This window comes from Salvelinus fontinalis, chromosome 37, assembly GCF_029448725.1.
Source record: "Salvelinus fontinalis isolate EN_2023a chromosome 37, ASM2944872v1, whole genome shotgun sequence".
NCBI classification, from domain to species: domain Eukaryota; kingdom Metazoa; phylum Chordata; class Actinopteri; order Salmoniformes; family Salmonidae; genus Salvelinus; species Salvelinus fontinalis.
In genome coordinates, this window is record NC_074701.1 from 28,606,859 (window position 1) to 28,733,604 (window position 126,746).

The window sequence follows — 126,746 nt, forward strand, 5'->3', positions numbered from 1 at the left end:
ACAGCAGTAATGTGTAGGCATTGTGTGGTAATTCCATAGTGAACATGAAGGAATCTAAGCTATAGAACTGGACTTAATCAAATCAATCTTTAAATGCTTGTTTGATTTTATTTAGTCCTATTGATTTGATTTAGTCCTTTAACTTTGAGTTTTGGTTGAGATGGAGAGATGGAGATGGAGATGTGAATCCAACACAAATGTTTTATTTGAAGACAAACTGGAATTAAAGCCAGACTAAGTCAGTGGCACAGAAGGAACGATCCAAGCAGAAAATGCATCTCCTTCAAATGTTGATATTTGGTTGCGTTGACAACTGTAACGGCTGTCTAATGCCTCCTCCTCGGATGAGGAGGAGGAGTAAGGGTCGGACATAATGCAGGCAGACATAATGGAATATTTATTTAAACAAGACGAAACACGAAAACTCTTACACAAACTACAAAACAACAAACTACGTAGACAGACCTGAACTTGAGCACTTACATATAGACACGAAGAACGCACAAACAGGAAAGACCAGCCAAACGAACGAACAAACGAAACAGTCCCGTGTGGTGCAACAGACACAGACACAGGAACAATCACCCACAAACAAACAGTGAGAACAGCCTACCTTAATACGGTTCTCAATCAGAGGAAACGTCAAACAAATGCCTCTAATTGAGAACCATATCAGGCAACACATTTAACCCAACATAGAAACACATAACATAGACTACCCACCCAGCTCACGTCCTGACCAACTAAACAAAGTAAAACAAAGGCAAATAAGGTCAGGAACGTGACAACAACGAAACACAATTATATCAACCAGAGCTTGAAACCCTTGGGCTAATGTATTGTCTATTTTTAGTTTACTTTTGTGTTGATTTGAAACAATAGCTGTTGATGACTTTATAAATGCTATGTAGGCCTAAATAGCATCATTGATGATTGATAAAGTACAGTCACATTTCATTTGCTCTGTTAAACCTACCCTTTGGAATGACTTCGATAGCAGCAGTGAATCTATATTTAGTTTTTACGTGGAGATCTCTCAACAATCATTCTGACGATAGCACATTGATAATAGTGAGTGACAAGTATCATATCTAAGCTGGGCTTGGTTAAAATGCTGGATAGGAGACCAAAAGAATAGCTTTAGATCAATTCTCCAGTAAGAAATTCTCTAAAATGACATTGGAGGCAGCTTATGGTAGAGAAATGAACATTCAATTCTCTGGCAACAGCTCTGGTGGACATTCCTGAAGTCAGCATGCCAAGTGCACGTTCCCTCAAAACTTGAGATATCTGTGGCATTGTGTTGTGTGACAAAACTGCACATTTTAGAGTGGCCTTTAATTGTCCCCAGCACAAGGTGCACCTGTGTAATGATCATGCTGTTTAATCAGCTTCTTGATATGCCACACCTGTCAGGTGGATGGATTATTTTTGCAAAGGATAAATGCTCCCTAGCAGGCATGTAAACAAATGTGTGCACAACATGTGAGAGAAATAAGCTTTTTGTACATATGGAACATTTATGGGATCTTTAGGTTTATGAAACATGAAACATGAAACATGGGACCAACACTTTACATGTTGCGTTTTTATTTTTTTTCAGTATATTTTATACAAGGTTTGTCTATGTTGGTTACCATGATGACATAATCCTGTGGTTGAAATATCACTCTCAAAACAATAGTTTTGATGACTTTTCCAAATCCAATGTATATTCCACGTAGACTGGGAAAGTATTCAGACCCCTTGACTTTTTCCACATTTTGTTTACGTTACAGCCTTATTCTAAAATGGATTAAATACATCAATCTACACACAATACCCCATAATGACAAAGCGAAAACAGTTAATGTTTTATTTTTTTGCAAATGTATTAAAAATAATAAACAGTAAGTATAACATAAGTATTCAGACCCTTTGCAATGGGACTCAAAATTGAGCTCAGGTGAATCCTGTTTCCATTGATCATTCTTGAGATGTTTCTACAACTTGGAGTCTATCTGTGGTCAATTCAATTGATTGGATATGATTTGGAAAGGCACACACCTGTCTATATAAGGTCTCACAGTTGACAGTGCATGTCAGAGTTGACTGCACGGTCAAACTGAGCTATCGTGGAGAAGGTCCTTGGTCAGGGAGCTGACAAACAAGCTGATGGTCACTCTGACAGAGCTCTATAGTTCCTCTGTGGAGATGGGAGAACCTTCCAGAAGGACAACCATCTCTGCAGCACTCCACCAATCAGGCCTTTATGGTAGAGTGGCCAGATGGAAGCCACTCCTCAATAAAAGGCACAGCCCCCTTGGAGTTTGCCACAGACAGCTAACGGACTCTCAGACCATGAGAAACAAGATTCTCTGGTCTGATGAAACCAAGATTGAACTCTTTGGTCTGAATGTCAAGCGTCACATCTGGAAGAAACCTGGCACCATCCCTACAATGAAGCATGGTGGTGGCAGCATCATGGTGTTGGGATGTTTTTCAGAGGCGGGGACTGGGAGACTAGTCAGGATCGAGGGAAAGATGAACGGAGAAAAGTACAGAGAGATCATTGATGAAAACCTGCTCCAGAGCGCTCAGGGCCTCAGATTGGGGAAAGGTTCACCTTCCAACAGGACAATGACCCCAAGCACACAGCCAAGACAACACAGGAGTGGATTTGAGACAAGTCTCTAAATGTCCTTGAATGGCCTAGCCAGAGCCTGGACTTCAACCCGATCGAACATCTCTGGAGAGACCTGAAAATAGCTGTGCAGCGATGCTCCCCATCCAACCTGATAGAACTTGAGAGTGTCTGCATAGAAGAATGGGAGAACTCCCAAAATGCCAAACTTGTAGCATCATACCCAAGAAGACTCTAGGCTGTAATCGCTGCAAAAGGTGCTTCAACAAAGTACTGAGTAAAGGGTTCGAATACTTATGTAAATGTGATACTTCAGTATTATTATAAATATATATATATATGTTTAGGGGGTAGATTAGTTTCAATATGGCAGAAAGATTGTAGCTTCCATCAATGTAATTGTCTGCATCATTTCCAATCCCCCAGATATATTATAAAAATATACAAAAGTTTGGGGTCACTTAGAAATATCCTTGTTTTTGAAAGAAAAGCACATTTTTTGTCCATTAAAATAACATAAAATTGATCAGAAGTACAGTGTAGACATTGTTAATGTTGTAAATTACTATTGTAGCTGGAAACGGCAGATGTTTTATGAAATATCTACATAGGTGTACAGAGGCCCATTATCAGCAACCATCACTAGTGTGGTTCAATGGCATGAAAAGATTAAGATGGGCAAAAGAACAAATCCCGGAGTTGCCTTTTCACTGTTGACGTTGAGACTGGTGTTTTTCAGGTACTATTTAATGAAGCTGCCAGTTGAGGACATGTGAGGCATCTGTTTCTCAAACTAGACACTCTAATGTACTTGTCCTCTTGCTCAATTGCGCACTGGGGCCTCCCACTCCTCTTTCTATTCTGGTTAGAGCCAGTTTGCGCTGTTCTGTGAAGGGAGTAGTACACAGCATTGTACGAGATCTTCAGTTTCTTGGCAATTTCTCGCATGGAATAGCCTTCATTTCTCAGAACAAGAGTAGACTGACGAGTTTCAGAAGAAAGGTCTTTGTTTCTGGCCATTTTGAGCCTGTAATCAAACCCACAAATGCTAATGCTCCAGATACTCATCTAGTCTAAAGAAGGCCAGTTTTATAGCTTTTTTAATCAGAACAGTTTTCAGCTGTGCTAACATAATTGCAAAAGGGTTTTCTAATGATCAATTAGCCTTTTAAAATTATCAATTTGGATTAGCTAACACAACGTGCCACTGGAACACAGGAGTGATGGTTGCTGATAATGGGCCTCTGTACGCCTATGTAGATATTGTCACGTTCCTGACCTGTTTTCCATTGTTTTTGTATGTGTTTAGTTGGTCAGGGCGTGAGTTGGGGTGGGCATTCTATGTTATGTGTTTCTATGTTTGGTTAAATGTGTTGCCTGATATGGTTCTCAATTAGAGGCAGGTGTTTGACGTTTCCTCTGATTGAGAACCATATTAAGGTAGGCTGTTCTCACTGTTTGTTTGTGGGTGATGGTCTTCCGTGTCTGTGTATGTCGCACCACGCGGGACTGTTTCGTTTTCGTTCGTGTATGTAGTCTGTTCCTGTTCGTGCGTTCTTCGTGTTTATGTAAGTTCACATGTTCAGGTCTGTCTACGTCGTTTTGTTGTTTTGTAATTTTCCAAGTGTTTTTTGTGTTCGTCTTCGTCTTTCAATAAATCATCATGTATTCATCACCCGCTGCGCCTTGGTCCGCTCATTCACCACAAGACGACCTACCGTTACAGAATCACCCACCACCAAAGGATCAAGCAGCGGGTTAACGGGCAGCAGCAACGGCGCAAGAAGGAGGAATGGACATGGGAGGAAGTTTTGGACGGCAAGGGTTGCTACACATGGGAGGAGATCCTGGCTGGAAGGGATCGCCTCCCATGGGAACAGCTGGAGGCGATTAGGAGAGCAGAGGCAACCGAAGAGAGGAACCGGAGTTATGAGGGTACGTGACTAGCACGGAAGCCTGTGAGTCAAGCCCAAACATTTCTTGGGGGGAGGCTACAAGGGAATGTGGCGAAGTCAGGTAGGAGACCTGCGCCAACTCCTCGAGCTTACCGTGGAGAGCGAGAGTACAGGCAGACACCTTGTTATGCGGTAGAGCGCAAGGTGTCTCCTGTATGTGTGCTTAGCCCGGTGCGGGATATTCCACCTCCCCGCACTGGCAGGGCTAGATTGAGTATTGAGCCGGATGTCATGAAGCCGGCCCAACGCATCTGGCCACCAGTGCGTCTCCTCGGGCCGGCATACATGGCACCAGCCTTACGCATGGTGTCCCCGGTTCGCATACACAGCCCAGTGCGGGTTATTCCACCTCCCCGCATTGGGCGGGCTACGGGGAGCATACAACCAGGTAAGGTTGGGCAGGCTCAGTGCTCAAGGAAGCCAGTACGCCTGCATGGTCCGGTATATCCGGCGCCACGTCCCCGCCCCAGCCCAGTACCACCAGTGCCGGCACCACGCACCAAGCCTCCTGTGCGTCTCCAGAGCCCTGTTCCTCCTCCACGCACTAGCTCTATGGTGCGTGTCTCCAGCCCATTACCACCAGTACCGGCACCACGCACCAAGCCTCCTGTGCGTCTCCAGAGCCCTGTTCCTCCTCCACGCACTAGCCCTATGGTGCGTGTCTCCAGCCCATTACCACCAGTGCCTACACCACGCACCAAGCCTCCTGTGCGCCTCCAGAGTCCTGTGCGTCCTGTTGCTGCTCCCCGCACTAGCCTGAAGGTGCGTGTCCTTAGCCCGGTACCTCCAGTTCCGGCACCACGCACCAGGCCTACAGTGCGCCTCAGCCGGCCAGAGTCTGCCGTCTGCCCAGCGGCGCCTGAACTGCCCATCTGCCCAACGGCGCCTGAACTACCCGTCTGCCCAACGGCGCCTGAACTGCCCGTCTGCCCAACGGCGCCTGAACTGCCCGTCTGCCCAACGGCGCCTGAACTGCCCGTCTGCCCAACGCCGTCTGAACTGCCCGTCTGCCCAACGCCGTCTGAACTGTCCGTCTGCCCAACGCCGTCTGAGCTGTCCGTCTGCCAAGCGCCGCCTGAACTGCCCGTCTGTCCTGAGCCTTCAAAGAAGCCCGTCGGTACTGAGCCTTCAAAGCCGCCCGTCTGTCCTGAGCCTTCAGAGCCGTCCGCCAGACAGGAGCCGCTAGAGCCGTCCGCCAGACAGGAGCCGCCAGAGCCGTCCGCCAGACAGGAGCAGTCAGAGCCTTCCGCCAGACAGGAGCAGCCAGAGCCTTCCGCCAGACAGGAGCAGCCAGAGCCTTCTGCTAGACATGAGCAGCCAGAGCCTTCCGCTAGACATGAGCAGCCAGAGCCTTCCGCCAGACATGAGCAGCCAGAGCCGCCAGCCAGCCATGAGCAGCCAGAGCCGCCAGCCAGCCATGAGCAGCCAGAGCCGCCAGCCAGCCATGAGCAGCCAGAGCCGCCAGCCAGCCATGAGCAGCCAGAGCCGCCAGCCAGCCATGAGCAGCCAGAGCCGCCAGCCAGCCATGAGCAGCCAGAGCCGCCAGCCAGCCATGAGCAGCCAGAGCCGCCAGCCAGCCATGAGCAGCCAGAGCCACCAGCCAGCCATGAGCAGCCAGAGCCAGCCAACCAGGATCCGCCAGAGCGAGCCTGCCAGGATCCGTCAGAGCCAGCCAGCCAGGATCCGCCAGAGCCAGCCAGCCAGGATCCGCCAGAGCGAGCCTGCCAGGATCCGTCAGAGCCAGCCAGCCAGGATCCGCCAGAGCCAGCCAGCCAGGATCCGCCAGCCAGTCCGGTGCTGCCCCTCAGTCCGGAGCTGCCCCTCAGTCCGGAGCTGCCCCTCAGTCCGGTGTTGCCCCTCATTCCGGTGTTGCCCCTTAGTCCGGTACTGCCCCTTAATCCAGTGGGGTTAATTTGGAGGGTGGCCATTTGGAGGAAGATACGGAAGCAGGGTTTGACTATGGTGGGGTGGGGACCACGTCCGGAGCCGGAGCCGCCACCGTGGACAGATGCCCACCCAGACCCTCCCCTAGACGTTGGTTGTGCGCCCGGAGTTCGTACCTTGAGGGGGGGGTTCTGTCACGTTCCTGACCTGTTTTCCATTGTTTTTGTATGTGTTTAGTTGGTCAGGGCGTGAGTTGGGGTGGGCATTCTATGTTATGTGTTTCTATGTTTGGTTAAATGTGTTGCCTGATATGGTTCTCAATTAGAGGCAGGTGTTTGACGTTTCCTCTGATTGAGAACCATATTAAGGTAGGCTGTTCTCACTGTTTGTTTGTGGGTGATGGTCTTCCGTGTCTGTGTATGTCGCACCACGCGGGACTGTTTCGTTTTCGTTCGTGTATGTAGTCTGTTCCTGTTCGTGCGTTCTTCGTGTTTATGTAAGTTCACATGTTCAGGTCTGTCTACGTCGTTTTGTTGTTTTGTAATTTTCCAAGTGTTTTTTGTGTTCGTCTTCGTCTTTCAATAAATCATCATGTATTCATCACCCGCTGCGCCTTGGTCCGCTCATTCACCACAAGACGACCGTTACAGATATTTCATAAAAAATCTGCCGTTTCCAGCTACAATAGTCATTTACAACATTAACAATGTCTACACTCTACTTCTGATCAATTTAATGTTATTTTAATGGACAAAAAAATGTGCTTTTCTTTCAAAAACAAGGATATTTATAAGTGATCCCAAACTTTTGAACGGTAGTGTATATATATTAATACATTTGCAAACATTTCTAAAAACCTGTTTTTGCTTTGTCATTATGGGGTAATGTGTGTAGATTGATGGAAAACAAACTATTTAGGCTGTAACATAACAATATGTCAAAAAAGTCAAGGGGTCTAAATACTTTCTGAATGCACTGTATATCATTAGAGGAAGTCACACCTGCTACCCTAGATATCACTACTGTTAGTGCTGGCTGAGTGACTGCTATTAAAAACAGGACAACATGTGATGCTGTTGCAGTCGATGTGGGATTCTTGGTGAACTAGCACAGTTGTATAGGAGAAGGAAATAAATAGGGCCAACCAAAATAGCCTCTCAAGTGGATATTTATGGCAGGCATTTGTGAGTCAGAGCACATTTCAATGTATACACGCCACAGTGTCTCCCCCAGTGTTAGTGTGTTATTTGGCTTCCTGTTTGGGAGGTGTTGAGTCATGGTAGTAATGGAGAGTGAAATTAAAATTAAGGCAAATTGAAACATTGAGTCACAATCCATTACGCTACATCAAATAGATAACATGGTTGTGACTCCTACAGTTGACTCATTCACTTTATCTCTGCAGGGAATTAATATTTTCCATGGAGGCAATCACAACTTGTTACATTGTATCCACAGGGGTATTTCCATCCAATGTTTAGTGTGCTCTAGCTTTGTCTTCCCCATATTTTTTATTTTTTATTTTTTTATTTCACCTTTATTTAAACCAGGTAGGCTAGTTGAGAACAAGTTCTCATTTACAACTGCGACCTGGCCAAGATAAAGCATAGCAGTGTGAACAGACAACAACACAGAGTTACACATGGAGTAAACAATAAACAAGTCAATAACACAGTAGGAAAAAAACAAAATGAGTCTATATACATTGTGTGCAAAAGGCATGAGGTAGGCAATAAATAGGCCATAGGAGCGAATAATTACAATTTAGCAGATTAACACTGGAGTGATAAATTATCAGATGATCATGTGCAAGTAGAGATACAGGTGTGCAAAAGAGCAGAAAAGTAAATAAATAAAAACAGTATGGGGATGAGGTAGGTAAATTGGGTGGGCAGTTTACAGATGGACTATGTACAGCTGCAGCGATCGGTTAGCTGCTCAGATAGCAGATGTTTAAAGTTGGTGAGGGAAATAAAAGTCTCCAACTTCAGTGATTTTTGCAATTCGTTCCAGTCACAGGCAGCAGAGAACTGGAAGGAAAGGCGGCCAAATGAGGTGTTGGCTTTTGGGATGATCAGTGAGATATACCTGCTGGAGCGCTGCTACGTGTGGGTGTTGTTATCGTGACCAGTGAACTGAGATAAGGCAGAGCTTTACCTAGCATGGACTTATAGATGACCTGGAGCCAGTGGGTCTGGCGACGAATATGTAGCAGGGCCAGCCGACTAGAGCATACAGGTCGCAGTGGTGGGTGGTATAAGGTGTTTTAGTAACAAAACGGATGGCACTATGGTAAACTGCATCTAGTTTGCTGAGTAGATTATTGGAAGCTATTTTGTAGATGACATCGCCGAAGTCGAGGATCGGTAGGACAGTCAGTTTTACTAGGGTGAGTTTGGCAGCGTGAGTGAAGGAGGCTTTGTTGCGAAATAGAAAGCCGATTCTAGATTTGATTTTGGATTGGAGATGTTTAATATGAGTCTGGAAGGAGAGTTTACAGTCTAGCCAGACACCTAGGTATTTATAGATGTCCACATATTCTAGGTCGGAACCGTCCAGGGTGGTGATGCTAGTCGGGCGGGCGGGTGCAGGCAGCGAATGCTTGAAAAGCTTGCATTTTGTTTTACTAGTGTTTAATAGCAGTTGGAGGCCACAGAAGGAGTGTTGTATGGCATTGAAGCTCGTTTGGAGGTTAGATAGCACAGTGTCCAAGGAAGGGCCCGAAGCATACAGAATGGTGTCGTCTGTGTAAAGGTGGATCAGGGAATCACCCGCAGCAAGAGCAACATCATTGATATATACAGAGAAAAGAGTCGGCCCGAGAATTGAACCCTGTGGTACCCCCATAGAGACTGCCAGAGGACCGGACAACATGCCCTCCGATTTGACACACTGAACTCTGTCTGCAGAGTAGTTGGTGAACCAGGCAAGGCAGTCATCAGAAAAACCGAGGCTACTGAGTCTGCCAATAAGAATATGGTGATTGACAGATTCGAAAGCCTTGTCCAGGTCGATGAAGACAGCTGCACAGTACTGTCTTTTCTCGATGGCGGTTATGATATCGTTTAGTACCTTGAGCGTGGCTGAGGTGCACCCGTGACCGGCTCGGAAACCGGATTGCACAGCGGAGAAGGTACGGTGGGATTCGAGATGGTCAGTGATCTGTTTATTAACCTGGCTTTCGAAGACCTTAGATATGCAGGGTAGGATGGATATAGGTCTGTAACAGTTTGGGTCCAGGGGGTCTCCCCCTTTGAAGAGGGGGATGACCGCGGCAGCTTTCCAATCCTTGGGGATCTCAGTCGATATGAAAGACAGGTTGAACAGGCTGGTAATAGGGGTTGCGACAATGGCGGCGGATAGTTTCAGAAATAGAGGGTCTAGATTGTCAAACCCAGCTGGTTTGTATGGGTCCAGGTTTTGCAGCTCTTTCAGGACATCTGCTATCCGGATTTGGGTAAAGGAGAAGCTGGGGACGCTTGGGCGAGTAGCTGCGGGGGGGGGGGGGGGGGGGGGCGGAGCTGTTGGCCGAGGTTGGAGTAGCCAGGTGGAAGGCATGGCCAGCCGTTGAGAAATGCTCGTTGAAGTTTTCGATTATCATGGATTTATCGGTGGTGACCGTGTTACCTAGCCTCAGTGCAGTGGGCAGCTGGAAGGAGGTGCTTTTGTTCTCCATGGACTATACAGTGTCCCAGAATTTTTTGGAGTTAGAGCTACAGGATGCAAATTTCTGCTTGAAAAACTAGCCTTTGCTTTCCTGACTGACTGCGTGTATTGGTTCCTGACATCCCTGAACAGTTGCATATCGCGGGGACTATTCGATGCTATTGCAGTCCGCCACAGGATGTTTTTGTGCTGGTCGAGGGCAGTCAGGTCTGGAGTGAACCAAGGGCTATATCTGTTCTTAGTTCTGCGTTTTTTGAACGGGGCATGCTTATCTAAGGTGGTGAGGAAGTTACTTTTAAAGAATGACCAGGCATCCTCAACTGATGGGATGAGGTCAATATCCTTCCAGGAATCCTGGGCCAGGTCAATTAGAAAGGCCTGCTCGCAGAAGTGTTTTAGGGAGCGTTTGACAGTGATGAGGGGTGGTCGTTTGACCGCGGACCCGTAGCGGATACAGGCAATGAGGCAGTGATCGCTGAGATCTTGATAGAAGACAGCAGAGGTGTATTTGGAGGGCAAGTTGGTCAGGATAATGTCTATGAGGGTGCCCATGTTTACAGATTTAGGGTTGTACCTGATGGGTTCCCTGATGATTTGTGTGAGATTGAGGGCATCTAGCTTAGATTGTAGGACTGCCGGGGTGTTAAGCATATCCCAGTTTAGGTCACCTAGCAGAACAAACTCTGAAGCTAGATGGGGGGCGATCAATTCCCAAATGGTGTCCAGGGCACAGCTGGGAGCTGAGGGGGGGTCGGTAGCAGGCGGCAACAGTGAGAGACTTATTTCTGGAGAGATTCATCTTTAAAATTAGAAGTTCGAACTGCTTGGGAATTGGCCGTGGAAAGTATGACATTACTTTGCAGGCTATCTCTGCAGTAGATTTCAACTCCCCCTTTGGCAATTCTATCTTTTATTTATTTATTTATTTTATTATTATTTATTTTTTATCCCCTTTTCTCCCCAATTTTCGTGGTATCCAATCGCTAGTAATTACTATCTTGTCTCATCGCTACAACTCCCGTACGGGCTCGGGAGAGACGAAGGTCGAAAGTCATGCGTCCTCCGAAGCACAACCCAAACAAGCCGCACTGCTTCTTTAACACAGCGCGCCTCCAACCCGGAAGCCAGCCGCACCAATGTGTCGGAGGAAACACCGTGCACCTGGCCCCCTTGGTTAGCACGCACTGCGCCCAGCCCGCCACAGGAGTCGCTGGAGCGCGATAAGACAAGGAAATCCCTACCGGCCAAACCCTCCCTTACCCGGACGACGCTAGCCCAATTGTGCGTCGCCCCACGGACCTCCCGGTCGCGGCCGACTGCGACAGAGCCTGGGGGCGAACCCAGAGACTCTGGTGGCGCAGTTAGCACTGCGATGCAGTGCTCTAGACCACTGCGCCACCCGGGAGGCCCCGGCAATTCTATCTTGACGGAAAATGTTATAGTTGGGTATGGAAATCTCCGAATTTTTGGTGGCCTTCCTGAGCCAGGATTCAGACACGGTAAGGACATCAGGGTTTGCAGAGTGTGCTAAAGCAGTGAGCAAAACAAACTTAGGGAGGAGGCTTCTGATGTTGACATGCATGAAACCAAGGCTTTTTCGATCACATAAGTCAACAAATGAGGGTGCCTGGGGACATGCAGGGCCTGGGTTTACCTCCACATCACCCGAGGAACAGAGGAGGAGTAGGATGAGGGTGCGGCTAAAGGCTATCAAAACTGGTCGCCTAGAGCGTTGGGGACAAAGAATAAAAGGAGAAGATTTCTGGGCGTGGTAGAATAGATTCAGGGCATAATGTGCAGACAGGGGTATGGTGGAGTGCGGGTACAGCGGAGGTAAGCCCAGGCACTGGGTGATGATAAGAGAGATTGTATCTCTGGACATGCTGGTTATAATGGGTGAGGTCACCGCATGTATGGGAGATGGGACAAAGGAGGTGTCAGAGGTATGAAGAGTGGAACTAGGGGCTCCATTGTAAACTAAAACAATGATAACTAACCTGAACAACAGTATACAAGGCATATTCACAATTGAGAGAGACATACAGCGAGGCATAAAGTAATCGCAGGTATTGATTGGGAGAGCTAGCTAAGACAACAGGTGAGACAACAGCAGCTAATCAGCTAACACAACGACAGCAGGTAAAATGGCGATGACTACGCAGAGAGGTGTCGGATTAACTACACCCAGAGCCTGAGTTCGCGGCTGGGGCCGACAGATAAAAAAATATATATTAGGATGTTTATCATTATAATTAATAGTGTTCATAGTGCTCATGAATAAATGCCACATCAGTGTAATATAGGGGCTATAATAAAACGTCCAATATAAACTTTCCATTACAAACTAATCAAAGTCCACTACATGTTATGACCCAAATTCTTATAGTAAAATATTTAAATCCTGGATTTGTAAGAATTCAAAGTAAGAGGTGCCCTGCTTCAAGGAATTTGGAGCAGCCGGGTCCCCTAATGCTAATTTGCATGTCACCACCATCAGCACTGCTTTCGGGAATGAATGCAGCCCAGTTTACGTTTTGTCGTCAAATGAGTAGGCAACTGTAACGAATCTGTTGGGAAGACAGGAGAACACCCCACCAACTTTATGTGGCGAAAATGGAGCGCGTTTGAATGTGATAGTATCACACCACTTCTGATCATGTAAGTACATCGTTTTACTCCTGTAAAACACTAACTATGGAAATAACATTATTTGCGTGCGACAGCAGTCTGCACATGGCAAAAGCTTTTATTGGGGAGACGATATGAGTCGAATCGTCATGATGTAGCCAAGCGTTCGTCAGCGAAATTTCTAATAATGTTTATGCTCAGGTTTTGGGATTGAATTGTTTTTACAAACGCGTTTACCAAACACCGTGCATGCATACTGCACAGAGTAGATCACAAATACCAACTCGGTTATAGCTGAAGGTCGAATGATCGCAACAGCGCACTACAACAGTGCACCTGTCATTTCTACCTCGAAATGACAGGTGCACTGTTGTATTTGAAATATGTCATGCCATACGTGTGCATGATGCGAGGTGTTCGATTAGCCTATGTTACATGCGAGCAGGTCCAACATGTTCTTTGATATGTGTATAACTGCTATATAACCTTGCAACATTAGTAAGCCTATATTTTATGATTTCACATTTTGTGTGTGTGTGAGAGAGATAGAGAGAGAGAGAGAGAGAGAGAGAGAGAGAGAGAGAGAGAGAGAGAGAGAGAGAGAGAGAGAGAGAGAGAGAGAGAGAGAGAGAGAGAGAAAGAAAGAAAGAGAGTATAATGTTTGGTTAGCTGTAGGATGTTGTGTTCATATAAACTATGCACAGTCCCAGTAGGCTACACAACCTCATCCTGCGTGTAGGGGGTCTCTCTGGGGGGGGGGGGGGGGGGGGGGGGGGGGGGGGGGCATGAGCGACTTCTCAAAATAGCCCCTATAGAATAGACATATCATAACATAGCAGCACAACTGTAAACGCACTCTCTCTCTCTTACAATGTTCTTCTGTGCTCAGATAAGCATTTGCTTATAGTCATCTGGAGTGAGATTGCATTCTCAGCTGTGTGGTGGCAGCAGTTCTGAGGAAAAGGGTCCTGCCACTTTCAGGACTGTATGGATCTAAACTATCTTTTAAGCTGCTCATTTATAAATGTTCACCTTCAACATCCTTAATAACATAAAGGACATCCCTGCCTTTAATGTTACTTGCTCTGTGCCAATGGGAAGGTCATTTTTCAGACATGTCATTAATAACTTTGTTGTTACATAATCATAACTCACAAATCGTAATTCCAAAATCATAGCATTACCATTTGATATTACATTATACAGTGTCATAACACACATTACATTTAACCATTTAACCATATAGTTTTGCAACCTCAGGTGGTTTTTACTCAATTAAATCATTGTGGCCAAGGGGTTATTACAGGTTCGATCATTTCTGAGCCGCACTGACACAATCCTTTAATAACTCTATCTACATGTACATATTACCTCGACTAACCGGTGCCCCCTCACATAGAGTCTGTACCTCTACCCCCTGCATATAGCCTCGCTATTGTTATTTTCCTGCTGCTCTTTAATTATTTGTTACTTTTATTTCTTACTTTTTTAAGGTATTTTCTTAAAACTGCATTGTTGTTTAAGGGCTTGTAAGTAAGCATTTCACAGTAAGGTCTACACCGGTTGTATTCGGCGCATGTGACAAATACAATTTGATTTGATTTGATCTGATCCCTGCCAGAGACAGAATACTTATTGGTGCAAAAGATCACGCTTTGAGTTTGAAACTCTGCAGGTATAAGGAGTTCCAAAGAAGCCCAACAGGCATCCCTGGAATATCATGGCACATTAACATCAGGGTGCAGTAAGCTAGAGTCCTACTAACTAACTAACCCTTTCCATGTGCAGCACAGCACAGCAGCAGAGTATTAGCAAGGCTGTTAACAGTCAACTCTGTGCCTCCTCTCACCCCCAGAGTCCATCCCAAGCCTCCACAGCTCCCAAACAAACAATACTCCACCAGCTCTGATCCGGCTGCTGTGAGCCAATATTTAGAGGGTGTGACTTTAAAGCAGGAGCACCGACGAGATGTAACTTGCACAGTAATGTCAAGCTGCGGTTTGGCAGCCAGTACAATAATGTTGTTTCATTGCTGTGTGGAGCTTTTTCGGACAGCTCCATGAATCAGAAGACACATTTTGATGGATGGAGGACGTCTGTAAGATCAAAGCTGTATCAAAGGGTTCCAAAGTACGTAATCTCATATTTACCACTGATATGTGCTGATTTTGGTCTCTCAGGTCCAATCTGATCGAAAGAAAAGTCATACCTCAAGAGATGGAAATTGAGAAGGAAGTGTATCATATACTGTAGGCCAGTTGTTCCCAAACTTTTTATAGTCCCGTACCCCTTCAAACGTTCAACCTCCAGCTGCGTACCCCCTCTAGCACCAGGGTTGGAACACTCTCAAATGTTGTTTTTTGCCATCATTGTAAGCCTGCCCCACACACACTATACGATACATTTATTGAACATAAGAATCAGTGCGTACAGTCTCTGTAATCCTAGATTCAGATCATTCAGGCGAGAAAAAACATCACCCAGATAGGCCAGTCGTGTGAGAAACTCGTCATCATGCAAGCGGTCAGACAAGTGAAAATGATGGTCAGTAAATAAAAAAGCTTGTCTCTCAATTTTAAAAAACGTGTCAATAATTTGACCCTTGATAACCAGCGCACTTCTGTATGTTGTAAAAGCGTTACATGGTCGCTGCCCATATCATTGCATAGTGCAGAAAATACACGAGAGTTCAGGGGCCTTGCTTTAAGAAAGTTAACCATTTTCACTGAAGTGTCCAAAACGTCTTTCAAGCTGTCAGGCATTCTCTTGGCAGCAAGAGCCTCTCAGTGGATGCTGCTGTGTACCCAAGTGGCGTCGAGAGAAACTGCTTGCACGCACGTTAAAACTCCACTATGTCTCCCCCTCATGGCTTTTGCGCCATCAGTACAGATACCAACATGAGCAGCAGCTACAGTTGAAGTCAGAAGTTTACATACACCTTAGCCAATTACATTAAAACTAAGTTTTTCACAATTCCTGAGACAATAACGACCCAGACCATAACGACCCATTTTAACCTAATATGTCACTTCATCAATACAGCTTGAAGCCTTCACTGTGTGTATGACCCTGCCAAGAATTTATTCCACAAACTCAGAACATCTACATTCACTTGTTTTTCTGAAACTGGCTAAAACGACAAAGGGGAGGTCCAAATTAGGGTTGAATATTTTCCCTGTATTTTACAAATGTTCCATCCCGAGAATAAATCACTTTTCTCCCCAGTAACCCAGTAGTTCCTGCCCAAACCAGAAGTGTCATTCTAAAGCATTGTCACGTTCCTGACCTATTTCTGTTAGTTTGTTGTATGTGTTAGTTGGTCAGGACGTGAGTTTGGGTGGGCATTCTATGTTGTCTGTTTCTATGTTGGTTTAGGGTTGCCTGGTATGGCTCTTAATTAGAGGCAGGTGTTTGGCGTTCCTCTAATTGAGAGTCATATTTAGGTAGGTTGTTTCACAGTGTTAGTTGTGGGTGGTTGTCTCCTGTGTCAGTGTTTGTCGCACCATACGGGACTGTTCGGTTTGTTTTTGTACATCGTCATTTTGTGTAGTCTATTTTCCCTGTTCGTGCTGTCACGGCTCCTCCTCTGCAGTGCAGGGGGCGGTTCCTCCTGCAGGCAGAGGAGGGTCGTTAAGTGATTGGAGCCACCTGGGCTCAGGGTATAAAACTGCTTACTAATCACCTCTCTCTCTCTCTCTCTCTCTGCTCCTCCAGGTATGCTCATGATTTGTTTGTTCCTTTGTAGTTTTGCATAGTTTTCACTCAGTCATGTTCACACACACTTATTCACGCACCCATGCACTTTACATACACCTTACATTATAATACTTCCACACCTCATTCCTTTTTCTTAGTTTAAGTTAGTAGTTTGTTTATAATAAAGAACACTTTTAAATTGGCCTATACCTGTTGTTCGTGTCCCCTCATTTTTGTCACAGGCTATGAGCCGGCTTGTGACAGTGCGTTCTTCGTGTTTAATGTAAGTTCATCGTCCAGGTCTGTCTACTCCGTTTGTTGTTTTGTTAGTTTATAGTCAAGTTCGTGTTTTCGTCTTTTCTGTAAATAAATATGTCAACTCAAGACGCTGCATTTTGGTTTAATCCCTGCTCCTCCTCTTCGGATGAAGAGGAGGAGGAAAAACGTTATAAGCATATAAATGCCTGGATTTGATTAGAGCTATGATCGGCATGACAATTCAAACCTGATGCTACCTGAGCCTGATGAGCCATACATTAAAGACTTTTTATGAGCCCTACATTAAAGACATTTATGAGCCCTACATTAAAGACTTTTTATGATCCCAAGCCCAAAACAGTCCAAATGATCTTCACGAAGATCGAATGGTTAAGGGTGGGATTAAAAAACGACTATGGTCAACCGTCATCACACGTTCTCTCTTCTTTCAAACTCCCTGTGAGTTCTATTGGCTGCTGTATGTAACAGTCAGCAAACAAGAGATTGCATCACTCGTCCAACAGTCTATTAGTATAAGAAACAATATAAAAAACAATTCCAGCAAGCTAATCTAGTCTAGCTTTTCCTGGGACTCCAAGAGCTAAGGAGCGTTTTTTAAGGAGAGGCCAGCAGAGCGCAGGTGTGTAATACGCAAGAGACAGAGGCTATAAGTTAGAAGCTTATGCATTACCCATCATTCATGAACTAAATTTAAGGCTAGTAGGCCTACTGCATACAATGTATTACCTGAAAGAGGTAGGCTAGGATATACAGTTGAAGTCGGAAGTTTACATACACCTTAGCCAAATACATTTAAACTCAGTTTTTCACAATTCTTGACATTTAATCCTAGTAAAAATTCCCTGTCTAAGGTCAGTTAGGATCACCACTTATTTTAAGAATGTGAAATATAAGAATAATAGTAGAGAGAATAATTTATTTCAGCTTTTATTTCTTTCATCACATTCCCAGTGGGTCAGAAGTTTACATGCACTCAATTAGTATTTGGTTGTATTGCCTTTAAATTGTTTAACTTGGATCAAACGTTTTGGGTAGCCTTCCACAAGCTCTTGTCCCCCTTACCCATTTTAAATATTTATTGGAGGATTTTTATTTTTGTATTGCTTGTAACTCTTTCGGGTAATGCAAGTTCTTGTGCTGTTAGGGGAATGACCTATGTGTAAATGTAATAATCTGCTGCTGTATTTTTTTGTGTTATCTGTGATCGTTTTATTTGTCTTGTGTAGTTTCTTAATCATTGTACCTAAACTGTATGTGTAAACATGTATACGGAGGGCCCAGCTGTAAAAGAGACCTTGGTCTCAATCTGTGTTCCTTGTTGAAATAAAGGTATAATAATAATATGGTAAACTGCAGTATTCTAACCAATTGCAGTTATTTGTCATATTCCTTGAAAATGAAAAGAGCTCAACTTTAGTGAATGAAATAAATGGCATATTGTTTTGTTCTCAGGGGGAAACTATTGGTTCAATAAGCACTCAGGCGAGGGCAGGGGTTACACAGGTTTGAATTAAGTCTGATATTTTCATGTTTGAATCACAGTCTTGACCTCTCTCTGGCTGGGGGCCTTTGATATCAGCTTGTTATGGAGGGCAGGGCACATTCCATGGATTAGCTGTGTAGTGATCTGCTAAGGCACTACCCTGCTGAGCAAGCTGCCAACTGCTGACAGTTTCACAAAATCATCTCTTTATCACAGCCACACTGCCAGGGAGGGTTTGCTGAGGTGTTTTCCTAGGGCTGGTTAAAACGTACTATCCTTTTATGTATGGTGTGGTGGACAGCCAAGATATTCAAGGTTGAGAGACAATATAATTATTCCAAATTACATTAAAATGTTTCCCTCCTGCCTTCACCTGGCACTGCAGGCTGTCACGTTCCTGACCTATTTCTGTTAGTTTGTTATATGTGTTAGTTGGTCAGGACGTGAGTTTGGGTGGGCATTCTATGTTTTCTGTTTCTATGTTGGTTTTTGGGTTGCCTGGTATGGCTCTTAATTAGAGGCAGGTGTTTGGCGTTCCTCTAATTAAGAGTCATATTTAGGTAGGCGTTGTCACAGTGTTCGTTGTGGGTGATTGTCTTCTGTGTCTGTGTACCACGCAGGACTGTTTACGGTTTGTTCGGTTTGTGTAGTCTATGTTTCCTATTCGTGCGTTCTTCTTGTTTTATGTAAGTTTGTCGTTTAGGTCTGTCTACACCGTTTGTTGTTTTTGTTAGTTTAGTCAAGTTCGTGTTTTCGTTAATAAAATATGTCATTTCACTACGCTGCGCCTTGGTTCCCTCAATACTCCTCCTCTTCAGATGAAGAGGAGGAGGACTGCCGTTACAGGCCCTCTTACTCAGATTGTAGATGGGGAGCAAAGTCAGGAAATTAGCTCCAATCGAATCCTCAGGTGTCTTAGGGTGGTGAATTAATGAACTCATTTACCACCTCAATTAAACCAAATGGGTGTAATGTACCATGCATGAGGACAGATGAAAACTTCACTTCTGCTTGAATATTGGGTTCAATTTGGGTGGTGTAGTAATTTTCCTGTGCTGCGCACAATGCTTTGTTTGCTTAATTCGGACTAGGGTTGAATAGCGTGAACCAGTTTACCGAGATTCCGCATCTCAGTATGGAGCACAGTTCACAATGCATGTATTATCTCATCATGGTAACTTTTTTTCTTGTGACAGGTAGGCCCATATTTGCTGCAGCATAGCCTATGCTACAGTAATATAGAGTGCTTTCAGAAAGTATTCACAACCCTTGACCTTTTCCACAATTTGTTGTTTTACAGCCTGAATTTAAAATTGATTAAATTGAGATTTTGTGTCACTGGCCTACACACAATAACCCATAATGTCAAAGTGGAATAATGTTTTTTTGGTATACATTTCTTTAGAAAAAATAAATAAATGAAAAGCTGAAATGTCTTGAGTCAATAAGTATTCAACCCCTTTGTTATGGCAAGTGGTCACGCCCTGACCTTAGTTATGTTTTCTTTATTATTTTGGTTAGGTCATGGTGTGACGAGGATGGGTATGCTTGTTTTGTATTGTCTAGGGTTTTTGTATGTCTAGGGGTGTTTGTAAGTCTAGGAATATGTACAGTGGGGAGAAGAAGTATTTGATACACTGCCGATTTTGCAGGTTTTACAAAGCATGTAGAGGTCTGTCCTTTTTATCATAGGTACACTTCAACTGTAGTGGTGGTCACACAAAATACTGACTGGTTTTCTGATCCACAGCCCTACCCAACAGATGCATATCTATTTTCCCAGTCATGTGAAATCCATAGATTAGGGCTTAATGAATTTATTTCATTAGACTGATTTCCTTATATGAATTGTAACTCAGTAAAATCTTTCACATTGTTGGATGTTGCGTTTATATTGTTGTTCAGTGTATTTAATGTATCAATCTTGAACAGGATTATCTATTTTGGATGCAATTTTAATTTAATTGATGGAGAGAGAGAGAAAGACTGTGAGAGAGTGTTTGTGTGCGCACTGATTTAAAGCAATGATATTGGAGTGACAAGCTGTTTTAAAACTCTGCAACTGTAATTTAAAAATAAATGATCTATACAATAAAAAAATAAGGTGACCCCCCGAAAGCCAGATGGAGATGTGAAAATTAGATGCGCAGTCAGTGTCTTCAGAAAGTATTCATACCCCTTGACTTATTCCACATTTTGTTGTGTTACAGCCTGAATTCAAAATGGATTTAACCCAAAAAATATCTCACACATCTACACACAATACCCCATAATGACAAAGTGAAAACATGTTTTTTAGATTTGTTTTGCAAATGTATTGAAAATGAAATACTTATTTTTACATAAACTCCAAGCAGGCTGTCATGTGCCTTTTACTGAGGAGTGGCTTCCATCTGGCCAATCTACCATAAAGGCCTGATTGGTGGAGTTCTGTAGAGATACTTGTCCTTCTGAAAGTTTCTCCCATCTCCACAGAGGAACTCTGGAGCTCTGTCAGAGTGACCATCGGATTCTTGGTCACCACCCTGGCCAAGGCCCTTCTCCCCCGATTGCTCAGTTTGGCCGAGTGGCCAGCTGCTGTAGGAAGAGTCTTGGTGGTTCCAAAATCCTTCCAGTTAAAAATGATGGAGGCCACTGTGTAGTTGGGGACCTTCAGTGCTGCAGAGTTTTTTTGGTGCCCTTCCCCAGATTTGTGCCTCAACACAATCCAGTCTACGGACAATTCCTTCGACCTCATGGCTTGGGTTTTGCTCTGACATGCACTGTCAATTGTGGGACCTTATAGAGACAGGTGTGTGCCTTTCCAAATCATGTCCAATCAATTGAATTTACCACAGGTGGACTCCAATCAAGTTTTAGAAACATCTCAATGATGATCAATGGAAACAGGATGCACCTGAGCTCAATTTCGAGTCTCAAAGAAAAGGGTCTGAATACATTTGCTAAAAAAATAAATAAACTGTTTTCGCTTTGTCATTATGGGGTATTGTGTGTAGATTGCTGAGGATTTTAAAAAAAAATCAATTTTAGAATAAGGCTGCAATGTAATAAAATGTGGTGAAAGTCAAGGGGTCTGAATACATCCCGAAGGCACAGTATATATATTTTTACACATTTAACCTCTTATTTTTGTTGGCACAAAACTTAAATCCATACTTCCATTCATTTTTATGGATTACCTTCAGACGAGTCCCGGGAACATCATTGTGTTTGTGAGAGTCTCCCTTTTCTATAGAGTGGTAATATTAGTTATTAGGCCAAACAGTTCGGATGCTACAGACATTTTCATGAGAAAAACGATTTTTGGGATGTCTCCTGGTCTGACAAACAGCGTTGTAGGTCTGCTACTTTCCACCGCAGATGTGGAAGGGCGACATAGACGAATGCGGTGGATTGAGATGCAGCCCGTGCAAAAAATCTCTAGCTTAAACTGACAGATTTTGATAGAGCTTTTTTTATTATGTTATTAGATTGACCGGTGAGACAATAGACTCTATTATTGCACACAGAGTGAGTCCATACAACTTATATGACTTGTTAAGCACAGTTTTACTCCTGAACTCATTTAGGCTTGTGTCACGGCCGTCGTGGAGGAGGAGACCAAGGCGCAGCATGGTATGCGTACATTCTATTTATTTAAACGAATGAACACTGAACAAACTAAACAAAATAACAAAACGAACCGTGAAGCTATACAAATGAGTGCTGAACAGGCAACTACACATAGACAAGAACCCACAAAACCAAAGGGAAAATGGCAACCTAAATATGATCCCCAATCAGAGACAACGATAAACAGCTGCTTCTGATTGGGAACCAATTCAGGCCACCATAGACATACAGTGGGGAGAACAAGTATTTTGCCGATTTTGCAGGTTTTCCTACTTACAAAGCATGTAGAGGTCTGTCATTTTTATCATAGGTACACTTCAATTGTGAGAGACGGATCCAGAAAAAATCACAGAGAATCCAGAAAATCACATTGTATGATTTTTAAGTAATTAATTTGCTTTTTATTGCATGACATAAGTATTTGATCACCTCCCAACCAGTAAGAATTCCGGCTCTCACAGACCTGTTAGTTTTTCTTTAAGAAGCCCTCCTGTTCTCCACTCATTACCTGTATTAACTGCACCTGTTTGAACTCGTTACCTGTATAAAAGACACCTGTCCACACACTCAATCAAACAGACTCCAACCTCTCCACAATGGCCAAGACCAGACAGCTGTGTAAGGACATCAGGGATAAAATTGTAGACCGGCACAAGGCTGGGATGGGCTACAGGACAATAGGCAAGCAGCTTGGTGAGAAGGCAACAACTGTTGGCGCAATTATTAGAAAATGGAAGAAGTTCAAGATGACGGTCAATCACCCTCCGTCTGGGGCTCCATGCAAGATCTCACCTCGTGGGGCATAAATGATCATGAGGAAGGTGAGGGATCAGCCCAGAACTACACGGCAGGACCTGGTCAATGACCTGAAGAGAGCTGGGACCACAGTCTCAAAGAAAACCGTTAGTAACACACTACGCCGTCATGGATTAAAATCCTGCAGCGCACGCAAGGTCTCCCTGCTCAAGCCAGCGCATGTCCAGGCTCGTCTGAAGTTTGCCAATGACCATCTGGATGATCCAGAGGAGGAATGGGAGAAGGTCATGTGGTCTGATGAGACAAAAATAGAGCTTTTTGGTCTAAACTCCACTCGCCGTGTTTGGAGGAAGAAGAAGGATGAGTACAACCCCAAGAACACCATCCCAACCGTGAAGCATGGAGGTGGAAACATCATTCTTTGGGGATGCTTTTCTGCAAAGGGGACAGGACGACTGCACCGTATTGAGGGGAGGATGGATGGGGCCATGTATCGCGAGATCTTGGCCAACAACCTCCTTCCCTCAGTAAGAGCATTGAAGATGGGTCGTGGCTGGGTCTTCCAGCATGACAATGACCCGAAACACACATCCAGGGCAACTAAGGAGTGGCTCCGTAAGAAGCATCACAAGGTCCTGGAGTGGCCTAGCCAGTCTCCAGACTTGAACCCAATATTCTGTGAATACTATAGACATCAAGAAAGGTTGATGCTTAGTCAGTTGATTAATGACACGTTTTTCCAACACTTTTGATAAACAGGGCAAAATAGAAATAGGCCTATAGCAGGTAGATCCGCTTGATTTCCCCTTTTAAATAAAGGACAAACCGTGGCTGTCTTCCAAGCTCCCCAGAAAGGAGAGACAGGTTAAAAAGTTTGGAGATAGGCTTGGCGATGGTAGGGGCAGCAAACTTAAAGAAGAAACACTAGCTGTGCCAACAGAGACTAGCTGTGCCAACAGAGATTCTGGGTTCGAGCCCAGGCTCTGTCGCAGCCGGCCGCGACCGGGAGGTCCATGGGGCGACGCACAATTGGCCCAGCGTCGTCCGGGTTAGGGAAGGTTTGGCCGAAAGGGATATCCTTGTCTCATCGCGCACTAGCGACTCTGACCTGACGCTGACCAGGTCGCCAGGTGTACGGTGTTCGCTCCGACACAATAGTGCGGCTGGCTTCCGGGTTGGATGTGCGTTGTGTCAAGAAGCAGTGCGGCTAAGTTGGGTTGTGTTTCAGAGGACGCATGGCTTTCGACCTTCGCCTCTCCCAAGTTCGTACGGGAGTTGCAGCGATGAGACAAGACTGTAACTACTACCAATTGGATACGACGAAATTGGGGAGAAAAAAGGGGGGGGAAAATAAAGAAGAAAGGGTCTAAACCATCTGATCCAGATGTTTTTTTGGGGTCAAGTTTCAGGAGCTCCTTTAGCACCTCGGACTCAGTTATTGCCTGCAGGGAGAAACTTTGTAGTGGGGCAGGGGAAAAAGAGGGAGAAGCATCGGGGATAGTCGCATTAGAAGGGGTGGGAGATGAGGAAATGTTGGTCAGGCAAGGAGGCATGGCTGAGTCAAATAGGAATCGTGACTTAATGAAGTAGTGATTAAAGAGCTCAGCCATGTGCTTCTTGTCAATAACAACCACATCATCAACATTAATGGACATGGGCAGCTGTGAGGGGGAGGGTTAATTCTCCAGTTCTTTAACCGTTTTCCAGAACTTCTTGGGGTTAGACCCACAGAGAAAGAACTGCTCCTTAAAGTAACTAACTTTGGCCTTCCGGATAGCCTGAGTGCACTTATTTCTCATTTGCCTGAACGAGAGCCAGTCAGCCTGAATATGCAAATGCAAATGCAATTCTTGAGGTGGAGTAACTCTGCAAGATCACGGTCTAACCAGTGGCTGAACCTGGGGCTGAACCCTTTATAGGGACTTGTATGTTAACAATACCACTGAAAATATCAAAAAAGAAGGTCCAAGCGTCTTTGACAGAGGGGATCAAGCTGATTCTATACCATTTTACAGTGGCCAGTTCAGGAAGGAATGCTTGCTCATTTGCTCAAGTTTTTTAGAAAGCGTCTATGACAAATCAGAACAGGTAATTTCACTGAGCAGCCATTACGAACACAGGCTGTAAAACAGTGATCACTAAGGTCATTACAGAAATCACCAAACTGATACCTATCAGGATTATTTGTGAGGATAACATCGAGGAGAGTAGCCTTTTCTGGATGTTTGGAATCATACGTTGTAGGATTGGTAATAATCTGAGAAAGATTTAGGGAGTCCCATTGCTTTAGGACTTGGTCAGATGGTTTAAGCATGTCCCAGTTTAGGTCAACTAGCAGGCCAGGAGAGCTGGTGCTGAAAGAGGACGATAGCACCCAGCAACAGTCAACAAAGAGCTATGTGAAAGTTTAATGCTTAAAACCAGCAGATCAAATTGTTTGGGGACAGACTTGGTGGAGACAACCGAGCACTGTTATCCTTGGTAAAGATTGCCACTCCCCCACTTTTGGAAGATCTGTATTGGGGACAAATTTTATAACCCGAAAGGATAACATCAGTATTCAAAGAACTCTTCCTTAACTATGTCTCAGTAGTGACCAACACATCTGGATTGGGCCTGTGAACCCTCACTTTCAATTGATCCACTGTAGGTAATAAGCTTATAGTGTTAATGTGCAGAAAACCCAGGCTTTTACGAGAGCAGAAATCAGTGAAGCAGATATCAGAGCACAAGTCAGAACTGGGGCTAGCAACAGTAGGTGGGCCAGGGTGTACATGCACATTTCCAGATATTATCAACAGTAATACAATCAAGGCACGGTATAGGACAGGGAGAGGTCTGCAGTGCTGATTTATGCCATTCATGTATTAATGTCTTAAAGTAATGATGGACTGTTGTTTCTCTTTGCTTATTTGAGATGTTCTTGCCGTAATATGGACTTGGTATTTTACCAAATAGTGTTATCTTCTGTATACCAACCCTACCTTATCACAACACAATTGATTGGCTCAAACACATTAAGACGGAAAGAAATTCCACAAATTAACTTTTAACAATGCACACCTGTTAATTGAAATACATTCCATGTGACTACCTCATGAAGCTGGTTGAGAGAATGCCAAGAGTGTGCAAAGCTGTCATTAAGGTAAAGGGTGGCTACTTTGAAGAACCTCAAATATAAAATATATTTTGATTTGTTTAACACTTGTTTGGTTACTACATGAATCCGTATGTGTTATTTCATAGTTTTGATGTCTTCACTATTATTCTACAATGTAGAAAATAGTAAAAATAAAGAAAAACCTTGGAATGAGTAGGTGTGTCCAAACTTTTGACTGGTACTATATATAGATCAATATTGAACGGGATTATCTATTTTGGATGCAATTTGAGTTCACAGGAACTCTTTAACATAGACTGAGCAGGATAATCCACATTAAGTTATGATCCTTTATTGATGTCACTTGTTAAATCTACTTCTATCAGTGTAGATGAAGGGAAGGAGACAGGTTAAGGAAGGATTTTTAAGCCTTGAGATAATTGAGACATTGTGTGTGTGTGCCATTCAGAGGGTAAATGGGCAAGACAGAAGATTTAAGTGCCTTTGAACGGGGTATGGTAGTAGGTGCCAGGTGCACGGGTTTGAGTGTGTCAAGAACTGCACGCTCAACAGTTTCCCATGTGGCTTAAGCAGTGGAGGCTCCTCAGAGGAGGAAGGGGAGGACCATCCTCTTCAGTGAATTTCATAAAAATAGTTCAACATTTAAAAACTTTATATATTCACATCACCATATAATTGATTAAAACACACTGTTTTACAATGAAGGTTTACAGTAGCTTCAACAGCATTCTGTAGGGTAGCACCATTGTGTAGCTAGAGGACAGCTAGTTTCCGTCCTCCTCTGGGTACAATACAGCATACCACCCTGCATACCACTGCTGGCTTGCTTCTGAAGCTAAGCAGGGTTGGTCCTGGTCAGTCCCTGGATGGGAGACCAGATGCTGCTGGAATTGGTATTGGAGGGCCAGTAGGAGGCACTCTTTCCTCTGGTCTAATAAAATATCCCAATGCCCCAGGGCAGTGATTGGGGACACTGCCCTGTGTGTAGGGTGCCGTCTTTCGGATGGGACGTTAAACGGGTGTCCTGACTCTCTGAGGTCATTAAAAATCCCATGGCACTTATCGTAAGAGTAGGGGTGTTAACCCCGGTGTCCTGGCTAAATTCCCAATCTGGCCCCCAAACCATCATGGTCACCTAATAATCCCCAGTTTACAATTGGCTCATTCATCCCCCTCCTCTCCCCTGTAACTATTCCCCAGGTCGTTGCTGCAAATGAGAACGTGTTCTCAGTCAACTTACCTGGTAAAATAACGGTAAAATAAATAAAATAAAACATTGACTTCAATAAAAAAAACTAAGAGGCTCATGGTTCTCACCCTCTTCCATAGACTTACACAGTAATTATGACAACTTCTGAAGGACGTCCTCCAACTTATCAGAGCTCTTGCAGCATGAACTGACATGTTGTCCACCCAATAAAAGGATCAGAGAATGAATCTAGTACAGCTAGCTAGCACTGCAGTGCATACAATGTGTTGAGTAGTTGACTAAAAGAGAGAAAAAGACAATAGTTGAACAGTTTTGAGCATACAAATTTCTTTATAAATGAAGAAGCGAGAGAGAGATATAGCTATATTTCTTTATTTACATTTTTTATTTCACTTAGCTAGCGAATGTACTTAGCTAGTTTAGCCTACTCAAACACCCGGCTCAAACAGAGATGCATGCTATATTAGCTAGCTGTCTATGGTTATCCAACACTCGAACTCTTCCAAGTCAAGGTAAGCTTTTGGTTTTATTGATTTATTGCCACCGGGTCCCGCCAGTGTAACTGCTAAACTGCTTGCTGACTGTACACTGTACTGCATGATTGTAGTGGGTTTATTGACGTGTTAATTCTAGTAACTATGTTGATTATGACATTAGCTAATGGTGATGATGATGTAGGCTGTGTGTAGCGGTTAACAGTTATGATATGAAGGTTTGGCTTGGAAATATTTTTTTCGCCTTGTCACATACAGCTGATGTGTTGTGCACTGAAGTCTACTAGTGAAGGAGAGCGCGTAGGTGGGAGAAGGGATTATACATCGAGCAAAATGATCATGCTGTTTGTATGTGGCTCCTATGAAAGTGAACTGGGTTTGCGTGTGATCAGCGTTGTATTTACTCTGACGATTCTGTTGAAAAACATTTCTTAAACGGAAGTAAATGGAACGTTACGGGGATAAACATACCTGAATTTGTCCAATAGACACTCTCGTTTGCAACTGTTGGACTAATAATTACGCCCTAGATTAACTGGATGCAGGCAAGAGTGTGCAAGGCAGTATTTTTTTAAATTTTAATTTTTTTAAATGTATTTTCTTTTTTTGGGGGGGGGGTGGATCAGCTTAATATTGCGGAAAGAATGTTGCTTCCAATGTAATTGTCTGCATCATTTCCAATCCCCCATATTTTTTGCGGTTAATATATATATCCATTCACGTATGCATACATATACACATATATACATATACATACCTACATAGACATACATACTTTTTTTAAAGAGTATACCTTTATTATTATTCCCTGCAAACCCTACCACCGATCCCCCAATTGGAGTAAACTGATAAACATTTCTGTTTTTACCTTCAATTTATACATCTTATACACATTTTACAGACACAGTCTACTTTATAATAGTTCTCTCTTGTTTGTTCTTAGTCCTTCCTCTATTTCTGTTGTCCATCCAGTTTGATTTCCACTTGTAACTGTGCTATTTCACAATAGCTCCGCACCTATACACATTTCACAGATCCCGTATGCCCTACATTGTTTATCTTGTTATTAGTCCCACCCTTCAGCTCCACTCAACCTTTCCCATCTATCTTCCAACATCATCCATTTCGGATTTTTATTTGCCATATATTTTTCAACTGTGCTGTGATGCTTCACAAAAGATTTGAATCTTCCTATTCTCATAGCTTCCACGGATTGTAAATTAAAAATAAAAAATTTTGCTAAAATAATTATTATACACTGCTCAAAAAAATAAAGGGAACACTTAAACAACACAATGTAACTCCAAGTCAATCACACTTCTGTGAAATCAAACTGTCCACTTAGGAAGCAACACTGATTGACAATACATTTCACATGCTGTTGTGCAAATGGAATAGACAAAAGGTGGAAATTATAGGCAATTAGCAAGACACCCCCCAAAACAGGAGTGATTCTGCAGGTGGTGACCACAGACCACTTCTCAGTTCCTGTGCTTCCTGGCTGATGTTTTGGTCACTTTTGAATGCTGGCGGTGCTCTCACTCTAGTGGTAGCATGAGACTGAGTCTACAACCCACACAAGTGGCTCAGGTAGTGCAGTTCATCCAGGATGGCACATCAATGCGAACTGTGGCAAAAAGGTTTGCTGTGTCTGTCAGCGTAGTGTCCAGAGCATGCAGGCGCTACCAGGAGACAGGCCAGTACATCAGGAGACGTGGAGGAGGCCATAGGAGGGCAACAACCCAGCAGCAGGACCACTACCTCCGCCTTAGTGCAAGGAGGTGCACTGCCAGAGCCCTGCAAAATGACCTCCAGCAGGCCACAAATGTGCATGTGTCAGCATATGGTCTCACAAGGGGTCTGAGGATCTCATCTTGGTACCTAATGGCAGTCAGGCTACCTCTGGCGAGCACATGGAGGGCTGTGCGGCCCCACAAAGAAATGCCACCCCACACCATGACTGACCCATCGCCAAACCGGTCATGCTGGAGGATGTTGCAGGCAGCAGAACGTTCTCCACGGCGTCTCCAGACTCTGTCACGTCTGTCACATGTGCTCATGTGCTCAGTGTGAACCTGCTTTCATCTGTGAAGAGCACAGGGCGCCAGTGGCGAATTTGCCAATCTTGGTGTTCTCTGGCAAATGCCAAACGTCCTGCACGGTGTTGGGCTGTAAGCACAACCCCCACCTGTAGACGTCGGGCCCTCATACCACCCTCATGGAGTCTGTTTCTGACCGTTTGAGCAGACACATGCACATTTGTGGCCTGCTGGAGGTCATTTTGCAGGGCTCTGGCAGTGCACCTCCTTGCACTAAGATGGAGGTACCGGTCCTGCTGCTGGGTTGTTGCTCTCCTACGGCCTCCACCACGTCTCCTGATGTACTGGCCTGTCTCCGGGTAGCGCCTGCATGCTCTGGACACTACGCTGACAGACACAGCAAACCTTTTTGCCACAGTTCGCATTGATGTGCCATCCTGGATGAACTGCACTACCTGAGCCACTTGTGTGGGTTGTAGACTCCGTCTCATGCTACCACTAGAGTGAGAGCACCGCCAGCATTCAAAAGTGACCAAAACATCAGCCAGGAAGCATAGGAAGGCGAATTTGCCAATCTTGGTGTTCTCTGGCAAATGCCAAACGTCCTGCACGGTGTTGGGCTGTAAGCACAACCCCCACCTGTAGACGTCGGGCCCTCATACCACCCTCATGGAGTCTGTTTCTGACCGTTTGAGCAGACACATGCACATTTGTGGCCTGCTGGAGGTCATTTTGCAGGGCTCTGGCAGTGCACCTCCTTGCACTAAGATGGAGGTACCGGTCCTGCTGCTGGGTTGTTGCTCTCCTACGGCCTCCACCACGTCTCCTGATGTACTGGCCTGTCTCCGGGTAGCGCCTGCATGCTCTGGACACTACGCTGACAGACACAGCAAACCTTTTTGCCACAGTTCGCATTGATGTGCCATCCTGGATGAACTGCACTACCTGAGCCACTTGTGTGGGTTGTAGACTCCGTCTCATGCTACCACTAGAGTGAGAGCACCGCCAGCATTCAAAAGTGACCAAAACATCAGCCAGGAAGCATAGGAACTGAGAAGTGGTCTGTGGTCACCACCTGCAGAATCACTCCTGTTTTGGGGGGTGTCTTGCTAATTGCCTATAATTTCCACCTTTTGTCTAATCCATTTGCACAACCGCATGTGAAATGTATTGTCAATCAGTGTTGCTTCCTAAGTGGACAGTTTGACTTCACAGAAGTGTGATTGACTTGGAGTTACATTGTGTTGTTTAAGTGTTCCCTTTATTTTTTTGAGCAGTGTATTATTGATTGATTGACTATGGCTTTTCAAATCCCCCAGTATTGCTATCTGTAGCGTTAGTTCTACGCAAATGTTGCAATTCTTCAACCATTCCTGGACCTGTGACCAAAAACGAGCTACATGCGGACAATACCAAAATAAATGGTCTAATGACTCTGCCTCCTCACAGCAGAATCTACAGAGCTGAGAAGATTGTATCCCCCATATATATAACATTCTATTAGTTGCAAGAATTTTGTACAATAATTTAAATTGAAAAATTCTAAGTTTTGAATCCGGCGTTGTTTTGCTATTTATAATATCATTCACAAAAATTATACCTTTTTTAAACATTTCTTCGATAAATACAGTTTTTTTATCAATTACTATATTTGAATTTAACCACAAGATTTGTTGTACTATTTGTTCCGTCCTTTCAGGTGGATTAAACTGAAATTGCAACCAACTTTCTAAGGCTTGTTTAAAAAATAAAGATATTTTGGAAATTATTTCCTTTTCAAGCAACCGAAAGTGAGCAGGTGTAATCTGAATAAAGGGAAAAAGGGCCTTCTTGAACATAGGATGAGACATTCGTACCAATCTACTAGAGAACCAGTTTGGATTTAAGTATAACTTTTGTATGACTGATGCCTTTAGTGAGAGGTCTAATGCTTTAATATTTAATCATTTCTGCCCTCCGAATTCATATTCGTTATATAAATAGGCCCTTTTAATTTTATCTGGCTTGCCGTTCCAAATAAAATTGAATATTTTTTGTTCATATAATTCAAAAAGCAGGTCACTAGGTGTAGGCAAAACCATAAGCAAATAGGTAAACTGTGATATGATTAAAGAGTTAATCAGGGTGATTTTCCCACAAATAGACAGGTATTTTCCTTTCCATGGTAGCAAGATCTTATCTATTTTTGCTAACTTTCTATAAAAATTTATTGGAGTGAGATCATTTCTTTCTTTTGGGATTTGTATACCGAGTATGTCCACATCACCGTCAGACCATTTAATTGGTAAACTACATGGCAATGTAAAATGTGTATTTTTTAGTGATCCAATACATAATATGGTACATTTATCATAATTTGGTTTTAATCCAGAGAGGATAGCAAATGTATCTAGATCCTCTAAGAGGCCGTGGAGAGATTCTAGTTGTGGTTTTAAAAGAAAACATGAATCATCAGCGTACAATGACACCTTAGTTTTTAGGCCCTGGATTTCTAATCCCTTAATATTAATGTTTGATCTAATTTTAACAGCTAACATTTCGATGGCAATAATAAATAGATATGCCGATAGTGGACAACCTTGTTTTACTCCTCTAGATAGTTTAAAACTTTCTGAGATGTAGCCATTATTTACTATTTTACACCTAGGGTTACTATACATAATTTTTACCCATTTTATAAGACATTCCCCAAAATTGAAATATTCTAGGCATTTATATATAAACTCCAGTCGTACTTTATCAAAAGCCTTTTCAAAATCAGCTATGAAAACCAGGCCTGGTGTCCCCGATATTTCATAGTGTTCTATTGTTTCTTGCCTTATATTATCTCCAATGTATCGTCCATGTAAAAAACCTGTCTGATTAGGATGAATAATATCTGACAAAACGTTTTTTATTCTATGCGCCAAGCATTTTGCTAGGATTTTTGCATCACAACACTGAAGTGTAAGAGGTCTCCAATTTTTTAAATGGACTGGATCTTTATATATACCACTTGGGTCCTGTTTCAGTAATAATGATATCACACCTTCTTGTTGCGTGTCTGATAATCTATCATTTATATAGGAGTGGTTAAAACAAGCTAATAATGGTCCTTTGAGTATATCAAAAAAATGTTTGTATACTTCCACTGGTATGCCATCCAGTCCTGGAGTTTTCCCATCCTTAAAGGCCCCAATTGCATCAAGTAGCTCCTCCTCTGTAATTAGGCCTTCACATGAGTCTTTCTGTACAGATGTTAATTTTACATTATTATTAGGGAAAAAATCCATACAATTAGTTTCAGTTAGTGGAGATGGAGGAGCCTGAAACGAAAATATATTCTTAAAGTACTTTACTTCCTCTTTCAAAATATCATTTGGTGAATCATGCGTGACTCCATCATTTGTAACAAGTTTTAATACGTTTTTTTTTGGTAGCATTTCTATATTGAAGATTGAAAAAGAATTTGGTGCATTTTCCCCATATTCCATCCAGTTCGCTTTATTTTTGTAATATATTACACTGGATCTTTCTTGAATAAGTTCCTCCATTTCTTTTTGTTTTTCCTCTAACTTATTCTGTGCCTCTATGGTACCGTTTTTATTGTTATCTAACTGTACTGTTAGTCCTTCAATTTCCTTTGTTAATATGGACTCTTTTGATCGAAATTGCTTTTGTTTTATAGATGAGTACTGAATTGCATGGCCTCTAAAGGCACACTTAAAAGTGTCCCATACAATATGGGGATCTGCTGTACCTATGTTATGTCTAAAAAAGTCAGTTATAAATTCTTCTGTCCTAGTTCTAAACAATTTATCATCTAGTAGGCTTTGATTAAATTTCCAATATCCTCGCCCACGTGGAAATTCTGTAAGAGTAATATATATGCCAATTATGTGATTGTCCGACCGCATTCTGTCCCCTATCAAACACTTTTTAACTTTTGGTGCCAGAGAGAATGATATAAGAAAGTAGTCAAGGCGACTAGCTTGATTAAGCCTCCGCCATGTATATCTCACTAGGTCAGGGTATTTAAGTCTCCATATATCCACTAATTCCAATATATCCATGACATTCCTGATTTCCTTAAGTGCCTGAGGGTGATAGTTTGTAGTGTGATTTCCTTTCCGGTCCATAGAGGTATTTAAGACCGTATTAAAATCTCCCACTATAATAATAGAGTCTAGTGTTGCTTGTAGAGTTGATACATTCTTATATATATTGTCAAAGAAGCTTGGATCATCATTATTCGGACCGTATAGGTTAATAAGCCATATATGTTTATTGTCCAATAACATATTTAAAATAATCCATCTACCTTGAGGATCTGTTTGGACAAGTTGCACATTTGGATCAAAGTTATTATTAATTAAAACCATCACCCCTTTTGAATTTCTTTGCCCATGGGAGAAATATATTTCGCCCCCCCAGTTCTTTTTCCACAAAACTTCATCTAAAACTGTTGAATGGGTTTCCTGTAAACAGTAGATATTATAATCCTTCTCTTTTAGCCAGGTAAATACTGATTGTCTTTTCTTATTATCTGCTAAGCCATTACAATTGTAACTGGCTATACTTATTTCACCACTTACCATAATGAGACACACCTTTCAATTATTTTTATCAAAATATATGTTTGTAAACGTCCTATTAAAAAGTAACATAATGATTGAGAGTCTATATAGTTGTACCATGACATTTGCATCTCCACTAAGCAAACCTCCAATTGGTCCCCACTATTCCACCCGCCAAAAGCCCCCATCTCGAGTTGGGTTGTCATCCCAATGCCCGGCAGACCACCCCCGACCCCCCGCATCGCACAGCCCCGGACCGACTGGGATCCATCCTTCGAAAAGCGCACACAGCACCATCCACCGAACCGAAGCAGATCCATTGCCAAATGCATTTCCATCGCCCTCACCTCGATTTTTATTACATATTGCTGTGAATCATCCTCTATAGTCCCTAACATCTTTTACTTCTTCCTTCGCAACAGTTGTGGGATACACACATACACCCACACACATTCAGCCCTTACCCCCACACAACCATAAGCTCACCCTCTCAACAATTGCACCATCCCAGAGCCCAACTCAAGATGGGTCATGATTTACAAATGTACTTGCAGTTGCAGCTGCATGAGAAGGCCTGCAAGACTGCGCAAAAAATGAGCATAAATGTAGAGATTTATTTACCATTGTCGCATCCTAGATGATGGAGGTCAAATGTACACCTTCTTCCTGAAACACCCACAATACGGTCATCCATTTTGACCATGTTCCCAAGCATCTCCATGCAGTCCGATTGGTTTCGTGCCACCAGGGCCACAATAATATACCCCCTCTCTGAATGTCCGAGTGTGACCCCCTCCCCATGGGTTACTGCAGCTAGTGTTGCCAGCACTGCCACTGCCTGGGTGGGGGCACCCCACCGGAATCCCCACCGGCTAGGTACAAAGTCATCAAGGTTCTCATTAGCAGCTTTGAGAATTTCCTTGTTTATTATGCTCTCCCTTTAGGGGGCTTTGGCTTTGCAGGACCAACCCTGCCAAGCAGGCAGTATTGAATGTGTATTGAATTGTGCAAGGCAGTATTGAATGTGTCACTGTCTGCCACCTTGATTACAACATTTTTTTGCTCGACCTGTGCACCTACGTTGTAAACCTTCATTCATTGGCTAGGTTGTAGCAACCTCATGATGGGTACAGGGAAAATTTGAGTATCATATAGTAGCCTAAACATATCAATGTTACATTGAACTGGGTGAATGCAATATGAATGACGGTCATCCAATATACTGTAATAGAAATAATGCCATACAAAAAATATATAATTGGCACCTTAAACGTCAGCGACCGCCACTGGTATCAAGAATGGTCCACCACCCAAAGGACATTTAGTCAACTTGATACAACTGTGGGAAGCGTCAACATGGGCCAGCATCCCAGTGGAATGCTTTCGACATCTTGTTGAGTCCATGCCCCCTTGAATTGAGGCTGTTCTGAGGGCAAAAGTGGGTGCAACTCAGTATTAGGAACACTCAGTACACTCAGTGTATATATACTGTTTATATACAGTGGAAGTCATTAAAACTAATTTTTCAACCACTCCACAAATTTCTTGTGAACAAACTATAGTTTTGGGAAGTCGGTAAGGACATCTACTTTGTGCACGACACAAGTAATTTTTCCAACAATTGTTTACAGACAGATTATTTCACTTATAATTCACTGTATCACAATTCCAGTGGGTCAGAAGTTTACATACAGTAAGTTGACTGTGCCTTTAAACAGCTTGGAAAATTACAGAAAATTATGTCATGGCTTTAGAAGCTTCTGATAGGCTAATTGACATCATTTGAGTCAATTGGAGGTGTACCTGTGGATGTATTTCAAGGCCTACCTTCAAACTCAGTGTCTCTTTGCTTGACATCATGGGAAATCAAACAATAGTACGCAAGTATAAACACCATGGGACCACGCAACCTTCATACCGCTCAGGAAGGAGACGTGTTCTGTCTCCTGGAGATGAACGTACTTTGGTGCAAAAAGTGCAAATCAATCCCAGAACAACATCAAAGGACCTTGTGAAGATGCTGGAAGAAACAGGTACAAAAAGTATCTATTTCTACAGTAAAACGAGTCCTATATTGACATAACCTGAAAGGCCGCTCAGCAAGGAAGAAGCCACTGCTCCAAAACTGCCATAAAAAAAGCCAGACTACGGTTTGCAACTGCACATGGGGACAAAGATCGTACTTTTTGGAGAAATGTCTGGTCTGATGAAACAAAAATATAATTGTTTGGCCATAATGACCATCGCTATGTTTGGAGGAAAAAGGGGGAGGCTTGCAAGCCGAAGAACATCATCCCAACCGTGAAGCACGGGGGTGGCAGCATCATGTTGTGGGAGTGCTTTGATTCAGGAGGGACTGGTGCTCTTCACAAAATAGATGGCATCATGAGGCAGGAAAATTATGTGGATATATTGAAGCAACATCTCAAGACATCATTCAGGAAGTTAAAGCTTGGTCTTCCAAATGGACAACGACCCCAAGCATACTTCCAAAGTTGTGGCAAAATGGCTTAAGTTCAACAAAGCCAAGGTATTGGAGTGGCCATCCCAAAGCCCTGACCTCAATCCTATAGAGAATTTGTGGGCAGAACTGAAAAAGCGTGTGCGAGCAAGGAGGCCTACAAACCTGACTCGGTTACATCAGCTCTGTCAGTAGGAATGGGCCAAAATTCACCCAACTTATTGTGGGAAGCTTGTGGAAGGCTACCCGAAACGTTCGACCCAGTTAAACAATTTAAAGGCAATGCTACCAAATACTAATTGAGTGTATGTAAACTTCTGACCCACTGGGAATGCGATGAAAAAAATAAAAGCTGAAATAAATCAATCTCGCTACTATTATTCTGACATTTCACATTCTTAAAATAAAGTAGTGATCATAACTGACCTAAGACATGGGATTTTTACTAGGATTAAATGTCAGTAATTGTGAAAAACGGAGTTTAAATGTATTTGGCTAAGGTGTATTTAAACTTCTGACTTCAACTGTATATCCTAGCCTACCTCTTTCAGGTAATACATTGTATGCAGTAGGCCTACTAGCCTTAAATTTAGTTCATGAATGATGGGTAATGCATAAGCTTCTAACTTATAGCCTCTGTCTCTTGCGTATTACACACCTGCGCTCTGCTGGCCTCTCTCCTTAAAAAACGCTCCTTAGCTCTTGGAGTCCCAGGAAAAGCTAGACTAGATTAGCTTGCTGGAATTGTTTTTTTATATTGTTTCTTATACTAATAGACTATTGGACGATCGATGCAATCTCTTGTTTGCTGAATGTTACATACAGCAGCCAATAGAACTCACAGGGAGTTTGAAAGAAGAGAGAACGTGTGATGACGGTTGACCATAGTCGTTTTTTAATCCCACCCATAACCATTCGATCTTCGTGAAGATCATTTGGGCTGTTTTGGGCTTGGGATCATAAAAAGTCTTTAATGTAGGGCTCATAAAAAGTCTTTAATGTATGGCTCATCAGGCTCAGGTAGCAGGATCGAATTTTCTTGCAGATCATAGATCTAATCAAATCCAGATATTTATATGCTTTAGAATGACACTTCCGGTTTTGGCAGGATATACCGGGTTACTGGGGAGAAGAGGGATTTAGTCTCGGGGTGGAACAATTGTAAAATACAGGGAAAATATTCAACCCTAATTTGGACCTCCCCTTTGTCGTTTTAGCCAGTTTCAGGAAAACAAGTGAATGTTCTGAGTTTGTGCAATAAATTCTTGGCATGGTCATACACACAGTGAAGGCTTTCAAGCTGTATTGATGAAGTGACATATTAGGTTACAAAATGGGTCGTTATTGTCTGGGTCGTTACACCAATGTGGTGTCTTTTGAGAAGTCTAACTTGGAAAAAAAATAATTAATAATTCACAAAATATGAACTTTCTGTCATAAAGAGCACATGTTCAAATTCATAAAAACCATGTTTTCCATCTCAAGAGGTTAAATTAGAAAAATGACTATAGCATTGCTTGCTGTTTGGGGTTTTAGGCTGGGTTTCTGTTTAGCACTTTGTGACATCGGATTAATGTAAAAGGCGTGTCATGCAATCTATGCGTAGCGGGTGCGGAGTCAGGCGCAGGAAGCAGAGGGTAAAGAACAATGTTTTATTCCGGCGCAGGGGAAAATGGTCACGCCAAAACACCAGACGCAAATAACAAGACCAGCCCAAAACCAGGACCCAACCAGTACGGAGGAAAAAACAAAGGAAATCGCACAACCACAAACATGAACAGGAAAAATAAGCCCGCACAAAGAGCAGGCGGGCATACCGGCTTAAATAGCCCAACTCAAAACTAAACAAGAAACAGGTGTAACCAATAAGACAAAAACAACAGAAAAGGGAAAAAGGGATCGGTGGCAGGAAGAGGTGCCACCTTCGGTGGGAGTCGTGACGTGCGGCTCCCGCAGCGCGCCGACACCGGCCTCGAGGGCGACCCGGAGGGCGAGGCGCAGGGCGATCCGGATGGAGGCGATGGAAATTCCTCAACAGTGACGGATCCAAGATGTCCCCCACCGGTACCCAGCACCTCTCCTCCGGACCGTACCCGTCCCAGTCCACGAGGTACTGCAGGCCCATCACCCGGCGTCTAGAGTCCAGAACAGCACGTACTGTGTACGCCGGGGACCCCTCAATGTTCCCGACGTACACCTCACCTTCCTGCAGAGGACCAGCTACCACCGGCCTGAGGAGAGACACATGAAACGAGGGGTTAATACGATAATAAGAAGGGAGTTGTAATCTATAACACACCTCTTTTATCCTCCTCCGGACTTTAAATGGCCCCACACACTGCGGCCCCAGCTTCCGTCAAGGCAGGCGGAGGGGCAGGTTTCGGGTCGAGAGCCAGACCCTGTCCCCCGGTGCGAACACGGGGGCCTCACTGCGGTGGCGGTCAGCGCTCCTCTTTTGCCGTCCACCAGCTTGCTTGAGGGATTCCTGGACGGCCCTCCAGGTCTCCTTAGAGCGCTGCACCCACTCCTCCACCGCAGGAGCCTCGGTCTAACTCTGATGCCACGGTGCCAGGACCGGCTGGTAGCCCAACACGCATTGAAATGGTGACATGTTCGTGGAGGAGTGGCGGAGTGTGTTCTGAGTCACCTCCGCCCATGGACGTACCTCGCCCATTCTCCTGGCCTGTCCTGGCAATATAACCGCAGAAACCTACCCACCTCCTGGTTCACTCTCTCCACCTGCCCATTACTCTCGGGGTGATAACCCGAGGTCAGGCTGAACGAGACCCCCAGACGCTCCATAAACGCCCTCCACACTCGGGACGTGAACTGGGGACCCCGATCAGAAACGATGTCCTCAGGCATCCCGTAGTGCCGGAAGACGTGGGTAAATAGGGCCTCCGCAGTCTGTAGGGCCATAGGGAGACCGGGCAACGGGAGGAGACGGCAGGACTTAGAAAACCGATCGACAACGACCAGGATCGTGGTGTTCCCCTGAGATGGGGGAAGATCGGTCAGAAAGTCCACCGACAGATGAGACCACGGCCGTTGTGGAACGGGGAGGGGCTGTAACTTCCCTCTAGGCAGGTGCCTAGGAGCCTTACTCTGAGCGCACACCGAACAGGAAGAGACATAGAACCTCACGTCCCTAACTAAGGTGGGCCACCAGTACTTCCCCTGAAGACCCCGCACTGTCCTCGCCACACCAGGATGACCCGAAGAGCGTAGCGTGTGAGCCCTCCGAATCAATTGATCATGGATACCAAGCAGCACATACTTAAGACCTGTAGGACATTGTGGAGGCGCAGGTTCCAACCGTAACGCCCGCTCAATGTCTGCGTCCACCTCCCATACCACCGGTGCCACCAGCCTTGAAGCTGGAAGGATAGGAGTAGGATCGATGGGCCGATCCTCTGTGTCATAGAGACGAGACAGTGCGTCGGCCTTCGTGTTGAGGGAACCTGGTCTATACGAGATAGTAAACCTAAATCTGGTGAAAAACATGGCCCACCTTGCCTGACGAGGATTCAGTCACCTCGCTGCTCGGATATACTCCAGATTACGGTGGTCAGTCCAGATGAGGAAAGGGTGCTTGGCCCCCTCAAGCCAGTGTCTCCACACCTTCAGGGCTTTTACCACAGCTAACAACTCCCGGTCTCCCACATCATAGTTTCGCTCCGCCGGACAGAGCTTCTTCGAAAAGAAAGCGCAGGGGCGGAGCTTCGGTGGCGTGCCCGAGCGCTGTAATACCACAGCTCCAACCCCAGCCTCGGACACGTCCACCTCCACTATGAACATCAAAGAGGGGTCCGGATGTGCCAACACGGGAGCATCAGTAAACAGCGCCTTCAAACGATTGAAAGCTCTGTCCGCCTCTACCGTAAACGTGCCGGCCCCCCTTTCAGCAGTGAGGTAATGGGAGCCACCACCTGGCCAAAACCCCGGATAAACCTCCGGTAGTAATTGGCAAACCCTAAAAACTGCTGCATCTCCTTTACCGTGGTCGGAGTCGGCCAATTACGTATGGCCTTAACGTGGTCACACTCCATCACCACCCCCGAGGTGGAAATGCGATAACCCAGGAAGGAGCCGGCTCGTTTGGAGAACACACATTTCTCAGCCTTAACGTATAGGTCATGCTCCAGCAGTCGACCAAGCACCTTGCGCACCAGAGACACATGCGCGGTGCGTGTGGCGGAATAGATCAGGATATCATCAATATACACCACCACACCCTGCCCGTGCAGGTCCCTGAGAATCTCGTCTACAAAGGATTGAAAATAACAAATAACAAGACCGGCCCAAAACCAGGACCCAACCAGTCCGGAGGAAAAAACAAAGGAAATCGCACAACCACAAACATGAACAGAGGAAAAATAAGCCCGCCTTGGTATGCCGGCCTGCTCTTTGTGCGGGCTGCACTTCCCAGAAGTCACGTCCCGGACTGAGAGCACCCTCATCAGTAAAAAAGCTGATTAGCATAGCCTAGCATAGCGCCACAAGTAAATACTAGCATCTAAATATCATGAAATCACAAGTCCAAGACACCAGATGAAAGATACACATCTTGTGAATCCAGCCATCATTTCTGATTTTTAAAATGTTTTACAGGGAAGACACAATATGTATTTCTATTAGCTAACCACGATAGCAAAAGACCCAACTTTTTTTTTTCACCATTTTTTTACTGCATAGGTAGCTATCACAAATTCGACCAAATAAAGATATAAATAGTCACTAACCAAGAAACAACTTCATCAGATGACAGTCTTATAACAGATTTATTGTATAGCATATGTTTTGTTAGAAAAATGTGCATATTTCAGGTATAAATCATAGTTTACCATTGCAGCCACCATCACAACTCTCACCAAAGCAGCTAGAATAACTACAGAAACCAACGTGACATACCTAAATACTCATCATAAAACATTTATGAAAAATACACGGTGTACAGCAAACGAAAGACAAACATCTTGTGAATCCAGCCAATATTTCAGATTTTTTTACAGCGAAAACACAATATAGCATTATATTAGCTTACTACAATAGCCTACCACGCAGCCCCATTCATTCAACATAACGTTAGCGATAGCGAATAAACCAGCAAAAGATATTAATTTTTTCACTAACCTTCTCAAACTCCATCAGATGACAGTCCTATAACATCATATTACACAATACATATATGGTTTGTTCGAAAATGTGCATATTTAGCGGCACAAATCTTGGTTTTACAATGTGAATAGTAGCCAAACTGCAAACAAAATGTCGGGAGAAATCTTGGAGAGGCACCTAATCTAATCAATAACAAATCATAAACTTGACTAAAAAATACAGGTTGGACAGCAAATTAAAGATACACTAGTTCTTAATGCAACCGCTGTGTTAGATTTTTAAAATTAACGTTACTACGACATACAGCTTACGTTATACATTATACCGAAATTAATGGCGGAATATTAGTCAAAACATTTTCGACAGAAATACGAATTAACATCATAAATACTTCTTACTATTTGATGAGCTTCCATCAGAATCTTGTACAAGTTGTCCTTTGTCCAGAATAATCGTTGCTCGGTTGTAGAATGTCGTCAAGCAGCAAACGTTAGCCATGTGGCACATAAGTTTCCAAATCCCCAGAACGCAGCACAAAGAAAATACCGAAAATCGCAATATACTGATATAAACTGATATAACTCGGTTTAAAATAACTACATTATGATGTTTTTAACACATATATCGAATAAAATCAGAGCCGGATATATCTAATGCCTATAACGAAAGCTTTTCAGAACGCAATCCTGAGGTCTGTCACGCGCCATGACGAACGGTGAAAAGACTACACCCACGGTTCCAAGAGCTCTTGTTCGGCCTCAGATCTAGCTAGACACCCCATTCCAATTCTCACTGCCTACTGACATCTAGGGGAAGGCGTATGCAGTGCATGTAGACCCATAGATTCCATGCAAATTAATAAACTGACCCTGGAACAGAGCCCTCGATTTCAGATTTCTCACTTCCTGATAGGAAGTTTGCTGCAAAATGAGTTCTGTTTTACTCACAGATATAATTCAAACGGTTTTAGAAACTAGAGAGTGTTTTCTATCCAATAGTAATAATAATATGCATATTGTACGAGCAAGAATTGAGTACGAGGCAGTTTAATTTGGGAACGATGTTTTACAAAGTGAGAACTGCGCCCCCCTATTTTAAATAGCCCAACTAAAACCTAAACAAGAAACAGGTGTAACCAATAAGACAAAAACAACAGAAAAGGGATAAAGGGATCGGTGGCAGCTAGTAGACCGGTGACGACGACCGCCAAGCGCCGCCCGAACAGGAAGAGGAGCCACCTTCGGTCGGAGTCGTGACAAGGGGCTTTATAAATACATTTTATTGATTGATTAAGTGCCAAATAAAGTAAGAGTTGATGTAACAGGGTTGACAAATGAATCTTAAACAAATAATTTACGTGAACTGAACGATTGTTTTAATATGGTGAAACTATTCCTTTTAAATGTTTGGATTAAGTGGGTTGAAATCAGGGTTGACAGCGGGATCCATAATATTTGCAGAATTTTGCACTTTAGCAAGCCTTTATTCATATGAAAACATCTGATTTATTGAATTGTCCATGTGGTCTATATTAAAGAGGAACGTCATTTAATATAACAGGCTTTTAAAATGTAACATTGGGGCACAATTTCGACTTAATATATCAAAGGGACGCAAAAGGCACCCATTTTGTGGAACATCCAATCTAATGGTCATTGTGGACACCATCATGGCGCAGCCCTGCTGTTTTGGCAGAAAAGAGGAGGATGGTTTGGATCAGTCTGACGCCCACCCCTCTTCTGGTGTATGTTGTATAAGGAAAAATGTATTTAAGTTACTACGACTGTAGTATGTGGTTGTCCTACCAAGCTATCTGTAAGTCACTCTGGATAAGAGTGTCTGCTAAATTGCTAAAATGTAAAATGTATGTTGTTTTGGAATTTCTGTGGCTGAGTATTACTCAAACCTGCGTCCACTCTCACAACATCCCCACTGAACTTCTGGAAATATAGTGCATGAGGGAAATTCAGACAGACATGACTGCAGCATGGTTCCTTTGCCCATAAATGACAACTAGTGATGCCACTGACATGTTCAGAGCCAAGTGGAACCTGAACCTGTTTCATCTCACATTGATTTGCACACTCAAGGTTCACTGACTATGGCCTTTTCCCTGAGTGGTGTCAAGGCATGTGAAATACCATGACAAATGTTTTACACTAAATTATTGGGGCATACATTCTATGTTGACATATGGAGAGAGTTTATATGACAGGCTGTCAGATGGCTTTAACCGTGCCTTTCAGAATGACAGGATTCCTGTAAGAGATGAGTGAGTTGACCTTCAGACTAATAGATTAAAAACATCCTGTCATGATATCCGCTTTATCAGCTGAAAATCCAGTGTGAGCCTTGTGGATCACACAGGCTGGACAACATGTTTTAAACTGCTATTGGTCTATTTAGTTTATTTAGTTATTTTAACTTACACTTTAGGTCACCTCAGGCCACAGATTCCTCTCGGTTCATGTAATTGTTTGCTCACCCAGATACGGAAACGTAATCAGAACACAGAGCCAGTCTTCTAGATTCCATTCAACAGCTACAGGAAGAGGATATGGGGATTGTTTCACCCTGTATGATTAAATGTATGGGTATGGGTATGGAGCAATGTTATGTGATTCCTGTGGGGGTCCAGTCGATGATAGGTAATAGTATATCATTTTAGGAGTGAACCTAAAGGACCCTGAACCCTCTCCATGACATATGGACGTGAAGCGGAGTGGACCGATAAGCCTTTTATTCAGTCTACTGCACCACCGGTGTGTGTCTGCTGTCTGCCGTCTTGATGGCTTCAGCAGGTGCCTTCCAGGACCCATGCAAACAATTAGAAAAAGGTCACTAACAATCAGGGCTAATGGGTTGGTAGGACTGTGCTTGGCAACTCACTCTTGTTTTCTTTGGTATCGGTTTAGGTGATGATGGGAAGAGAACAATTGTGTAATGACTTCTGGACAAGGTAACAGGATGTACAGCCCTTCGAGGGTTGAGAATGTTGACCTTTTGTCTTGTGCTCGAATAATAGGGTTCAAAGGGGGAAGAAGGATCTACACTAGATCCCATACATACAGAGCTTGATAGGTAACTATATCATTAAGGACCTAAATTGAGATGGCGGGTGTTCAGATTTCCTTCCCCAGCATATGTTGAAGTGATTTCAGCAGTGTCCATGTCATAATGAATTGAGTTCTTTCCGAAGCTCCATTCCTCTGCCAGGTATGTCACGCACAGGGCACACACAGATACCAACATGCCTTCAGGCACAAATCAACTCCCCCCACTGATTCCCCAAAAGCTAAACAGAATGTGCAGTTACACAACACAGCTCTTCTGGGATTTTGATACAGCTGTTGTAGATGTACTTTCAAATTTGCAAAACAAAACATAAGGAACACATCTTGGTCAAATTATTCAGGTCTGTGAATGAATCTGTTTCAGATTGGATGTTTATCAGACTTTCAATAGTTTCCTTCGAGCCTTGATTAAATAAATTACATATAGTCTATTAATGTGTAGCAGCCACTGCCACATCCCACATAGCTGTGGATTTTAGAAGAACGCTATGAAAAACATCAGTCGGATTTGCCCAACTGAGACCTCTGTTGTCTTCCTTTACACTCTACACCGTAGCAGTTCAGAGGTAAATCCACAGAGTTACAGTGTTTTATTCCCTGCAAAAAACTCTAATCCTGCATGGGGTTCAGGGCTCTATCAACTCCTTTAGAGTTAAAAAGGCTTTCCCAAGGACTTTGTTTCTGTCCTCTCAGTCTTAAATCTCAGTATGTTGTCAGAGACACCACTTTCACTCCTTTTGTGAATGGGTTTTTTCTTTCTTTGGTTGTTGTGCCACAAACTCAACAGGAAGTTCTAGAATAGGCATTGACTGTATGTTTGTGTTTGTATTTGTATATTATTGCCTGTCGTTACTATTCTGTCTGGGTAGACAGAATTCAAACCAATTTGAGCAAGTAGACATCTTATCATGTCATGATACTGTAACACATGGAAAATGTTAAACTAATTGCACATCTGATATTAAGATCATGTTACTAACCGGAATAAAGTTGGTTGACTGGTCTAGTAGTGGGAGAAATGGAAGTAAGAAGGACAAGCAATACAAATAAAGACAACCACCACAGGTCTCACCCTGCCCATTTTCCCCCATACTCCGGCCCTGGAAAAACACAGTCAGTGCTGTCCTGTTCTGTGTGCTGAGTGAGTTTTCCATCCTGGAGAAAGCCAAATAAAACAATGTGGCCGAGGTTGGAGATCTAGAGCCAATTATGACGATATACGCATCTTTGTTTTGAGCTTGTTTCAGAAATATAATCAGGTCTACTTCTTTAAAGTATTATATGGCGTCGGGACATCTAGTGTTTCCCAACTCCGGTCCTCCAGTACCCCGAACAGCACACATTGTTGTTGTAGCCCCAGACAAAAACACCTGATTCAACTTGTCAAGGGCTTGATGATTAGTTGACAAGTTGAATCAGGTGTGCTTGTCCGGGCCACAACAAAAATATGTACATTTGGCGGTACTAGAGGACTGGAGTTGGAAAACACTGCATTAGAGGACAGGTTTTGGACCTTCCTCAGCAGCTAGCCCAGTTCCTTTGTGGGTTAGGGATCTGGGGTGTTTTGAGGGGAAGCTGCCAGATTACAACTCCTGCGATGGTCTCTGTCCAAACCACAGCAGCCTTATTTTAGACTAGACAGGGTGTGGGTGAAAGCATTTGTACCATAAGAGTAAACAACAGTCTCACACTCGGCATATCCAGTAGAATACTGTCAAAGCCGAACATAAACAACGCTTCAGACAATTCCATTCAAACATACTATTTCCATTCAACAGCCACAGCAGACAATCTAAAGAGCATTTGGAAAACCACACTCAGAGCAATGCTTTATGGTGTTGTCCGAAGAAAAGGGCTCACAGAGCGCTACAATTAGACACAAAGCTACAGTGCCTTCAGGAAGTATTCACACCACTTGACTTATTCTACATTTTGTTGTGTTACAGCCTGAATTTAAAATAGATTCAATGTAGATGTTGTGTCACTGGCCTACACACAATACCCGTAATGGCAACGTGGAAATATGTTTTTACAAATGTTTACAAATGAATTAAAAATGAAAAGCTGAACTGTCTTGAGTCAATATGCTTTCAACCCCTTTGGTACGGCATGACTAAATAAGTTCAGGAGTAAAAATGTGCTTAACAAGTCACATAATAAGTTGCATGAACTCACTTTGTGTGCAATAAGTGTTTAACATTATTTTTGAATGACTAGGCCTATCCCATCTCTGTACCCCAAACATACAATTATCTGTAAGGTCCCTCAGTCAAGCAGTGAATTTCAAACACAGATTCAACTACAAAGACCAGGGAGGTTTTCCAATGCCTCGCAAAGAAGGGCCCATATTGGTAGATGGGTAAAAAAAACAAAAATACTAACATTGAATATCTCCCATTTGAGCAAGTTATGAGTCACACTTTGGATGGTGTATCAATATACCCAGTCACCACAAAGATACAGGCATCCTTCCTAATTCAGTTGCCGGAGTGGAAGGAAACCGCTCAGGGATTTCACCATGAGGCCAATGGGGACTTTAAAACAGTTACAGAGTTTAATGGCTGTGATAATACTAACAATACTAACCTAAATGACAGAGTAAAAAGAAGGAAGTCTATACATAATTCAAATATTCCAAAACATGCGTCCTGTTTGCAATAAGGCAATAAAGTAAATCCAATACGACACATTATTGAGTACCACTCTTCATATTTTCAAGCATAGTGGTGGCTGCATCATGTTATGGGTATGCTTGTAATCGAAAAGGACTAGGGAGTTTTTCACGATAAGAATAGAGCTAAGCACAGGTAAAATCCTAGAGGAAAACCTGGATCACTCTGACCAGACACTGGGAGATTAATTCACCTTTCAGCAGGACAATAACCTAAAAAACAAGGCCAAATCTACGCTAGAGTTGCTTACTAAACAGACAGTGAATGGCCTAGTTACAGTTTTGACTTAAATCGGCTTAAAAATCTATGGGAAGACTTGAACATTTCTGTTTAACAATGATCAACAACCAACTTGTCAGAACTTGAAGAATTTAAAAAAGAATACTGTACAATCCAGGTGTGCAAAGCTTTTAGAGACACACCCAGAAAGATTCACAGCTGTAATCACTACCAAAGGTGCTTCCACAAAGTATTGACTCAGGGGTGTGAATACTTATGTAGTAAATATGATATTTCTGTATTTAATTTTAAAGAAATATGCAACATTTCTAAAAATATGTTTTCACTTTGTCATTATGGGGTATTGTGTGTGGGTGAGAAAAAAATCAACTGAATGCATTGAATTCAGGCTGTAACACAACAAATGTGGAATGAATCAAGGGGTGTAAATACTTTCTGACTGTAGATGTGGACATAGTAAATACATCTGCAGGGGTTTGGCCCTCACGAGTGTTTCACTGATCTCTGCATCTCCCCCACTGTGGAGGCTCTTTACTCGTTTTACAGATTACTCATTTTACACACACTCAGATGAAGTAGCTGCCACATAGAGTGCTTGGCCAAATGAGTTAATGTCCATTCTTGTTTCATTTCAACTGTCAGGCTCTGCAATCATGCTGACACCCTGATCTGTTTCACCTGTCTTTGTGACTGTCTCCACCCCCCTCCAGGTGTTGCCCATCTTCCCCATTACCCCCTGTGTATTTATACCTGTGTTCTCTGTTTGTCTGTTGCCAGTTCGTCTTGTTTGTCAAGTCAACCAGTGTTTTTGTTCTCAGGTCCTGCTTTTCTCAGTCTCTCTTTTCTCGCCCTCCTGGGTTTGACGCTTGCCTGTCCTGACTCTGAGCCCGCCTGCCTGACCACTATGCCTGACCCTGAGCCTGCCTGTCGACCTGTACCTTTGCCCCACCTCTGGGCTATTAAACCATTGTTAATTCGACGTTGTCTGCATCTGGGTCTTACCTTCATACCTGATAGTACGAACTGGCCATGACTGACCCAGCAGACCCAGGCCAGCTGCGCAAGCCATCTCCTCCCAAGGAGCCTCCATTGGTAGGCACGAGGAATTGCTTCGTGGTCTTATTGAGGGGGTCGAAACTGTCACATTCTGACCTTAGTTACTTTGTTTTGTCTTTTGTTTTAGGTTGGTCAGGGCGTGAGTTGGGTGGGTATTATCTATGTTTTCTGTTACTATGTGGGGTTTCTCGTTTGGCCTGATATGGTTCTCAATCAAAGGCAGGTGTTAGTCATTGTCTCTGATTGGGAACCATATTTAGGTAGCCTGTGTTCTATTGTGTTTTGTGGGTGGTTGTTTTCAGTCTTTGTGTGTCTGCACCAGTTAGAACTGTTTCGGTTTTCACTTTTGTTGTTTTGTATTTGAAGTGTTCTGTTTTTTGATTATTATTAAATTAAGATGAACACTAACCACACTGCGCTTTGGTCCTCTCCTTCCACCGACGAAAGCCGTTACAGAACCACCCACCACAAAAGGACCAAGCAGCGTGTTAACAGGCAGCAGCAGCAGGAGAGGCGACGATACCTGGAGAGATGGACTTGGGAGGAAATATTAGACGGCAAGGGACCATGGGCACAGCCGGGTGAATATCGCTGCCCCAAGGCAGAGCTGGAGGCAGCGAAAGCCGAGAGGCGGCATTATGAGGAGCTAGCGCGTCTGGAAGCCCGAGAGGCAGCCCCAAAAATGTATTGGGGGGGGGGACACGGGGAGTGTGGCAGAGTCAGAAGTCAGACCTGAGCCAACTTCCTGTGCTTACCGTAAGGAGCCGAGGATGGAACCAGAGCAGTCGGCGAAGTTGAGGTGTGAGTCTGAGAATGTTGAGGAGTTATTGGACAGATTGGAGGAGAGTGAATGGAGGGGAGATTATGAGACATTCGAGGAGTTGTTGATAAAATTGGAGGAGAGTGAAGAGAGAGAGCTGTTGGTTTGGCGTAGTATGCACAGCATTCGCCCTGAGGAGCGTGTTAGCTGTCTGATGCCACCTGTGTCAGTTCCTAGTACTCATCCTGAAACATGTGTTAAAGTTCCGGAACAATTGATGCCGGCTATACACTCCAGGTCTCCAGAGTACCTTCACAACCCGGGGTGTTCTGTTCCTGCTCCCCGCACTCGCCCAGAGGTGCGTGTTTCCAGTCCGGTACCACCAGTTCCGGCACCACGCACCAGGCCTACTGTGCGCCTCCAGAGTCCAGTATGCCCTGTTCCTGCTCCCCGCACTCGCCCAGAGGTGCGTGTTCCCAGTCCGGTACCAACACTTCCGGCACTACACACCAGGCCTACTGTGCGCCTCCAGAGTCCAGTATGCCCTGTTCCTGCTCCCCGCACTCGCCCTGAGGTGCGTGTTCCCAGCCCGGTACCACCAGTTCCGGCACCACGCACCAGGCCTACTGTGCGCCTCAGCAGGCCTGAGCTCCCCGTCTGTCCAGCGCCGCCTGAGCTTCCCGTCTGTCCAGCGCCGCCTGAGCTTCCCGTCTGTCCAGCGCCGCCTGAGCTGCCCGTCTGTCCAGCGCCGCCTGAGTTGCCCGTCTGTCCAGCGCCGCCTGAGCTGCCCGTCTGTCCAGCGCCGCCTGAGCTGCCCGTCTGTCCAGCGCCGCCTGAGCTGCCCGTCTGTCCAGCGCCGCCTGAGCAGCCCGTCTGTCCAGTGCCGCCTGAGCCGCCCGTCTATCCAGTGCCGTCTGAGCCGCCCGTCTGTCCTGCACCATCAGAGCCGCCCGTCTGTCCTGAGCCGCTAGAGCCGTCCGTCAGTCAGGAGCCGCGAGAGCCGTCCATCAGTCAGGAGCCGCCAGAGCCGCCCGCCAGTCAGGAGCCGCCAGAGCCGCCCGCCAGTCAGGAGCCGCCAGAGCCGCCCGCCAGTCAGGAGCCGCCAGAGCCGCCCGCCAGTCAGGAGCCGCCAGAGCCGCCCGCCAGTCAGGAGCCGCCAGAGCCGCCCGCCAGTCAGGAGCCGCCAGAGCCGCCCGCCAGTCAGGAGCTGCCCTTCAGTCCGGAGCTGCCCCTCAGTCCGGAGCTGCCCCTCAGTCCGGAGCTGCCCCTCAGTCAGGAGCTGCCCCTCAGTCCGGAGCTGTCCCTCAGTCCGTAGCTGCTTTTCAGTACTGAGCTACCCCTCAGCTACCCCTCAGTCCTGAGCTGCCCCCAGTCCGGAGCTGCCCCTCAGTCCGGAGATGCCTTTCAGTCCGGAGATGCCTTTCAGTCCGGAGATGCCCCTCAGTCCGGAGCTGTCCTTCAGCCTGGAGTTGCCCTCAGTCCGGAGTTGCTCCTCAGTCCGGAGCTACCTCTCAGTCCTGAGCTACCCCTCAGTCCTGAGCTGCCTCTCAGCCTGGACGAGGTTTTTCAGTCCAGAGGCGTACTTCAGTCCAGAGGCGTCCTTCAGTCCAGAGGCGTCCTTCAGTCCAGAGGTGTCCCTCAGTCCTGTGGGCCCACTATTAGGGTTCCCAGGCCAGGGTCGGCGGCGAGGGTCGCCGTTCCTAGGAGGCCACAGAAGCGGACTAAGACTATTGTGGAGTGGGGTCCACGTCCAGCGCCAGAGCCGCCACCACGGACAGATGCCCACCCAGACCCTCCCCTATAGGTTCAGATTTTGCTGCCGGAGTCCGCACCTTGGGCGGGGGGGGGGGGGGGGGGGGGGGGGTACTGTCACGTTCTGACCTTAGTTCCTTTGTTTTGTCTTTTGTTTTAGGTTGGTCAGGGCGTGAGTTGGGTGGGTATTATCTATGTTTTCTGTTTCTATGTGGGGTTTCTCGTTTGGCCTGATATGGTTCTCAATCAGAGGCAGGTGTTAGTCAATGTCTCTGATTGGGAACCATATTTAGGTAGCCTGTGTTCTATTGTGTTTTGTGGGTGGTTGTCTTCAGTCTTTGTGTGTCTGCACCAGTTAGAACTGTTTCGGTTTTCACTTTTGTTGTTTTGTATTTGAAGTGTTCTGTTTTTTGATTATTATTAAATTAAGATGAACACTAACCACGCTGCGCTTTGGTCCTCTCCTTCCACCGACGAAAGCCGTTACAGAAACGTTGGCTGAGCGCCATGACCGGGCGTTGGACATGCTGCTAGAGCAATTCCATGGGTTGTCTGGGGGGCAGCCTGCCAAGGTGGTAACCCCACCGCCCCTCAGTAACTCGGCAGTTAGCAGCGTCGCTCCACCTTCCCGGGAGCCCTGTTTTACATCCCCTGGAACGCTTTAATGGAGAGCCGAGCGCCTGTCTGCGTTTTTAGCTCAGTGTGCCCTCCCTCCTTCCCCTCAGATTGCGCCAAGATAGCCTACCTCATCACGCTGATGTCTGGGCGGGCTCTCACCTGGGCTACCGCCGTATGAGAACAACTACCGGCCATGTGTGTGAGTCTGGAGGGGTTCGTGGGAGAGGTGAGGAAGGTTTTTAATGCCCCGTTCTCCAGGAGAAAAGCTTCCCGAAAGCTAATCCAGCTCCGGCAGAACGCCCACAGAGTGGCCGACTATGCGGTGGATTTCTGCACGTTGGCAGCGGAGTGTGCGTGGAACCAGGAAGCACTGTTCGACATGTTCCTGCATGGGGTCTCGGAGATTGCGGGAACAACGGATGGAGAGGATTTGATTTTGCTCGCATGTCCAGGGATTCCACCTCGCCTCCGCATCATCCCGGAAGTCCCCAACGGTCCCGTTGCCGAGAGCACCCGAGGTATCCCGACCTTCCTTGAGAGTCACCAAAGACGTCCGAGGCACTGTTTCCCGAGCCTATGCAACTAGGCAGGGCTGAGCTATCACCAGCGGAATGGCAACACAGGATCAACACAAGGAGCTGTCTGTATTGCGGGACTGTTGGTCATTTTATGTCCTCTTGCCTGGTAAAAGACCAGGCTCACCGGTCGGAGCGATTACTCTGGTGGGCCAAATGGAGAACTTTTCTGATTCCCTTACTCGCACCCCTTTTCATGTCATTCTGCTGTGGGGAAACCAGTCCAAATCTCTCCGTGTCCTCATTGACTCTGGGCGCTCTATATAAAGGGTCATCCATAACACCACTCCTATCAACCTACGTGTGTCAGGGAATCAATCCCCTCATCAACTGGTCTACGGGTGCCTCAATGGCATTACTGTGAAGAACCGTTATCCGCTACTATTCATTTCCTTGGCCTTCGAGCCGCTCCAGGGGGCCACAGTTTTCTCCAAGCTGGATCTACGAAACGCCTACCACCTGGTGCGAATACGAGAGGGGGATGAGTGGAAGACCTTCAAAGCGGCCACTACGAATATCTGGTCATGCCCTTTGGCCTCGCCAACGCCCCTGCCGTGTTCCAGGCTTTGGTGAAGGATGTTGTCCACGACATGTTGAACCGGTTCGTCTTTGTCTACATGGATGACATCCTCGTCTTCCCCCGCTCCCCCCAAGAGCACGTGCTCCACATCTGACATGTTCTCCAGCGCCTTCTGGAGAATCAGTTGTTTTTTAAGGTGGAAAAGTGTGAGTTCCATCGCTCCATCATTCCCTTTCTGGGCTACATCATCTCTGCTGGGAGTGTCCAGATCGATCCCGAGAAGGTGAAAGCGGTGGTGGATTGGCCTCAGCCTACGTCCAGGGTGCAGCTGCAACGCTTCCTGGGGTTCGCCAACTTTTATTGCAGCATTATCCGGGGTTACAGCACCCTGGCCTCCCCCCTGTCTGCACTCACTTCTACCAAGGTTACGTTCACGTGGTTTTCTGCTGCTGACCGGGCGTTCCGGGACCTTAAACACCGCTTCACCACTGCTGCTACCCTGGTTCATCCTGACCCATCCCGTCAGTTCGTGGTGGAGGCCGACGCTTCGGATGTTGGAGTGGGGGCTGTCCTGTCCCAACGTTCTGCCCTGGATCTTAAGCTGCATCCCTGCACCTTCTTCCCTCACCGCCTCAAAGCCACGGAGAGGAACTACGATGTGGGGAATCGGGAGCTTCTCGCGGTGAAGATGGCGTTGGAGGAATGGAGGCATTGGCTAGAAGGGGCGGAACATCCGTTCATTGTGTGGACCGACCACAAAAACCTGGAGTATCTCCACACCTCCAAGAGCCTCAACTCCAGGCAAGCGAGATGGGCCATGCTGTTTACCCGGTTCAACTTTTCCCTCTCCTACCGGCTTGGTTCCAAGAACGTCAAGCCGGATGCTCTGTCTCATCACTATAACCCCGCGGTTATCACCTCGGAGCCCGAGACCATCCTTCCCACCTTGTGCCTGGCGACGGCACTCAACTGGGAAACAGGGAAACAGGTACGGGAGGCGTAACGGTCCCAGCCGAACCCTGGGGGGGCCCAGATAACCAGATGTTTGTCTGACGCTGTCGACTCTGCGGTCCTGGAGTGGGCCCATTCCTCCAGGCTTGCCTGTCACCCAGGCTCTCGTCAGACCCTGGCCTTAGTGCGACACGCTTTTGGTGGCCTACTATGGTTCCAGATGTTGCCGTATTTGTCGCTGTCTGCGCACAGAACAAGACTCCTCGGCAAGCTCCGGCTGGTCTTCTCCAACGACTGCCTGTCCCTCACCGTCCCTGGTCCCATATATCCCTGGATTTTGTCACGGTTCTCCCCCCGTCTGAGGACAAGACTGCCATCATGACTGTGGTCGACCCACTTCATTCTTCTCCCCAAACTACACTCGGCCAAGGAGACGGACGAGCTTAATGTGCAGCACGTCTTCCGGTTCCACAGACTCCCGGTGGACATGGTGTCCGACCGGGCTTCGCAGTTCTCGTCCCAGTTCTGGAAGGCGTTCTGTGCACTCATTGGGTCGTCGGCCAGCCTGTCCTCCGGATTTCACCCCCAGTCCAATGGGCAGTTGGAACAAGCCAACCAGGACTTAGAGACGAGACTTCGCTGCCTAGTCTCCATCAGCCCTACCACCTGGAGTCAGCAACTGGTATGGGTTGAGTACGCCTGCAACACCCTTCCTTGCTCTGCCACGCGTCTCTCGCCCTTCGAGTGGTCCTTGGGATATCAGCCTCCGCTCTTCCCCGAGCAAGAGGAGGAAGTCAGATATCCCTCTTCCCAGATATTCATCCTCCGCTGTCGCCGTACCTGGAAGAGAGCCCGGATCGCTCTGTTGAAGACCACTTCCAGGTATAGGCGACAAGTGGATCACCACCGGACCCCTGCTCCACGCTATCGGCTCGGCCAGAGGGTATGGTATGGTAGAATCCCGTAAACTTTACCCCCGTTTCATTGGCCCGTTCCCCATCTCAAGAGTCATTAGCCCCACTGCTGTTCATCTTTTGTTACCCCGTACCCTCCGTATTCATCCTACTTTCCATGTGTCTAGGATTAGGCCTGTGTCTCACAGCCCTTTGTCTTCTGTTTCCAGGCCCACCCCTCCTCCCCGTGTCATCGATGGCCATCCGGTGTACACGGTGAGACGCCTCCGGAGTGTTCGACCATGTGGCAGGGGATTTCAGTAACTGGTTGACTGGGAGGGTTATGGCCCGGAGGAGAGGTGCTGGGTCCCCGCTAGAGACATCCTGGACCCAGCCCTCATCGCCGACTTCCCCCGCCAGCACCCCGGTCAACCAGGTATGCACCCAAGTAGGACACCAGGTGGTGCCCCAGGGGGGGCAGGGGGGGGGGGGGGGTACTGTCACACCCTGATCTGTTTCACCTGTCTTTGTGATGGTCTCCACCCCTCTCCAGGTGTCGCCCACCTTCCCCATTATCCCCTGTGTATTTATACCTGTATTCTGTTTGTCTGTTGCCAATTTGTCTTGTTTGCCAAGTCAACCTGTGTTTTTGTTCTCAGTTCCTGCTTTTCCCAGTCTCTCTTTTCTCACCTTCCTGGTTTTGACCCTTGCCTGTCCTGACTGAGCCCGCCTGCCTGACCACTCTGCCTGCCCCTGAGCCTGCCTGCCGACCTGTACCTTTGCCTCACCTTTGGATTATTAAACCATTGTTAATTCGACGTTGTCTGCATCTGGGTCTTACCTTCATACCTGATACATGCATATTTCCCTTGTTTGTCTTCAGCACATTTCTCTTGAATGTAATACCTGATGTGCTATGGAAATGCTATTAGCTTGATTCTGAAATTCAGCTCCACGTTGTAAAGTCAGTTTTAGCACCTTCAATATCCAACCTCACCCAGGACACTTTGTTACTATTAACAAAGTAGATTGTTGAGTTTTGAGATGACAAAACAGACATGGAATTGGAAAAGTTCCCACACACTTTCAGAGTATTTGTTCTTATGATAAATCTCCCCCAAACTTATGGAATTATGTTTTTTCTTTCACCAAGTCTTTCAATTCGGTTGTCGGCAGTCGATCGAGAACATTTCTAAAATCAACTCAAGATTGTGTTTTGACAACAAGTGTTGGGAGTGATGACTGCTGCTGACCCATGACCAAGCAGGGCAAGCTGAAGGTTCACATAATACCAGTCAGGTGTATGTCTTCAGACTATACCTTCCTCGTAAGAGCCTAACTCCTATTGGATGTGCTCTGGCGTTATCTCTCTCTAACTTGATTTGAACTACTGTATGGTTTGAATTGTAAATCACAAGTCAGCCTTGTGACTTGCTGTGCGTGAGTAATTGAGGAGCGATGGTGGTGAATACTTTCACAGTAGGGTACTAAGGGGTATACGATTGTGAAGTAAGTTTTGAACCTTCAATCATGCTGCATTTTGAGACCAAGTGAGTATTTTAAACCGGCCTCAAATGTTTACATGCACTTTTTATTGCCTGTAATTATAGTTGGTAGTAATTTTGATGTAGTCAGATTCTTCATCCGTTTCCTCCCTTCTTTTTCTTCGTTCCCTTAATACAAAAATAAATTCCTTTAATAAAAAATGCATTGCCTCAAATCATTTTAAAATTAATTGGCCTAGAGAGAGGCTACACAAATCCACATGGAGTCAGGAGTAGCTTATCATTTGAACCATCGTTTATCAAGTCAGCCATATCAGCCATGGTTCTGAAAAGGAAGTCAAATCTGTAAATTAATGAGGTTATCTCAATAACATATTCAAATAATGAAGAAAATCTTTATATTTCCAACCAAGATTGAAGTAGAACTCGATTAACTCTGATCAATCCATGATAAGGGTGTGTTCGAATCTGCAGGAGAGATCTGAGGGTATGTATTTTTATATTGAGGGACTTAATTTAAAAATTGAGGGAAAGGATGAAAAAACTGAGAACTGATAAGCCTGGCCTGTTTTTCTTTCGACACAATGACCCCTAAGGCCCTCCGTAGAATAAAGTATAACTATCATGTTAACACAGAGATCTGTATAAAATGACGAAATGCTCATGTCTTCGTCCTAACAATAGGAGTCGTTGCCCCAAAGGTGGAAAGGCAGGCAAAGGCTTAGGTCCAAAATATGCCCATAGAAACACATTGGTCTTATTTTGGCCAGATTTTGGCGAGAGTAAAACCTCTCGCTTCACCTATTCCTGTCTGGTTACCATTTTGAGAAGGAGAGCGCGAATATGAGGAGGACCGGAGGTCAACTTTGATAGCCTGCTACAACTATAATAGATTTTTATGAAAAACAATATGTTTCTTGCCCATGATGTATTTATCAATTATTGACCTCACAATAAGCCAGATTCAAGTAATTTATATTGTGGTGCCGAAACTTGAAGCAGCAGCCGCAGCACAGTCAATCGGAAATGGAAAGCTCATTGTGCTGCAGGTAGGCATATTTGAGTAGGCATAATCGATTTCAACGTCTTCATCTAAATGAGACTTTACTAACAACAAGAGGGCTTTGCGTTGGAGCCTATTTCTTCCTATGTAAGAAATTAGGCTATAGGCTGCTATATCCATAGATGTGTCAGTCAATTCCTCCACCCACCGTGCACTATTTACATATCCAAAAGCACAGGCCTACCCCTTGTTAGTTTAAGATTTATAAGAAAAAAACAGTACCTAATGCTAGAAACAAGCTGTAAAATACCCGGGAAAGATGTGACTCTGATGCATATGGGGATATTATTGTTTCGTTTCTTTGACATTCAGAGGCTGATCTATAAACTTCTATAGTCGAGGAGACAAAAAAGTGACTTTTCTTGGGAAGTGATCAAATTCTGACACTATCAATTGATTAAATGATTAACTTTCTGTACAATAGAAGCTGTATAAACCCAGACAGATTTTAGGGAAACTTCTGACCTTCTCTCGTTGGGTTAAGCCAAGGAAGTAGAGTAGCAAGCAGTTAAGGCTTACATTTTTCTGCATTGGTAGGCCTACTCTGTCTGGGGTGGAAAAGTAGGCCTAACTTTTGAAAGTACTGTACCATGCTCAGATTCCTAATGACGTCTGAGATTTAAATATTTGCAAACAGGGACAGTTTTGACACACTGATTTGGACACAAACAAGACACACTGATTTGGCATATCTAAGGCTCTGGTCTGTCCAAGAAGTGAGGATAAACGGTAGACATGTTCTCTGCTATCCACTTTGTTTTAATTATAATTTGGGGTATAGAAGAGGACATAGCTACGGGAAGATGTTTGGGGGTGGGGGTGATTTTTCAGGGGGTGCTGCAGAACCATCAGCACCCATACTTCCTGCAGCTATAGGTGAGAGTCACGTTTATTTTTTTCAAGCATTCAGGCAGGGTTTAGGTCAAATATATTTAGCTGAAGGGAGGGCCATCCGTTTTCATTTCAGTCAGATTTTCTCCATGTAACCCTTATTATAAATAACGTTCACTCCCTTATTTTATTGTGTTACGATTTCATATATAATTTTTTGCTTTTTTCTTACTTTTTAACTCTGCATTGTTGGGAAGGGCTCATAAGTAAGCATTTTACGGTAAAGTGAAATAAATACCTGTTGTAGAATATATGTTGTATTCAGTGAATGTTATTTGAAAAGTAATGAATTAGCTAAATCAATGCTTTGGTGATAGATAGTATCTTTAGGTTATGATCACCAAACAGTTAGTGATATTTCTCAGTCATATTGGTCAAGGGGAGAGTCCTATAAATCAGTGATGGGGCGCATTCAGCAGAACACGACGCTTTGGAAAGTTCAGATATAAACGTGTTATGTAAATATAACGTAGAACAAATACACGTAGAACAAGGAATCTTGTCGTCTCTATTCGTGGTATTTATATCTGCAAAGTTCAACAACGTATGGCATCTGAACGTGGCCCTGCTGGGGTACATTCATTACGCCAAGTATGTTGCAAAACGTTTCGTCTGTTGAAAAACGTGGTGCAACAGAAACGGTCAACGGTTTCCGTTACTAGATGTAATGAATACAATTCTGCTCTCAGTCTCTTCATGAGCTGGGGGGTATACATGCGACTCCTCACTATTTCGTAAATTCGGAATCTATTCTGGACAGCGTTTGAGGACAGACTACTCTTCTCACGATAAGGTACAGTTGCCTTAGAAAATATAATTAAACTTTTTGTTGAAAACTACTTGTACATTCATAGATCAATTGTAGAATATTTTACAAATGAGTAAATTATTGCAGTAACTTGTATCGACAATTTATGGTTGCGCATTTTGTTTACGGATGAGTAACGTTAGCTAATTTCTTTGAGATGTCGCAATTGTTAGCTAAAGGTTATTCTCATATCTACACTGTCATTTTGTTTGGTTTTTCATAACATGTTCCCCGCCTTGGTGCTGACAAACACCGATGGTTTGTTCTAGAAAACTCTGTTGTCCTAATTTGTGAATACATTTAGCGCCAACTTTGAAGCGCGCAAAGTAGTGCGGCAAAAACAAGGCAAGGGGACTGTAGGGTTGCGTGTCTGGCTAAACACCCATCTGTTTGTTAAAGTTAGGTCGCTGTCCAATTCTTGTGATCGGACGACCTAGCTAGCAATGTGTGAATGTTGCATTAATGTTTTTTCTTCTTTCTGAGTAAGCACGTATGAGTTGGCTAGCTCGCGCTGTCAGTTAACAATGCCGAAACGTGTCATGTCTTGATATAGTTGTGTACTCGCATGATCAAATATTACTTTCAATGTTTCCCAGAAGACTTGGTTGGCTATACTATAGCCTGCTATATCCAAGTCATAGAGGAATGGTTAGCCCAGCGTTACTTCGCTCGTCTTGGTGCGTGCTGTCGTTCACATGTGTCAGTGCTATTTTTGGTCATCCTCCTTGTATGCCACGAGAATGGCTTCTTTGTCTAACATGAACAGCTGATGAACTGCAGCTAACTGAGCTAGTTACTACCATACATTAGTGGTTACTACTAGCTAGAACACATACAGCAACCGTGTTCACTCCTGTGTGGAATGAGGGGCATGCCACGCAGTTACATTGTATTTAAACATTTACTGTTTCTAGTTGCTAATGTCCATCTTCAGAGAGTTTGAGTAGCATTGTTAAATTGGTCTTTTTTTGTGGCGTGAAATAGTTGGTGGCAAAAAGGGAGGGTCATTGAGAACAATGCCTTTGTGGACCAGCTAGTCTCTTTTTGGCAGCAGCTTTTGTTTTCAGTTCTTTCCTTTGGTCAGATAGGAGGACATCTGCTTTGATTTGGCGACACAGTGCACTCACTGCTCATCTGCTGGTCCGTGCCTCCCACTGTTCAGAGGCAACTGTCACCAACCCTTGAAGTGTATAGTAAACTAATATGTTTAATATGTTGGTAGTTTAGGTAATATACAAAGTATGGTTGGGCAAAAATTGTATTACTGGTGGTGAAAATCTCACCCCTGCCAGAACCCACCCCCCTTCTAATTTCCTTAATTTTGTGGCTAGAGTCAAATACTTTGTGGCACACATCAAAGTCAAATACTTTCTATAGAACAAACTATACGTCAGGATAGGCAACCAAAACTAATAATTAATGTACAGTTGAAGTCGGAAGTTTACATACACATAGGTTGGAGTCATTAAAACTTGTTTTCAACCACTCCACAAATGTCTTGTTAACAAACTATCGTTTTGGCAAGTCGGTTAGGACATCTACTTTGTGCATGACACAAGTCATTTTTCCAACAATTGTTTACAGACAGATTATTTCACTTATAATTCACTGTATCACAATTCCAGTGGGTCAGAAGTTTACATACACTAAGTTGACTATGCCTTTAAACAGCTTAGAAAATTCCCAAAAATGATGTCATGACTTTAGAAGCTTCTGATAGGTGAATTGACATTATTTTGGTAAATTTGAGGTGTACCTATTTCAAGGACTACCTTAAAACTTAGTGCCTCTTTGCTTGACATCATGGGAAAATCAAAAGAAATCAGCCAAGACCTCTTGGTCTGGTTCATCCTTGGGAGCAATTTCCAAATGCCCATCTGTACAAACAATAGTACACAAGTATTAACACCATGGGACCACGCAGCCGTCATAACGCTCAGGAAGGAGACGCGTTCTGTCTCCTAGAGATGAATGTACTTTGGTGTGAAAAGTGCAAATCAATCCCAGAACAACAGCAAAGGACCTTGTGAAGATGCTGGAAGAAACGGGTACAAAAGTATCTATATCCACAGTAAAACGAGTCCTATATCGACATAACCTGAAAGGCCGCTCAGCAAGGAAGAAGCCACTGCTCCAAAACCGCCATTAAAAAAGCCAGACTACGGTTTGCAACTGACATGGAGACAAAGATTGTACTTTTTGGAGAAATGTCCTCTGGTCTGATTAAACAAAAAATAGAACTGTTTGGCCATAATGACCATCGTTATGTTTGGAGGAAAGAGGGGGAGGCTTGCAAGCCCGAAGAACACCATCCCAACCGTGAAGCACGGGGTGGCAGCATCATGTTGTGGGGTGCTTTGCTGCAGGAGGGACTGGTGCACTTCACAAAATAGATGGCATCTTGAGGGAGGAAAATTATATGGATATATTGAAGAAACATCTCAAGACATCAGTCAGGAAGTTAAAGCTTTGTCGCAAATGGGTCTTCCAAATGGACAATGACCCCAAGTATACTTCCAAAGTTGTGGCAAAATGGCTTAAGGACAACAAAGTCAAGGTATTGGAGTGGCAATCACAAAGCCCTGACCTCAATCCAATAGAGAATTTGTGGGCAGAACTGAAAAAGTGTGTGCGAGCAAGGAGGCCTACAAACCTGACTCGGTTGCACCAGCTCTGTCAGGAGGAATGGGCCAAAATTCACCCAACGTATTGTGGGAAGCTTGTGGAAGGCTACCTGAAACGTTTGACCCAAGTTAAACATTTTAAAGGCAATGCTACCAACTACTATTTGAGTGTATGTAACCTTCTGACCCATTGGAAATGTGATGAAAGAAATAAAGCTGAAATAAATGACTCTCTCTACTATTCTGACATTTCTTATTCTTAAAATAAAGTGGTGATCCTAACTGACCTAAGACATTACATTTTTACTAGGATTAAATGTCAGTAATTGTGAAAAACTGAGTTTAAATGTATTTGGCTAAGGTGTATGTAAACTTCTAACTTCAACTGTATATACACTGCTCAAAAAAATAAAAAGGAACACTTAAACAACACAATGTAACTCCAAGTCAATCACACTTCTGTGAAATCAAACTGTCCACTTAGGAAGCAACACTGATTGACAATACATTTCACATGCTGTTGTGCAAATGGAATAGACAAAAGGTGGAAATTATAGGCAATTAGCAAGACACCCCCAATTAAGGAGTGGTTCTGCAGTTGGTGACCACAGACCACTTCTCAGTTCCTGTGCTTCCTGGCTGATGTTTTGTTCACTTTTGAATGCTGGCGGTGCTTTCACTCTAGTGGTAGCATGAGACGGAGTCTACAACCCACACAAGTGGCTCAGGTAGTGCAGCTCATCCAGGATGGCACATCAATGCGAGCTGTGGCAAGAAGGTTTGCTGTGTCTGTCAGCGTAGTGTCCAGAGCATGGAGGCGCTACCAGGAGACAGGCCAGTACATCAGGAGACGTGGGGAAGGCCGTAGGAGGGCAACATCCCAGCAGTAGGACCGCTACCTCCACCTTTGTGCAAGGAGGAGCAGGAGGAGCACTGCCAGAGCCCTGCAAAATGACCTCCAGCAGGCCACAAATGTGCATGTGTCTGCTCAAACGGTCAGAAACAGACTCCATGAGGGTGGTATGAGGGCCCGACGTCCACATGTGGGGGTTTGTGCTTACAGCCCAACACCGTGCAGGACGTTTGGCATTTGCCAGAGAACACCAAGATTGGCAAATTCGCCACTGGCGCCCTGTGCTCTTCACAGATGAAAGCAGGTTCACACTGAGCTCATGAGCACATGTGACAGACATGACAGAGTCTGGAGACGCCGTGGAGAACGTTCTGCTGCCTGCAACATCCTCCAGCATGACCGGTTTGGCGGTGGGTCAGTCATGGTGTGGGGTGGCATTTCTTTGGGGGGCCGCACAGCCCTCCATGTGCTCGCCAGAGGTAGCCTGACTGCCATTAGGTACCGAGATGAGATCCTCAGACCCCTTGTGAGACCATATGCTGGTGCGGTTGGCCCTGGGTTCCTCCTAATGCAAGACAATGCTAGACCTCATGTGGCTGGAGTCTGTCAGCAGTTCCTGCAAGAGGAAGGCATTGATGCTATGGACTGGCCCGCCCGTTCCCCAGACCTGAATCCAATTGAGCACATCTGGGACATCATGTCTCGCTCCATCCACCAACGCCACGTTGCACCACAGACTGTCCAGGAGTTGGCGGATGCTTTAGTCCAGGTCTGAGAGGAGATCCCTCAGGAGACCATCCGCCACCTCATCAGGAGCATGCCCAGGCGTTGTAGGGAGGTCATACAGGCACGTGGAGGCCACACACACTACTGAGCCTCATTTTGACTTGTTTGAAGGACATTACATCAAAGTTGGATCAGCCTGTAGTGTGGTTTTCCACTTTAATTTTGAGTGTGACTCCAAATCCAGACCTCCATGGGTTGATAAATTATCAATGGAAATCAAATTTTTGTGTGAGTTTGTTGTCAGCACATTCAACTAGCTCCAGGCTAACTGGTGCTTGCTTCAGGACAGAGACGTTAGCCAGGACTAGCCACTCGGATAGCAGCTAGCTAGCTGCGATAATCCTGCGTAAAGGTTCAGAGCTTGCGGTAGGAATCCGGGGAGATGTGGTAGAGAAAAAGCAGTCCGATATGCTTTGGCTTGATATCGCGCTGTGCAGACTGGCAGGAATTGACCGGGCTGAGGTTGGCTGATGTTATGTTAGGTTGAATCACCTTTTGGCAGCGATTACAGTCTTGAGTATGACGCTACAAGCTTGGCACGCCTGTTTTTGGAGAGTTTCTCCTATTCTTCTCTACAGATCCTCTCAAGCTCTCAGGTTGGATGGGGAGCGTGGCTGCACAGCTATTTTCAGCTCTCCAGAGATGTTTGATTGAGTTCATGTCCAAGCTCTGGCTGGGCCACTCAAGGACCTTCAGAGACTTGTCCTTTAGCCACTCCTGCGTTGTCTTGGCTGTGTGCTTAGGGTCGTTGTCCTGTTGGAATGTGAACCTTCACCCCAGTCTAAGGCCTTGAGCGCTCTAGAGCAGGTTTTCATTCAGTATCTCTCTCTACTTTGCTCCGTTCATCTTTCCCTCGATCATGACTAGTCTCCCAGTCCCTGCCGCTGAAAAACATCCCACAGCATGATGCTGCCACCACCATGCTTCACCTTGGGGATGGTGCCTGGTTTTCTCCAGATGTGACGCTTGTCATTCAGGCCAAAGAGTTCAATCTTGGTTATATCAGATCAGAGAATCTGGTTTCTCATGGTCAGAGTCGTTTAGATGCCTTTTTACTGAGTGGTTTCCGTCTGGCCACTCTACCATAAAGGCCTGAATGGTGTAGTGCTGCAGAGATAGTTGTCCTTCTGGAAGGTTCTCCCATCTCCACAGAGAAACTCTGGAGCTCTGTCAAAGTGACCATCGGGTTCTTTGTCATCTCCCTGACCAAGGCCCTTCTCCCCCGATTGCTCAGTTTGGCCGGGCGGCCAGCTCTAGGAAGAGTCTTGGTGGCTCCATCATTTTAAGAATTATGGAGGCCACTGTGTTCTTGGGGCCCTTCAATGCTGCAGAAATGTTTTGGTACCCTTACCCAGATCCGAGCCTCGATACAATCCTGTCTCAGACCTCTAAAGACAATTACTTCAACCTCATGGCTTGGTTTTTGCTCTGACATGCACTGTCCGATCAATTTAATTTACCACAGGTGGACTCCAAGTTGTGGAAACATCTCAAGGATGATCAATGGAAACAGGATGACCTGAACTAAATTTTGAGTCGAATAGCAAAGGGTCTGAATACTTATGTAAATAAGGTATTGATGTTTATTTTTATTTTTTTGCGAACATTTCTAAAAACCTATTTTCTCTTTGTCATTATGGAGTATTGTGTGTAGATTGAGGATATTTATTTCATCGATTTTAGAATAAGGCTGTAATGTAACAAAATTTTAAAAAAGTTAAGGGGTCTGAATACTTTCCGAATGCATTGTACACACCAACTTTTATGTATTCCCTCTTTCTAACTCTTTCTCATAAGATTCCTATGATTTTCTTTGTTCTCTCATCCAATGGCCAAAGACTTGGGTTCATCTCCATGCCTTTGTCTGTCAAAGCCTCTAACACAACCAACTGTGTTACCTAGGCCTCCTGTGCTGAGCTAATGCTATTCTAGCCATGTGGAACTGATGGACTGAATATGAATTTGGCCCAGGCTTTAATTTCCAAGTACCCCATTCGAAGTAGGGGAGAAACTAGCAATGGGGAGCTTACAGAGAACTCTGCATTAATAGGATTTTTTTGTTCACACCTAGGAGTCCTAGCCAACTGTCATCATAAATGGGCGCTATGGTGGGATGTGTGGTGCTGCTGTGTAGACAGGTAGACTGGATTTGTGTTGGTTGCCTGAGAAACCCACAGACACACCATCCTCCTATTACAGGCCCAGCCGTGGCTGTTATAAACCAACCCCAGCCCACAGGCTATTCATGGAGCCCATAGCATTGTTTTTGACATGATAATCCACCCGTGTCTGATTCAAGAACCAGATCCCTGGAAATTGTGGAGGAAATAGCTTTTGGATGATGAATCTGAGAGGGAGCCCTTGGTCGTTAAACATGATCATAAAGGATTGAAGTACGTGTGTGTGTGTGTGTGTGTGTGTTGGTCAGCAGGTAGTGCGCTCTCCTGTCCTCGAGGTTGGGCAATGGGGTGAAGGCAAGGGGAGCTCTGATATTTCCACCAGATTTAGCTCCTGCTAAGTGCTTGCAAACTGCCCACATTAAACCAGAGGGATGAATTACAACATGTAAAAAAAAACGTGATACTGTCGATACATCTATACTGTTGACTACCCGATAACAAGTTGCAAGTCTGTTTTTATCCAATGCATGGGGGGACTGCTTACTATTCTTTGTGACAAGTTATTTATCTGCTGCTACTTTGCTCTCCTAGTGATATTCTGGAACGTTTAGCTAATTTTGAATGGGACAACTTCTCTTGCGAGTACTATTGATTTCTCCCTTAATCTCCATTGAAGTTATCCAACAGTCGAACAGTGATAAGGACTAGTGCTATATAAACTCCTGGGAAATGGTGAAGCGAGCGGTTCTTTTCACCTTGTCATGTGACCCATACACTGTCTGGGAATGAAGGCTTAGTTGTGATTGGCTTATGAGAGTTTTACAACTTGATGTAAGAGTATTACATTGCAGCCAACTTCCACTGCAATAGTGGTACTTAGAGTCAGTTTTTTTATTTTGAGTAGCACCGATGAAGTGTCATTGGCTCAGGACAATGTGGGATTTTGTGTTGTGGCTCTGAGTTGGTCAGACAGGGGGACAGACTTCAGTCCAGAGGGGCACGCCAGCCAGCTGGCACTGTTTGATGACACGTTCAACGGAGTGAGGCAGAATGAACTGGAGCTTGGTACCTCCAATTGGATTCCTTCTTCAACCATGTGACACAGTCTCAGTAATTCCATTGGCTGTGTTGTTCTTATTAGTTTGTGCTGGATTTCAACGATTAGCCTGTCACAGGGGCCAAGAGATTGAAATCCTATCCACATATGTAGACCTTTCACTATGGACCGATCTGTCCTCAAATGCCATTCAATTCCAGAGACAAAGGGGACAATATTTATGTTAGAGTCCAATGCAACAATTGCAGAACTGTAAGTTTATCCTCTATTTTTAGTTACCATTGCCTTTAAAAATGTAATGGCATAGTAGCTACAGCTATAAATACTATGGGGGAACTTAATAATGACAGTTTTTAATGTGCTGCTGGGCTCCTAATCAGAGCTTCAGATAACCTAACCCAATCAAAGTCGCCATGCCTTCCGCTACTAACTTGTTCCTTGCGTGTCAGATTATTCAGTCAGTCCTTCCGCTGATCAAGTTTTCCAATGAAACACACTATTGAGAGATAATTAGCTCGTCAAATCCAGTTTGTAGGGTTGGGCGGTATAGGCGAATATATTGATAAGTCACCTTGTCCCAAAGAGATTTACATGGTTATCAAAACGTCACACCAGTGTAAGCCTACACGAAACACAGCCCTTATTTTAAGTGTTTCTAAAATCCCCTATGGGAAAAAAGGATTGGAACCGTTTCCCTGTTTGACCTCTAGGTTTTATGGGTATTATGACTCATACTGTGGTACTCTATGGAGACGCCCTTTCTGTTAATTCTTATTTCTATGCTGGTTTCCTCTGGACAAACAAAAAACGGATGTCCTTGTTTTTGAAAGAAAATGTAAAAAAATTGTCCATTTAAAATGACATCAAATTGATCAACATTAATGTTGTAAATGACTACTGTAGCTGGAAACGGCTTTTTAACTTAAAAAAAAATGGAATATCTACATAGGCGTACAGAGGCCCATTATCAGCAACCATCACTCCTGTGTTCCAATGACACGTTGTGTTAGCTAATCCAAGGTTTTTAATTTTAAAAGGCTAGTGATGGTTGCTGATAATGTGCCTATGTAGATATTCCATAAAAAATCTGCCGTTTCCAGCCACAATAGTCATTTACAACATTAACGATGTCTACACTGTATTTCTGATCAATTTTATGTTATTTTAATGGACAAAAAAGTAGCTTTTCTTTCAAAAACAAGGACATTTCTAAGTGACTCCAAACTTTTGACCGGTAGTGTGTGTGTGTGTGTATATATATATATATATATATATATATTACAAATCCATACTTGGAGTCAAGTATTGATATATCGTCCAGAAATTATATTGCGATATGTAACTGTATCGATTCAGCGTGGAACAATGAGCTGCATTCAATACTCCTAACCCATGGCACTGTGCATTCCCATGACCATGATGGTGACTCCACTATCTAAATTGGACACGCACATTTCCATCTAAAAAGGCTTACGTAGTCTATTCCTTTATGGCATCCACAACACATCATGCCTATGCTTATGAGACACATTGTGAGATAAACCTGTTGTTTGGGCTGCTGGGATGCTTGGAGTTCTGCACAGACATCTGTGTGTACAGTGAACTCTGGCTATTTGTTTTAGAGGGTCTCAGAAAGCCTGCTGTGTTTCAGAAAGGCGTCACAGAAGTATCTGTCTGTGTGTAGATGTCTTCCATCAGAGTGGTAGAATAGTTGCTATGGGATGTGTGGGGCCAGTGAGCATATTGTGATAGGAAGGACTAATGGCAGACTTTTGTATGTTCTTTTTAGACCACTTCTTAACCAAGGCTTCCTCCCATGTATAAAATGAAATGTTCAGCTGCCAGTCTATCCTTTCAGTAAATCAACTCTTGGATTTAGGCTACTCCTGCGCTACTCTAAGTAAGTGTAAATAAAAAAAAAAAGCTGAAGAAAATAGTGCTGATATAGTAGACTCTGTGTCTGGCTTGGATGATACATTTTGACTTGTGCATATTTGGCTAGAATGTTTTGATTTGTTGAGAGGACACATTATCGTGCTTAATAAGATTTTGAAGGTTGTCTTGTGGCTTTATTTGTTACTATGGAATGCTGAAACTGGATAGGCTAGAGACTTTGGTTTGGTTTAATGGTAGGAGTTATAACCGCTCGTATTCCTATTGTTGCTTACACATGCTGCATCTTTTTTTAAATTTAACAAACTATTTTCCTGGTAAACAAGAACTTGGTTTGTATCTTTCGGTTACAAATATAGTAGGTAGGAATTGTTGTTTGTCTGAAATGTAATGTTGGTTACATGCTCATCTGTATATTTGGTCAGAATAAGAAAGTAGCCTAATTAGGGCTGTGACGTTACCAGTATCGCAATATGTTTTTCCCACAGCAAAAAAATGTAAACACGAAGCGGCCCAAACTCTTCGGTCCTTTCAAAACCAGCTGTATGTAAAATATTGTGAGATATACAGTACCAGTCAAAAGTTTGGACACAGCTACTCATTCAAGGGTTTTTCTTTATTTTATTTTTACTATTTTCTACATTGTAGAATAATAGTGAAGACAGCAAAACTATGAAATAACACATATGGATCATGTAGTAACCAAATAAATGTTAAACAAAATATATTTGAGATTCTTCAAAGTAGCCTCCCTTTGTCTTGATGACATCTTTGCACACTCTTGACATTCTCTCAACCAGCTTCACCTGGAATGCTTCTCCAACAGTCTTGAAGGAGTTCCCACATATGCTGAGCACTTGTTGGCTGCTTTTCCTTCACTCTGCGGTCCAACTCATCCCAAACCATCTCAATTGGGTTGAGGTCGGGTGCTTGTGGAGACCAGGTCATCGGATGCAGTACTCATCACTCTCCTTGGTTAAATAGCCCTTACACAGCCTGGAGGTGTGTTGGGTCATTGTCCTGTTGAAAAATAAATGATAGTCCCACTATGCGCAAACCAGATCAGATTGCGTATCGCTGCAGAATGCTGAGATCATCCGTTCACCTACTCTGCGTCTCATAAAGACACGGAGGTTGGAACCAGAAATCGCACATTTCCACCGGTCTAATGTCCATTGCTTGTTTTTTATGGCCCAAGGAAGTCTCTTCTTCTTGTTGCTGTCCTTTAGTAGTGGTTTCTTTGCAGCAATTCGACCATGAAGGCCTGATTCACGCAGTCTCCTCTGAACAGTTGATGTTGATGTGTCTGTTTTTGAATTTATTTTTATTTAACCTTTATTTAACTAGGCAAGTCAGTTAAGAACAAATGTGTGTATGTGATAAAACGCACATCACGACATAAAGAGAGACCTAAGACAACAACATAGCAAGACAACAACATAGCAAGGCAGCAACACACGACAGCACAGCATGGTAGCAACACATGGCAGCAGCACAAAACATGGTACAAACATTATTGGTCACAGACAACAGCACAAAGGGCAAGAAGATAGAGCCAACAATACATCACGCAAAGCAGCCACAACTGTTACTTCAACTATGTGAAACATTCATTTGGGCTGCAATTTATGAGGCTGGTAACTGTAATGAACTTATCCTCTGCAGCATAGGTAACTCTCTCTTCCTTTCCTGTGGCGGTCCTCATGAGAGCCAGTTTTATCATAGCGCTTGATGGATTTTGCGACTGCACTTGAAGAAACATTAAAAGTTCTTCACATTTTATGGATTGACTGACATTCATGTCTTAAAGTAATGATGGACTGTCGTTTCTCTTTGCTTATTTGAGCTGTTCTTGCCATAATATGGACTTAGCCCTATTTGGTAAAAAAACATCTTCTGTATACTACCCCTTCCTCGTCACAACACAACTGATTGGCTCAAACGCATTAAGAAGGAAAGAAATTCCACAAATTAACAAGGCACCCTGTTAATTGAAATGCATTCCAGGTAACTACCTCATGAAGCTGGTTGAGGGGATGCCAAGAGTGTGCAAAGCTGTCATCAAGACAAAGGGTGGCTCCCTTTGAAGAATCTCAAATATAAAATATATTTTGATTTAACACTTTATTGGTTACTACATAATTCCATATGTGTTATTTCATAGTTGTGATGTCTTCACTATTATTCTACAACCTTACGTTAGACAGGTAAGCTAGCTAGACAGGACATTGTTTTGTTACTGGCAGGATGGTGAACTTGTGGACTGAATTTCAGTTGGAGATGTAATGTACAATGTTGGATAATATCACAATGTGGCGTTTTGTTAATCTTTTTGGGATAATTGGCAAAAAACTGCATGTCGAATTCATTCTCCTGAACTTTCTCTTGTATATTGTTACTTTATGAAGACTAGCCTGATTTATTTCTGAAAATGTCTGTTTTCAGAACCCGTGACACATTTTGACTTAAGAGCTGGTTCCTGCAGTACTTCAGGACAATGACGGCCATCAAAGCTCCACAGGACAAGTGAGTGCAGTGACTTTGCATTTTCTGCTTCTGCCTGCAATCATTTAATGCTATATGGATATATTTGATGGATACAATTGGTAAAGGCTACATATTAACATTTCTGGTGTGGGAATGTGTATTTGTCAGGTATAATGCGGTGTGGATAATTTTCTTCGTCCTTGGCTTGGGAACCCTCCTGCCATGGAACTTCTTCATGACTGCAACCATGGTAACTGTTCTGTATTCTTCACAACTGCTTGATTATAATAACCATGAGAAATCAGACTTACACGGAACCCAAACCGGCCGCGCGCATGCGACATCATGCATACATTTATTTTGTCCCCCTACACCAAACGCGATCACAACACGCAGGTTAGTTAGCTAGTTAGCTTGCAATTGCTAGCTAATTTGTACTAATTTGTCCTGGGATATAAACATTAGGTTGTAATATTTTAACTGAAATGCACAAAGTCCTCCATTCCAACAATTAATCCACTCATAAAACGGTCAACCGAATCCTTTCTAGTCATCTGTCCTCCTTCCAGGCTTTTTCATCTTTGAACTTATATGGCGATTGGCATCTAAACTTTCATAGTATTACCACAACAACCGGCAACACAATTCGTATTTCAATCACCCACGTGGGTATAACCAAGATGGCACGTGGGTACCTGCTTCTATAAACCAATGAGGAGATGGGAGAGGCAGGACTTGCAGCGCTATCTGTGTCAGAAATAGGAATGACTTCTATTTTAGCCCTTGGCAACGCAGACGCTCGTTGACGCGCGTGAAATAATTGAATAACATAGATTCATACATTTATTTTTGCAACTGTTGCAGCAGTGTGGTCAGCCTATAAGAGCTGAAGTAGTAGAACAATAATATGGGCACACACTCATTTCCTATGTCTCTAAGTGGTAGTACAACTGGTCTTTGAAAATGCGACGACTCTAACAAAAGGGTAATTTTAATGCTTCTGGAGCTGCCTCGAGGGAGGATGTTTCATTGAGACCACTTTTGTCAACAGTTAGAAGCCACCTGGTTTATCAAACTTTTCGCCAGGTGTGTTGCCATGCCAATATATCCCCGCCCTCGGCAGCAGGCTAGCATTATGAAAATATTAGAGATGTAACGATTCACCGATACACATCCAAATACGCACCCCAAACTGAAACAAATGCAGCATGCATCGGTCAGAAAGTCAACTCAAATGTTACGAATCGACAAATCACAAATTATTTTTGCTCATATTACTTTCTTTCTACTTTCCGAGACACTCTCTCCATAGTATTTCACTGACTCGTTTTCACACTAAATCATATCGTTCCTGTATTGCATCAGAGCCCATATAGTTTCAAGTTTCGTATCTAGATACATATTGAATTGTCTTGAAAGGGAAAGATGCACATCCCGAGAAATCATTGACTCTCGTAAGCTTTGGTCATGAACCCCAAGTCTTTCGCTCCTCCACCCTGCTGCTTCCCTTTAGTACTTCACCAGCCGACTGAAGGACTCGGCCGTCGCAGGCTCAGTGAATCTGACGGCCAACGCCACGGTAGATGAGGCAGACACGAGGAACGTCCTGGAGTCCAAGTTCAACAATGTGATGACCCTGTGTGCCATGGTGCCCCTGCTCATCTTCACCTGCCTTAACTCCTTCATCCACCAGAGGTATAGTTAGAACTAATGGTAACTTTTCTACTGCAGGAATTGGTATTAAGGTTGCCCTATTCCCTGGGGCAATTGAACTCAGCAGTTTTTTATTTTACCTTTTATTTAACTAGGCAAGTCAGTTAAGAACAAATTCTTATTTTCAATGACAGCCTAGGAACAGTGGGTTAACTGCCTTGTTCAGGGGTAGAACGACAGACCTCGTCAGCTCAGGGATTCGAACTTGCAACCTTTCAGTTACTAGTCCAATGCTCTAACCACTAGACTACCCTGCCGCCAGTTGCACAAGTTGAGCCTGCTCTGAGGTTGCACCGTTACTCCCAATTGTTAAATCAAATTTATTTATAAAGCCCTTTTTACATCAGCAGATGTCACATAGTGCTATGCAGAGACCCAGCCTAAACCCCCAAACAGCAAGCAATACAGATGTAGAAGCACGGTGGCTAGGAGAAACTTCCTATATAGAGACAGGAACCTAGGAAGAAACCTAGAGAGGAACCAGGCTCTGAGGGGTGGCCAGTCCTCCTCTGGCTGTGCCGGGTGGAGATTATAAGAGTACATGGCCATTTTAAAGCCAGATTGTTCTTCAAGATGGTTTAAGTGGAAGATGGACAATTTATTGGCGGGCGGGCAAGTTGAGCCTGCTCTGAGAATGTATTTTACTGATAACAACCAAAATACAAAGAATTCCAGTAGTGATCTTCCTGGTTCCTCCCATATGTGTAGGTGAAAGGCAGGCCATATACAGCACTTCTGCATGTAAATAGCTGATTAGCATACCAATTAGCATTTTGGGGAAGGTGATGATAATCTTTGGGAAGACAAAAAATATTCCTGACTTGTCTGATGGTGAAGCACTTTTCAGACTTGAATGTCGATCCCTTTACTGTGACCTCGAGGAGACCCTGGACTCAAACTCCAAACCACACCTCATTCCTCTTAAAAGCACCTTGAATTGATACCTCACTCTTATCCTCAAACATTGCCTGTTCACATGCCCCCCTAACCTCGCTCCATACATGTTCCTCAGTTTCCCCTAAGCTACCCTGAATGGTACCTTTCATTATAAACCTAAGTTATCTCTGCCTACCTAAACCTCACTCTGTGAACCCCATCAGTTGTTTCCATAGGACATTGGTATGTGGACTTTAATTATAGTTGGCTATAGAGAGATCCAGCAAGGGCTCGTCTATCAATGACCCCCACTCCTGTCTAAACAGTCCTATGAATATCTCCTTCTGTTTTTCTCCCCTTTTCCCCTCACCTGTCCCCCAGGATCCCTCAGAATTGCCGTATCGCCGGCTCCCTGTCTGTGATCCTGTTGGTGTTCCTGTTGACGGCGGTGCTGGTCAAAGTGGACATGAGCCCTCTCCCCTTCTTCTGTTTCACCATGATCAAAATTATCTGCATCAATTGTAAGTGGACCCCACCCAAACTACGAGACTCCTACCTAACATACCAAGCTCACACAGTTCAACTCACTCACCTTCACACCATCTGCTATGGAGTTGTCTTGTTTAAAGTGGGATGTTAAACAGCAGGGATACGCTCTCCTGTTGGTTTGATCCTGGCCCCCTGATACCTGATGAGGACCAGCTTCTCTGACAGTCCAGGTTCCACTAGAGGGGAGGAGAGGGTGACCCAGTTGGAACACTTTGATGTTGACATCCACACTCTCCCTGTAAAGACTTCCTGTCTGTCTATACTAGGAAGACGGGTGAATTAAATCATGTTTATTATGTGAAACAACCCCTGTGGTGATCTCATTGGTTTTGCTTTATTTTTCTTGTGTTGCTGATATAAACCTCTTGCCCTCCTTTGTGTTTACATGTATTACTCCCTCCTATATCCAACATCTGCAATCACTCATTCCCTCTCTACTTTGACTTAATTACATTTTTTCTCTCCCCAGCGTTTGGGGCAGTGCTGCAGGGCAGTTTGTTTGGCCTGGCTGGGATGCTGCCGGCCTCCTACACTGCACCTATCATGAGTGGACAGGGCCTCGCCGGGACCTTCGCTGCCTTCTCTATGATCTGTGCCCTGGCCAGTACGTCTGACACACACTCAAAACACACACATCACTGCTCTCAACACTTTCCATACCACTCCCACTCCCACCAGGTCCATATCCCAGGATGAGAATAGTAAGCACTTCCAGGTCATAACCCTGTATTCTCTCTGTGTGTGTTTAGGTGGCTCGGCCCTACAGGACAGTGCCTTTGGCTACTTCATCACAGCGTGCGTGGTCGTCTTCCTGGCCATCCTGTCCTACTTCGCTCTGCCCAGAATGGTGAGACCTCAACTAACACTATTGACCCCTACTAGTGTGTTCTGCCTAATGGAATGCTCTGACCTCAAAATGCTAGTTCACTCTGTCAGACAAGTTGTCATTGGCTCAACAATGTTATCTGAGGGAAGCATTTAGTAGTGTGTAGCATTGTATAGCCTCCCTGGTCTGTATCCATAATGTGTCCTTACATGCAGCTATAAAAAGAGATGCAGTAACCTGATAATAGTATGTTGGGGTGTTAACCCCCATGTCCTGGCTAAATTCCCAATCTGGCCCTCATACCGTCATGGACACCTGATCCCCAGCTTCCACTTGGCTTCATTCATCCCCTCTCCTCCCCTCTGTAACTCATCCCCAGGTCGTGGCTGTAAAAGCGAATAGTTCTCAGTCAACTTAGCTGGTAAAGTAAGGGTAAGTAAAACATGTAGGTTGGCAAAGGTGCTGATTTTTGATAATTTCTCTCCCAACCTCGCAGGACTTTTTCCAGTACTACCTGGAAAGTAATGGATCCAGGCCAGCCGGCGGAGATGAAGAGAACAAGATGGACCTTTTGAAAAAAGGTGCAGATGGAATGTAACGTTGAGAAATGTTTCTCATTTGCTGTCTAGTAGTGTACTCTGACTCTGCCCAGGGGTCACTGGGTTTATACTACAATACATAATTTTCTTGTTTATCTATGCTCTTTGACCTAATTCTCAGTGCTTTTCTTCCAAGTTGTGCATTTCTCTTGCATCTCTATCTGTGTAAAGCTAACAGCAAAAGGGGATGTTAAAGATGGCGCCGACCGAGATGGCCGCCTCGCTTCGCGTTCCTTGGAAAATATGCAGTATTTTGTTTTTTTATGTGTTATTTCTTACATCGGTACCCCAGGTAATCTTAGGTTTCATTACATACAGTCGGGAGGAACTACTGAATATACGATTAACGTCAACTCACCATCGTTATAACCAGGAATATGACTTTCCCGAAACGGATCCAGTGTTTTGCCTTCCACCCAATACAATGGATCTGATCCCAGCCGGGGACCCTATGCGACGCCGTAAAAGGGGCAAACGTAGCGGTCTCTTGGTCAGGCTTCGGAGACGGGCACATCGCGCTCCACTCCCTAGCATACTACTCGCCAATGTCCAGTCTCTTGACAATAAGGTTGATGAAATCCGAGCACGGGTAGCATTCCAGAGAGACATCAGGGATTGCAACGTGCTCTGCTTCACGGAAACATGGCTAACTCAAGAGACGCTAACGGAGTCGGTGCAGCCAGCTGGTTTCTTCATGCATCGCGCCGACAGAAACAAACATCTTTCTGGTAAGAAGAGGGGCGGGGGGGTATGCCTTATGATTAACGAGACGTGGTGTGATCATCATAACAACACACAGGAACTCAAGTCATTCTGTTCACCTGATCTAGAACTCCTCACAATCAAATGTCGACCGCATTATCTACCAAGGGAATTCTCTTCGATCATAATCACAGCCGTATATATTCCCCCCCAAGCAGACACATCGATGGCCCTGAACGAACTTTATCTGACTCTTTGTAAACTGGAAACCACACACCCTGAGGCTGCATTCATCGTAGCTGGGGATTTTAACAAGGCTAATCTAAAAACAAAACTCCCTAAATTCTATCAGCACATCGATTGTGCTACCAGGGCTGGAAATACCCTAGATCATTGTTATAATAATTTCCGCGACGCATATAAGGCCCTCCCCCGCCCCCCTTTCGGAAAAGCTGACCACGACTCCATTTTGTTGATTCCAGCCTACAAACAGAAACTAAAACAACAAGCTCCCGCGCTCAGGTCTGTTCAACGCTGGTCCGACCAATCTGATTCCACGCTTCAAGACTGCTTCGATCACGCGGATTGGAATATGTTCCGTATTGCGTCCAACAACAATATTGACGAATATGCTGATTCGGTGAGCGAGTTCATTAGGAAGTGCATTGACGATGTCGTACCCACAGCAACGATTAAAACATTCCCAAACCAGAAACCGTGGATTGACGGCAGCATTCGCGTGAAACTGAAAGCGCGAACCACTGCTTTTAACCAGGGCAAGGTGACCGGAAGCATGACCGAATACAAACAGTGTAGCTATTCTCTCCGCAAGGCAATCAAACAGGCTAAGTCCCAGTACAGCGACAAAATCGAGTCGCAATTCAACAGCTCAGACACAAGAGGTATGTGGCAGGGTCTACAGTCAATCACGGATTACAAAAAGAAAACCAGCCCCGTCGCGGACCAGGATGTCTTGCTCCCAGACAGGCTAAACAACTTTCTTGCCCGCTTTGAGGACAATACAGTGCCACTGACACGGCCCCCTACCAAAACCTGCGGGCTCTCCTTCACTGCAGCCGAGGTGAGTAAAACATTTAAACGTGTTAACCCTCGCAAGGCTGCAGGCCCAGACGGCATTCCCAGCCGCGTCCTCAGAGCATGCGCAGACCAGCTGGCTGGTGTGTTTACGGACATATTCAATCAATCCTTATCCCAGTCTGCTGTTCCCACATGCTTCAAGAGGGCCACCATTGTTCCTGTTCCCAAGAAAGCTAAGGTAACTGAGCTAAACGACTACCGCCCCGTAGCACTCACTTCCATCATCATGAAGTGCTTTGAGAGACTAGTCAAGGACCATATCACCTCCACCCTACCGGACACCCTAGACCCACTCCAATTTGCTTACCGACCCAATAGGTCCACAGACGACGCAATCGCAACCACACTGCACACTGCCCTAACCCATCTGGACAAGAGGAATACCCATGTGAGAATGCTGTTCATCGATTACAGCTCAGCATTTAACACCATAGTACCCTCCAAACTCGTCATCAAGCTCGAGACCCTGGGTCTCGACCCCGCCCTGTGCAACTGGGTCCTGGACTTCCTGACGGGCCGCCCCCAGGTGGTGAGGGTAGGTAACAACATCTCCACCCCTCTGATCCTCAACACTGGGGCCCCACAAGGGTGCGTTCTGAGCCCTCTCCTGTACTCCCTGTTCACCCACGACTGCGTGGCCATGCACGCCTCCAACTCAATCATCAAGTTTGCGGATGACACTACAGTGGTAGGCTTGATTACCAACAACGACGAGACGGCCTACAGGGAGGAGGTGAGGGCCCTCGGAGTGTGGTGTCAGGAAAATAACCTCACACTCAACGTCAACAAAACAAAGGAGATGATTGTGGACTTCAGGAAACAGCAGAGGGAGCACCCCCCTATCCACATCGACGGGTCAGTAGTGGAGAAGGTGGAAAGTTTTAAGTTCCTCGGTGTGCACATCACGGACAAACTGAATTGGTCCACCCACACAGACAGCGTCGTGAAGAAGGCGCAGCAGCGCCTCTTCAACCTCAGGAGGCTGAAGAAATTCGGCTTGTCACCAAAAGCACTCACAAACTTCTACAGATGCACAATCGAGAGCATCCTGTCGGGCTGTATCACCGCCTGGTACGGCAACTGCTCCGCCCACAACCGTAAGGCTCTCCAGAGGGTAGTGAGGTCTGCAGAACGCATCACCGGGGGCAAACTACCTGCCCTCCAGGACACCTACACCACCCGATGTCACAGGAAGGCCATAAAGATCATCAAGGACAACAACCACCCAAGCCACTGCCTGTTCACCCCGCTATCATCCAGAAGGCGAGGTCAGTACAGGTGCATCAAAGCAGGGACCGAGAGACTGAAAAACAGCTTCTATCTCAAGGCCATCAGACTGTTAAACAGCCACCACTAACATTTAGCGGCCGCTGCCAACATACTGACTCAACTCCAGCCACTTTAAAAATGGGAATTGATGGAAATTATGTAAAAATGTACCACTAGCCACTTTAAACAATGCCACTTAATATAATGTTTACATACCCTACATTACCCATCTCATATGTATATACTGTACTCTATATCATCTACTGCATCTTGCCATCTTTATGTAATACATGTACCACTAGCCACTTTAAACTATGCCACTTTATGTTTGCATACCCTACAGTACTCATCTCATATGTATATACCGTACTCTATACCATCTACTGCATCTTGCCTATGCCGTTCTGTACCATCACTCATTCATATATCTTTATGTACATATTCTTTATCCCTTTACACTTGTGTGTGTATAAGGTAGTAGTTGTGGAATTGTTAGGTTAGATTACTTGTTGGTTATTACTGCATTGTCGGAACTAGAAGCACAAGCATTTCGCTACACTCGCATTAACATCTGCTAACCATGTGTATGTGACTAATAAAATTTGATTTGATTTGATTTGTGTGACAGACAGCCCAGCACAGAAGAGGCCGGTGGTCAGTCTGACAGAGGAGGAAACCAGGTCCACCATATCTGTGTTTGCCATCTTTAAACGGGTAAGGTAGCGGCACAAAGATGATATAAACAAAGTAGTCCTCCCAAGTGAGGGAATTGGTGGTGGGGCCTAAAACCCACCACCGATGTCCTGATGTTGTGGTCTCCTGTAGATCTGGGTAATGGCCCTTTCTGTGTGCTTCGTGTTCACCATCACCATCGGAACATTCCCTGCAGTCACAGTTGACGTCAGGTCCACTGTGGCCGATGGGGGAGCCTGGGGTGAGTCTCTTAAGGGAAAGTCTTTATTGACTGTGTTTTGCTGTATTAATGGCTTGTGAAAAGCCAGAGACCAGCATACTGGCTCATAGCAATAATCCTCTCAAAACTGGCAAGAACAATGCCGAACATCTGCCTTTGCGATTTTGCTGTAATGGGTTCCAGTATTGATTTAAGAGCCTGTGAGAACTATAGTCTTATTCGCCATGCGGCTGTGGCTGTTCCTTTGTCTCCACAGATAAATACTTCATCCCTGTGTCGTGTTTCCTGCTCTTCAACGTGATGGACTGGGCAGGCAGAAGTCTGACGGCCGTGTGTATGTGGGTGAGTCTGAAGTCCTGAGCATTTTGCACTAACACTGGCTCAAACCGACAAAGGTTTGTTGGTGTAGATTCCCACCTAACATCTGTGCTCCCCTGAAATGGTTTCCCCTGGCCTGAGCAATTGTTCCCCTTGGCCGACTTCTTTGCCGTTTCACTGGATGTGGAGTTGATCAGAATGTCTTGGCGTCTCATCACTCTGAAAGGGGAGACAATTAGACTGACGACTCCCATGACAACAGTATCATACATGATGACACAACAAATTAATTTCTGGCTTTTGTTTAAAAATACCATCTCAAATGTGTTAAATCTAAATATTTAGCCCAAATCTGATCTGGATTACTGCCTGATGATGTCATGGGGTTGTAACCCTCTCCACAGTTGAAAACATATTGCCGAGACATCAATCGTTCTGAATTCTCTGGAAAATCTGGAGCAGAACACTTTGATGTGTAGGCCAGTGGTTTGTATTGGAAAAAAGCCCTTGTGTTTTTAGGATGAAGAGGTTGTGTGACTGCTGAAAGAAGTGTGTTCCACTGGATGTCATAAGGTGAATGCACCAATTTGTAAGTCGCTCTGGATAAGAGCGTCTGCTAAATGACTTAAATGTAAATGTAAATGTAAAGTGTGTTTGGAGGGGTAGGTGAGGAGTGGCTCATGGTGACACTGAAGACCCCCTATTGATTTGGACTAGTTTCCTGTTGTAAATAGATCACATGACTGGGGCTGTAACAGCTCCCAGTTCTGGAGTGTGGGATTCACTGGCTGAGAAGTTGCCATAGAGATAACAAGTAACTGTCAAAATAAAGGAAACACTGACATAGTGTCTTAATAGGGCGTTGGGCCACCACGAGCCAGAACAGCTTCAATGCGCCTTGTTATAGGTTCTACAAGTGTCTGGAACTCTCTTCCACAATAAATTCCATAATTTGGTGTTTTGTTGATGGTGGTGGAAAACGCTGTCTCAGGCGCCGCTCCAGATTTTCCCATAAGTGTCCAATTGGATTGCGATCTGGTGAGTGACACACACACACACACACACTTTAAATGCCCTATGCTTCTTTGAGACCCCTCTTTTGACGTCACCGAGATCTCTTCTACCCATGGTAGCCAAAATAATGGGGAACTGGGCAATTTTATACATAATGTTAATTGCTTAATTAACTCAGGAACCATACCTGTGTGGAAGCACCTGCTTTCAATATACATTGAACAAAAATATAAATGCAACATGTTGGTCCCATGTTTCATGAGCTGAAATAAAAGATCCCCAAAATTGTTCACGTTATTTTATGGACAGTCATGCTACGGACAACGAACACAATTGCATTTTATCGATGGCAATTTGAATGCACTGAAATACCTTGACGAGAACCTTGAGGCCCATTTTTTTTTTGGGGGGGGGGGTCTGTGATCAACAGATTCATATCTGTATTCCCAGTCATGTGAAATCAATAGATTAGGGCCTAATGAATTTCCTCTCATGAACTGTAACTCAGTAAAATCTTTGAAATTGTTGTGTTATATTTTTGTTCAGCATTCTTTGTATCCCTCATTTACTCAAGTGTTTCCTTTATTTTGGCACTTACCCTTAGATGGTGTTATATTTCATTCTGTGGGTTTCTATTTAATTCTACCTCAGCTCCCCCCTTCCACCTCAAACCTATGATTACTGTATAATATAATGATAGGCTGAGTACACAGAGCACTGTTACCTTACAGTACATTCAGTTGGATAGAGGTTCATTCCTTAAATTCTGATTAAGTGTACATTTGCATTGCGATCCATTTCTATTAAAGGAAATTGCTTTAATTCACTACAAGTTGGCTACCCTCATAAAGTCCGCAGAAAACGTGGACGGAATCACAGAATCCCGACATTAAAATGAACAAAAACTTTTTTTATTTTATTGAACTCAGTAGGAAATCAAATAAATGTATTGAACTTATTCGAAAATGTATTAATTTGCCCAAGGTAATAATAAGATATTAACAAAATGCATCAGTAATTCGTATTTTCCTGCAACTTTCTGAACCGGCACAGGAATACCCGTCTGTGTGTGCGCAGTGCGCGCTTATGTCTACACTTTGTCGCGCCGTTAGTGATGGTGCTAATGATAACCTTTATTCTGGTAGAGATGGAAAGGCTTTCCCAAAAACCTGAATTAAATGTTAACTACACAGTAGCCTATGCCTGCCTGGCAGAGTATCATGATTATTTACGTCAATCAAGTAAGTGGCTTTGTTTTGCAAACTCTGCAATCACATGAGCGCTACAGAAACATTGCTAACCAAACAGTCTCTTGCTGGGGCAGGGTTGAGTTAAAGGGTAACTAAACCCCAAAATGACTTTCTTACATTTCTTCCAGACCTCAAAATTTGTCTCCTGATATGGTTGTGGACCTGGATTTTTTTTTATTAAAGAAGTGTGATTTTGAGAGCAAAAAACTTGGAAAAACAAAATTGAATTTTGGGGTGGAAAACTAAACAACAACAATGTTTTAATTGATTTCCTAGGGCCTTACCAATTGAAAGAATCAAATCCAATGCCATTAAGCTTGGCCAGGGGTGGTATAGTTTAATTATTTCACTGAGAAAATGTTTAGGTATCTCGTTATACAGCACTGCATTTTATTAGCTTAGCTCCGTGGTAAAGCGTATAGTAGGCCCTATATTATGTAACTGATTTTATTTGCTAGTTGAGAAGATCAGATGATTTCTCTTGTTTTCTCTGAATTATGTTACTCATGGTTTCATTTGAAAGTCATTGCAGAATTTTGTGAGTTCACTGGCTCCTTGTCTAAGCTCTTTATTGGAATGTGTGTGGGTTAATATATGATGGAGTGGATCTGTATTATAATGTTGACGTGTACTGAGTCCTCTTTTGTCCCTTCAGCCTGGTAAGGACAGCATCATCCTGCCAGTCATGGTGGGTCTCCGTGTGGTCTTCGTGCCTCTCTTCATGCTGTGTAACGTCCAGCCCAGGAACTACCTGCCCGTGCCGTTCGCCCACGACGCCTGGTACATCCTCTTCATGATCTTCTTCTCCTTCAGCAACGGCTACCTGGCCAGCCTCTGCATGTGCTTCGGACCAAAGTAAGGCCATCGCCAGTGGCTAATACGGCATAGTTCTCAACCCCCTGGTTCCTCAAATTGAAAGCTGACAGTAATTGTAGTCAGTTCTCAAGCGGTACGCCATAGAAGGGAACCATAGCTTGCCGGTTCCTGCAAACACATGTTGAGAAACACTGTACTACCACAGGCTACTCACGACAAAGACATTGCACTGTTTCATCATGGTGTGTACAGTCCTATTTTCTCCTCCTAATCATGTTGTTTTGTCCCTCCTGTGTTTCCATACAGGAAAGTGGCACAACACGAAGCGGAGACAGCCGGCGCCATCATGGCCTTCTTCCTGTCTCTGGGTTTGGCTCTGGGAGCAGCCCTGTCCTTCGTCTTCAGAATCATTATCTAGACCCGAAACACCCCCTTCTAACCAACCTGCCGTGGAGGAGATGATGAACTTTTCTCTGTTAATTGTTTTGTTCTTCTCACACGGGAGCAACGCTAGAACACTAGGAAGCAGCCAGCCTCAGTCTGTGCTTCCCCTCCTGCCACTGACTGATGTTACGCTTTCATTATGAAAGAATGCAAAGTTCATCTAGTTCAGCTGCCTATGTTACTGCTCTCATATCTTGTTCTAGTTGCCAATATCTATAATGTCTCTCTCATCCTCCAAGAACCATGGTGGAAAACAGGAGCTCTCCACTCAAGGGATAATTTCAGTTTATTGATCAAAATGCCACTATGAGCCATTTATATGGATTGTGAAACTACCCGACTTATGTCTTGGTGTGTGTTATTATTGAATTGTATGGGCATTCTAGTTTAGAATGTTTTAAATCTCAATGGAGTTTTACCAGCATACGTCAGTGTGTAAATGTTCATTGTGGTATAGCCTTGCCATGACATGTAAAGGAATTTGAAAAGCTTTACCACAGTGACATGTAGCTATTAATTACATGTGTTGTGCCAACGAACGGTGAGGGTAGGAGTTTGTAAACTCACCTCATTTGTTCTGCCAGTTTGTGCCATTTTTGTGAGTTTTATCATCAAAATATTTTGTACCAGATCTAGTTTTGAGTGCCATATTTTAAAACCGGATTGGCACAAGTTAAGTTCGCCTGGTTCGTATCAATCAGGTTTTTATGAAGAAAAAATAAATGCAATGTGCCGAGGGCTTTAAAGTACGACTAAATATTTTGCTGTGCGAACTTTTTAATTAGGGAGCACCAGGGCAACAAACATCTCTGTGTGTTCATAATTGTAATAAGGCTTTGCTGTACCGTTGTTTCCCAAGCGCATAATCGTTAGCGTCATGCTTGCACCATTACTACAGCAAAAACTGCTAGTTTCTAGCCCAAACAGTTCGAAAGATCTTTGACCCATATTACTGGTGGAAAGTTCTCTTCCTGTAAAGGATTGGAGGGCTGCATTTTATATTCATAAACTGCTCTAAAACTCTGTGGGCCATGTACCATTTGTTTTACATTTTGTTCAGTTATGGTTGTTACCTCATTAGCCAGCTAGCCAGCCAACAACCTGGTAACTTGACCAGTATAGCCAAACATTTGGGGGCATCGAAAGGATAGCTTTTTCAGGAGTTCAATGATCATAGCAAAGAATGAATGGCCGATCTCTTACACCTCATCACAAACTTGACGTTTCTAAAGAGACTGTGTACAATTTAATGTAATTCATCTCAATAGAAAAATTGTGCTTTTACATACTGTAGAAGCCTCTTTCCACAAATAACTTTTATATTTCAATGAACAGATGTATTTATATGGTTACATACTGGGCACTAGGTAGCCTAGCTGTTTAGATCGTTCGGCCAAAACCAAAAGGTTGCTAGTTCGAGTCCCTGAGACTATAAGTGAAATCTGTCCGTGCCCTTAAGGCACTTATCCAGAGTGACTTAAAGGAGCAATTATGGTTAAGAGCTTCTGCTAAATTAAAGGTCAATGTGCTTCAGACTTGGCAAGAATTCATATTGGCTAGATCTCAAATTATATATAGAAATGTTCTGGTGCACCTAACTTCAAGTTGGGAGCACCAGTGCTACTGATGAATATTATTTTAGTGCCCTGAATGTGCCTTTTAAAGTTGCAATTGACTTATTTTTATTACCCATTCTCCAATATGCATCCTATTAAGTCGTTTGCATCCGAACAGCACAATGTGTCTTCTCATCCTGATTTGAAATGAAATTGCAACAAGCGTTAGACTTCTTTTTAAGCTTTGTTATAAAATTGTCCAGTCTGAATTTGTGTACAAAATAACCTTGTAGAGCAGTTGTTGTATTTTGGGGCTCCCGAGTGGCACAGCACCTCAGTGTTAGGTGTCACTACAGACCGTGGTTCAATTCCAGGCTGTAACACAACCGGCTGTGATTGAGAGGGCGGCGCACAATTGACCCAGCGTCGTCCCGTTTTGGCCGTCATTGTAAATCATTTATTCTTAACAGACTTGCCTAGTTAAATAAAAATGATTATATTTTAAATGGCAGAGTAGTTGTGGTCTGATAAGAGCTGACTTTGCCCTTTGCAGCAGCAGCAACTGACTATCTTAATAATTTCCGCTCCGTTAGAGGATGTGTGACAATCCTACCGTCAGCCTGGACAAGGACATCCCTTTTCAGGGTCTTGGGATAACGCTCTCTGTCTACTCTTACTGCATACACATGTAACGGATGTGAAATGGCTAGCTAGTTAGCGGGTACGCGCTAGTAGCATTTCAATCAGTTACGTCACTTGCTCTGCAAGGGCCGCGGCTTTTGTGGAGCGATGGGTAACGACGCTTCGTGGTTGACTGTTGTTGATGTGTGCAGAGGGTCCCTGGTTCGCGCCCGTGTCGGGGCGAGGGGACGACGTAAAGTTACAACTGTTACATTGATGCTGTTGACCCGGATCACTGGTTGCTGCGGAAAAAGGAGGAGGTTGAAAGGGGGGTGAGTGTAACGGATGTGAAATGGCTAGCTAGTTAGCGGGTACGCGCTAGTAGCATTTCAATCAGTTAAGTCACTTGCTCTGAGACTTAAGTAGGGTTTCCCCTTGCTCTGCAAGGGCCGCGGCTTTTGTGGAGCGATGGGTAACGACGCTTCGTGGTTGACTGTTGTTGATGTGTGCAGAGGGTCCCTGGTTCGCGCCCGTGTCGGGGCGAGGGGACGACGTAAAGTTACAACTGTTACATTGATGCTGTTGACCCGGATCACTGGTTGCTGCGGAAAAAGGAGGAGGTTGAAAGGGGGGTGAGTGTAACGGATGTGAAATGGCTAGCTAGTTAGCGGGTACGCGCTAGTAGCATTTCAATCAGTTACGTCACTTGCTCTGAGACTTAAGTAGGGTTTCCCCTTGCTCTGCAAGGGCCGCGGCCTTTGTGGAGCGATGGGTAACGACCGTGCTTCGTGGGCGACCGTCGTTGATGTGTGCAGAGGGTCCCTGGTTCGCGCCCGTGTCGGGGCGAGGGGACGACGTAAAGTTACAACTGTTACACACACACCCGTTTCATACAAGATCGTGGTAGTTAAAGAACCATGCACTGAAACGGACACCGGCAATTAATGTATTGGGAGGGGTCTTCATCTCCACAGACAAACCCTAACTGATTTATGATGCCATGTGTCCAGTAAGCTGGGAAGACAAGAAAAACAGTTATGGTCGTTATCATTACAACAAATCTGACTTTGATATTGTGTGACTTAAGTTATCAAATTGAATGCAAGCTCATTATTTCCTCACACTTTGTATTGACATCTATATTGTTGAATACTGCGGGAGCAAGCCCTGATGATTTTGCCCTCGTTCCAATAAACAAAGGAGTCTGAACAGTAGATTATCGATTTTAATCAATAAGGTCAATGTACTTGTTTATTGAAAAATAAATTACAGGAAGTGATTTAAAAAGAATCTCGACCCACTCCTCAAATTCCAGAAAGCTTTGTCCGAGGTGGAATCTAAATGCTCTAGCCTAGAGTTTGTTTACGTACCGGTATAGATCACAGAAAAAGATGCAACTAAGACCAATCACAAAACATTCCTTAAACCACACTAGGCCAATCAACAACAAAAAACACCCCGCCAACACTATTGAATATATACAAAGTGTAAAATGTGTCATACATCATTCCCTATTTGTAAAACATTTCTATAAAATGAGCCGTAACAACTGGCGCGTTCCTAGGCGAGACAGTTGTGGATGGAATTGGTACAAAAGCGTTGACCTAACTGATATCATTAGTGCTGTATTGACAAGAAAAACAACTCTAGATGTGCAATACCATTGATCACTCCCACTGTCCTGTGGGTTTTCAAGAAAGGCAAATTAATGAAACTGTCTGAATTACATTCCCCTGCTAAGCACAATAGATTGAGCTCTAGGGCCTATTATAGTGCTATGCTGTGTTTGTCTAATACCATGCAGTAGATAACACTGGTAGGTAGACACTAAAGCAAGATTAAACATCAGTATCTTAAAACAACTGAAGAGGCTCAAAGGACAGTATCAGGAGAGAGGGTAGGAACACTGGCTTGGATATAGTATGCAAGACTATGCAGACAGTTCATCTTGCATCCAATGGCACACCATCAAAGAGCTGTGACTCCCTGAATTAACCTTGAAACCCAAGCAAGTGCAATCTGCTTAATATGACAACACTAAAACCGGGTCAGCAAACCTAACAACTCTTCATAATTTAAAATCCTGGGGGGGTCAAATTGTGGTAAAGGTGAGAGCAGACGGGCAACTACTTCTTAACTCGCTAATTGTCCACCTTCCAACAGGGGGGATCCAAGAGTAGAGTTGCCAGCAGTAAGACAGGCCACTACAGCAGACAGGGAGGCTGGCTGGGCCTGTGCAGGGTAAACTTTGGTTTGCACAGTGCCACAGTCCTATGATTTAGCACACTGAGTGAAGGGGTGGGGTGAGTGGATGGTAGAGTAGTAGCAGGAGGAGCAGGGGTCAGTGTGACTTTAACTTTGCGTGCTGTGTGGCCTGTTCCGTCAGACTGGCTCTGATGGAGTTAACCACAGTCTGTCTAACGTTATCCTCCATATATTGCGCACTCAGAGGCTTCAACACCTGGAGAGGAGGGAAGAGGAGAGCACAAAGGGACATGACATGAGACTAAATCAAATCAATAGAAATGAAAACATGAGGACAAATGGAGGGAGAAGAGATTCTGTCCAACATGCAGACTGAAAGATAATCATGCATGATTATTTAAAACGAATAGAAACATCACAAAAACTAAACTCCAATCATGGCAATTGAACAAATGGCTAAAACAAAAAAAATCTATGAAAATTGTAGATGATTTAAGACTAGTCAGTAGGCCAATTCCAGTGGGCCTGCTGTGATTACAATCAGAAGAGTAGTGAGAGTGCCAACCTGCATTCTACATGTAACAGACACAACCTCCATGTAATTAAGACCGGCCACATCCTCCCTATACTGACAAACAGACCCCATAGGCCACAAGGAATGACAAGAGCAGAATGTCAATTGAACAAATGGATAAAATAAAAAAAATTGTTGAGATTATTTAAGACTAGTCAGTGGCCCTGCTGTGATTACAATTAGAAGATTAGGTAGTGCCAACCTGTATATTGTACGTTTAGAATGAACTAGGCAGACAACCACCCTGTAATTAAGACCAGCCCCATATGTCACAAGGAATGACAAGAGTGGAATGCAGATGCATTTGGAAATAAAGAGCCAAGCAGCTAGCCAGAAAAGTTATTGAGTCTTGTCATTGTTGTTTGAGGGCAGTCTCTTTCTCTGCGTTGCTGCTGATGGTAGGAAAGAGTGCCACGTGATTCGACTCCTGGCCAACAAAGAGTTTGGAAAGCACCTGGAGACATGGGAGGTGAGGAATTAGCAGAGAAGAGCAGCAAAAGCAGGGAAACAAAGACAGAAAAGTGCACTGAACCAGGAACACAGGCAGGAAGAGAAACCTCCACCTCACCTTTCTGGCAGTCATCTGAGGCGGCGAGGAGAGCAAGATCAGATTAAAAGAAGAAAAACAGATCACCAGTTGATTGGGCAGGCTCAAGGCTGATTGGATGGTAAAGGAAAGGCTGGTAGCTCATTGGATAGGACTGGTGAAGGATAATGCGATTGAGTTCAGGGCTGATGGGGAACTAGAGGGCCACTAGAAATCTGGACTCTGAGGGGAAGGAATCAACATCACAGATGACAGTGGAGAACATGAGGAATTCTCAGCTTCACATGGCTTTGAGTCACACGTGCTAAATAAACATATACTTCCTGTATCCATACTTCTATCCTTAATAGAAAAATCTATGAAAACACAAAACACCTTTATCCACAGACATATCAGCACCCACCTGTTCCCAGAGTGTCTCTGCCAACAGGTCTATGATGGTGCCCACATCTCTGAACTCCCCTGAGTATTTGACGTAGGCCCACATGCAGAGAGTCATGAGAGCCACGCCCATGACCAGGTTGGCCAGCACAGCAATAGTGTTCATTCCAATGAAGCCGGTCAGCCCTGAGACGATGTAGGTGGTGAACATGACAACGAAGAGCGTTGCGGGCGTGCGTGCAGCGTAGAAGATGTTCTTGCCCTCGTTGTGCTTGTGGAAGTTGGAGTAGGCCTCATCCAGCTCACCCTCCAGCTGCTCCTGGTATTTCTTGCAGAAGTCCTCCCCTCCCATCTTCTTCACAGAGCGGAACTGACGCACCGAGCACTCCTTGAACTCCTCGTGGCAGCGTTCCAAGTCTGCAGGGGCGATGTAGGGCTTGTCCCCTCCACACACCTAGCAAGGAAACACCACATTTCAGAAACCAAACAGATTACTACACCAACTAACAAAGACTAGTGGCAAAAATATTACCTCTACGAATGACCTCATTGGTTACATTTGTATGACATTTTTTATTTTATTAGGATCCCCAATAGCAACAGCTAGTCTTACTGGGGTCTGACATAACAAAAAAATACATTAGACAAGACTTTACAGTTCACATACATTTAAAAACATTAACATGTGGTGTGCGTGTGTACAACAACAATAGTAAATCAATCTGCTTGGAATGTGTGTAGATAGTGCATTTGGAAAGTATTCAGACCCATTCACTTTTCCCAAATATTGTTACATTCCACCCGTATGCTAAAATGTATTAAGTTGTTCCCCCCAGTCTACAAACAATACCCCATAATGACAAAGCAAAAAACAGGTTGAGACATTTTTGCAAATGTATTAAAAATAAAACTAATCACAGTTACAGTATACAGACCCTTTACTAAGTACTTTGTTGAAGCACCTTTGGAAGCGATTACAGCCGAGTCTGGGTATGAGGCTACAAGCTTGGCACACCTGTATTTGGGAAGTTTCTCCCATTCTTATCTGCAGATCCTCACAAGATCTGTCAGGTTGGATGGGGAGCGTCACTGCACAGCTATTTTCAGGTCTCTCCAGAGATGTTTGACCGGGTTCAAGTCCGGGCTCTGGCTGGGCAACTCAAGGACATTCAGAGACTTGTCCTGAAGCCACTCCTGCGTTGTCTTGGCTGTGTGCTTAGGGTCATTGTCCTGTTGGAAGGTGAACCTTTGCCCCAGTCTGAGGTCCTGAGCACTTTGGAGCAGGTTTTCATCAAGGATCTCTCTGTACTTTGCTTCGTTCATCTTTCCCTCGATCCTGACTAGTCTCCCAGTCCCTGAAAAACATCCCCCACAGCATTATGCAGCCACCACCGTAGGGATGGTGCCAGGTTTCCTCCAAATGTGACGCTTGGAATTCAGGCCAAAGAGTTAAATCTTGGTTTAAATCAGACCAGAGAATCTTGTTTCTCATGGCCTGAGAGTCTTTAGGTGCCTTTTGGTAAACTCAGAGGTCTGTCATGTGTATTTTACTGAAGAGTGGCTTCCATCTGGCCACTACCATAAAGGCCTGATTAGAGTGCTACAGAGATGGTTGATCTTCTGGAAGGTTCTCCCATCTACAGAGGAACTCTGGAGCTCTGTCACAGTGACCATCGGGTTCTTGGTCACCTCCCTGACCAAGGTGCTTATCCTCCGATTGCTCACTTTGACCGGGTGGCCAGCTCTATGAATAGTCTTGGTGGTTCCAAACTTCTTCCATTTAAGAATGGAGACGGCCACTGTTCTTGGGGACCTTAAATTCTGCAGAAATTTGTTGGTACCTCTCTCCAGATCTGTGCCTCGATACAATCCCGTCACGGAGCTCTACGGACAATTTCTTCGACCTCATTGCTCGTTTTTTGCTCTGACATGCACTGTCAACTGTGGGACTTTGTGCCTTTCCAAATCATGTCCAATAAATGGAATTTACCACAGGTGGACTCCAATCAAGTTGTAGAAACATCTCAAGGATGATCAATGGAAACAGGATGCACCTGAGCTCAATTTCAAGGGTCTGAATACTTATGTAAGGTATCAGTTTTTGTATTTTTAATACATTTGCAAAAAAAATCTAAAAACCTGTTTTCCACTTGTCATTATGGGGTATTTTGTGTAGATGAGGAAATGTTTTTATTTAATCCATTTGAGAATAAGGCTGTAACGTAGCAAAATGGAAGGGGTCTGAATACTTTCCGAATGCACTGTACATTGTTTGTGTAACAAGCCAGGAGTGAACAAACCTACCATTTCCATGCTTTTGCTGTAAGTGTCTTTTGCTCCAGCAACTGCTGTAAGGTTGTTGGCTTCAGCCGTTGCCTAGGTAACAGAGCACAGTCAAATGCAAAGAGGGTTTGAGCAAGATAAGAGAAAACCCCCACAAGCTTGCTCAAAACGTATCTATGTGGATCAAACCAGTACAGACCTGTAACATTGACTTAGGATGAGGAAGCTCCTCCCCTTGATAGATCTTTATATAGGCCTGGGAAGAAGACGTGGAGAAAATGTGTTTTCTACAACTTCAGTTGTGATGAGATATTAGGAAGTTTCAGAACATTTTCAGGCATTTAAAGTAGTTTATAGGCCATGGGAGAACATGGTGCTCACCTTAAAGTACTCCACTAGATCTCTGCAGGTCACTTTAGCCCCTCCAATCTCCTTCTCCACCAGGTTCTCAGGAGCCAGCAGTAAGGGCACCAGATTGCCCAGCGCCTCCTTAAAGTCACCATCAATGTCTACACAAAGAACACAGCCAGAAGCATAGTAAAGCCCAAAAACGTCTCCTCCAGGGGTTAACTATTTTCTTAAACTGCCTCTCCACCTCAGTATTAAGAAAAGGGTTTGGGAGTCACTGAGGATGGGATAACGTTGGGTGGAAGGGGTTAGTGAAGTATTGGAGGAGGGGGGTGGAAGGAGGTTAGTGGAGTATGGGAGGAGGAGTGGAAGGGGGTTAGTGGGGGATGGAGGGGGTTTAGTTGAGTATGGAGGGGGGTGGAAGGGGGTTAGTATATAGTATGGAGGGTGAGGGTGGAAGGGATTATTCTCTGCAGTGGGAGGCCTCACCTTTTAATCTGCCGTCAAACATGGGGTTGGTGGCCACTTTGAGGCCGGGGTGGGGCAAGAGGAAGCAACCGATGTTGGAGAAGCAGGAGTGGATGTGTTTCCTCACAGTCTGCAGTTCCTCATGCTGGTTCTGTTTCACCTGGAAAAAACACACACAGCTGTTACATAATATCCAAGACACGGGTCTGTTGTCTAAGGCACAAGTTTAAAGGACAATTCCGCCACTTTATAATCAGTTATGCTGTTTGTATATATGCACTGCTGTAAGATTTAAACACAATTTGATGTTATCATTTGTTAGTCATACTGCACAATCCTCGTTTCGGTCATTTTTTTTATTGTTTCTGCATTGTCCTCTTCTACTACAATTCCCAGGGTGCATTTCATCTCCATGATGCAATGCTCCGCCTAGTTAACCTGCAGTTAGTTGAGCCGTCTAGCAAGCCAAGACAAAGCTTATGTCATAAGTCATGAGTGCATTCCACATTACTTTGGGTTGTAATCATATTATAATGCTTGCATGAATATTATTAAAAGTATGTGGACACCCCTTCAAATTCATGGATTTGGCTATTTGAGCCACACCTGTTGTTGACAGGTGTATACAAGTGACCACACAGCCATGCAATCTCCATAGACAAACATTGACAGTAGAATGGCCTTAATGAAGAGCTCAGCACCGTCATAGGATGCCACCTTTCCAACAAGTCAGTTCGTAAAATTTCTGCCCTGCTAGAGCTGCCCAGGTCAAGTCTAAGTGCTGTTATTTTGAAGTGGAAACTTCTAAGAGCAACATCAGCTCAGCTGTGATGTGGTATGCCACACAAGCTGACAGAACAGGACCGCTGAGTGCTGAAGTGCATACAAATCATCCGTCCTCGGTTGCAACCCTCACTTCCGAGTTCCAAACTGCCTCTGGAAGTAACGTCAGCACAAGAACTGTTCGTCTGGAGCTTCATGAACATGGGTTTCCATGGCCGAGCACACAAGCCTAAGATCACCAAGAGCAATGCCAAGCATCAGCTGGAGTGGTGTAAGCTCGCCGCCATTGGTCTCTGGAGCAGTGGAAATGCATTCTCTGGAGTGATGAATCATGCGTCATTCACCATCTGGCAGTCGGACGGACTAATCTGGGTTTGGCGGATGCCAGACAAACACTACCTGCCCCAATGCAGAAATGGTTTGTCGAGATCGGTGTCGAAAAACTTGACTGACCTGCACAGAGCCCTGACCTCAACTCCATCGAACATGTTTGGGATTAATTGGAACGCCGACTGCAAGCCAGGCCTAATGGTCCAAAATCAGTGCCCGACCTCACTAATACTTGTGGCTGAATGGAAAGCAAGTCCTCACAGCAATGTTCCAACATCTAGCGGAACACCTTCCTAGAAGAGTGGAGGCTGTTATAGCAGCAGGGGGGGACCAACTCTATATTAATGCCCATGATTAAAAAGGCACCGAAAGAAATGGCAGCAGTTAAACGGGCGACCAACAAATTGTGCTATTATGTAGTTTTTTTTCACGTTATTTGTAACTTATTTTGTACATAATGTTTCTGCCACTGTATCTTACGGCAAAAAAGAGCTTCTGGATATCAGGACAGCGATCGCTCACCTCGGATTAGACAAAGATTCTTTCTACAAGGACGACGTACAAGACATTTCCAAACACCCCACAGGACCGACATCCCCGCTATTTGCAAGAGGAAGCGACGCAGGTACAGAAGACAAAGAGCCGGATGCCTGGTCAGGACCCGGAGAAGGCGACTGGGAAAGCTGCCGTTAACGTAAATACTACTCGTCAACGTGCAATAATTGGACAATAAATTAGACGAGGTACGATCACAAATACCCTACCAACGGGAGATCAAAAACCTTAATATCCTATGTTTCACGGAATCGTGGCTGAATGACGACATGGATATTCAGCTAGCGGGATTTACGCTGCACCGGCAAGATAGAACAGCACACTCCGGTAAGACAAGGGGGGGGCGGTCTGTGCATATTTGTAAACAACAGCTGGTGCAAGAAATCTAAGGAAGTATCTAGATTTTGCTCGGCTGAAGTAGAGTATATTGTGATAAATTGCAGACCACACTACTTGCCTAGAGAGTTTTCAGCTATACTTTTCATGGCTGTTTATTTACCACCACAGACAGATGCTGGCACTAAGACGCACTCAGTCAGCTGTATAAGGAAATAAGCAAACAGGAAACCACTCACCCAGAGGCGGTGCTCCTAGGGGCCGGAGACTTTAATGCAGGGAAACTTAGATCAGTTCTACCAAATTTCTATCAACATGTTAAATGTGCAACCAGAGGGGGAAAAAAAATTCTAGATCACCTGTACTCCACACACAGAGACGCGTACAAAGCTCTCCCCCGCCCTCCATTTGGTAATTCCGACCACAACTCTATCCTCCTGATTCCTGCTTACAAGCAAAAATTGAAGCAGGAAGCACCAGTGACTCAGTCTATAAAAAAGAGGTCAAATGAAGCAGATGCTAAACTACAGGACTGTTTTGCTATCACAGACTGGAACATGTTACGAGATTCTTCTGATGGCATTGAGGAGTACACCACATCAGTCACTGGCTTTATCAATAAGTGCATCGAGGACGTCGTCCCCAAAGTGACTGTACATACATACCCCAACCAGAAGCCATGGATTACAGGCAACATCCGCACTGAGCTAAATGGTAGAGCTGCCGCTTTCAATGTGCGGGACTCTAGCCCGGAAGCTTACAAGAAATCCTGCTATGCCCTGCGACGAACCATCAAACAGGCAAAACATCAATACAGGGCTAAAATTGAATCATACTACACTGGCTCCGACGCTCGTCTTATGTAGCAGGGCTTGCAAACTATTACAGACTACAAAGGGAAGCACAGCCGCAAGCTGCCCAGTGACACGAGCCTACCAGACGAGCTAAATCACTTCTATGCTCGCTTCGAGGCAAGCAACACTGAGGCATGCATGAGAGCATCAGCTTTTCCGGACGACTGTGTGATCACGCTCTCCGTAGTCGACGTGAGTAAGACCTTTAAACAGGTCAACATACACAAGGTTGCGGGGCCAGACGGATTACCAGGACGTGTGCTCTGGGCATGTGCTGACCAACTGGCAGGTGTCTTCACTGACATTTTCAACATGTCCCTGATTGAGTCTAATACCAACCTGTTTCAAGCATACCACCATAGTCCCTGTGCCCAAGAACACAAAGGCAACCTGCCTAAATGACTACAGACCCGTAGCACTCACGTCCGTAGCCATGAAGTGCTTTGAAAGGTTGGTAATGGCTCACATCAACACCATTATCCCAGAAACCCTAGACCCACTCCAATTTGCATACCGCCCAAACAGATCCACAGATGATGCAATCTCTATTGCACTCCACACTGCCCTTTCCCATCTGGACAAAAGGAACACTTCTGTAAGAATGCTAGTCATTGACTACAGCTCAGCGTTTAACACCACAGTACCCTCAAAGCGCATCACTAAGCTAAGGATCCTGGAACTTAACACCTCCCTCTGCAACTGGATGCTGGACTTTCTGACGGGCCACCCCCAGGCGGTGAGGGTAGGTAGCAACACATCTGCCACGCTGATCCTCAACACTGGAGCTCCACAGGGGTGCGTGCTCAGTCCCCTCCCCCCTGTTCACCCACGACTGCATGGCCAGGCATGACTCCAACACCCTCATTAAGTTTGCAGACGACACAACAGTGGTAGACCTGATCACCAACAACGACGAGATAGCCTATAGGGAGGAGGTCAGAGACCTGGCCGTATGGTGCCAGAATAACCTATCCCTCAACGTGACTAAGGAGATGATTGTGGACTACAGGAAAAGGAGGACCGAGCACGCCCCCATTCTCATAGACGGGGCTGTAGTGGAGCAGGTTGAGAGCTTCAAGTTCCTCGGTATCAACAACAAACTAGAATGGTCCAAACACACCAAGACAGTCGAAGAGGGCATGACAAAGCCTATTCCCCCTCAGGAAACTAAAAAGATTTGGCATGGGTCCTGAGATCCTCAAAAGGTTAGACAGCTGCAACATCGAGAGCATCCTGACTGTTCTATTCTGTTGTATTCGGCGCACGTGACAAACAAACTTTGATTTTGGAATGAGATGTTCGACGAGCAGGTATCCACATACTCTTGGCCATGTAGTGTATGTTCATGTCATTGGTGAGAATCAACTGCATTACAAAAAAAAAAATGAAATTAAGTTCATGTGTCTGATGCTGGTTAGCTAGCATGCTATTAGAGCCAAGTTTAATCTTAGCGACTCTTAAATCAGTCCAAAAAACATAAGATTTACAGGCAAATCACTAAGGAATCCTAGTCTCATGATTGAAGCCTGCTTTACATTAGCAATGCTAGCTAACCAAGTAGCTAACCCTGCTGCATCTGAAATAAAATGTTTAAAAAAAATAACAGCCAAATACAGCCGTAGCAACTATCCAACAACACTGTAGGCCTACTGGAACTAATAAAACATTTGAGGTTTACTAGTAATTCACCACAAAAACATAGGCTATTTGGAAAGGGCGCAATGGCGGCAACTTCAGATGGTGGAAGTGGTTTTGCCAAATGGAATCATGGGAGTTGGAGCCTTGAACAAAAAAATATTTTGAGCAACCATTTAAAATATTTCATGTAATTAGATAAAGACAACCAGACCAACATATATCAGTGAGTCCCAATATGATCAGAAAACTACAGACAGGTTATATAGATTGCTGAAAATGACCATCCATAATCAGGGATCCTACTTGAAAACGTCAGAGAAGCAAATGCGTTTGATGGACCCTTCTTGTCTTCTTCTAATGCCTCAAAGTAAATTCACCCATTTTGATTGTTATATTGCTTTTGCACATCTGAGCGATGTTCTATCAATTCCCTGGGTCATTTAATGTGTATCGGAGTTATTCGGCCGGTATGACGTAGCATTGTGATAAAGCCGCTCTCGCTACACTGGAAGTTGAAAGGAATACGACTTTTAGATCACAAAAACGTCAATCATCATATGTGAGATTTCAATACTGGCCGATGTCATAACACGGGAAGTTGTCTTCTCTCCAATTAGCCACTGATCATATTTTTGCCATATTCCTACCACAAGAAATGTGTAATTTAACAGAGGACACATGTATCCTATTTGTCTGCCTCTTCAGTCCAGGGTGCATTGCATGGTGCTGTTGCAAATGGCAGACTCCACTCTGTAAGGCAGAAAGCATTGATCTGCAGGTTGAACATGGTGAGATTGGAGACTCCTAAATTGATAGCTGTAAAATCACCTAAACAAACTGCACCAACTAGCTACTTCACATGCGGATATTAGCTTGTGTGTAGCTACGTTTGCTAGCTAGCTAGCCCATAGAGAGCATTGCGGGGTTTGTAGTCGACTTGAGCTGCAACAGATTTCCACAACGATTTCCATGTTGCCACCAACCTTGTTAAAACGACAAAATGAAACATTTGTTCACCCCCCAAAATTGTTCTCACATATTAGTGTTATGTAACACTGTAAATTATACGAATCAGTGGTTTTGTCCTTTAAAAAGGGAATATAATCCAAAAGTAACCGTAATCAGATTTGTTAAATCCAAAAGTTACGTTTCTGATTACAATTTGACAGTAACTAATGTATCACATTTAGAAAGTAGCCTTACAGATTGTCCACTAAGTGATACTGCACGCCACAGGAGGTTGGTGGCACCTTAATTGGGGAGGACGGGCTCTTGGTAACAGTTGGAGAGGAATAGGTGGAATGGTATCAAATACGTCAAACACATGGTTTGATTCCATTCGCTCCGTTACAGCCATTATTATGAGCCGCCTTCCCCTCAGCAGCCTCCACTAATGCGAGCGTCCTTCCGTTCACAGAGACACTGAACAAAATTCATATTACAATTCTGCTGAGATAATTTAGTTCAAAACTGTAGTGGAAATTCCTCTCCGAAAAAGCCACACTGGACTAGATACTAATGTGGAGGAGCCTGATCTAAATGATCCATCATGGTCCCCATTCTCTTCTCCAGACCTACCTGCAGTCTCTTTTCTAGAAAGCGTTTACCTCCCTCCAGTCCATAGTTGTGCTCATATGGATAGCTCCAGTCTCTGATGAGGAACATGAGAGACTGGAACACAACACAGACAGGGTTACTGAGAGAATGTGCTCAGGGAGGACAAATGTGCACATCCAAACTTTGCATGTTGAATATATTGAAGAAACAATATCCATTTTCAGGACAGTAACACACCTGAAAGGGTTTTAGATAGATTTCCTCCAAAGCAAGCCGGCCGTATTCTGTGAAGAGCTAAACAGATGGAGAAAAGACGATGTTAGCCTTAATATTGTTTTCAAACACACCAACAAATGTCTAACGTATTCATTAAGATGGGGAGGAATGGTGTGTATACCTGGAGATGCTGAAGATCATCCTCCTGAATATTCTGGGACAAGTTATACACCTGAAAAGAATTCGACCATGAAATATCCTTTGTACGTAGGCCAGTTCTTGACATCAACCAGCCCTTTCCATCCACAACACACCATTAACTCAACTGGCACAATGTGTGCACCTTTATGGGTATGTAATCAAACAGTGAGAACTCAGTCAGGTCCATCATAGACTCACCTGTACAGAGCTGGTCATGGTGCTCAAGGCAAAAACCGTTGCACAGTCCTTTATGGTAGACTGGCTGTCGAAGGCTCCTTGTGTATCCACTAGCAGAACAGCAACCTGTCAAGGGTTAGGATATTACAGGTCACCTTTAGGTCATTAACATGATGGAAATCCACTTGAAGACAGTACAGCCAGTATGAGCGGCAGGGATGGACATAAGATCATACACAAAACATGACTGTGCCACTGTGGCGTTCCTCTCAATGTTAATAACAGTGTAGGAGTAGGGCTCACCTTGCTCCCATCCGGCTTGTTGACCACAAACACCTGACTCCAGACCTGGATCCCTGTGGTCTCCCTCTCACAGCCTCCTCTCCAGCTGAACCCTGTCAGTGGCTCATCATCAGCCCCAACCCACGAGTCTGACTGCTCCTCCTGCTGTGACAGGAGAGGGGGGTACCAAGATAGAGAGGGAGTGAGCGGTCAGTATAGGAAACAAGTTATTGATTCCTGTAGGCAAGTGTGTGTTTCATATGGGCAATGTGGAAAAAGTCCAACAGTAATCAAAGGAAGAAATAGGCATACTGCTATTTCTTACATGCATTTGCAACTTACTACCACTGGAGGTCACTGTGGTATCACATTCAAACCACTGGTATCCTGAGACCAGGGTCATTTTACACAGCCTATGCCAAACGCAACATGTCAGACTCAGTTCAGTGTAGGCAGTAAAAAAGACAAAGAAACTTAAGTCTGAAAAACACCGTTAATAGGATATGAGCTGCTGTTGTGAAAACAAGTACGTTAGAAGTGTGCGCGCGTTACTCTACTACTTCATTACAGGGCTGGTCTTAATTTTTTTTTTTTTTTTTTTTTCCACCTTTATTTAACCAGGTAGGCTAGTTGAGAACAAGTTCTCATTTGCAACTGCGACCTGGCCAAGATAAAGCATAGCAGTGTGAACAGACAACAACACAGAGTTACACATGGAGTAAACAATAGACAAGTCAATAACATGGTAGAAAAAAGAGAATCTATATACAATGTGTGCAAAAGGCATGAGGTAGGCAATAAATCGAATAATTACAATTTAGCAGATTAACACTGGAGTGATAAATCAGATGATCATGTGCAAGAAGAGATACTGGTGTGCAGAAAAGTAAAATAAATAAAAGCAGTATGGGGGTGAGGTAGGTAAATTGGGTGGGTAGTTTACAGATGGACTATGTACAGCTGCAGCGATCGGTTAGCTGCTCGGATAGCAGATTTATAAAGTTGTTGAGGGAGATAAAAGTCTCCAACTTCAGAGATTTTTGCAATTCGTTCCAGTCGCAGGCAGCAGAGAACTGGAAGGAAAGGCGTCCAAATGAGGTTTTGGCTTTAGGGATGATCAGTGAGATACACCTGCTGGAGCGCGTGCTACGGGTGGGTGTAGCCATCGTGACCAGTGAACTGAGATAATGCGGCACTATGCCTAGCATAGCCTTGTAGATGACCTGGAGCCAGTGGGTCTGACGACGAACATGTAGCGAGGGCCAGCCGACTAGGGCATACAGGTCGCAGTGGTGGGTCGTATAAGGTGCTTTAGTAACAAAACGGATGGCACTGTGATAAACTGCATCCAGTTTGCTGAGTAGAGTATTGGAGGCTATTTTGTAGATGACATCGCCGAAGTCGAGGATCGGTAGGATAGTCAGTTTTACTAGGGTAAGTTTGGCGGCGTGAGTGAAGGAGGCTTTGTTCCGGAATAGAAAGCCGACTCTAGATTTGATTTTGGATTGGAGATGTTTGATATGAGTCTGGAAGGAGAGTTTGCAGTCTAGCCAGACACCTAGGTACTTATAGATGTCCACATATTCTAGGTCGGAACCGTCCAGGGTGGTGATGCTAGTCGGGCGTGCGGGTGCAGGCATCGAACGGTTGAAAAGTATGCATTTGGTTTTACTAGCGTTTAAGAGCAGTTGGAGGCCACGGAAGGAGTGTTGTATGGCATTGAAGCTCGTTTGGAGGTTAGATAGCACAGTGTCCAGGGAAGGGCCGGAAGTATACAGAATGGTGTCGTCTGCGTAGAGGTGGATCAGGGAATCGCCCGCAGCAAGAGCAACATCATTGATGTATACAGAGAAAAGAGTCGGCCCGAGAATTGAACCCTGTGGTACCCCCATAGAGACTGCCAGAGGACCGGACAACATGCCCTCCGATTTGACACACTGAACTCTGTCTGCAAAGTAGTTGGTGAACCAGGCAAGGCAGTCATTAGAAAAACCGAGACTATTGAGTCTGCCGATAAGAATATGGTGATTGACAGAGTCGAAAGCCTTGGCCAGGTCGATGAAGACGGCTGCACAGTAATGTCTTTTATCGATGGCGGGATTACAGGAAGAGCGTGGCCTACGGGGCTGGTCTTAATTACAGGGAGAGCGTGGCCTACGGGGCTGGTCTTAATTACAGGGAGAGCGTGGCCTACGGGGCTGGTCTTAATTACAGGGAGAGCGTGGCCTACGGGGCTGGTCTTAATTACAGGGAGAGCGTGGCCTACGGGGCTGGTCTTAATTACAGGGAGAGCGTGGCCTACGGGGCTGGTCTTAATTACAGGGAGAGCGTGGCCTACGGGGCTGGTCTTAATTACAGGGAGAGCGTGGCCTACGGGGCTGGTCTTAATTACAGGGAGAGCGTGGCCTACGGGGCTGGTCTTAATTACAGGGAGAGCGTGGCCTACGGGGCTGGTCTTAATTACAGGGAGAGCGTGGCCTACGGGGCTGGTCTTAATTACAGGGAGAGCGTGGCCTACGGGGCTGGTCTTAATTACTTCCTTATTCATGAACTGAGAATAAATGCAAGGTTGCTGAAGGAGTAAACCAATGAGATTAGACTCCCAAAGTAACTAATTAAACAAAATGGTATGCTATATTTCATGCCTAAAAGGCATTACTTAACAAGTGAACCTGGCTCTGTCTACTGGCAGCATTTATGAAGCAGAAGGTGAAGAGTAGTTTAACGTAACCATGCCTGGTGGTGATAGATATCACACAGCTATTAAAATACACATCCTGCAGCAGTGTTAATACAGGGATAATACTCAAGTGCTATTAAACAAGGATTCCACGGCGCTATTAAACAATTTATTTTATATTTAACTAGGCAAGCCAGTTAAGAACAAATTCTTATTTACAATGACGGCCTAAGAACCTTGGTAAAAATCTGTCATTCTGCCCCTGAACATGTCAGCTCGGGGATTTGATCTAGCAACCTTTCGGGTACTGGCCCAACGCTCTAACCACTAGGTTACCAAGGATACTACGGCGATATTAAACAAAGATACAACAGCGCTATTAAACAAGGCAGACTTCAGATAACAAGCTTTAGTTTGGTCTCTCTCGATTTTTACCTTGTCAGCTCGGGGATTCAATCTTGCAACCTTACAGTTAACTAGTCCAACGCTCTAACCACCTGTCTCTCATTGCACTCCACGAGGAGCCTGCCTGTTACGCAAATGCAGTAAGAAGCTAGCTAGCATTAAACTTACATTATAAAAAACAATCAATCAATCATAATCACTAGTTAACTACACGGTTGATGATATTATTAGTTTATCTAGCGTGTCCTGCGTTGCATATAATCGATGCGGTGCGCATTCGCGAAAAAGGACTGGCGTTGCTCCAACGTGTACCTAACCATAAACAAAGCCTTTCTTAAAATCAATATACAGAAGTATATATTTTTAAACCTGCATATTTAGTTAATATTGCCTGCTAACATTAATTTATTTTAACTAGGGAAATTGTGTCACTTCTCTTGCGTTCATTGCACGCAGAGTCAGGGTATTTGCAACAGTTTTGGCCACCTGGCTCGTTGCGGACTAATGTCATAATTACGCAAAATTCTGGCAAATAACATTGAAGGTTGTAAAATGTAACAGCAATATTTAGACTTAGGGATGCCATCCGTTAGATAAAATACGGAACGGTTCCGTATTTCACTGACATAAACGTTTTGTTTTCGAAATTAAAGTTTCCGGATTCGACCATATTAATGACCAAAGGCTCGTATTTCTGTGTGTTATTATGTTATAATTAAGTATAATTATGATTTGATAGAGCAGTCTGACTGAGCGATAGTAGGCAGCAGCAGGCTCGTAAGCATTCATTCAAACAGCACTTTCGTGCGTTTTGCCAGCAGTTCTTCGCTGTGCTTCAAGCATTGAGCTGTTTATGACTTCAAGCCTATCAACTCCCATGATTAGGCTGGTGTAACAGATGTGAAATGGCTAGCTAGTTAGCAGGGTGCGCGCTAATAGCGTTTCAAACGTCACTCGCTCTGAGACTTTGAGTAGTTGTTCCCCTTGCTCTGCAAGGGCCTCGGATTTTGTGGAGCGATGGGTAACGATGCTTCGAGGGTGGCTGTGTCGATGTGTTCCTGGTTCGAGCCCAGGTAGGGGCGAGAAGAGGGACGGAAGCTATACTGTTGCACTGGCAATACTAAAGTGCCTATAAGAACATGCAATAGTCAAAGGTATATGAAATACAAAATGGTATAGAGAGAAATTCTATTGATGTATTATATTAAGTTAAAATAAGCGTTCATTCAGTAGTTGTCGTAATTGTCATTATTACAAATACATTTTTTTTTTTTTTTTTTTTTTTTTTACAAAATCGGCCGATTAATCGGTATCGGCTTTTTTTTGGTCCTCCAATAATCGGTGTCGAAAAATCATAAATCGGTCGACCTCTACTTATCACTTATTAACCATCATTTATTTCACAACTTTAATAAAATATTTCAGGTGTGTGTATTACATGTTTTATTTGAAGACTTTATTACTTAATTCCAAGTCATCATCTCAGACAAAATAGGCAGCAGCACTATAGAGCTAACAAAAATCACTATTTTGTAGTTCTTCAAAGAATACCAACTTTAAAATCACTTCGATCATGCATTCTCAGGTAGAGATACCAAGTAAAAGACCGGACAAGGATATGTGCAATGGATTATGGTCATTGTAGTTAATTACCATGTTTTGTGTGCTAAACTATGTAGAATATTGGCCTGTTGGAAACTACAACTCCTTACTACATCGCACAGTTCAGGCTGGATCAGATTTATCTTTAGAGAAACTGTGTGATGTACGCATTGAGCTCACAGGAAAACACAATGGAATTCAAATAATTGAACAGACATTGGTCAATTGGTTGCTTAAAAAACAACAGAAGTTTCAGTTCATTGCTCAGCACTAGTGACAGACCTTGAGAGGAACAAACCCAGGCAGGCAGGGAAACTAGCAGCAGACTACACAGTGAGAATGAGTTTGAGGCAGCTATAACTATATAAGATAAAGCTTTCCCAAGCTTCCAGACCTATAATAATGCTTTGTGGTCTGTAAAGTGATACTGGCCCTGCAATCGCTGGCTGCTACTTGGCTGTCCTGATGGAGGGCATGACTGACTGTCCTCTTCCTCACTCTCTCACTCAGTTTCAAGTCATCAGTAGAAATATTGATTATGCATCCATGTTTATTCAGTGCCGAGAAAACACCAGACATTTCCAAATCTAGGTCTATAGCTACATAAATATTTCTCAAAGTAAAAACAAAAAAACAATCTTGCTCTCTCGACACATGGTTCTAGCCAAATCATTGACAGTGGACACATTAACATAACCCCTGGAAGCTGATTAGAAAGTTGCACTGGAATGCAGTGATGCGGCCTTGGTAATGTATGCCCTTCCCTTGGGAAGCTCTTGTCCCAGAAACTGGCAGAGAAATTCATATTTCAGCAAAAGGAATGCTAATGAGACAAATTGCTTTTGAACTACAGTATGTGAAATTACCTGAAGACAACGCTAATTATCTAGCAGTCTAAGAATGGAAAATGCATTTGGCTAAAAATAAAATGTCCTGAAGGAATTTCACACTACTAAATTAATCCCAAAGGAAAGAACTACTACTAACATCCATTTAGAGCCATTAGCAGACTTCCCGTTTCGAGACGTTTTATCAAACCCTAGAGGGAGGACATTATGTAAAATCAGCCAGGTAACGCAATCAGGTCAGTAGGTGGCTAATTAATCTGGAAAAAAAGAATAATAAGGGGTTTATTCAGGATCTCCAAACTGCTTTACAGATGTTGGTATTAAACCAACAACCCAGATTTACCCTGAAAAGGTTAGCAGCGTTACTCAACACCTTATAATTAACCCTACACCCAGGGGTGTGTTAATAACATGATAATAGATTGCTGATGCTGCCAGAAAGTGCTTTTAACCACACAGTTTTTCCAGCTAACAGACAGTTCAATTGGTTCTTCCTTTTAGCGCAGCAAAACCTTCATTCAACCTGATCTGCCCAATGAATGATTCAGAGAAGTATCAGTATTTTGTAGTGAATTGTCTGTACTGTAGGTTCAGTGCCTCCAGAAAGGATTACAATTGCTTAAATTCTTTATTTTTTAAATGATCTACACAAAATATTTTGTCAAAGTAAAGTAAAATGTCATACACTTATGAAAAATAAAACGCATATCTTGATTAGATAAGCATTCAACCCCGAGTCAATACATGTTAATCACCTTTGGCAGCGATTACAGCTGGGAGTCTCTGGGTTGTTAATCATGGTTGTTGGTTGGTTGTTAATCATTGTTAGACGGCAATTTTCAAGTCTTGCCATAGATCATCAGTCTAAACTGTAACTAGGCCACTCTGGAACATTCAATGTCATCTTGGTATGCAACAACAGTGTAGATTTGTCCTTGCGTTTTAGGTTATTGCCCTGCTGAAAGGTGAATTTGTCTCCCATTGTATGTTGGAAAGTAGACAACCAGGTTTTCCTCTACAATTGCCTGTAGTTTATTATTTTTTTTTATAAAAAAAAAAAAAAACTCCCTAGTCCTTGCCGATGACAAGCATACCCATAACATGATGCAGCCACCCCCATTCTTGAAAATATGAACAGTGGTACTCAGTGATGTGTTGGATTTGCCCCATCACAGGTATTAAACTCTGTAGCTGTTTTAAAGTCACCATTGGCCTCAGTTAAATCCCTGAGCTTTCTTCCTTTCCGGCAACTGAGTTAGAAACAACGTCTGTATCTTTGTAATGACTGGGTGTATTGATACACCATCTAAAGTGTAATTAATAACTTCACCATGCTCAAAGGGCTTTTTTTAACCCATCTACCAATATGTGCCCTTCTTTGCAAGGCATTGGAAAACCTCCCTGGTCTTTGTGCTTGAATCCGTTTTTGAAATTCACTGCTCGATTGAGGGACCTTAGAGATAATTGTGTATGTGGGGTACAGAGTCATTCAAAAATCAGGTTAAACACTATTATTGCATGCAACTTATTTAGCACATTGTTTACTCCTGAACTTATTTAGGATTGCCATAACAAAGGGGTTGAATACTTATTGACTGAAGACAATACAGCTTCATTATTTTTTTTTTTACACATTTGTAAAATGTTTTTTTCTTCTATTTAACACATTTTAAATTCAGGCTGTAACAACAAAATGTTGACAAAGTCAAGCGGTTTGAATACTTTCTGAAGGCACTGTATATGTGAGTGTGCACCTGTTCTCACCTGGTTGAGCATGTATCGGAGCATGAAATCCAGCAGGAAGGACTTGCCTTTACGGAAGGCCCCAGCCACTGACACCACCACCACATTAAGGTCTCTGACATCCTCCTGCAGTAAGAGCTTCTCCAGAGCCGCCGTGTCCAGCTCAAATTTGTGGTCGTCTTCGTGAGCCAGGACAATCTGGATGGGCCGAGCCTTCTCCTCCACCACCACCTCTTCTACAGGCTGCTCCTTGACAGGACTCTGATCGGCAGCAGTCAGCTCTGGGGCCTGTTCCCACTCCTCGTCTGTCTCGCTATCCGCCTCTGCCCGAGGCGCCATCCTGGGAGGAGGCTTCCGATCTGGCAGGGACAGAGGAACATCTTCCACACCACCCGCACCTGGGAGAGAGAATAGGACACACGGTGCCATGCCGTTAAGAGCAGGGAGAGAGTGCACATGGTGCAATTCAAACTTTACATATCACAAGGACAATACAGAGAAGTGTAGTCAGGGTCCTCTTCAAAAAATGTAGCCAATATTCTCATCATCTTGGATGATTCCAGCATCAACTTCCATCAGGCATTGTACATATTATAGGCAATTCCATGACAGTTCCTGGCCATGGTTTTTGTTGCCTGCTGCAGAGGTTGACAAGGGAACAGGACTCCAGTGGGTCTTGCTAGTCCATCAGGATTCCAGCAGGAATAGGTGTGAAGTTCTTAGTCAAGTTTGGGACAGGAGAGGAATAGTATGTATTGTGTGGAGCATTTAATAATATATATATATATTAAAAAGAGCCAACTATACACTGAGTGTACAAAACATTAGGAACACCTGCTCTTTCCATGACAGACTGACTAGGTGAATCCAGCTACAACCAGGCTTGCCCTGAGAACAATATTGGTTTCTGCTAACGCTATGCGGCCACAGAGCCGGGACAGACAGGCCAGTAGTTAATGGAGGAAGTTATTTCTGATTTCTGAGCATTAAAAATGAACATGGGACGGGAGTGATTTTTATCGGGATGGGACCGGAAAGTTCCGGGGTTATATAACTGTACGTGAAAAAAATGGTACAGGACAGTTACGAATTTTCACTCCTGTGTCAACCTCTAGCATGACACCAGTACATTGCCACAGGCCTGCAGTGCACACACTTGGGTATTAGGAAACATATCTGAGAAAGGGGGACAAAAGCCAGCGGTATTATGAGATAAAGTACTAGGCCTACAAATGGGTCATGTGGGTCAATGTCTATAGCATCTACACTGTGCAGTAGCCTATTTTCTATGTCCAAGCCTGTAAGTATTTCACTGTTAGTCCACACCTGTTGTTTACCAAGCATGTGACAAATACAATGATTTATTGGGCTATGACATCAAGGAGCTCAACATCAAAATAAGCAAAAGTGAAAGCATTTCAAAAAGCTTTGTTTGGCCTTTTTATCTTTCCATGACAGGATGTCTAAAGGTAGGCGTTCCCCTCCAGGTGTGGGAAATGTCCTCTACATCAGAGATGTCCCTCCCCATCACACTAGACACACCCTGGGAACTGGTATGACAAGTATTTGGGACTGCTAGTGCTCATGCAAACAAGCATCTTACAACTGCTACCAACCAAAAACAGTTGTGTGTCAAGGAGACCCTTGGAGAGGTATGGTTCACAATACCAAGCAAGATTCCAAGGAAAAACCTTTTCTCCCCATAATGACATTTTCCTCCTGAGCTGACAGTCCTACAGGACATGTGACTTTAACATATCAAAGAACAAACACTTCGTACCAAAACTCAAGAGTGAGGATTTGGTCTAAGGCAGGTTTGAGGGCTTGCCGCAAGGCTGTTCTCTGCCGATGGCAAACAGCAGTGGGCTGACTGGGATCTATGGCTGATGCCAGGAGAGGGGTTGCCGAACAGAAGGTATGAGAGAACAGGACAGCATTCTCCGGAGCAGAGCTTACACTGGAGAGGCATCCTGCTGATTCTGGTATAATGACTGTCTGGTCTGCCAACAGACATAATTCACTGTGGGTTTGAGACTGCTAAATAAACACTACCAAAAAATAAGTTTAAAAAGTAAACAAAATCACAACAAGACAGGTCTGGAATTTATTCTACAGCTAGACGGACATCCATGTCACAGACATCAATGCTAGAGTTCCTTTTTAGCCGCAGTGACACTAAAGCTGAATTTAAATACCCCCAGCTCCTGACACCTCAGAATCTCCCCCACATGGGCAGACGTGAAGTTTACACCAGTCCAAATAATGATTAGCTGCAACACGTGCATATTAGCATGATCGCAGGTCAGGACAGGAAATGGAAGAGTCCCTGTGTTCATCGGGTAAAAAGGTAATCTACTGTAACTCGTGGCCAGACTGCTCCCAACTTTACTCACATATAGACAACTGTACTAAACGTCAAACATCAGTCCGGTGTAAAATGGACCATAACCCACACATAGGCCCCTCTATACAAGTGTCCAGCAAAGCAGGGAATATGAAGCAGTAGTCAGCAAAATTAAGTGGCAGTGCTGCCATAGGAGAGAGACCGAGACACTATTCTGCAGGGACTGGGCTGCGAAATCCAATCCCCTCATCTTTGGAGAAAACAGAGACAGATCTAAAATTGGCAGGCTTATTTATCATTCCTTATCTTGCCACAGTTCTCTCCTGTTGCATCTGAAACAGCCCTGATCTGGGTCTCTGGCCGGCCGTGTATGGAGCCAGTCTAGATCTACATCTGAAACAGCTCACTTTACTCTGTCCCTCCTCGTGACACTGCGGACTAGTGCCAACTCCAAGAGACGACTCCCTCTCTGGACCGGAGTCAAGCAGGGCAAATGTTAAACTGCAACAAGGGATCTGCACACCAAGGACAAAGTGCAGCACCACTGAGTGTTAACTATTGCCACACAAACAAACCCAGCTGTATTTTGCACTGATACAAGAGTCATGTCACAAGGCTAAAGGATTTGAAAGACCATTACTAAAGTGATGTCAAAAATAACACCTTCCATTTTCCTGTTGACTGATTTCTGTATACATTAACATTCCAAAAACAACATTGTTACACAAATAACTGTACCAGATTGCAACTGTTGTTCAGTAAGAGAGATGTTAGCTAGGGGTGTTGGTGCAAGGGAATTTCCCCATGTGAAACCAAGACTAGGCCAGCTGAGGAAATGGAAGGGTACACATTGCTAGCCTATATCACATTACAATAGAGTTGATGATGGCTGTTGCACCTGACCTGACAGAGGGAGAGAAAAAGCATCTGGTGTTGTTGTTCCTTGCATGAGTCTGATGCAAGGATACAGAATGGGCATACAAAACCACAGGAGCAAAGTGTTTTCTCTCTCGATATATTAAGCCTACTTTGGTCTCCAGATAACATTAGGCCTAGTTGTCTAACTTGGTTTGGAGGGTTTCAGTTAATCTGCAAGAAGACAAAAACGCTATTCCAAGAGTGGAATATTGGTTTCAAGGAAAAGCCAGAAAGTTGTAGTTCCTAGCTAACGTTAAAATAATGAGTTCCTGGTTGTCTAAATTCAAAAATGAGAGTTCAAACATGCACCGCCGCTAAGTCTGCTAAATCCTTCTCCTTCCTGTCTCCTGATTCTGCCTCGACCAGACTCTCCTCCCTTTCCGCATCCTATGACTCCTCCTGTCCCCTTTCCTCCTGGCCGGCTTGGCCCTGCCCTTCTGCGCCATGGCTGAGTGACTAAACTTCCAGAGGACCCATCATGCTTTCACGCCCTCCTCTCTACCTTCTCTTCTCCTAAAGCCAATTCTATCAATAAATGTCAAGCTTCTTCCTCTAACCCTAGGAAACGGTTTCCACCCTCTCCTCCATCCTTAATCCTCCCCCGCGGACAACTTTGTAAACCACTTTGAAAAGAAGGTTGGCGGCATCCGCTCTTCAATCACTCAGTCTATTGAGGCACCTGTCCCAATCACACAGAACTACCCAACACCTTGACCTCTTCCCCAAATGTTCAATTCGACCTTTGCTTTAAAAAGCAACTCAAACAAAGCATGTAAGAATGAACTAAAGCTATTGAATTCTACAGTGCCAATATACTGTGTTATTTAAGCAATAAGGTACGAGGGGGTCTGGTATATGGCCAATATACCATGGCTAAGGGTTGTTCTTAGGCACAACGCAAATTGTGCCAATATATCCTCAAGGCACCAGCTTCCAGGGCATTATCACTTTTATACAACTGGGTCACCAACATATTTAAATAATGATTTACATATTTTAATTGAAAGCGTTATTTACGACTAGTTCGCGTCCATAGATGCAGAACAAAAAGACTGAATGACTGGATCGCGTATATGGCAACCGATAGAACGAACGATCATACTATTTCATGGGCTTGGGTAGCAACCCCAGATTTGTATCGGGACTATATTGTAACGACCCTGGGTTTATAAGCGCAGAAATCGACTCTGCAGCTGGAGCATGCTTTTGTTGCACAGTCGATAGCGCGCCGGACCTCGGGCTAGAAGGTCGAGGGTTCGAGACCTGCTCCATGCTGTTTCATTACATTGGTGTCAGAAGTGATCGGACCTTGCATCCACGACAGTGCGTGTGCTTGACCGGTGAGCGCGTTCCTGTAAAACGTAGAGTCACAAGCTAGCGCGAGGACGCGCTCTTTAGGATGAAATAGTATGAATACCACACTGACTGGCAACGTTCTTATCCCTTGCTTGCTAGTTAGCCAACTATGGCTAACGTACAGTCACGTCAAACTGTGCCAGAATAACATTGAAGTAGCCGCATTTGCATAAACTGTTTTCTAGTGACATGTATTTGCATACATCCATAACAATGAGCTAATGATGCGCGATTTCACCTGGCATAGAAAATGTGCTCTCTCGTCAGGACACTTGTTCAGAGGAGCTAGCCAAACACAGCTAACACAATCACTTCAAACTGAAGCTGGAAAGACTTCAAACTAGCTGCACTTCGGTTCGTTTTACCTGTTGTTTTCTATTGATAGTTATTTGTATATGTCCATAAAAATTATGCTGATTCATGATTTCGACTAGCTGAGAAAAGCTGCCGACCTGTCTCTCATCCCAACTCGTTCATTACTATGGGACAGCTGGAACTCCAATTTGAATATTGAAACAATGTTGCAAATGTTGGAGACCGAAAGCAATCTGTTTAAAACCAAATGTTAGTCTAAAAGAAATGCGAGATAATGTCTAGATGGTTTTTAAAGTAGAGATCAAGTTTATAAATTGCCTGGCTGGGTTTATGAGACAGTGGATTGCTTAGTCAGATGGAACAGAGTATATGCATTTTAATGTCATAGATTTAGCCGATGGTAACTTGTGGAAGAGACACCGGCTGGAATGCGGTTTTAACCAATCAGCATTCAGAATTGAACGGACCATGGGATAGACGCAACTCAACAGCCGGCAACACTCGCGGTCCGAAAATGACAGACCCGGCCAGGTGAGAATAAGGGCCGGCGGGCGCGAATTAGCCAGCTAAATTAACTACACAAAAACGTTAAATCCTTCACTGGCTGGGTCCCTGTAAAAGTAAAAACATACGTTACTATCTTGGCTACTGGAGGTTCCTGCACTCAGTAGAAACAACGCCGAACGAGGTACATGTCAGAGTCAGTCTCAATATTACTATCCAGTTCCACATATTCTCCTTTAATTAAAAATTACCTTCGTCAAAGACGTGTCTTTTGCGGTTTTGTTCGAAATGATTCCGTTTCCTCAGCCCGCTAACCTCCGCCATCTTGTCCTGTTTAAAATAATCCCACGTAGTTGCGTCAAAGAACACTTCTTCTTCTTCTTTGGGATTGTGTTTTTGGATCGCATCCAATACATCGCCACCTACTGTACTGACTGGTGTGTTTGGACGTTCACGGCCTGCCTACATTACATTTTTGTGATAAGGTACTATACAATTGGGGAAAAGGAAAAATTTGCCCTATCTAAGAATATTAAAAATATATATAAAAAAACACCACACCATTCCACTATTTACCCTTTAAAATCCTACTCAAGAGGCCTAAATAACTCTTCTTTTTCTTCTTCTTCTTCTATGGTATATTGTCGATCACACAATTTAATGTGCCTCCCGCCACCTACTAGGCTGGATGGAAACAGGATTCCCAGCAAAACTGAACAAACTACCCCAAAAGTTACCAAAGAAATACATAAATAATTCTAACAACTTTTCCAGTAAAAAATACAACCGATCTGATTCCTACACAGGCACAAGGGGAACCTGGGAGGTTGGGTCTTCCGGCGCCAATACCCCTTGCAAGTCTTCAGATGTAAAATCCTTAAGTCCACAAAAACTTTTCTGCCGCAGCCACAATAATGTCCAGTTTCTTAGACTTCTTTGAGACTTGTGCTGTACAGTTTATCACTGTGGCAATGAACACAACAAAATCCACACAGGGTATCTTTTGTCTGGAAGCAAACATTTACTACAGGCTGTGGTGTATCCACTACCATCACTTGTTTTCTCAATTATTTTATTCGCCTCCGCATAGGAGATTTGCTAGACCGCTCTAACTTTTGCCACTTTAATCTCCTTCACCCTTACAGGGCACTCCAGGAGCTCAGAATCATGATCCCCACCAGAATTGCAACACTGTTGTCATTCTACACATCGTTCTTCAGTATACTCTGTTCGTCTGCACACACTTGAAACATGGCGAAATCCTTTTACAATTCTTACACTGCAGTGGTTTGGGGACGAAAACTGTTATGACGTATCTTACATAACCAAGCTTCACATGCGTAGGTATTTGCTCTTCATCAAAAAACAACAAGACTGACAGGCTTTCTTCTTTTTCTTCTTTCACCCAGCAGGTCAGAAACTGGGCACCAACCATGGCAGGAATTCTCTTCATGTATTCAACCTGAACATCCGTCGTCACCCCTGAGATGACTCCTTTGACGGGTGCCCTACTCCGAAGTTCAAAACACAAAACTTCTGTTGTCCGGATTCTTTTGAGGCCCACTACAATCTTCCTCTGTTCTTCAGAAATATAACGAATCAAAATATCAGTCACACACTCCACTCCAATTTTAGACAATTTCCTTTTTGTTCCAGTTTTCAATACTACTGTCCATTCAGAACATTCATCTTCACCAAATTTGCTTGACCCGCTGCTTGATTCGAACTCAGCATCCACTTCTGCCATTTCCCACGAGCCTCCTCCTCCTCCTTCTTCTTCTACCAAAAATATGCATTACCGCCACCAATTGGACTGGAGTGTAAATCCATTACACTGTGATGCAAAAAAGGGAAAAGGGGGAAAAGGATGAAAATGACCCTGCCTACTCTACATTCATTAAAAAAACACCACCCCGTTACACTACTTTGACAGACAGCCAGGGAAGACGGGACACTACCATTCAACACACCCTGTAACTCCTCTGCAGTAAAATCTTGTAAACCCAAGTACTTCTCTGCAGCTGCCACCATAACATCTATTTTTGTGATGAATGTTTAATTTCTGCAGTACAGTTTATAACCATGGCAATGTACTCTAAAAAGCCAACTTTACTGAATCGCATTTCATTCGTACTGGCAAAGGTCTACTACTCACCGGGAGCCTCTTAGGATACCTCACCCTCGACCCATCTTCCTCTACTTTCTTCACTGCCTCAGTATACGACATCTTCTGTACAACTCTGACGCTGTTAACCTCAACCTGCCTCTCTCGCACCGGACTCTTCTGATCCCCAGCAACAAGGGCACCCTTATAGTTAACACATACTACTTCTTTCACCGACACTACACATTTCTTTGTCCAATGCCCTTCTGCACACTTCTCACATCTAGGAATCTCCCTCCTACATACTGCTGCAACATGACCTTAAGCTTGGTACCTGAAACACAGTAGTGTGTTCTGCACAAAAGCTCTTATAGGATAACTGATATATCCTAACATTACTTTGTAGTGGAAACGCTCGCTACTGGGTCTGCGTTGCACCAAATGACGGGCTTCACAGACACCGGGAATCCTACCCCTGCTACTCTCGGTCCAGTGATCCCGCCGACCAAGGGTCTGCGTTGCACCAACTATTTGGTGTAGGAGCTAGCCTAGCCGCTAGCTAGCTGCCTATCAAGCTAGCAGGGTTTTCTCAATCTTCCCTGTGACCTGCCCTGCCCATAACAAAGACCAAAGCCGGCGGTAGCACCATTGAGGACAGTGGTGTCTCACTATCACAGATGAAGGATCTTTTAAACAAACAAAAATAGTTCTACAATCAGTTGTTACAACAACAAGAATATACAGTAGCTTCGTGTTTTGTCCGAATACTGCTCAATTCAACTAATAAAAGAATGGACGACCTGACCAGAGAGGTCCAGGACCTGAAGAACAGTTTGCGGTTCTCCCGGGTCAGCTCGATGAGTTCAAACAGGAGAATGGCAAGATTACATCAATCTGTAAGTCGTTGAGAGAGGACATCAGATCTGTGTGTGAATCCATGATAACAATGACGGAGAAATCAGACTCGAGGGATAATCAAGGCGGAACAACATGGTTGTGGATGCAATTGCAGAATCTCCACATGAGACCTGGATGGAATCTGAGTACAAAGTGAGTGAAATGATCTCGGAGAAATTGAAGATGGATCACAGGAATATTGAGGTGGAGCATGCCCACAGGACTGGAAAACCAATCATAAGCCCAGGTGACAGGCCCAGGCCGATAGTGGTCAAGTTCTTGAGGTTGAAGGACAAGGTAGCTGTTCTGGAATGAGCCAAGAACTTGAGAGGAACGTATATCTTCCTCAACAAGGACTATCCTGAAACTGTGTGCCGGAAGAGGAAAGATCTTATCCCAGCCATGAAAGCTGCCAGAGCGCGTGGGGACATTGCTTACATCCGCTATGACAGGCTCATTGTCCACCCTCCCTCCCAGAAGCCTGGAAGGGATGAAAGAGCCAAGCCTATGGGTTCAAAGCTTCAACCCTGCAGCGCACACACACACAAATTGATTAATGGACTGCTGAATGTATATTTTTTTCTCTTGCTTTGTTTGCTCTTTTCCATATCATGTCTATCTCTGATAAGCTACCCAGGAAGGGGCTGAAAATGGCCCATGTTAATGTATGTAGCCTTAGAAATAAGGTTCATGAAATCAATAACTTGCTAACATCAGATAACGTTCATATATTTGCCATTTCTGAGACTCAGATAATTAATTTGATGATACAGCAGTATCAGTACAATGATATAACATCTATAGAAGAGACATAAATGCTTATGGGGGAGGTGTTGCTTTATATATTCAGAGCCATATCCCTGTAATGCTTAGAGAAGATCTTATGTCAAGTGTTATTGAAGTGTTGTGGTTGCAGATTCACTTGGCACATCGAAAGCCTTTTCTTTGGGGTGTTGCTATAGGCCACCAAGTGCAAGCAGTCAGTATCTAAATAATATGTGTGAAATGCTTGATAGTGTATGTGAAGTAAACAGAGAGGACTACTTTCTTGGGAACCTGAATATTGACTGGTTTTCATCAAGCTGTCCACTCAGGAGAAAGCTTCTCACTGTAACCAGTGCCTGTAATCTGGTTCAGGTTATTAATCAACCTACCAGGGTGTTTACAAACACTACAGGAACAAGATCATCCACATGTATTCATCACATTTTTACTAATACTGTAGAACTTTGTTCTAAAGCTGTATCCGTACCCATTGGATGAAGTGATCACAATATAGTGGCTATATCCAGGAAAGCCACAGTTCCAAAAGCTGGGTCTAAAATAGTGTATATTTTGCTGTGACTCTTATGTGGATGATGTTACAATATTTTATGGTGTGATGTGATTAATAAGGAGCATCCAGATGCTGCACTTGATGAATTTATGAAATTGCTTCTTCCAATTATTGATAAACATGCACCTGTTAAGAAACTGCCTGTTAGAACTATTAAGGCTCCATGGATTGATGCGGAATTGAACAACTGTATGGTTGAAAGAGATGGGGCAAAATGAGTGGCTAATACGTCTGGCTACACATCTGACTGGCTGATCTACTGCATATTGAGCAATTATGTGACTAATGTCATGACGTGCCCTGGGGTTATCATAGGCGCCCCCCCCCCCCCCCCCCCCCCCTCTCACTCTCCACAGTTTTATGACTTAACGACAGGTCGTAAATTCCTGGAAGGAACACTCTCCCCCTTTGGACATGCAGTATTGAGAGAGAGAGAACAAAGAACTAGATTTGGCCAAACTCCTAAATCCCCAACATGGGAGAATTAAACAATATTTCCACTTTTGAGAATGTGGGAATGGTCCGTGGACATTTAAGGGACAGTTACGATGAGTGTGTTTCATTTGGTGATCTCATGAAGGACAGGAAACATACATAACGGTATCTCTTAAAGTGTACATTTCCCAGCTGTCAGGTTTATATCTAAATATTGTGAAACGTATGTGATTAAACATGAAACTATTTGTGAAAAGATATGTGATATTATCCTTCTTAATGAGAGTATGGATTTTCATATAAAGTTAACCAGCCGTGACGAAATGTACATTTCATGCCAAAGAGACCCACGGTAAGCCGGACGTCTCGAGCTAAGGTTGCAAATTATTAAAATCTGAGACTATCGATCACTACAGAAGAGCAAATCTTAGACTTATAATTACTAGTCTGTAGCTAGAAATTACGTAAATCTAGAACGAGAATACCGCCAACCGCCGAAGCATCTATCCATGACAACATATCTGAATGGTACTCTGAAGTATCCTTCTAACCACTTACAACCACGAAAGACATTTTGACTTCTGGTAAAGTTAGCCAGAGACTCTGATGAACTCTAAAGGACGATCGACGATTCCAACAGAGAATACAACAACGACAATTGGGCGTAATTATATAAATTGCAATTATTCTCGAATGAGCGGCCGTTCATGTACAAAGGATTAGCATTTCAATGACTATAACTATAGACTGTGTGTAGTGAATCCATTTCGTTTTTCCCGCTCTTTCTCAGTCCCCACCCCCTTTCCTTTTGTCTACCAAGTCGTCATATCGGCTTAGCCCACTAGGGACTTATCAATGCATTGTGTTAGTAACCAATGTATTTCTGTGATTAGTTAGTTAGTTAGTAAATAAATAATTAAGCCAATTTGTATATTGCTGATTTATTATGGAAACTAGGGTTCGTGCAGATGACCCAGAATTTTACGACATTCAGATGAGACTGATAGAAGGTAAAGAATAATTAATGACTGATTGATGACTGAAATGTAAGAGATCTTTAGATCTCTAAGAGTTAATTCGGAAGATGGAACTCCTTAAATAAACTTCTCCGTGGTGCCCAGGTTATTAATGAGTTAATTTTTGCATGATTTAATTCAATCACGTAATCAATTAAACGTTAGGTAATCGATTTGATAAAATAGCATGTCATCACATTAAGGATACCACAGACACGACACTAAACTTAACAAAAGGAAGAAGAAACTGTATTATAAAGCCAAGATCGATGATATAATGAATGATGGAAAAAAACTTGAGTACTTTAAATTAAATTATGTCCAGAAAGACAAATTCAACTTCATCTTTCATCGAATCAGATGGCTTATTCATGACAAAATCATTTGATGTTGCCAATTATTTTTTATAATGACTTCATTGGCAAAGTGGGCAAACTTAGGCAGGAAATGCCAACAATGAACAGTGAACCATCATATTAATCCATAAAAAAACAAAGAATGAAAGAAAAACATTACAAGTTAGAATTTTTTGAAGTTAGTATGGGAGAGGTGGAAAAATGACTGTAATCGATCAATAATGACAAACCTCCTGGCAGATTGAAAGCTACTGAGGATAGTAGCTGACTAGTCTCTCCTATCTGTCATATCTTTAACTTAAGCCTAGGCGTCCCGCTAGCGGGACAACTTCTGGTGAAACTGGAGGGTGCGCAATTCAAATAAATAATCATAAAAATTGTGGATATTAAACATTTAGGTACATATAAAAGTGTCTTATATCGGTTGAAAGCTTAAATTATGGTTAATCTAACTGCACTGTCCGATTTACAGTAGCTATTACTGCAAAAACATGCCATGCGATTGTTTGAGGACGGCGCCCCACATCAAAATATTTTTCCAACGGCACAGGTTTCATAAATTCACAAATGGTGATTAAATATTCACTTACTTTTTGAAAATCTTCCTCTGATTTGTCATCCAAAGGGTCCCAGCTATAACATGTAGTGTCGTTTTGTTAGATAAAATCGTTTTTTTATCCCAAAAAGTCTATTTTGTTGGCGCCATCGATTTGAGTAATCCACTCGTTCAACATGCAGAGAAAGGAATCCGAAAATCTACCCCTAAACTTTGATTCAACAAGTCAAAATACGTTTCTATTTACTCCTCAGATACCCTAAAATGTAATCAAACTATAATATGTCTTACAGAAAGAAGTATGTTCAATAGGAAACGGATTTTAGCAGGTGCGTCCTGTCTTCATGGCGCACGCAAACACAAATTTCCAAGATTGTGTCCCTGTACTAAAACTGATATTTCTTATTCGTTTTCGAAGTTACAAGCCTGAAACCTTGAACATAGACTGCTGACACCCCGTGGAAGCCATAGGAATTGCATCCAGGGAGTTCTCAGTATGACCTTATACTTGCCATTCTAAGAGGATGGTCTCTCAAAACAAAATCTGGTTGGTTATTCTTTGGATTTTCTCCTACCATATCTATTGTGTTATATTCTCCTACAGTATTTTAACATTTCCACAAACTTCAAAGTGTTTTCTTTCCAATGGTACAAATTATATGAATATCCTGGCTTCAAGGCCTGTCACGGCTGTCGTAAGAACGGGACCAAGGCGCAGCGGATGTTGAGTTCCACATATTCAATTCAAAGAGAAACTTACACAAAAGAAAATATATCAATAAACGAACAGCTAAACGTGACTACGTGGTGCACATGCACAAACACAAAACAATATCCCACAAATGCAGGTGGGGAAAAAGCCTACCCCCCCCCCCCCCCCCCAAAGGTGCAAACTCCGGACGCAAAACCTGAAACCAAATGGAGAGGGTGGGTGACTAGTGTCGGTGGCGGCTCCGGTGGGAGTTTTGCCCTCACCCAGACCACGGATCCGGCCATGGAGCCGGGTTGGACGCCGCGCCTGGACTGGGCACTAGCGCCGAGGAAGGCTCTGGCCATGGAGCTGAGTTGGCCACCGTGCCTGGACTGTGCATCGGCGCAGAGGAAGGCTCCGGCCTTGGAGCTGGACTGGACGCCATGCCCGGACTGGGCCCCAACACAGAGGAAGGATCCGGCCTTGGAGCGGGACTGGACGCCGTGCCTGGACTGGGCACCGGCGCAGAGGAAGGCTCCGGCCTTGGAGCGGGACAGGACCCTGTGCCTGGACTGGGCACCGGCGCCGAAGAAGGCTCCGGACATAGAGTAGGACTGGACGCCGTGCCTGGAAGCTCCGGACCGTTGACCGTCGCTGGAGGTTCCGGACCGTGGACCGTCGTGGGAGGTTCCGGACTGTGGACCGTTGCGGGAGGTTCTGAACTGTGGACCGTCGCGGGAGGTTCCGGACTTTGAAACGTCGCTGGAAGCTCTGGACTGGGAACCGTCGCCGGAAGCTCTGGACTGGGAACCGTCGCCGGAAGCTCTGGACTGTGAACCTTCGCCGGAAGCTCTGGACTGTGAATGCGCACTGGAGGCCTAGTGCGTGGAGCCGGTACAGGTGGCACCGGACTGGTTACACGCACTTCAGGGCAAGTGCGAGGAGCAGGCACAGGACGTAACGGACTGGGGAGGCGCACTGGAGGCCTAGTGTGTGGAGGTGGTACCGGACTGGTGACATGCACTTCAGGGAGAGTACGGGGAGCGGGCACAGGACGTACCGGACTGGGGAGACTCACTGGAGGCCTGATGCATGGATCCGGCACAGGTGGCACCGGACTGGTGTCTACATTGTAGAATAATAGTGATGACATCAAAACTATGAAATAACACATATGGAATCATGTAGTAACCAAAAAAGTGTTAAATGTATCAAAATATATTCATATTCGTCGCCAATCCCACTGGCTCATCATCTATAAGTCTTTGCTAGGTAAAGCACCGCCTGGTCACCATAGCAGCACTCACCCATAGCACGCGCTCCAGCAGGTATATTTCACTGGTCACCCCCAAAGGCAAATCCTCCTTTGGCCGCCTTTCCTTCCAGTTCTCTGCTGCCAATGACTGTAACTAACTGCAAAAATCACTGAAGCTGGAGACTCATATCTCACCTGTACATAGCTTATCTTTAAATAGCCCATCCAACTACCTCATCCCCATACTGTTGTTTATTTTATTTATTTTGCTCCTTTGTACCCCAGTATTTCTACTTGCACACTCATCTTCTGCACATCAATCACTCCAGTGTTTAATTGCTATATTGTAACTATTTCGCCACGATGGCCTATTTATTGCCTTACCTCCCTTGTTCTACCTCATTTGCACACATTGTATATAGACCTTTCCTATTGTATTATTGACTGTATGTTAGTTTATTCCATGTGTAACTCTGTGTTGTTTTTGTGTCGCACTGCTTTGCTTTATCTTGGCCAGGTCGCAGTTGTAAATGAGAACTTGTTCTCAACTAGCCTACCTGGTGAAAAAAACAAAAAAAACTCCTTTCCCCTATTTGACCTACATAGTTTGTATATTTATTGATATGTTTAATTTGTTGACGTAGTTCTGTTCTTGTCTATTAATGTTCTTTATTATGTCATGTTTCATGTTTTGTGCGGACCCCAGGAAGAGTAGCTGCTGCTTTTGCAACAGCTAATGAGGTTCCAAATAAAATACCAAATACCAAATACCAAGAAACACAAAAAATTATCACCTTCACCAATTCAACAGCAAGAACTGCATGGGAGTCTAGAACTGCATGGGAGTGCAGTCTGTATCAATTATATGATTCTATTACTTAATATATGACTCAGGAACCAAGCCTCTTTTAGCCCATTGCCAGAAATCCTCTTCCACAGTAGTCCTTTATTTGTTTTCATTTCAGTAGCTTTAATTTTAGATACCTAATTTCTAATATATTAATGTTTATGTCAATAGTAGATTCTCCTAAAAAAATGAAATAATGTAGACGCTACACAGCTTCTAGCGTTCTGTGGCTAAGATAGAAACTAGTTATGCAAGTTTCCAAACGACTTTCTCGCATTCATAAATATTAGACGTGGAGGTGTTTCTCAAATGAGAAGTTGCAGAAGAGACCGGGTCGTTCAAAATAGGCCACACAGCTTAGCAGAGCATTTTTAAAACCAGAAGAGGGAAATAAAATGACAGGACTGTAGGCTGCAGTATGGCGTTCCTGCTGGTTATAAACCCAGAGAAGTTTTCTCTAATTATACCCATATTTTGTACTTGGCCTATTGATTCTAGCAGCAGTAGCAGAGGTGAGGGGGAGAGAAAAACCCTTTTGTATTCCTCAGAGGAGAGCAGGCTTGCCACTACCCACATTGCACTTGAGAGAAACTGATAGATCTATTTACATAACTACACTGCTCTCTAGACAATTTGAGGAGAAAAGGAGGTCAGAGAGGATGAGGTGGGAACTTGAGACCCCTTCAGCATCTGTAGATCCACCATAGAGTGACTAAGGAAATCACACAAGCTACTGCAAAATGTGTATATACAGTATTGCCCATGGAGCTGAATGGATTCTGTGTCGGTTTATCTTTGTCTTGCCATTATGGTTCGTACTTAGGGATCATTGATGCACTTTAAAAAGCAACGAACATCTTCAGTTGAGAGGTGCAATAACATTCTGTTATTTACCTGACATGATATCATCTGCTGCCTACTATCACTATTTGGATAAGAGCAGTAAACGTATAGTGATGTTGATTGAAGTAATGGTCTCCTTGTGGAACAGAAAAAACACAATAAAACTGGAGTAGGGCCCTCGAGGTATGGAGGCTTCAGACTAGTCTAGATTGCTCAGGCCTTCACCAACTTTTGTTTCAGTTGTTTGAAAGTCGACAAAGTCACGGCATCGCATCAACGATGGCTACTGTTTGTGTTCATGCTCGAATAAAACAAGGCCAAGGACAAACCTCCACAGTAAATTCATTCTGAATAGGAGAGCTGACATAGAAGAGCATGATAAATGTGATGATCAGTCACCATACAGTAAGTGCTAGATGTGGAGGTCCATAATGTAATAAATAGCTATGTTTTTTGGCAGCAAACTGACTAGTTTCAAAATATGAGACATATGCATTGTAATCCTTCAACACTGACACAATTAAAAGAACAAGGACAAGATAAGCCTCTATTTGACTAATTTCAGCTAGTCAGACTTCCACAAACTTGCTTTCGTAGCCTAATTTCTCAGTTAGTGTGTTTGAATTGGAAGGGTTTGAACTTGGCTCTTTCCCCAGGGTTCATGGGAGTTATAAACTCATCAAAAAAAGAAACGTCCTGTCACTGTCAACTGCGTTTTTCCCCAGCAAACTTAACATGTGTAAATATCTGTATGAACAACTGAACAAGTTTCACAGACATGTGACTTACAGAAATGGAATAATGTGTCCCTCAACAAAGGGGGGGGGGGGGGGGGGGGGCAAAATCAAAAGTAACAGTCAGTATCGCAGTACTGCAGTACATCTCCTCCTCATGGACTGCACCAGATTTGCCAGTTCTGGCTGTGAGATGTTACCCCACTCTTCCACCAAGGCACCTGCAAATGGTCCTAGCCCTCACCCTCCGATCCTACAGGCCCCAGACGTGCTCGATGGGATTGAGATCCGGGCTCTTCGCTGGCCATGGCAGAACACCGACATTCCTGTCTTGCAGGAAATCACGCACAGAATGAGCAGTATGGCTGGTGGCATTGTTATGCTGGAGGATCATGTCAGGATGAGCCTGCAGGACGGGTACCACATGAGGGAGGGGGATGTCTTCCCTGTAACGCACAGCGTTGAGATTGCCTGCAATGGCAACAAACTCAGTCCGATGACACTGCCCCAGACCATGACGGACCCTCCACCTCCAAATCGATCCCGCTCCAGAGTACACGCTCATTCGACGATAAACGTGAATCCGACCATCACCTCTGGTAAAGCAAAACCGCGACTCGTCAGTGAAGAGCACTTTTTGTCAGTCCTGTCTGGTTTAGCAACGGTGGGTTTGTGCCCATAGGCAACGTTGTTGCCAGTGATGTCTGCCTTACAACAGGCTTACAAGTCATCAGTCCAGCCTCTCTCAGCCTATTGCAGACAGTCTGAGCGCTGATGGAGGGATTGTGTGTTCCTGGTGTAACTCGGGCAGTTGTTGTTGCCATCCTGTACCTGTACCGCAGGTGTGATGTTCGGATGTACCAATCCTGTGCAGGTGTTGTTACACGTGGTCTGCCACTGCGAGGATGATCAGCTGTCCGTCCTGTCTCCCTGTAGTGCTGTCTTAGGCGTCTCACAGTACAGACATGGCAATTTATTGCCCTGGCCACATCTGCAGTCCTCATTACTCCTTGCAGCATGCCTAAGGCACGTTCATGCAGATGAGCAGGGACCCTGGGCATCTTTCTTTTGTGGTTTTTCAGAGTCAATAGAAAGGCCTCTTTAGTGTCCTAAGTTTTCATAATTGTGACCTTAATTGCCTACCGTCTGTAGCCTGTTAGTGTCTTAACGACCATTCCACAGGTGCATATTCATTCATTGTTTATGATTCATTGACCAAGCATGGGGAAACAGTCTTTAAACCCTTTACATTGAGGATCTGTGAAGTTATTTGGATTTTTACGAACTATCTTTGAAAGACAGGGTCCTAAAAAAGGGCCGTTGCTTTTTTTGCTGAGTTTATAAAGGAGTTTGTTTAGAGTTGGGCTGAGTGTTAGGAAGTTAATATAATAATATTGTGTATTGTAATGGATTTCTCAAGAGCTCATTTTCATAAAGGGTAATACGTTTACCTCATAGGGGTATTCTTTTTACTGATGCCTAACAAAGTGCTTGCAATTACACAGACATAAAATAAATAGCTAGCTATAGCTCCCCCAAAATAACTAATGCGTACATTATAAATGATGTATGAGACCTTCGGTCAAAGACCAAAATATCTTGCTGTAATTATGTTTTAATCATATCCTGGTGGGGTAGCAGAGGATTACAACACACCTGGGGTGCGTTTCCCCAAAACGTTCTTCAGCTTTCTTGAACAGACTTTGAGGTACATTTGCTCCGTTTGGTGTATGTGGAGGGGTGTGGCTTGAAGCAATGAGTGAAAGTATTTCAAGGTTAGCGGCCATGCTGACAGCGTTCCCCAACCCACAACCCAACCCCTCACTGGTCGTTCAACTGGTCCTTCAGAAAAGCACCGTTACGTTTCACACCGTTTTTTCGTATTGAACACAGCCCTGTCAAATAAATATAATGTGTCCTTAAAGCTGTATAAACACATTACTTTAGAGTACTCCTCATACACAGTCTCTATTGATGCACACACTGTAAGACCCATGTGACAAGGTCATGGCCAGTGTCACGATCGTCTTGCTGAGAAAGAGAGGACCAAGGCGCAGCGTGTGAAAAATACATCTTCTTTAATGAAGGAAAAACAAACACTTACAAAATGAACAAAACAAACGATCGTGAAGCTAAACCTGAACTAAGTGCACACATGCAACATAGAACATAGACATAGACAATTACCCACAAAACCCAAATGCCTATGGCTGCCTTAAATATGGCTCCCAATCAGAGACAATAAACCACAGCTGTCTCTAATTGAGAACCAATCTAGGCAGCCATAGACATACAAACACCTAGACAAGACACTGCCCCATTAAACATACAAACCCCTAGACCAACCAAAACACATACATCCCCATGTCACACCCTGACCTAACTAAATTAATAATGCAAACAAAGATAACTAAGGCCAGGGTGTGACAGCCAGGGCTCACTGGTCAGCGATGCTGGACTGGCGAGGAGTGACAGTCCGCCGGATGGCTCGAAGTGGGATTCACAGCTGTCCTCAAATAACCCCTCACATAGTCTTAAGAGATTTACTGGACCTTAGAAAAAGACTGCGGTCGGATATCCAGGCAGGTTGCACTGGATCAACACACACACACACGTGATAAACACACACATAGGCCCACGCATGCATAAACACACACGTCCAATTGCCAGGACTACTGAGCCAGGAGATCCCCCTTCCATTCCAGGATTAAATGTGACATTTTGGTTCTCCTGAAGGACTTTTCTCCTGTGTGCGACATGTTCTTCTGCAGTTATAAAATGTCATATATGTGGCTTTCATGTACAGAGAATCAGAGGTAGCTGTCAGTTTACAGGAGAGCTGTCAAGCCTGTTATGTGAGGCTAGAATCATAATGGAGTGGTTAGTGGGAATCGCATCTTTGAAGAGACAAGGATCTCTCTGGGTATCTCTGGGCTCAAGGGCACTTGTTTACATAGATCGGCCTGGCTAACCTAGAAAACTGGGACACAAAGAGCTGGAGCACGTCTGTGCTTATTCTGACTTTCTTATTACAGCCCCTCCCTCTCTGCTCATGTGAAGTCTGTGTAAGTTCATATGAGCTACTATCTTCCTCTTAAATCCTTGCTGTTGGTTTTTTATCACCTTCAGTATAGCACTCATAATACTCTGATTAAATGCTGACCATAAGACCCAGTAATGATAAAAACATGCATACAGCCTTAATATGCTAATGAGCCTGTGACCTGCCCTCAGTTCCAAAGAGAAAAGAGGAGCGGGTCAGTGGCTAAATAAAGAAAGCCAGGGAACTAGAAAAGGCCCCAGCAGAGAGAGAGAGAGGTACCCTCCTCGGCTCAGGCTGGAGTAAACTGTGTCGCAGCACTGCTATTATTAGTGTCGCAGCCGGCTAGAGAAATATGAGAGACCCACACAGGGAACAGCAACAGGCTGCTGTAAATTTAGAGAGGGTCACGAGAGACCAGCGTTCCCCAACGGATTACTGGGCACCAGGGGTGTGTGTAGGAGTGTGCAGCAAAGCTAGAGAACAGGCTGGAGTGTGAAAAAGAGAGAGATAGGAGAGAGAGGTGTTTGTAAGTGTGTGCCCACTTGGGCTTGTATAAGTTTGTGTTTTTCTTAGTGTTAAGAGTTGAAAGAGCAAGTCATGTTTGTTATTCAAGTACATGTCACTAGCTGAGCACAGGGAAAATAACTATCCCTAATAATGTTACTGTGTGTGTCTCAGTTTTCATCCTCACCTTTCCTGTTCTTTCTCATGTCCTCCCAAGCAGCTCTCCCCACATTACAATGTAAAGAGCCTTCTTGTCAAGTCATGAAAAGTAAAGCTTTAGCTGTGGGAAGATACTTTCCTTTATTGACAATAGGGACTCTAGAAAGCAAAGGCTGC

General features: G+C 44.2%; 2 protein-coding genes across 13 annotated transcripts; one reads left to right on the plus strand and one right to left on the minus strand.

Moving 5' to 3' along the window:
* Window positions 1-12,632: 12,632 nt before the first annotated feature.
* Window positions 12,633-84,189, plus strand: slc29a1a (solute carrier family 29 member 1a). Of its 9 annotated transcripts, none has more exons than XM_055902719.1 (15): window positions 12,633-12,786; window positions 48,386-48,659; window positions 54,923-55,128; window positions 70,738-70,818; window positions 70,948-71,029; window positions 72,293-72,474; window positions 73,750-73,889; window positions 74,387-74,521; window positions 74,667-74,764; window positions 75,240-75,324; window positions 79,040-79,125; window positions 79,237-79,345; window positions 79,581-79,666; window positions 82,562-82,761; window positions 83,029-84,189. In XM_055902719.1, the coding sequence occupies exons 4-15, from the start codon at window positions 70,790-70,792 to the stop codon at window positions 83,138-83,140; spliced, it is 1,344 nt and encodes a 447-aa protein (XP_055758694.1). In that variant the 5' UTR covers window positions 12,633-12,786; window positions 48,386-48,659; window positions 54,923-55,128; window positions 70,738-70,789; the 3' UTR covers window positions 83,141-84,189. The 9 variants fall into 9 exon arrangements, with proteins under 9 accessions (XP_055758694.1, XP_055758696.1, XP_055758691.1 ...); XM_055902721.1 differs by having other exon boundaries at window positions 54,923-54,968; XM_055902716.1 differs by lacking the exon at window positions 48,386-48,659.
* A 2,365-nt stretch (window positions 84,190-86,554) lies between these two features.
* On the minus strand, window positions 86,555-112,153 carry LOC129836474 (atlastin-2-like). 4 transcript variants are annotated; one of them, XM_055902711.1, is made up of 14 exons: window positions 112,045-112,153; window positions 106,378-106,754; window positions 99,100-99,243; window positions 98,818-98,922; window positions 98,600-98,650; window positions 98,440-98,496; window positions 98,224-98,316; window positions 92,171-92,309; window positions 91,715-91,842; window positions 91,533-91,589; window positions 91,355-91,426; window positions 89,073-89,504; window positions 88,691-88,705; window positions 86,555-87,804 (listed from the first exon to the last, which is right to left on the minus strand). In XM_055902711.1, the coding sequence occupies exons 1-14, from the start codon at window positions 112,115-112,117 to the stop codon at window positions 87,685-87,687; spliced, it is 1,863 nt and encodes a 620-aa protein (XP_055758686.1). In that variant the 5' UTR covers window positions 112,118-112,153; the 3' UTR covers window positions 86,555-87,684. The 4 variants fall into 4 exon arrangements, 3 of the variants coding, with proteins under 3 accessions (XP_055758686.1, XP_055758688.1, XP_055758689.1); XM_055902714.1 differs by having other exon boundaries at window positions 87,712-88,576; XR_008756666.1 differs by lacking the exon at window positions 86,555-87,804 and adding an exon at window positions 88,492-88,576 and having other exon boundaries at window positions 88,691-88,891.
* Between the last annotated feature and the right edge of the window lie 14,593 nt (window positions 112,154-126,746).

Coding starts and splice junctions, on each gene's coding strand:
- LOC129836474 (XM_055902711.1), bottom strand. CDS start 112,117: ATGGCGGAGGTTAGCGGGCTGAGGAAACGGAATCATTTCGAACAAAAC. Junction 106,755..112,044: donor AAGACACGTCTTTGACGAAG/GTAATTTTTAAT, acceptor TCTCTCTCCCAG/GTGCGGGTGGTGTGGAAGAT. Junction 98,497..98,599: donor ATGATCTTCAGCATCTCCAG/GTATACACACCA, acceptor CCATCTGTTTAG/CTCTTCACAGAATACGGCCG.
- slc29a1a (XM_055902719.1), top strand. CDS start 70,790: ATGACGGCCATCAAAGCTCCACAGGACAA. Junction 79,667..82,561: donor TGACGGCCGTGTGTATGTGG/GTGAGTCTGAAG, acceptor TTGTCCCTTCAG/CCTGGTAAGGACAGCATCAT. Junction 82,762..83,028: donor TGCATGTGCTTCGGACCAAA/GTAAGGCCATCG, acceptor GTTTCCATACAG/GAAAGTGGCACAACACGAAG.